Source organism: Numida meleagris, chromosome 3 (assembly GCF_002078875.1).
Source record: "Numida meleagris isolate 19003 breed g44 Domestic line chromosome 3, NumMel1.0, whole genome shotgun sequence".
Taxonomy (NCBI): domain Eukaryota; kingdom Metazoa; phylum Chordata; class Aves; order Galliformes; family Numididae; genus Numida; species Numida meleagris.
In genome coordinates this window covers 79,641,454-79,745,320 of record NC_034411.1, presented here as the reverse complement: position 1 = coordinate 79,745,320, position 103,867 = coordinate 79,641,454, and the positions used below count along the sequence as shown (strand labels likewise).

Here is a 103,867-nt window from a genome sequence, read left to right as displayed (position 1 = left end):
CTGACCTAGACTGGAAATACTAATGTAACCCGAGAAGAATGTTTTTAAAACAACAAATCAAGTTGTTTCTCTATAAATAAAATATAGCATAACTAGCTTCAGTTAGATAATAAAACCATTGTTCTTCCACGCAATTAAAATGTCATTACAGGGGGAACATAGCATTAAGCTTCCTGAAGGTACTTAGGAATAACTTCTCACAGAGGAATCGCAGCCTGTGGCCAATTCAGTGAAAGAAAATGCTTGCTTATTTCCTATGTTGCTCTAACAGAGGGATGAGCTCAGGACCTAAAGAGGAAAATGCAAAGGATATGCTTCTAGGAACCCCACTTCCAGCATCAAAAGCAAATGGGAATAACAGGCAGGAAGAGGGATAGAAAGGCACTGTTTTTGTCTGAAATGCCTTCCTCCAGGTGGACGTTTGGTGCTCAGACAGCTGTGAATGTTGGTTTCAGCATCTAAATAAGCTGGCTAGATATCAAGTTAGAAACTCTTTAAGGAAGAAGGGATTGAGAGGTTCAGGTGACTCTTCCTGTTACTTCAATAAGGACCGTTTCCTGCCGGACAGCTTGTTCCTCCCTAGCGCTGGAAAGGTTATCTGTGCAAGGGCAAAGCCTCTCCAGATAAATATATTGGTATACACACACGTACATACTTCTTCCTCTAAGGAACAGGCACACCGGCACATGAAATGGCCGAACTGTGTTTAGCTGGCTTCTGGTAACAGCTAAAAAATACAGCTGTGACTTGATCTGCAGGGTGTCAGGTACTGGGAAAGCAATCTAAACTCACACTTCTTTTTGGGAACAATATGTAATGTGGTCAAAGGTGCTTTTTGTTGTATTTTTTTTTATTAGTCCTCTCAGCATCATGTCTATATGTGTTCTTGGCAATAGCAGGAGTTGAAATCAACTCTTTTGTTGCCCTAGATTGAATTTGTAATTTTTCAAATATTAGAAAACATTTACTTCCACCCTTTCTTTCCCCCTAGACAGTAGAAAGTTTGGGGAAAATAATACAAGAAGAATTTGCCATGATAGCAATCAAATAAAACAATAAAATAAAATAAAATAAAATAAAATAAAATAAAATAAAATAAAATAAAATGAACTTAATGTGTAACTCAGTGACAGCAATACCAGCCTCAGCATTTTTAGGGGCACCCGATACCAAGCCAGTATTACATTTACAGTCCCTCCAATCTCACTTTTGCGCTGACCACGGCTCACAGCTGTAACTTCTGGCCAGGTTTCATAGATGTAGCCACGATACTGACCAAGCAGCAAAACAGTGTTCAATAATACAGAGCTAAAGTTTTTTCTAGTGGAAGATCAAACTCAGTGAAACAAATCTTTGAAAACCAGGCAAGAGAATCTAATGTACATACTCTATACAGGCTTAGACCCAGTGGAACAGCTGAGTGGAGGTGCTCCAGATGCAGAAGGTAGCAGAGAAGCTGGGCTGGAGCAGACGGACAGAGCTGCGACTGCAGCAGGAGAAGAGCCATTCAGCTCCACTCCTGTCTTACCTGGGGGCAGGGAGATGGGGTTTGTGCCTCCTTTCAAAATTGCTTCTTCGAATTTTCCCTCATAACAAGACATAAGCCAGGTGAGAAAGGAGCAGACGCTTGAAGGTGGGAGAGCACGGCGCTAGGCTGTATTCTGCTCCTTGCTCGCCATAGCATGAGGATCAAGCCCGAGTTGTTCTCTATCTTTTTTTTGAGCAGCCTCTCCCTACACTTGTTCTTTCCTTGTCCTGTTAGCAAATAAGAAGTCATTTCTTGCTGCCTGAAGGCTTTTCTACTGACACGAGATGCAGGTGCCCAGTGACTGAGATAAACTCCTCAGAGGGTAGCAGTGATTAAATATTAAGTGCTCTCTTTTTCCCTGAAAACATGGAGCAGCCTGTGCAGTACAGCATGAGTAGAAGATCACCCAGAGATACATGCCAGACATCGTCTTTCAGCTCCAGGGTTTTCACTATCACCATCTCCATGAAGAACTTTCAGTTCAGAGCAACTGAATTTCATGCAAGTTCAACCCCACAAATTTGCATATGACAGCACATAACAGTACCAGCCATTTTGTAGTTACTTTAACAGGTTCCTCTCCCCCAAAATGGAGATGCACACACACACACCCCCCCTGGGAGGAAGGCATTAGCAGACAGAGCTGCTTCAGCACGAGCCTTCTCAGACTGTGTCTTTGTTCCTCAATGGAAGAAGTTAAAAGCGGGGCAGGAACATCCCTACAAGCAAAGACAAGGCTCAGTCTCTGCCAAAGCAGACACTTTGTTTGAGGGGGCATAAGAAACGATCACAAAAAAAGATTGTGCCCTGTAGCACATTTGGCTCCTCATCACTTAATTGCGTGCCTGGAAACAGTCCTGGGCTTGGGTGGGACCAGCTGCAACACTGCTGCGCTAAGATCTCTTTAAGGAAGCAAAATTCCTCACAGGAGTTCCGAAAAAATTAGGGAAAAAAAAAAGGTGATATAAAAGGAGCCACGGACCAAACGCTCAGAAAGCAAATGCTTCTTGATAGAATGTAATTCCATCCAAAGCAGAACCCTGGTGTGATAAATTAGCGTGTAAGAAGAAAATCCTACCCATAAGACAATTTCTTAAGAGAAAGCTTATAGGAATTTTCTAATCATTCTCCTAAATAATATAACCTCTCATTTTCCTTATAGCTTTGGTAATCAGGAGACTTTAATATTAATGCACATTTTACAGCCTCAAATTCTTTACAACCATTAAGCTGAATAGAAATTTCAAGTTCTGGAATCCTAATCCTTCCCCGTGTACTTTTGCCAGAGAAGGATGGCTGTCATGCATTGAGCGCTCCTGCACAGAGACCTCCTCCATGCTGAGGTGCTGCTTGGGTACAAACATGCAGTGCTATGGAAGTTGCTGACACGATCACAGATTAAAGAAGTTTTTTTTTTTTTTTTTTCCTCCTAAGTAATTTTGTTCTGTAAATATCATTAACATAAAACCTTGGCGAACAGGAAGGTTTTGACAGCTGTATTCCCATTTTTAGCTGTTCATGGCAGCTTGCCCCAACCTCCTTAGTAATAAAGAGAATTCACATTTTAAATTAGTATCCGTAATACGGGGTAAAAATAATCCCACTGGATTTCTGTACTGTGGGATGTAAATCAAGTAATTCTAGTGGTTTAGTCACATTCTACACTAGCTTTGCATCTTAAGTTACAGTCAAATATCCTTGTTCAAACACAGAATCAGAGATCTGGAACAAATCACACATTAGCAGATAAGACCGTTTGGCACCTTGAACAGTAACCACTATTGACCTTGAGCTTGGTACCTTCAGGAATCAAACGTGACCCTGCAGAAATGTGATGCTGGATGAAGCGATTACCTGCCTCTGCTTTTGTTTCTTCTTTCTCTGTTTTATCACTGATGTACCTGAAAAGATATGCCAGACAGAAGTTTAGGTAAAATCTCCCCATTTCTAAAACAAGAGAAGGTAACGTGAAAGATTAGAAACAGCACTCCACAACTCTCTATCCTGTCTTCCCTTCAGCCAACACAAAGATTCTAGAGTATGAGAGGACCCATTAATCGTTACTGCTCTTCTGTCAGAGTAAATAAAGCCTGTTGTGCAGAGATTTAGCACACAGGATGCCATCAAGACAGAAAAACAGCTGGGGACTCTGGGCTTTGAGTTTCCTGTCCACAGTAGTAAAACTCATACAAATTATTTTGTCTGCTAATTTTAAACAAAAAGTCAATCATATACTATTTGAATTCCAACCACCTTCTACATTGCGTGCTGTATTTAGTTGTCTGACACAACTTTTATTTCCACACATACTTCAAATAGAAACATCGATCAATTTTTACAGCCATTACGCTTTGCTTATTTGTCTTTGGGAAAAATGACAAACCCGATCTTTTGTAAGTGCATATTGATTGCCAGAACACGAAAGAACAAGGGGTTTTGTACAAGAACTTTTCACTTAGAAAATAAAATGGCCACCTTCAGTGACAGTATTTGATTGCCTTCATTTAATGAGCATTATGATCCAACAGGATTGAACGGCTTTAACAAGGCAATGAACCCTTGGTGCTGATGCACTCACAGCATCTTCTAGCTGTCAGACACCATTTATGTCACCTGCTAATCCAGTAGGAAGCCTTGTTTCCTACCCCAAGTAGGACAGCTGCAGTAGCTTTCAAAAAAGCGTGTCAGACATGTGATGACAGAACTGGGATATGATTGTGCTTTAAAGATGGTGTTCACAATTACACTGAACAATGTCCTTTTCATAAGAAAGACTATGAACTTTCTATCAAATCGTCCCAAGTGTGGTTCCTTAAAAGAAGCAACCAAACAAAATCATAAGCTGCTGAGAGACAGGAACAGTAACAAAACTAAATCCAGGCCTAACACCAAAACCCTGGACCCAGGGTGGCTTGGAATTGGAAAAAAACACCACTACTTGAACACAGTAATATTGAGTATGTGTATAAAGTAGAAGCACCAGTACTCCACACAAATGTAGGAGGAAAAGTATGTTGCATTTTAAGAATTCCGGAATTCTTTCTCTCAACGCAAAACACATCAATGACTAAAACTCACATGGGTACTTCAGGGAACCAGAGAAAATTTTCACCTGTGCAAACAAGTCTTCATTTTGCCATAGGCATCATGGACAAGTCTGATAAGCGCATGGATTGCCATGACTGCCCCCTGGCCCCAGTGCTCAGCAGCAGCCCTACCTGCATCTGTTTGGCTGGGCAGGGTTTTGCTACCTGAAATCTCAAGGAAGTGGTCAAGTGCATAAGGAGAAAAGATCATCTGATAAAGCAAGTAAAGTAACAGGTGAAATTCAACAGAATCCACATGGTGCAGTGTTTGAAATATCAAGCGTTTCTTTCTGCCTGGCAGTTCTTAACTTCTTCCAGAGCTGCTGAGAAGCAGAGGTTCATGCACAAATGGGCTGTAGCTGCGATGCAGGCAGCTGTCCCACGGGCAGGGATGGCTTCCTGCACAATGAGGTTACCCTGCTGATGTGTGAAAATGACCTAAGAGAGCTGGCAACATTGCACCTTCAGTGTCAGGTGCTACTGCCTTTATGTTGCCTCCAGATCTGCAGTTTTAAGTGAAAAAGGGGACAAAACATCAAGTTCCCAATTTCTCCTGCAGACCACTGTGGTTGTAATTCTGTCTATAGCCACGTAACGCATTAGGAAACACTATTCCATAAGGAACCAAAGTCAGGTGATTTTAGGCTGCGTATGGGAACCACTGAGTCATGGCCCGAACCACTGATTGAGCACCTGGAGGAAAGACCCAGTCAGCCCTGGGAGCACAGGTGAAGGCAATTCACTGTGCGACCAGAAGGGGTGGAGCCCGGCTCCACCTCTCTTAGGCCTCATTTAAGGGCTGACTGCCACTGAGGAAGGTCCTTTCTGGAGATCCCTCCTTGGTGGAAGCTTTTCCCTGTGAACCCAGACTCTTCTGATACAGGTGAGTGATCTGCTTCCCTTCCCTTGTAGTACCTTGCTATCATGCCGGTCCTTCCACCTCTTTTGTAACACCTTTTCCATTGTGTTGATCTTTCCGATCGCAACAGGCTGTTTTGAAGGACACGCATGCAATTGTCCCAGAACACAGTAAGTCAGTAGATTGAAACAAACACCGCTGGACAACTTAGAAAAACATGTTTTCTATTTATTTAAAAATAAGTTTGTAGTTACTACATTGCAGTGACAGTAATTCTTACACATACATTCTAGTTTGTATAAAAGGATTCAAAGTATTATGCATCAAAACTAACATAGAAAGTGTCCACATAACAGTAAAGAAATTTCCAATCCTTATGTACAAAAAGAAAGGGCACTGTTATCCTGGTGAGATACTTCAGGTTATAACATGATAATCCAGAGTTCTGGAAGGGAAAAAAAAAAAGAACAACCAAACCCCTCAATAAAGCTAAGGAATTATAGTTTTTAAAACTGTTACTCATTACATACAACAGATGTGTTTTACATAATTCTGTACAAAATAAGTGTAATTTTTTTAATCTGAAAATGTGTCAGTTTCAAAATTAACCTTTCCCGGTAATTTCCTTGAAGTTGAGTTCAATTCTATACATATTTAAACATTATGACAGAATTTAATTCACTTGTGATCATCCAGTTGTCTGCCAGCTCTGCAGTTTTAGTATGGTCCAAAAATGTAACTTCTGTATGGTCTCAATGCATCAAACCAACACGCACAGTTGTAAGCACAGAACAGTACATGTACATCATACAGGCACGTGTACACGCCGGGTATTTCCATTTCTTCCTAATTTTTACGACCTCGTTCTTTCTTCTTTCAGGGTAACTGATGGCACAATACTACCTTGCCTCTCTAAAATGTATAATTTGCATTTGAAGTGAATTTCCTGATGTATTTATCTGCATTAAAAAGGAACCGAATGACTACTTGTCTTGCTACTTTACCCCTAAAAGCTAAATGGGGGGGGAGGGAGGGAGGAATAGCACTAATCTCCTTGACCTGCAATTTAAGATGCCTTTTAAACCAGCCTTCCTGGGGCGTTTCCTTCTCTAGCAGATTGTAAAACAACAGGGCAAATCCCCACATAAAAATGAGCACTAGTGCCACAGCACCGTGTGGTCAGCTCCAGTTTACAGGCTACCTGCTATTTCCCCCAGGCACAGTAGCAAGTGTACAAGCTGTATTTCTGCCTCAAAAATAGGAAATCACATAAACCATTGTTACCAGATTTGTTATTGGAAACACATTGTCAGCTTTGGCTAATTCTGTGAAATTGGATACACTTCATTCTGCATATGAACAAGCATTTATGTACAATAATTTACAGCGGAAAATGAACAGCCCTTCTAGCAGTTGAATGCCTAGGTCCCCTCGGAAACCAACCTGGTACAACAACTTCGGGGCAAAAAACATGCAGGAATCTGTAAACAGAAAATGAGCTTTTGCTGTTTCTAGGTGAGGTCTGAAAGCCCTCCACCACCACCTACTTCACAGCATTGTTGCAGAGACACGTTAATTTTTTTTTTTAAACATACAGCTGTATTTAAAAAAATAAGACAGAAACCCTTGAGTAACTATGGTGGACAAAAGACACTACCTTAGAGTAAGATAAGGACTCAGGACAGAATGCAGTTACTATGGTACTTCTGTATCTTGATTGACCAGCAATAGGCTAAAATTACCTCTGCAAGATTTGCACGCTACAAATTAAATGCAAATGTCGATGAAAACGAGCTTGAAATCCTCTAACCTCCCATGTAGCATTTAAGCACAGGGGGAAAGGTCTCCAGTTAGGTCTATTGCTTTTATAGAACTGGTCAACCATTTAATGAGTGCCTAGATTGAAATTACATGCTAAAGCATGTACCTTTAGTCCTCAGTCCAAAAAAAAGTGAGCAAAAGATTTAACAACATGGTGCAGAAATTCTAACAAGCCCAAAGTTACCAAACGGACAGACTGTTATTTTACTGTATGTCTTTTTTTTTTTTTTTTTCTATTTGGTAAGGCAAAAGCCTCTGGCACAGAATCAGAATTGGTACTCAGAAATATTTGTACAGCAATACAGTGAGTAATTTGTCTCTACACTACAATTTATTTTTTTATAGATATTATATATCCTACGTGCTGCATCAGGGTCCTTTATCAATTAATAGTTTTACAAATATTAAGTCATAGCAATACTCAACTCAACCAACTCAGTCTTACAAGTCTACCCACAAACTGATCACATGTACAAACTGGACACTGTACAAAGAAACAAAGGCAAATATATCACACAGCAGTCCAACCACTGGAGGAAGACATTTTTCTGTAGAGTCGTACCACTGTCACTGCTGAGTAACAATGAACTCCAGTCAATATTGACATCAACGATCAATATAGCGGTAAGATTTAAGTTCAGTTCCTGGATAACACATTAACAACAGAAACAAAGTGGCAGAAGAGTTGTTAAATATGTAGGCACGAGTACAATGATTCCTGTTAAACATTTAAAGCACACTGGTATCACAGAAACAGAAATTACTTCCTCATCCGCAGTCAGAGAACACACTGCTATTAAGATACCACTCAGTGGTCAATTGGAACGTTCCCCAGCATAGAGCAGAAATATCAGAACAGTATCTTCATATTCATGTAAATATAAATGAATGTAACGAATGTAAGTGTGTTAATCGCTGCCAGGTCCGTAAGATCATTTAACCACAGATGACTATGAACCTACGTAATATTTAAAATCCTGACGTGAAACGAGCACATGGGAATCTGATACTCTTGTTTTCTGAGTGAGTTGTACTTGGGTATGGCATTATAGAACACGTACATGGCTGCAAGTTCTTCATAATCAGAACACTGACCAACAGTTTATTGCTCGCATTTAAAAACGTGGCCATCAAAAGCTCCCTTTCTGTCTCGATACAGTATGTCACAATCTCAAATAACACAATTTTTCCCAACCAAATGCAGTCTGATGGTGACTAAAGTCTCAAATAGTACTGAAACTAAATTATAAAAATAATCCTTTTAAATAAATCTGATATTAACTTCTAATAATTTTTGAGTCAAAGGTTATCTAAATGATGCATAATTTACTTTAAAAGTTTTTGAAAAACATTAATGTATCTAATATGAATTTAAAAATAGCGCCTAAGTCACCGATGTTACTGGGTGGGAAGAGTAGCCCTGTTCTGTAGGTAAGGCCTTCTATATTCTTATAAAACGAAGATGGATAATTTTCTACCTAGTGTTAAAGGGAACGCATGTTATTTAAGTCTCCAAAACTTACATACAGGGTATTTCTGATATATAAATATATACATAAACATGCCATATAAAACATTATTACAAATGGAGTAAATACAGAAGTTGAATTTTAGATATAATCTATTTTGTATATTACAATGCAGATAACATCAGGAAATTACACGTTTTCAAATGATTGCCTTCATCAGTGAGAAGTGACAAAATCAACAGGTGGAAGTGGTTAGCTTTGAATTATGAAGCTGTACTGTGACTGAACAGCCACAGTTTATCTTAACACATGGTCAGTGATTCCATTTTAATTGAATAATAATGACATATTTCTTAAAAAATAGATATAGAACAACAAATGAAATGCGAAGTGATCCCTGTTCCCCAAATTCATAATCAAAACAATTCAAAGAGGAGCTGGAAGAATATTTTAGTCTTTTTTTTTGGTAACAAAATGACCAATGAAATTACATTGAACTAAGTACGGTAGACAGCAGTTTGCCATCCGCAATAGCACGTTTCCATTCCTCTTTGTGCCAGATATCAGTGTTCTTTGCTCAAACATTGACGCTTTTTTGTAACAGAAAAATAAAGGGTAAGGAATTAGGCCCCAAATACGTACATGGAATCTGTGGAAAATTTAAGGTTTTACTTCTGTATGCCCTCCCGGATATTGTAGGTGTTTGTTAAAGAAAAATACTACTAATAAAAAGAATCATTATCAAGTAAGGGTGTACGGAATTGAGGTTTCATTTCAGGTTTATTTCTTCAGCTAAGTTAGGGTCACACAAAAATCTGTCACGCTACCCAAAGTTCCAAAATAATGCACCGTCAGAAAAATTTGGTTACATTTTTGTACCATACCAGATTTCAGAAAATAGGACGACTTCCGTATTTGTTCCTTAACACTGGACAACTTTTGTTTTGAAGTGATAGAAAATGGTATTAAAGTTTGTTTGTAAAGGTATAAAATAACTAAATGTACCATAAACAAATAAATAACTGCTCTTCTTTTCCATAGCAGTACATATAACAATACATTCCCCTAAGTCATATAGTTATCATTTACAATAGACAACTTAATTTTACTAAGGATGCAAGAAATAATAGAATACAAGGCACAATCATTAAATGGAATTTTTCTTTAGGGTGAATATTGACTTATGTCAGCGTGATATACCATAAAAAGTGCAGAAAAACGCAATGTGCAATGAGACCACTGTATAAAACATGATTGCATAAAAAGTGATTTGGCCTTTTTAACCTTAATAATTGAAAATAACCAATCTTCCCCTTAAAATTAAACTATAAAGTATGACATTTTAAAATTTATTTTCAATTCTAGTGCTATCTAAAAAATCCTGAAAAAAATTTATACCTGGGAAATATTTTATACGTGTTTATGTATATATTAACATATACACATACACTCTTCTTTGTAGCTCATTTTAGCCTCTTAAGCACGTCTAAAGTTGTAGAAACAACAATCAATCTGGATCAGAAAGTAAACATCGTAATTCCATACCTGTCCTGTAATTTCCTTGAATCCTTTAACCAATTATACATTTTGTCTAAAACATCTCTGTCAAAGGACCCCACCAGTGCATTATTTTCTACCAAAAGTACCAAAAAGGATACAGTTCAGAACAATGTTAACAACTTACTATTTAAAACAATACACAGCTTTTTCACTGCAAGTTGTATGCTGTACTGACACTCAAAAAGAAAAAAAGGCTTTCCACTGCACTGATTCTCAGTCTTTGGCACAATAAACAGAGATTTAGTGATTGATACAAGAATCAAGGTCTGAAAAATTAGACATTAGTCAAACTTTTTCCAATGTGGATATATATATATATATTTGTGATTACATTTTTGCTATGTTTGGCAGAACATGGATAAACCAGCAGCCTGTGCTAGGCTTCTTTTGCAGTTGAATGTTCCATCACTACTGAAATCAAGCATTTTCAGATTAGCAAAGTTTGGTATTTTTGTATTTGTATTTAAGAGAGATGTAAGTGAATTTACTGCCACTTTTTGTGAAAATCTGCCTTCCTAGGCAATCTAACTTTACAATCAGAGTGTACCTTGCTTGGTCAAAAATAGATTTCTGTTTTCAGTTTGTGGCATTAAAGGTTCCATCACCTTTTTTAATTGTGTAGAGTACTACACACTACTCGAGTGGAGTAGTTCTCAACTCTGTAAGTCAGTAAGAAACTGCTTCAATTATTCTCAACTATGAACAAAATGACTGTTGAAATGCATAACCTATTTGGAGGGCAATAAATAGCAAAAGTTTAAAATATATATTTCTTTCAAAGAATGTTCTTTCAGTTTGTTTTTTGCTAGATCTTTCTCCCAAATCAGAACATATTCTTCTAACCCATAATAGCAGCAGGGAAGCAGAAGTCTGTTCTGCTGTTCCTTAACTGTACCTGCTTCATAGCATTCTGAAGTAAAACACTTGGTAAAAGTTACCAACCGATTAAATTAGCTTTTGCTTTTTCAGTCAACTTTCGGACTCTGCCTCTGCTAGAAGTTCCAAAAGTTAAGGAGGTGTCTTCAAACAATAGCTGCCTTTGCTCTTCCTCAGAGTCATCTTCATTGTAAAAGGCTGTCCTCCTACCCTGGTTTCTAGTTCTCATGTGAGGTTCAGAATCTTTAAGCTCCTCTGACCCTTCTTCCATAGGCTCGTCTATCTTTTTCCTTCTGCTTCTTGTTTGCATTTTAACATTTGCAGGAACTAAAAGGTCCGAGCCTGATGGTCGCGTCTTTATCTTTCTTTTTGGCTTTCTACCCCCACGGCCTTTTTTTTGTACCAAGTCTTCCTTCATATTATTTTCAGAAAGCGAATTGCATGCAGTAGAAGCAGAGGCTTCTTCGAGTACATCCTTTGTGGTCTGGACTGCATTCTGCTCCGCAACCTTTTGCTGTTCAACCATTTGTAGTTTTTTTGGTTTTCTGCCTCTTTTCTTGTGCACCACTTCACAAGTACTGTTATTAGCCTCAATCTTCGGTTTCCGTCCAGGGCCTCTTTTAACTGGAGGCTTTGAAGGCTGCCCTCCATGACCATTTACCTGAATGCTTCCAGATGCCAAAGCATTATTCTTGCAATCTGCTGTAAAGAACAAAACAGAACACGAGAGTATGGATCATGCAACGGATTTGCATTTACGTTTATTTTCTCACTGCTTTAACAAAACTGTTAGCAAAATATCTGAATGGATTCAAAGTTATTATCAAATCCAAGAGACCCAAGTATGACTCAGTTTCATATCAGTGGGCAACAATGACTAACTTTTAGCTGGTCTTAGCTCAAGGTAGCTTGGGAGAAAAAAGGATAAAAAACAGACCAAAGAACAGAAGAACAGGTAAGGTCTTTTTCTTGGCTGATGCAAAAGAAGTGACCAAAAATTCATACTTGTTACTTGTAACAGCAAAAAGTTGCTCAAAAAGCACTGCTGCAAGGATTTGGAATGCTTCACAGCAGGTCATCTCTGGATAAATGAAAGTTCCTTACAGCCCAAGGTACCACGCTTTGTAGAGATTTCATTAGACTAACCTTATTTCAAAAATAAGTGAGGATAAGGTTAGAAATGTATGAGACAAAAAAAAAAACAAAATCCAAAACCAAAGAAATACATGCAACCTGCAAAGATTTCTCATCAGACAAATGTCAGAAGGAGACATGTGGAGAACTGTATGAGCTATGAGGTTTTCTTAGCTGAGTGCTACTGAACCTGCTCATGCCACAGGACCTCCGACAGAGGTGTTCTGATACCATAGCCCTTGCCTAAAGCATGACTAAGAACGGATTCATAGTCAGTATGATGCAGCCACTCCTTTGACTGAACAACCATGCACAGGTTCTGCAGCGTTCAAGTTCACCCCATAAAGCACCAGTAGCACAGGGCTCCATTTTCATGAGTGGTTGTGGCACGGACACCTGGATTTTATGTGACCAGGCCTCTGGTCACGTAACAGGTTCTGCCATGCAATACAGTAATAACTGAGGCCTTTGTAGAAAGCTGGCAAGGAACAGGATAGACTATTCAAGTTATCAGACCACAGGTTGCTTGTTCGGAAGCATGGAAAGAACAAATAATCCTCAGAAGAAGATGACAGTAACCAAAGCAGGTGAGGTCCAATTTGCAGACTACTATTTTTCCTGAAGATGGTGAAAGATGCTCAGCAGATCTAGCTGCTTTGTAACAGCTTCTTAACAGTTCAAAGCTTCTTCATAGGCATGAGAGCTTTAATGTTTGGGAGATCTAATTTCAGTCTCCACAGAAATCTTAAGCTGGAACATATCCAGACATCAAAAGACCAAGCAACTTCAGTCAGAAGATTACACAAAACAAAGTCCAATCAACCCTTACATTCAACAGAAAGAACCAACACTACATAGCTCTATCTTGCTGTGACCAAAAAAGAAAAAAGAAAAATGCAGCTGGTATGCTCTCGTATTTATGCTTATTGCATTGGAGAGCAACATCACACTCAGTGTTACTGACTCAAATAGAACGTAAATAAATAAATAAATGTAGGTAAAGTCCACAGGGCTTCAAGCATGACTGTGCAAAAGTCTGCTTTGCAATTTGAGAACTTACAAGCTAGTTGTAATACAATGAAAGCATTTCTCTTGTAATAACTTAAAAGCAGGTAAAGAATTTAATATATCAAAATTGTCTAGACAACAGTATTACCACATCACAGAAATGGCGCTGTGAGCAATCAAAATTATGTTAATCATCAAGAAAGAAACTAACTGTGACCAAATTATTCCATTAGACTTCCTTATTCTGCAAAATCATAGTATATATTAATTACCCCACTTGTAAATTATGAAGTCTGACGTGCAACTACAGCCACTACATGAACAAAAAGGTGTATGGGAGGGGGAATTCTTCCAAAGAAACTCCATACCTTGTTGATTAACAGTAGAGGATTTTACTTTGCGTTTGACTGGCTTCTCTTTCTCGGGATTTTCTTTTGTGGAGTTATTCCTAGTGTTATGACTGTTATCAGATTGGCTAGATTGGGTAGGTGGTAAAATATTCTGATTCTTGGAATGTTTGGTTGAATTCTCCAGTACTAGGAGGATAAAAAGAAAAAAAACATTTATATATATTTATAAAAAGTACTTGGTACCATGTTCGATCTTTTCTGGCTAAAAAGGAAGTCACATATCCTACTACAAGCAAGCAACTTGAATTGGTGATCTAGGAGTGAAAAAAGTTTCCTGGATTAAATAACATACCTTAACCTGTTCAGCTTTCTGCTGATGAACCTCAAGGATCAGAAGACTGAAAACACCAGTCTTAACTGAGGCAAACACATCTGACTTTCCAAAAAGCAACATTTATGTTTAGAAACATTCTCTGCATTAACAACAACAACAAAAAAGAGCACCAGGAAAAACAGCAACTCACCTGACTTTCCTGACCCTGCAGTAGTATTAGGTTTTGTAATTAAAGGCTTTATTGTTAAAGGCTTTCCTCCTGAAGAAGTAGATGGTTGCTCTGTAGAAGCCACATCCATTATCCCCCTGTTGCTTCTAGTCCTTACAAGAGAAGAGGTTTCAGCTGCCTTTCCATTCATCTGAGGTGGGGCATGCCTCAGTGCTGTTGATCGCACAGGTATAGAAGATGAAGAGGAGGCAGAAGGTTCTCCCTTCGGCTGAGGTTTTATTAATCTCCTTTTCCTTTCAGGACTGCAAAAGAAGTAACAATTTGAAACCTGGATAACCACTCTTATTTTGAACAGGAATACATAAAATTAAATACTAGTGTCGGAGACCACAGGAGAAAAACAATCATCTCCATACAAATACGACGTTTTCTGAAGAAATTCCTGTAGTTGTGAGCCTCTGAAAAGTGAATCTTTAGTAAAGGATCACAGTACATGCTACAGGTGTTTGAGAAAGCACGAAGCCATCGCTATCCTTACAATGCTGATTTACTGTACATATTTAGCACTTACGCTAAGATAGCTCTAGTTGAAGTTTTAAAGCCTCCCACACCATAGCAACTTGCATTTCAAAGCAATCATTCTGAAATACAGGGAACAGTAAAGGAAGTATTAAGAAACCACCATACTAACTCCTACTATTTAGGTATGTCAAACCTGCACAGCTTTTCACAAATACTGTGAAGAAATGAACATACCTCGATGCAACGCTACTGGAAACGGAGCTGCTTCTGCTTCTTTTTTTCCTTCGTCTCTTTATTGTATTTCTTTTATGAAAGCGCAGGGCAGATTTATAATCTGATAAAATAGAACTTATATGTTCTTCAAAGAAAGCAGAAAGGCGCAAACTCATGCTGTAGATCTAAAAAAAAAAAAAAAAAAAGGAAGGCATAAATGAGCAAGTTTTCTACTCTCCCAAAGCATCTGTTTATTCATTTATCACGGTGCATTAGCTAGAAAAGGATACAGACCAATATGGAAATGTTTTAAGGAAATAGACAGTTTCTTGCAACACATTTACGCTAATCCAGTTTGCAGTAACTGTTTTCACAGTTTGAAAAATATATTATGACTGAAGATCACACACAAGCAAAAGGAAAATTTGGAAAAGCCATGTTTCCAGCTGTCACTTTCTAACTGCCTTTCCAGAATGTGCTCCTTTCTTGTTTCTGTAGAAACAATAGAGGAAGATCGCTGGTGGAATTTACTCGGTCATAAACAGGGTCAAGAAAACTCATTTTCTTCTGCATTATGTTGCACTCATACTTCCTGAATTTGAGCACCACTTTTTTCTTCTTATGGATTAATTAGTACTACTGGTGAATTGGTTGCAATAGCTACGATAGGTGAATTAGAATTATGTAGGCACACATTTTTCTTTTTTTTTCCCCTCTAGTCTTGGATGGCTTACAGAGAGACACAGTCAAACTCACTTAAGATCACAACTAACTAATGGTGTACAGTTGCTATTAATTCTGGAAACAGAAATTCATAAGTGAACTGACTAGATACTTGAAGAAGGGACACAGCGCAGTCTTGGAATATGAAATGCAAAAACAGTATTGCAACAGTTGCCTACCCAATGACAGACTGAATTATTTGAGTGCCAGACTAAACAGTGGAAGTGACAGATATTGAGAGCATTTCTGGAGAGGACATCCCAAAAAATGTGTAAAATACGTGAAAATATGTAAAAATTAGATAAAAATGTATGTCTGATGTGCCAAGAAAAAAGAATCCAATGGATTTTACATTTACTCTTCAAGAAAAGTATCAGTTATGTAGAGTAAGATGCTAAAAATATCACGGAATTGTAAGAGTGAGAATAAAAACACTGCCATGCCTATGCATGGGAGCACAGAGATTCCAGAATATTAAAATGCCTAACCACAAAAGACTCCACTTTTGCATCTAAGTAAAATACAAAGGAGCTACAAGCTTAATTCTGCTAACCCAGTCTGCTTGGAAGAACATGGAAAAGAACACAACGATGTCAGAAGAATCACTGAAACCACACTGGAGCTAAAACAATGGCCAGAATTCTCCAATCTTGGTTTTAGCAGATGAAGTAAAACCACAACAGAATCTAGGCCTACCCAAAAAGCCTTGTTCTTTTTGTCACAATGACAGGACAAGGGATTGATTTTTCAGTCAGCTCAAACTGTGAGTGGGACTACTACTGACTGAAAACAGAACAATCACTGATAAAGTCTAAGGCCCCCCTATTAAGACATTTGTCCACGCATTTTATGACAATAAAGTCCTAATGATTAATATGCTGTTTAAAACAGCCAGACATGAAAGCTAGTGAAGACTTTAAACCGTATTATCAGAAGAAAAGCTACACAGAAGGCTTGGACATGCTTAAGCAGCCTTCAATAAAAGCTACATTTGTACCTTTCACCTCTAACAGATAAATGCACCTACAAGTCAATTTGAGAGAAAATATTAAGAACTCTACCCCAGAAGGGCATTTCAGCACCAGTTTTGCAGGATCAATTTTACGCAAAATTTCTGGGAAACAGAACTGTTTAAGTGCCTCTTCACTATCTCTCTGTGTGATATTTCAGTTTTGGACAACATTAGAAATGGACGTATTTGGGGGGGGTGTATATGTGCACATCTGCATGCACAATGAAAATCCCATTTCTTCTCCAAAATATCAGTTACACTCTACTACTGTACACACAATCACGTTTCTACAATCTTTCCTTCAGTATGGATCTCCCTCCAGATCCACTTTGAAATATTTTAAAACAAACTCACAGAACGTCAGAAGTACAGACATTTAAACAGCAAACATTCGTTCAAAATACAAGGTTGCACTACCTTCTCAGAAATATTCATGTTTGAAAATCAGAAATAATTAAATTTAATTGATTACTACGAAAAAGAATTATTTCTGATTTTCTGTCTTGTTAGATTTTTTTTAAACCATAAATATCTTTAAAAAAAAAATAAATCAAGTCTTACCCTTGATCTTTTACTTGGTGTGTAAGCTTTTGAATTGCTGAAAATAAGTCTCACATCTTTACACAACTCCATTGGTGACTCATAGTTACCAGCTTCCAGTGTTTCTCTAACAGTAGCAAAATCCATAGGTGTGTCAATAATATCTCTGTAATCCTGTTAAAAAACAGCCAAGTAAGGTATTATGAATTTAGTTTTCCAAGCCTTAATGTATCATTTTTATTTGAATGAATTTGATATATCTGTTAAAGTCTCATATTGTTTTCACATACTAGCTTTAAAACACGCAGTTTGAATAGTTGAATCTGATGACAGCCTCGGTGCATTTCTGCTGAAACCTGAGCAGTCTCCCAAATGGAGATCTGACAATTTAAGAAGGTAACACTGAAATAATGAAAACTGCACAGACCGTTCTCAAACCAAACACAGAATTTTTACTAGGCTACAGAAGAAACAGGATAATGTTCATAAGATAAGAAGCTCAAATACCCACATGATGTTGAGTTAATCCATCAGAACATGTGCAACCTGTACAAGTAACTCTGAATATTAAAAGCTAGGGAGGAGAGCATTTCATGCTCAAGCCTACTAAGGTTCTCTTATCAGCTCATTCAAGGATCTGAATCACAAAGGGTGGCTACTTGTAGGTAGCCATGGCCTGAAGTTACGGTTTCTTCAAAAATTAAGGTGTCCAGAGCATCAAGACTATGGCAAATTATTGTTACCAGAGCATCAAGACCGACCTACCACTAACTTCTGAAAGAGAAACCTTTCCCTTTTTCTAATTGAGACAAATGATTTCTCCCAAGTTAATCAGAGATTCTTTAAAGTAAAACCAGCCTAGAAGGAAGGACGAGATCCAAGGCAACACGACTTTTGCGTTAAAATATTCCGTTTTTACCAATGGCTGTTCACAGCCATTTTCATTCCAGTGAAATCATCCAGGCAGAAAGTTGTTATTGTTTTACAGTTAATATGTCACTACAGTGCTTCAATGGGTACTTTTTCCGCAACAGTCCTGATGACTGTGATATGAAAATTACTCTTAGTTTCTATACTTCTGAAATGAAAACAAAAATGTGCCACATTAACATCTGTCACAACAAGCAACCAAACATATTCACTTCATCTATGACCATTTTTCACCCAGAAAAGGATACAGGCATTTTAATATCAAAAGCTGTTTACTTAGTAACACAGACATCCCTTTTAAGAGAGCAGAGAAGTACAATTCATTTTGAAATTAAAAGAGATAATAAACACTATTATCAGGTGACAATCAAGCACTGATAGAAAAGCTCTGTCAACAGCACTTCCTGAAGTTTCAATTAAATGAGGTGAAAATACGGTCATGGTTGAAAAAAAACTAACAACTGTATTATAACCAATCTTCCTGTTCTCAAACACTCACTGGATATTCAAGGAGATCCACTGGCTGACGAAATGGTTCAGAGTCTTCACACTGAAAAATGAGATTCAGCAGCTCCTGGCATTGCTTCTTCCATGACTGAATGTCATATGACTGGGCTCTATTACGTAGCCGCCTCTTCGGCTGATGATCCTGAAATGACAATATTGTTTGGTATTTATTCAATAAACCATCTCTTTTTACAAAACCAAATGGAAAGGGTATAAATTCTAATTAATTAATTAGTAACGTGCAACTAAACAACTCAGGAGAGTAACGCTTCAGTCGCAATAAATTCAAAACTTTACAAAAGCTGAGATTACACAATTAAAGATTTTCAATTTTATATCCAATTTGTTTACAAAGATATTTCATATTATTTAGTGCACTATAAACAACAAAATACAATTTACCTTTCTTTTTCTAGTGGAAGTTCCTGGCACATTTGTATCTTTCTCTTCTTCCTTTGAGCAAGATAATGAGTAGCATAAAAAGGTTAAAAAAATATAAACATATATGAGTAGGTAAGTTCTTTCATACTTCACTTCATAATGTAATTTGAGACTTAACAGTTCCATCTATGTCTCTCTGAAAAGCATTTCATGTGACTGTCAGTTTTGAGAATCTGTCATAAGTCTAAGAAAAAGCTCTCTGCACTACAGGAAGAGAAGAAGCTGGAATTTTACCAGTTTCCCAGCCAACAAGTAGCATGTGGTTGGCAATATACCCTACTCTATTACAGTGACTGAACAAAGTACTTTTGCATCATGTGAGAAAGATGCTTAAGTCTCATTTCTCCCATCTAGCAATGCCAGCGTCCAAGACACAACCACTTACCTCATCGGAGTCAGACAACACTTTCTTCTTCATTGCATTGTATAATAGAATGATGTCATAGCAACTCTGATCTCTGTACAAAAAGAAATACATGCTAGCGTTATTTTCCATCTTCATCTATGGAATCAACTGTATTTTGCATAGAGTAAGGAAAATATTTATGAAGCCATGCTTAAATGAAGTGATGAAGTGTTTAGTGCCTTCGGAATACTTACAGGACCACATTAATAAGAGAAGCTAATCTACTGCACAAAAGCTGCAAAATATTTTCTGTATTCCATAAAATATAGAACCCTTAACAGTGACATTTCAAAATGAAAACCCATAATCCCTTACCATGAGCTTATTAGCATTAGGAAAATCTATTATACCTCATAAAGGGCTTTGGAGCCTATTCAGCTTTATCAGGAACACTTTATATGTGTTTCTAGTTCATTTAAATGAGTGTATTACAGGCACAAACTATAGGGCATTATTAAATAAGAATATCCATGTGTTGCAGTAATTTAGGTAAGTCAATTAAAAACCACACACTTTTAGTAACACCAATGTGCTTAATTAATCAAAAGAAAAGAAGCTACATAGGATAAAGACAGTAAAGAACTGAAATTATTAACAGTGAAGTCTTTCAAGTGCGTGTCTGTTCCTAAAGGTGGGTTTTACTAAAACTTTAACATCTGAAGCAGTTAAGTATTGTTCACTATTTTAGCTGGTGTAGAAATCAAAGGCACTGAAAACCTCAGAGATTTATGTATGGTTACAGACATCTTAGATTTTCAAGTAACAGAATTCTAATATTTTTAAGGGAACATAATAACATTTTGTTCAACTAATGAAGCACCTTGCCATTTTTACCATGTAAGAGCAGATGCATTCACTTCATACAAGCAAATTGCTTGCAAGCTCTTGCAAACTTTAGGTCACAAGCAGTCATGAAAAAGTTTGAGACTATTTCTGTTGACTACAATGCCTCCAATTTTTATTTTGTACATCAACCACCCCTTTCAGGCTCATTCAGCTGTAAAGATTTTAAATTAAGTTCCCACTTATACTGAGAAAGGCAGTAATAAAATTAAATATATCCATCATTCCATGGATACTCAGACCCATGTTTATTATTTAATAAAAAGTGTCCAGTCAATGTATTACAAAGCTTCAACTTGTTTTGCAACCTAACGTACTCTTGTTTCGTCAACACAAACTTTCTTTTTTTCTGCCCTAAGAGCGGACAACTGGCTTACTGAAGCTGCAGAACTACCTCTTTGCAATTTGTATCTCAAAGAGCTAAGAACCTTGATAAGAGACAAGAGATGTACTAAGCAACTCACTTTATGAAGTGTAGCAGAAGATCTGTGACAAATTTGGCAGACTTGACAATAGGACTTCCGGGTTCATTAAAGGTGCGAGTATTATGTTCTATGTATCGGACTTCCCACATTAATGAAGAAAGTCGTCTGTGTAAGAGAGAAGAGGAGTCAAGATCATGGAAAAAACACAGTATCAAACAGACTACATTTCTAACAGTGTATTATGAAAGAGGAGAAAAAGCCTCGTGTTCTTCTTCCAACATATTATCCTGTTCATTTTTTGACATTAAATCAGAAAACATATACACTCAGACATGTTACACTACATGACCAGCAGAAGGCAGATTCCTCAGGCATCTTGCAGGACATTATACAAACAGCTTGCTCTCCCCAGAAAGATTCAGCTGTAATGCTTTAGCTATTATTAACCTTTTATAATGTAAATAACCCAGCATGTTTCACTTCCTAAGTCACAGTTGAGAATTACCAAAACTGTAATGATGAAAATGTATTAAAAGTACCCATTTTATTCTAATAGGCGGCAATGATCAGAATTCCTCACATAGCTCTGATTTAATAACCTAAGGAATAGTCACAATATTGTGACAAAGCAAAATAAGTGTGTGTGTGTGTGTGTGTGTGTGTGTGTGTGTGTGTGTGTGTGTGTGTGTTTTAGAAACACAGGCATAATAAGACTCATTTCAGAAGAGGAATAATGCCCTAGGGGTAGGCCTCATGAAAAGCTACTGAAGACATCACAAGCAATTTGAACTGCCATTCCTACACACGTTAAAGGAAAATAATTCACTGAAAAGTACAAGACAAGGCAATTACTCATTAACTAACTAAGCCCAGGAAATCCTACAAACTAGTAAAAACCGATTTACTGAAGAAGCTATGCTAAAGACCAAAAATAATTGATGCTTTTGACAAAAAGAAACAAGCCCAAGTGACTGAAAATTCCTTGCCACCACTGATGATATGGCAGTACATTAGAAAAGTCAAAGTTGGATTATCATGTAGTTAACACAGAACCAGATGTATGCACATTATGGCATTATAAAATATAAAACCTAGACATCCTTTAAAAAATGAAAATGTGATTTCAATTTAGAGTACAATCTCCAGACAGTCCATGTGAATTTCTATGAACTAACTTTGAAATTTGACCCAAATCAGCATGCTGTAGAACCATAGAAATGTTCGAGTTGGAAGGGACCATTAAAGGCCATCTAGTCCAACTCCTCTGCAATGAACAGGGACCCCTCTACAGCTACATCAAGGTGCTCAGAGCCCCGTCCAGCCTGACCTGGGACGTCTCCAGAGACGGGACATCCACTACCTCTCTGGGCAACCTGTTTCCGAGCCTCATCACTCCTTTTCCTTATTTGCAACCTAAATCTCCTCTCTTTTAAGCTTGGAATCATTTCCCCTTGTCCTACTCACATGAATTCAACAAAAGCATTAGAGGGAGACTCAATTGCAAACCATAAATTTTCCAAGACAAAAAAAGGAAAAAGAAGTATATTAAAGGAACATGCTCCTTAACGGATAATATATATTGCAAATAAAATACATTGATTGAAATCACAGTTCGGGGAAAAAGTCAAAATCATGTAAAAAAAAAGTTAAAAATTATTTTTGTTGCTGTCCAATCATTTAGAATTTCAGGGCCAATAATTTACAAAACTATGTTCGATCTCATGTCTTAAACTGATAATGCAAGACTTAAAATCAAACAAACAGAAGCATATTATAACAAAAACACTTTACAGATGTCGAAGGTTTCTACCATTAAAAAATATCAGAAGCAAACTTAATTTACTTTATAATTTGAATCTTAAATGGTATAAACAAGAATTTACAACACATAATTGTAAAATGCATTTTGGACAAGGGATGTTCAATCCTTTTAGGACAGAAGATCAGACAAACAGAAGAGCACACCTGTACCCATTTCCAAGTTGAGTATAACAAGACAAACAGCTACCATGACCACCGTAGGCAATATTTCACAGCAGTAACTGAGACTTGGATCTAACCTGTAAAATCTGCTTTCCAGTCTTTGTTTAATGGTACTCAGGTCCGTGGGATATGCCACAACAGTGCAATACATTGGGTAAGCTTGAAGATCCACAGGAGCCACAAATGCAGACGCAATATCTACACAGAAATTAAAAGAAATCCAAATTACATACCCCCAAAACAATCAGAGTTCCAAGAATTTCAGTTTCCCCCTGCGACATATGCTATTTTTTCATGTTTGAAACACATGGCACTTTCCCAAAATCAACAGTAATAACCACGCTAGACACTCTGAACAATTTGTAATATTTTACATACAAAAGTGTTTGCCGACATGTATGCTGCCAGTACAAGCGCTGTATTGCCTACCCATCCTGTTATGCATGAAGCACAACACTCTTCAGAGACACAGCAAGTAAATGCAAAATATACACATTTGAAAAGTTAAACATATAAATTACACGTATAAGAAGATATGCAATTCAGTATTATTATTTACAAGACACACTCATTCCATTTGGTTTGATATTGCCACTCTCCCAACTTCAAACAAAACAATTCATTACATTCTCACCATAAAAGTCATAGTAGTATTTTGAGCCAATTAAGATATGGGGAAAAGCCATTCTCAAAATAAAATAGGAAGACAATCCTCCTGTCTTGACCAAATAGCAAAGAAGGCATTTCATACCGATCCACCATAAAGCCAGAAGACCAGTAATCAATTTAAGTCTATGCACCTGCACATTTTTTTTTCCTCCTATGCTTAGAAGCATCATGTCTGCTTAGACATCATTCTGACATTTGAAACCTCAAAGGAAAATAAAATAGAAAAAGCAAAGAACACCTTTAAAGTATCTCTCCAATGTTTTTTAAAAACAGAAACTCTCTTCTTCTAAAAGCCATTAACTCACTCTTATAAACATTTAAGCAACAGCTACTTTGGACCAGTATGCACCACATATGCTATAGTTAAATCCCAAACTAAGTAGTATGCCATACAATGTAATGCAAAATGTGAAACCATTACTCTTATATACATACATAACACAGTGAAACCAATCAAAATTTCCTTTCCTCAAAATTTTTAAATGTAATTCTGTAATTTGGATTAGTGCATACATATATATTTTATTTCTTTCGGAAGCAAAAGGAAGCTTATTCTATCACCAAAGAAGTCATGATGTAGGATACTCAAGTGTCAGAAGTAATTCAAAAGTTAATAGTTTTCTAGGATTTTTGAACGTAAGTAATTCAAAATCAGAATTGTCTTTGGCAACCTACATATACATAATTTATGACCATTGTTACCAGAAGATCTGAGACTGTTGACTTATCACAGAACATACAAAGATTTGTGATTCAGCTTGTATTTCACTGATGGATCTCCACCTCACACACCCATCTTTGATCATGTAAATGTTGCAGTGATGTGTTCAGTGTTTTAACAATTACCTTTTCAAAAGCTGCCTTCTACTTCTAAAGAGTAATTGTTCTACATCCAAATAGCAAGTGGCTTTTCATAAGTTAATCAATTACTTTATCCTCAATATTTTGCTTTTACAGAACTTCTCTTCTGTTTTTTCAGACACAACTAAGGTGATGTGGGGGAGAAAAGTGGAGTTAAAACAAGGCTAACACAAGAGAAACCCAGACATACGTATCCATTCTCTAAGAATATATGATTTTTTTTTCCTATCTACCTGTAGTACAGTTAATATTCTGTGCAACATCAGGCTGGCACTTCTAAGCCCAATGAGTAATTTGGGTAGCTAACATCAAAAATCAAGTACTTGCTTTTACCATGCAAGACACAACCCCCCTCACATATGTCACGTTACCGAATATATATATATAATTATCTTTTAAAATTAGGAGAAAGCTCAGGTTTTTATACACACTCACTATATGAAAATTTAAGATGTGCAATGAGAAAGTTCTGTTCCATTTAATCAAGCAGAAGATGTATTATTATTATTTTTTACAACATAAGCAGTTACTGATTTTTGTAATTTCAGAAGTATACATGAGCATAAGTCTGTAAAACATAATAAAAATGTTTTCTATAATATTCAAGATTTACCTAGAGTCATGAGTTGGTTTATCCCTGCAATAATTCTGTCACACTCCTGGTCTCGCGTCCTGGAACCCCACTCTCCATCCAGAGGTTTATAGAGCAGTGTTCTGCGCTCTTCATCTGTTAAAGGAACACTAGTTCCCAGTTCTTCTGGAAATACAGCTAGAATGTAACATGAAAATTCAATGAAATACTCATCTTTGTACCTTATGAAATATATGTATTTACTCAACTAAGAAAAATTAATTCAAAATACAGATCATCATTTCACTAATCAAGACAAACACACAATTCTTGTATTAAAAATGTTTTGAACAAATCATTTGGTATCCTTTCTATTGTTATATTTTAAATTTAAATTTTTATGATGCAATTTGGTGCACAAATCCTCCATTAAACTAGGTTTACTGCCTTCCAAATAGCCAACTGCAGAATTTATTTTACAACCAATTAGGGTAATCTTCTGTCATAATTCAAGTTTATGTTTGTTTCTTAAAACCCCAAATTCTTGGTAATGTAACTAGGATTTGTGGTGGATGACTTTCAGACAGAGTTTAAGTTAACGGAGTTGATGTTAGACACTGAAACAGTCTCCACAAAGGGATTAAATCCTGTCAGTTTTCTGAAGTCGAATAATGAAAGCAGAGCTACTGAGCAAGCAAAATGAGGTGCCATCAGTCTGGCATTCTTAAGGACCTACCAACATTGATAACACATAAGATTTTCAGAGAATGATGCACACTGCTCTTTAACTTTTTTTGAAAGGAAGTTATAACAGAAGACAGTATTTGTGGATGCAGCGTGGATACAAATTCAGATTCAGTTATCTGCTTGCTGTAGTTATTTACACTTATCACGTTATCACTCCAGTTTTTGACTTATAAGTAAGAACTACCAATTAAAAGGATTGAAATGAAATAAAAAGTAGAAATGAAATATGTACAACTTGAAAGAATGAAGAATTATTTATGGTTATTTGCAGGTGATAAAATTAGCAAAAGTTTCCTGTAAAACAGAAGGAAAAAATGCTGATTTCCCTTTGCTTTTTAACCAGATTTTAATAAAATCATCAAAACATCCGAGTAAAGAAGAAACACAATATTCTGTTCATGGTCTGTGAACAGTGCCCATGCTCTACTGCCTTCTCTGTTGCATGCCTGTCTGCCACAAGTTCTGGATCAAACAGGCAGCAAAACCTACTATTATCAAATGCTCTCTGGAATCTTCAACACATGGAACACCTGCAAGCATGCCAAGAGTTCTGAGAATAGGCAGCTTAAAGCTGACATGGGGCACAGGCTTTTCTTCAAACCTCTCTAACCGCATAATATGTTAACTGCAATGGTACACTGCCTACTAGGAATTTTTCATAGAATCACAACATTGCTCAGGTTGGAAAAGACCTTCAAGATCATCGAGTCCAAGTGCAACCTAACCATACTACCCTAACTCTAACAACCCACCACTAAATTTCTGTAACATCCCTGGCTATTTCTACTCACTTCATTTGTTTAAATATGGCTGTATGTCTGTTTTTTACCCTAAGGCAAATATATCAGTTCATTTATCTTGGTCCATATTTAGTTTGATCGTTACCAATGTTCTTTAAACGCAATGGTTTGTGGGCCTTCCCTCTACTCCTTAAGAGGTAAAACTGTACAACATTTTTTACTTCTTTATATATGCTCTTAAAGTAAATTAAATTATTCATGTACCATACCATTAGTTGGTATCAGCTCCATGTCCCAAGGACTCATCTTCTCAGTATCTCCATTATCCCAGCTTAAAAAATAACCACATTTAAATTACTAATATGCTTAAAGTAATTTAATGTTTGTAACATAACTTATTTAGATTTAACACAATATTGTAATAAACCAGTACAGTGAGATGCATGACTGAATTTAATGAGAGGAAGTTGCTCAGTCAATACGTCAAATGAAATATTTAATTATAATAGATTGAAGATAAGTTTGCTAACCAGACATTGTAGCACTGAAATAAGCTATCGGGATAATCGGGCTGAAGAGGTTCCTGGCTTTCAATTGTTCCAAACCACCAGGCATCATCTATTACTGATCTGAAGCGGTCACCTAGGTAAGAACACAAAATAATTTCATCAATGCAGGGCACCTTACTCCTCTGAAGAAAATCAGTTTACAGATACCTTCAGCTTGCTCTTGAATACAGAGAACCCTATAAATGCTTGCAGCATCAACAGGCAAATATGAATCACATCATTCAAAGAAACAAACAAAAATCCAACCACAGTGAAACTCTTAAATTCTTTCTGTAGGTTGCCTTTAAATCAAAATGAAGCAGTTAATAGTGGGCATAAATAAAAACAATTAAAGATTTGCAAACACAATTAAGTAACCTCTATATATGAATTTACTTCTTAATTTCATATAAAACTAGAACATTGCAATGCTGAATCTTTAAGACTAAAATCTACTTGCATTAAACACCACATGCTATCTTAAATAACTACACATTGACAGCTCTGTATAGGGAATTCTTTTACATGGTGCTGAGCTCATTCTCCTTTGTTTCTGGAGTGTTTTTCAGCTATATGTATAAACAATTTCCAAATGCAACTCAGAGGTTCATTTCCTTTATTCTGCAGGCAATCTGACTGATAGAAGAATTTATTAAAGATTTCTCAAAAGGTAAGCAGAGTCATTTATGATAACTTGAAATGGTTCACTATTGCAACACAATTGTAGAGCTAAGCAAAAAGGTCAGAAGCATTATTTAAAGAATTATACATCAGAATATACAACACGTCATCGTAATTTTTAACATTTTCCATAAAACACGCCACAGAATTTAGAAACAATTTTAGTGAAGCATTTACTTCACTCAGTCCAAGAACAAATATAATTTAAATTACCTGAGATTCCAAGAAGTATACATTCTTGTTTTCAAGAGATTTGAAGACTATGCACACCACTTTCTAACCTTCTGCAATGCTTCCTTTCTCCCCCTCCAATAAACTCACATCAAGGAAAAAGCCCACAACCTTCTGCTTAAATGCTTGCTGTGGTTGTCTAAATTATTAACAACTACATATATTCTCAAGATGTTCTGCTTTCTTTGCTGCACTTTTTTTTAATGGATTGCAAGTATACATAACAAATACAAAACTTCCATTCAGTGCTAAGGGTGCTGAAAGTAACAGAACAAAGTAATTAATACCAGAAAAATCTGAAATGCAAGATCAAAAATGAAAATAAGAGTTGATCCTGTATTCTAAAGAAACAGAATAGTCTGAAGAGATCTTACAGAACAGTCTTCCTATATGGTATTCCCCAGTGATCAGTTTTAGAAAGAGACATGAGTAGGTATGATTGTGAGTGCCTTCATAGTGCTGAGCATTAAGCAGTTCAAAACCACTTAAAGGAACATATACCAGTTGCCTCTTCACATTTTTCAAGAGCCACAGCATTCCTATGGACAGAATGATAAGGTAAGAATAGCACGTAATTGAAAATGCTCACAGAGGGATCCATTTGATCATTATTTTTCCAGCGTTCTCTGTGTCATCTCATCCATGGGATACAAGGAAGCTATCTACATAGACATTAAATCAAAAATTCTTATTAAAAGAGGCGTTTAATGTAATTTTCCAAAACTGAATATCAACAGATGATGCCAGCTTGGTGGAATTATAAAATATATGCTAAACTTACAGTGGCTGCTATCCAACAGATATGTATGCACACCTGTCTTAGATGAATAGCAAATGCTCAAGGAATCCTACCAGAATCGGTTTTAGCTCAGATATTAGCATTTTAGTTCAACCAGAAGACAGTGAGATGCAATAAATACATATCTGAGTAGGAAGAAAAACCTATCACTCCTCAACCTTTATAAGTGTATTTCTTGTGGAAAAACATTTATAGCATGACAAAAAAGAGGACCATAGATCTACACCTATCAAGAAACAGCAAAGCTTGGTGACATTTTAGTAGATGTTGGTCAAGATTGTCTCTTAAGGGATCTTCATACTATACTGATCTTTAATGAGGAAATCAAGGTATATTTTCCTAATGATTTAGAAACTATGGGTCTTCACCATATTCCCTTAGATTTGAAGACTAGCTGTCCTTTTGAAGATCATGTGCAATAGGATATGGATCTTTATTAATGTGGCATGATGTAAATTATATTTATATGTGCCATTGGCTTTCTTGGCCACCTAGGCACACTGCTGCTTCATATTCAGCTGACTGTCGACCAACACCCCCAGATCCATTTCTTCCACACAGTCTTCCAGCCACAGATGACCAAGAAGGCCAACGGCATCCTGTCTTGTATCAGAAATAGCATTGCCAGCAGGAGCAAGAATATGATAATCCCTCTGTACTCAGCACTGGTGAGGTTACACCTTGAGTACTGTGTTATGTTTTTGGCCCCTCACTACAAGAAAGACATTGAGGCTTTGGAGCTTGTCCAGGGAAGGGCAACAAAGCTGGTAAGGTGTCTGGAGCAAAAGTCTTATGATGAGTGGCAGAGGCAACTGGGATGGTTGAGCCTCCTCTTGTCCAGACTAAAAGGAAACCTTATCGCTCTCTACTACCACCTGAAAGGAGGTTGTGGTGAGGTGGGGGTTGACCTCTTCTCCTGTGTAACTCATGATAGGACTAGAGGGAATGGCATCAAGTTGTGACAGGAGATTCAGGTTGGACATAAGCAAAAATTTCTCCTCAGGTAAGTGATGGAGTCACTGTTCCTGGAGGTGTTCAAGAAATATTTACATGTTGTACTAAATATTGCTGGTAGGTGGATGGTTGGACTGGATGATCTTGGAAGTCTTTTCCAAACTTCATGATTCTGTGATTCTATATATTGCTAATGCACACACATACTCAACAAAAATGTCACAATATACGAAGGACAGGATATCAATTCACCTTTCCTGGCAGAAAAATCAGGTAAGAAACAATTAGAAAGAGCTTCTAACATCTAGCTGTTCCACTTATTCAGGTCACTTAGCTACATTGAACTTAGGAGAGGACATCAAAAAGGAAATAGTGAACTCAGACTAAAAACGCAGCGTATCTGCAGAAACATGTACCATACCAACAGTTACTAAACAGGCAATCAGATATACCATTATGCTGTTGCATTAAAATCTTCCCTTCTATATGATGCTTTGCCTGAAGTGGTAAAAAAAATAAAAAATAAAATAATGCCACCAAGTCAGCCTTGTATATGCTACTCACAGCTCCTGAACAGATGAATTCCTGCAGTTCTATCTGTACGCCAATTAGTGCTAGTTTACAAAAACAATGAGAGTTGGTTTAATATTATATGTATGTGTTGCCTAATAATTCTCAAAACAAGGTATCAAAACCAAATTTCTCTCTTAGGGGAAGAGTTCATTCTGAACTCTGAAGAATTAGTAATACTTGCTCAATCTTTCAAGTTCAGGAACAATCTAAGAGTGTTCTTAGGAATAAGAACATGTTTATTTCATGACCTCCTGAAAGAAAATACAGAATCATTTTGTCGTAATGCAGCTCTCTCCCCCTAGCTTGATTTCAACGTTAAAAGGTGATCTTTGCTGTTGTACAGAAAAGATGACTAGCAAGTAGCTCTGACTGGAGTACTTGCCTATTACAAACATTCTCCAGTATCCAACACTTTATTAAAACAAGTAAAAAGAGGTACAAGGGCATTTTCTTTGAACAATCTAGAGATTCTAAATTCCTAATGGTTGAAAAAGTGTATCTGTATTTCCAGAAATAAGCAGGTGTGAAAGAACTGGAAAAAATATTCTAGTAATTATTTAGTTGAAAGAGGGCCTTCAATCTAAAAAATAGAGAGAAAGGCAATACACAGGATAAAAGTTATCAGTTACCAATAAACATCGTATTTCTAAAAAGGTATTCTTCATTCCTCCCTGTAAACACACAACTGAGATTTTCTTTGCACCTTCTTTCACAAATCACCTTCATTCTGTTTGCTTGCCTGTTGCTTCAGTCAAGGACAAAGTGAGACTCCACGTGCAAATGTGGCCAAGATTATCCTCCAATTCCAGTATAATATAAGGATTTATTTACCACAACCTACCTTTTAATAAGGTATCGTGAAAACAGGGAGATGTGAAAACAATCAATCAAAAAGACCCAGAAACACAACACAACTCACCTATATTCCATCGTCTGTGTTTTGCATCATCAAATTGCTGCCTCAAAACTAGGAAGTCTATGACATCTGGCATGTCATGGTACCTAATTACAATAGAATACAGAATTAATAAGTAATACTAAAACATGAAATAAGGCACTTATGTAACAATTTAACACTAACTTCAAACCTTCAGAAAGCTACAGCTCTAGTCACCGATTTTCAAAAGAACCCAGAATTACAAAAAAAAAAAAAAAAAAGCACTCCAATTTGAATATAACAGTGCTTTTCTTACTTCATAGTGAATGATCCTCCAGTTAGTTTACCCGTATCGGGGTCAAGAAAAGCTAGTTTAAGACAGCAGAGAGTAGGCAATCCCACTTCATACTTAATCCCGACTATTTTCATTAACTCTTGCTCCTGGAATAAACAAAATGTTATGTTAGTCATCTTTGATTTCATTTATGGTACAACTTTCTGAAACACGACAACATGGGTGTACTGAAAGTAGCAGATTTCTGCCAGCACATGTCAAAAACTCAAGTATTTCACTGGAAGTATTGTAACTTGTTTGAAAAAATATTTTGCTATGAGATGTAAGTAAAGTAAAAATAAAATCAGACTAACTGATATTCGCTCAAATAATTCAAGGAATAAGTACAGTTTAAGGCATGATTTCATTCAGCTTTTAGGTTTAATTTTTTTCCCTTACACATATCTTAATATTTAAGATCACAATATTAGGAACATCTGTATCAAGAATCTTCTTCCAGTTAGTTTCCAAAATTCCTTTTTATATTAAGGTACCAAAGAAAAATGAAAAAGAAATCGTACCCGTAATTCCATTTTATGCCATGGTTGTTTTTTGGGATTAATACTGTATATTTTGTTCTTCTTAGCCATAACAACATATGCTTCATGACCTTGTCGGAAATAGTAGACCTAGGAGTGAAATGAGACAGTTATCTGACTAAGATTTTGAGTAATCGGAGTGTTAGGGTACTGCTGCCATACAATATATGCACTCTCTTCTTTATCATCAACTTCTTTGCTGTCTGCTTTTCCTGCGTAAGTCACAGGTTCTTAAAGAAATTAAGAGGACAGACAAAGCAGGTATCGTAAAAACTTTTCTGGTAAAAATTTACAACACCATTGTCAATACGAGCAAAACATACTAAATTACATGTGAAACCATAACAACATCAATAGCAAAACCAAAACCATCTATTCATCATCACACTATAGCACAATTCCATGACAGTAAGAAATCCCACTAATCCACCTGCTTATTCAATACAGTAAGGCAGCTCTAAGATGACAATGAAGTATCACTAAATGGAGCATATAGTTAATTGCATCTTTTTTGAACAATATATTGGCTATTCTATTGGGAAGACCTTGGTATTCATTTCCATACCACCAAGCAAACAGCCTAACAAAGACAAGAACTAAAAAAACAGATATTTCAAGCACTTATAACAAATCATTTCAAGTTTTTTCCACTACAAACTTCCACAAGTCAGTATGTAGAATCTTAATACAAATTGGACGAATGTTTCTTGTTATAACCCCCCTGCTGTAATTAAGTTAAAAAAAAAACTCATCATGCAATGATGCATCATGCATCCCAAGACATTCCTATCAAGTAGGATGAAGGAACAATAGCTTAAATGCAAAGGTCTAATACAACAAACAAAGCAGAGTGAGTGGCCCCCAGTAAAAATAACATTTGTATTTCCACATGCTTCACAAAACAGTTGTATCATAAAACACTATAAAGAGCATCTGTCAAGCTTCTGCATTAACTGTTACTGAATTTTCTTAATGTCATATTGGCATTTTTTTTCCTCTGACACAGAGAAGGACTTCAGCTTTACTTCCCTTCACAAATGTTTTATACCCTTACATTTCAGGGTATTTGACACGCACAATATCATCAAAGAACCTAACTGGCAAGAAAAGGAACAACTGTTTCTTGCCACACCTTCACACTTAGAGGCATAGGGTACAAATAATTCCTTATATATTTACTATTTGTGGTAAGCTTCTACATAAACACACTGCTTATAAAAATGGATTTTTTTATTTTTTTTTTCTGGTAAATTGCTCCAACAACAATTTAGGAAGTCATTCGTGGAAAAAAAGAATTTGTGCCAAGGAAATTATATTTTTAATCTTGACCAATTACTGCTTCTGGATGTTTGTGGTAGTACTGGGACCCAAGTGTTCTTTATCAGGTGAACAACAAATATTACAGAGTAATTTCCACTGTATTTGGGTAATCCGACAAGCTGAACTACAGTCCCATCTCTGTTGTATGTTTCCCACTGTTACTCCAGACACGTGACAAGACTTTAAATGGCAGTATGCAAAAAGGGAACACGGATGGTATGTGCTATTCTTATGCACTGAATATAACTAAATACAGCACTACTGTTGGTTCTTGTTTGCACAGCTGTAAGAAAACAAATCTGTAACCTCTCTCCTTCCACATCTTATAAAACATATCAACTAGCCCACCAAAATGTTCACAGGCTGCAAGACCTCTTCTTTCATCACATTTCTCTAATTAAACCTATATTTTATTTCTGTGGACCTCTAAAGTTGCTTTCTAGTGAAAAGAAAGAATTCATCATCCTAAAACAAATCTGGGATAGCAAGTATCAGAGAGAGAACTTTAGACAAAGCAACTCCATTACAAACGTTCTCTCTATTGACGCAACTACTCCTACTTTCTAGGCACAGAATGGGAAATTCCCTGCTCACCAATATAAAGAATTTTTCAGCAAAAGAATGTAGTCTGCTTACATATTACTAGAATGCAGTGCTATTTCAGCAGGCACCAGACCAAATACAGGAGTTTACCTTACTGAACTGGTATGTTGTTAAGTCTTCTGGTAATACGGTAATGATGAATCCCCAGCTACTTCACTGTATCCAGAAGGTATCTGGCACCTAACAGATTTGTTCGGACTCAATCTTTTGAAAAGCATTGTCTCCAAAACATGTTTGCTAGATGGTTTAAGTACATAAGCGTTCTCTCCATCTGAAACGCTGATTTGAAGTGCTACTCCTCTCGGGCTTGTATAATTACTACATAGTTATGCTGCAAACTGGATTCAGTAAAAGCACAAGTAAAAATTTTGCACATGCAACCACTGGTTCTGCTTCAAAGTTTGTACCCATGAACAGCTGCAGCTCAGGAGCAGAAGTTCTACAAGCATGTCCTGAGGAAAGCCACACACTGAATGTAGTAGAAGAAGGAATGTTATTGCAACAGCATGGAATAAAAAGGTCAAGACAAAGCAACACCATGTGCAGAACCATTTTAAGTATGGGAAAAACTTTTGGGAGCTAAAGCAAATTTTAGCCTGATTGAAGAATGTTTTGAAGGAAATTCAAAATATTCCAATAATAAATGGTATGAAAACTCTGGGGGAAAAAAAAGCTCACATGATTTTTTAAAAAGGCAGAAACAAGCTGAAAGAAACAAGAATACAAGGGAAAAGTGAAAATACCTCATCGCCCATCTGTGGTACAAATGGGCACCGACGAGGAACAGTGTCTGTAATCCATGCTGAAGGCAGCCATTCTTCCAGTGTCAAACCATTTTCTGCCAGAACTCCTACAGCCAGCCTCTAAAGAAAATGCACACACAAGATTAACATGAGTAAAATAACGTTTGGGGCAGCCCTGTGTTTTGGGAAGTGCTTTATTAAAAACTGACTGCCAATTCGCTATTATATTTAATGTAAAAAGGAACGTGTTGCCAGAAGGAAGATAAACCTTACTTAGCCAAGACCAAAAGTATTAACAACTTAAAGAAGTTTTTTTTTTTTTTTTTAATAACAATCTTTTGCAATAATCATTGAATATATTAAAAATGAACTCTCGTACCAACCTAAATATGCCTTTCTCTTGAACCAATTAGATAATATATATGCAACAAAAATTGTTAAATCTTAGTTCAAAAGCTGCATGTACGCCTTGACTTTTAGCTCTTTTTTGTATTAAGAATCTATAACCACAAATTTGCATTAAGAAACAAGATTCAGTGAGCTGAGAACAGGTTCTACACCTATCCTTCTTGTTCCTTCTCCTTGTTAAAGCTATGTTTTAAACCACCATCCTTCAAACATGATGTCCAGCAAACAGACAGATCACTCAGGAGGACTGGAAATCATTCTGACTAGTGAGATAATGGGTCTTAAGCTGAATGAACAGCTATTCCTCTTAAGCTCATGATTCAAGTTATGCCACATATTGGGCTACAACATTAGAAGGCCAGCAATGCAAGGCAACACAAAGCTATGAAAACCAGCATGCCAAATCATACAGCTGCCTTGGCCCACAAGACACTATAACTACACAGTTCCCTCCAATCAAGGAACCCTGCAAAATGGTGAGAAATAGGTTAATGAGCATACACAGAGGTAAGGCCATCTGTGAATGATATGAATTGGGAAAATAAAGGTTTGTGCAACCATCCAAGCAAGGTTTCTTTGGAATTAACAGAATCTTGCATACGTACAGAAAGCCACTCCATACAGCTACTGACAGAAGAGCTTACTTTCCCAGACTGCAAATATTAGACTCCAAATGTCATTCTAGGGCACAAATTCAAATGAGGTTTCACCAAGATGGGAACTGATTTGAACACACCAGTGGAATGCCTGGGCGTATTGCAGGGAAAAGCATCCACACCATTAAAAACAACAACAAAATAATAATAAATAAATCAAAATAGTGCCTCTCCAAGTAATCACTAACATAGAAGCATCTTACGGATCTTCATGTCCAAACAGGTCAGTCTTGTGAAAAGCTGATACACTGTGTATGACAGAGCTAAGTGTGTCTAGCTTATTGGTGAATTACGGGGAGGTGATAGGAAATAGCTTCTAAAGAAAGTCTTCCCTTGTTACAGCTTCACACATTAATCATCAGTTCATGACACTCTGGAAGCCAAGCCCGTACTCAAAACATCACAGTTAATAATCATGCTTAATAAGGAAGAGACTAATCCCAGTGAATAAGTCTAACCATTTTTTCAACTCTGCTAATTTCTTCAGTAATCAGTTCTACAACCTGACTCCATACTCAAGTTTTATTTTTTGGGGAGGTAAGCATAGAATGGGGAAAGAATCTTTTTTGAGTTTTATGTCTGTCACTGGATGTCTCCATGTAACAAAATAAGGAAGAAAATCTTCTGTACTGGTTTCTAAACCAGTGACCAATTTATAAAAGCTTTTTTAATATCAGATGTCCCCAAACTTTCTTCCTGAGAGAAGTCAGTCTATTTGTACGCCCTAACAAAGAAAAACACTCTTTGATCTTCCTATGTACTCCTTCACTCTTGTATCAATTTTTAGATTGACTTTTGCTGGAGGGGGATTTGAAATGGAAGCACCATTCAGGATCTTGGCAGCCAATGCATTAATAGAGAAGAAAGACATTCTTTCTTTAATCCTTTCTTAATTTCTATAATTTTGTGCCTACCTACAAAGATGGTCAGTACTTTTTTCCTCCTTCTTTCCAGTGTAAAGACCAAGTTTGATTCAGGTTCAGAAAACAGGAATAACTTCATACCAGTAAGGACTATGAGCTCTCTCTGTGCAGCAAGGAAGTAGAATCTCTACCACAAAAAATTCAAAGACTTATCTGTCAGAAATAGCAGGTGTACTTAATCCTACCTATGCCCAGAATGAAGAGATGATTTCCTGATACTCCTTTCAGTCTAATACTTTCTTTTGATTCTAGAATGAAGGTCATCTTTAAAATATGAAATATTTAAGTCTGACATTTTTGGAATCAAAGACCTCCTTCATCCCAGTAACTGGCACCAAAATAGATGCAAGTCCTCCTAAGACACTCATTCAGTTCAGTTTTAATCTAAGTGGAATTGCTAGATTGTTACCTGGTTTTATATTTTAGAATAAAAGGCTAAACTAGGGCTTTAACCCGTTAAAAAACTCATATTTTTGTGATATTACACCATTTTCTGATTTCAGACCTGGATACTATTAGTATTCCCCTATAATCAATGACTCCACACAATAAACAAAACCCTGTTTAATTAAAGAGTAAGACTGCCACCTAACATCCTGTATGACTTGACTGAAGGTTCATTAATGATACTGTGCTAACATGCATGTTGGCTGTTAACCTAACAGACAATAACAATAGATAGAAGCATATTGATAGAAGCATAGCTGAAATATAGTGCAAATATCATACACTGTGGAATTGATAGAAAATGACACGGTTGTGCAGATCTAGATAGAATTTGCAATTAAACGGGGAGACTGTCAGTACAGATGAAAAATACAGACACACATTACATCAATACACTTCTCTAAAAGAAATTTATGGTCTGAGGCAGCATGGTGTTAAGGACATTAAGTGAAATGCCAAATATTTAGAAAGCATGTAATTACAGCAATATCTTGACTTACATGAGTTGGTACTCCTCATTTATTACTGGTAAAAGACATGTTTTTAAATTAACATTACTGAATCAGTCATCGAACTCTGCTAAGTCACTAAGAATGATCATCCTTTAACATACAAAATGCATCTAACCTTCTGTTTTCTCTCTTTGGGTTTTCTCTTCTTTGGTGATGTTGATGGTCCATCTTTCTCCTCACTTCCTTTCTTCCTTTCCTTTTTAATTTGCTTCTTTTGTTTTTCAGGTCCTTCCTCATCTTCTGAGCTACTTTCTGCTTTTTTTGTTTTAAGCTTAGGAATTTTCTTTGGTGGCTGCAGATTGATTCCTGCATCTGCTGTCCAGTCAGAATAGTCACTAGAGTAGTCACTACAAGTGATATGCCAAAGAAATAAAGAAATTAAAAATTAGAAGTACACAGGTTTATATAATATAAGCCAATACAAAATTAGAGTTAACAGTCTAGAAAACTGCAATATTTTAGAAGTTTAAAAACAGTGCCTAAAAGCATATATTCTAACTTCAGTTTAAATGGTAGTAAAACAAAAGACTTGAAATCATTCAGTCTTGTAAAAGTCACCTTCGAGTATCACTAAAATAAACCCACTGGTCACTTCATCAGTTCAGATGACACATTTTAAATTCTGAATATTGTTCTCACGTCTTCTGGCTTTGAAGAGCTTTGAACTAAAGTTAACAAAAAGCATCCTGCTCAAGAAGCAGCAATGGCTTGAAACTATCTCAATCTTTGCTTTAATTTCAAACCCCGGACCAGCAGAGGCAGTCACAGTGCTCAGAATGGCAGTCATAGGAAACTGTAACTACATGCCTAAAGTGTGTGCACCTGCAAAGAACAACCCTCCCAAAAGCCAACAGGAAATACTTCTGCTGATAGCAAAGAAGGGTGAAACATTTCCTGAATTTTACTTAACCAATCATACACATGAAAATGAAATCCTGAAAATTTTAAGTTCTCTGCTATCTTCTAAACGTACATTTTTGTTATCAGTAGTTGCCTGCAGTAAAGATAAGCTTATTTAAAATTTCCAAGTAGAACATTTCTCTGTGAGGTATACTGTCACTTACCTAGAACTGCCATCACTGTGCCATGCTCGTTCATCATCTTCTGATGTTCCACCACTGGCAACAACTACTTCCCCTTCCTAACAAAGGGCAGAGAAGAGTGGGAATGGGCAATGACAGGAAAAAACAAAATATTTTCTTTGGAATTTAGACTTATTTCCTTCAGAAAGGAAATAAAGTATTTATGCAGAGATGCATAGTATACAGCAATGTTTTTCAACATACAATCGAGCCCCTAGTGCTTCTCAATCCCCATTTTAAGAGGTTAGCTTACCTTTAAAAAAAATATTTCCAAATCTTTTTAATGTAGTACTTCCCTATTTTTAAAGCTACTATCAAAGAAAATTAGGACAAATGATAAACACTCATTTCTCCACTGTAGCTACTGCACGGAAGCACAGGCTGGAAGAGACCTCTAGAGGTCATCTTGTCCTGCCTCCCTGCAGGTAACCATACTAATTGGCTACACAGGGCATACTTACTAGGCTCACAAATCTAGGAAAGATTTAATATTGCAAGCATTTAGTTTGCAAAATGGTTTTACAAAAGCCCTTTTGTCAATTAATTTTTATGCAAAACTGAACACACACAACTGCATGTGAAAACATGATTCAACATTGATTTTTAAAGAAATGAAAGAAAAACCACAAGGAAAACGCTATCTGAGTTTTAACTAGAAGCTTAATTGGCTGAAGCAGGAGCTTAACAAACAGAAATGGGACTGAGGATCTTACGTCTGAGGAACTGTGTCCATTTTCTAACTCTTCAGCAGGCCTTGCAGGTTCTTCTACTGCGTATCTCGTACGATAGTTGTGCTGGTTAGCTTGTTGTTTTCTTGAGTCACTAGTGTCTAGTAAATGATCATGAGAATGGTTCTGTGAAGACATGAAAATCAAAACAGATTATTTTTGAGTATATGTCTTATTAGTACACACCATTTTATTTAACATTAGTATTGAAGGAAGCAACCTTTGTTGTGATACAAGATACGGGTTTCAACATCAGAAAATTCAAAACACATCACAAGTCTAAAACTAAATCTGCCTAGATGAGAACGGACTCTTTTGGAGAACTCAAGCACGTCGTATTTTCCACCTAAACAGTCAGATCTGTTAAAAGACACCATACACTAATGCATCCCTTAGCAATAGTCATCCCTATATGCTAAGTCAAAGTTTTTAAATGGCAAGATGATGCACAAAAAGGTTAAAATGAATGAAAGTCACTTGTAAAGAATATGAGTTCTTATGAAGCTTAGAAAATCTAATGCAAACAGTTGCTTTTAACACTTGAAGTATGTAATCCTATTTAATCTCCCATTCTTACAGAAATTTAAGTGCTATCATCTTGATTTCAAGATTTCTGTTGTAATTTTTTTTTAGCATGCATGCTTGAACTTCAGGCCTGATCAGTCCCAATGAAATAGCTTCTGCACTCTTTCCTAGATGCCACAAAAGGTGGTATGCTCTGCCGGTGCTCCCCTTCTTCCCTAAAGGAAACCTCCTATCTATCAAGTGCTGATATAGTTGAAAAAACAACGTCAGCAGAACTGGAACAAACCACAGAAAGGTATTAATATTATCAGAGCATTCTAGTAGGACAGACTGCTTGTACCTATTCCTCTTAAGACTTTTTTCTTCTTGAACAATGAAATTTTGTTGTAACAAGATTACATGAGGTTTGTATCACCTCAGTTCCACAACAGAAGTAACTCTATTATTTTATACTGCCCCTGTTTAAGACAAAACAACAACATCAGACTTCATGGAGATATACAAAGTTTTTCTGTGGTAGGCCCCACCACACCCAAGTTATGATCCACCCGTGTTGAGGCCCACAAAGTGAAATGTTTCCAACCCTAAAACATTTATATTATAGTGTACAGAGAGGGAACCAACTCTGCAGTAGCACGGACAACCTCGTCAGAAAACCTCAAACATTGTAAAGAAAGGATAGACAGACAAAAAAAAGAGGGATGGAGTAGTAACCTCATCACTGGAGGTTTTCAAGATGCAGTTGGGGAGGGTGCTAGATAATCTCATCTAGGCTCCCTTTTCCTGGGAAACATTTGACCTGATGACTGCTCCAAGTCCCTTTCAGCAGGGTTGTTCTGCGACTTTGTGATCTTTCCTGTCCTACATGACAAAAGTTGGTTCATAAGGTTAAATTTTCCTCACTAAAAAAAAAAAACAACTGCCTGTTAAAAACCATAGTAAAACTTGGCTAAGCAGCTGTATGTAGCTATGATGTGGTTTTCCTCAGCCAAATGCAGAAGTCTGATAGCTAGAGCTTTTCTCCATGTTAGAAGAAGCGTGCCTTTTTCCAGCATGACAGCACCTGTCCACCTGGGTAGTCCAGTGTTCTGGGCAATTCCATTATGGTTTCCATCACAGTGCACAGGACCAACACACACTACTCTGTGTTCTATTAAGTGTGTGTTTCTTTTGTTCTGTCCAGTGAATTCAAGCTCGGGAAGATACCAATGTCATCTACTTGAGAAGCTGGCAGCACAGCTTCTTGAAGACACTTCTAACAGAATTGCTTAGCAATCAGCATTTCAAGATTGTCCAGACTTTTGAAACCTGCAGCATTCCTTCTGGACTCAAACTGACAGCACACACCACATCTCTTCAATCTGCTTTGACCTTACCCAGAACAGCTGTACGGCAGCCCTAAGACTAGCAGCTGAACCCATCACACAGTACATTCTGCTCTCAGCCTTGTAGGGCTGCTCACTTCTTGTCAGGCTCTCAGGATTGATTGCTGACAGGTTACAAAAGCCAATGTTACAACAACTTATTTCTGCTACTTTCACAGAATACCCACTGGAAATCACTGCTTTTGTATAAAGCCCATCCAGCTCTTAGCATCCTGAAATATCTTATGAGGAAGTAATGAAAACAGAAATGGGATGGCACAAGTCTAATGAAACAAATGAGTAAAGTACCCTCTATAACAACAAGCATGCATTTTGCATATAGTACAACTACACTGAATTTGCTTACTCATCTCTCTAGAAATTAAACCCCTAAAAATTCACACACCCAACTCTATTCAGAAATAAGATTTCTCAAACAGTTATTATAAAATGCCTTTATCCTAGTTATGTTGGAACGATGGATTCCCTGAAAAACTGAGGTGCTTTGCACTGCTCTTTGGTTTTTCAAAGAGTTCTGTTCTTCTCTTTTGGCAGTTTGGAGGTTGACAAAAAAAAAAAATCCCGCATGGAAGCACCAATGAAAGCAAGTAACACCACTGTTTACATATTGTATCAGGGTGCTGCCAAAAGGTAACAAGCTACTTTGGGTAAGACAGTATCAAAACAAGAATTTTAAAAAGTTGTTACCCACAAGGGAAAAGATCACAGAAAGGTTGAGGTTGGAAGGGACCTCTGAAGGTCATCTCCGTTAACCATGCTGCTCAAGGAGAGACCAGCAAAGGGGCAAAAAGGTACACAGCTTTCACATCTTGTCAAAAAATGTAATTTAACATCATTCCTATTCACCAAAGTTTTGCCAAAACTTGATGAGAAGCTGTAGGTCAGACAGATCCTCATTTATTTGATGGTGTTTGGGTGGCAGTATGATAGAGTACATAGCTTTGAGTGGAAAGAGAAGGTATTAAAAACTTTTTTTTTTTTTTTTTGCCAAAATGGAAACTATGACTGAACTGTTCAACAATGACTGAGGAAACACAGCTGATAGGTCTTTTTTCAATAGACATTCTGAAGAAAAGAGTTTGAAATTGCACTCTCAACTCTAATGGGAAGTTAGAAAAGAAAGCCAAGATTACCTATGATTTGAGGTTCAATCATCACTCTCTCACTCTCTCTGTATACTTTGATGAACTGTCACACATACTGACAAGTACCTTGTATCATATCCAAGGCTTCCATTCAGTATCAGAGCACATCTATTGATACTTTAGAAACTATAGCTGCTGTCAGAACAATTTTTCTGTGAAATACAAGTGATGGCATTTCCTGTATTTGAAAGGGACAGATACATGTCATCTGGACAGAGCTGAAGGACTTCTTAACACTATTTCTGAAGACCCACTGATACAGTGGAAACTCAGTGGTGTTCTAGCAACTTCCGAATTAAAGCACTGTGTTCTACTGTCCTCAAGACCTCGACTCCTCCAGGAAGCACAGCATTGCCGTGCTTTTATACAGAGTTGCAGAAATCTTGATAAGCTATCATATTGTTTCTTCATCAGCAGGATGTACTCTGAGAATCGTTCCTCCTTCCTTAAGGCAACAGGAATTAGCCTTTACTGGCAAATTAAGCAGCAGTAAGTCACAAGCAAGAGTCCAGTATCAGAGCCCCAGTATCAACAGATGCTCACAGACTTCTTAAGACAAAGAAAGGAAACTTCGGGTTGTGGGGTTGTTTTGTTGGGTTTTTTTGGGTTTTTTTTTTTCTTTTGCCTTGTTATAAATTAATAACAGTAGTTTGCCAAATAGTAGACTTTCAGCTAAGCTACAGATACTACTGAATACGTTATTCACTACTAGCTTTCACCATATCCTGGAATAAATATGTGTAGTAAGACTTTGGAATCTCCTTAAAACGTTATTATAGATGCTGTTCTTCCCTACTAACCTACACTTTGGCTTGAAATCCAAAACCACAGAATCATGATCAATGCTACGATTGATTCCTGCTCTCCTTTCCATTTTTTTTTTCCCATGTTTCTGAATCATTTTTATTAAGAGAAAGAAAATGTTCCTTTATCATTATTATATGAATGAATAAATTTCACAGATTGATATAAAAAAAAAGTATTTCCTACTGTACAAATACAACTGAAATTTAATTAAAATAATGTTTCATCTTTTTCTAGATTAGCTGATGTTATTTTAGAATGACGTATATTCTACAATTCTTTACATTGTAACTTTTTGTCATGGTTTTGTGATTTTCGGTTATTGGTATCCCACATCATAACATCATGTAGTGGACATACCTAGTTCTCAGAAGAGAAGGACTACTACAGTCCCCACGGTACTTTGCTCCTTTGTTACCATTTTCCAGCCGGAGGGAAAAGATAGAAGCTCGCAGTATAAAAACTTGCAGATCACGAGACCTCGTCCCTTTTTCCGCCGTCTCTCGTCTTGGCAGCACCTCGCTCTCCAGCCGTCTTATCGTCGGTAGTAGAGTAAGGCCTACCTTGATTTTGGGACATTCTCTCTCTCTGTATTGGATTTATCAGCTTAAATTGTAATTATATTGTATTATAGCATGTTGTTTTGTGTTCCGATATCTTATTTAGTAAATTAGTTTGTTTCTCCTCAGATTGTTGCCGCTGTTCTTTGCTCTCAGGGCCATCTCCTTACCCTTTTCCCCTTTCCCCTTTTCCCGGGACGTGGGCCCTTGGGTCCCCCGTCCCCTTTGTCACGGAAATCAGGCCTAACACCCGTAAACCGTTGACACTTTTGGGCTTGAAGATTTGTCATGGTTTTGTGATTTTCGGTTATTGGTATTCCACATCATAACATCATGTAGTAGATGTACCTAGTTCTCAGAAGAGAAAGACTACTACAGTCCCCACGGTACTTTGCTCCTCTGTTACCATTTTCCAGACGGAGGGAAAAGATAAAAGCTCGCAGTATAAAAACTTGCAGATCACGAGACCTCGTCCCTTTTTTCTGCCGCCTCTCGTCTTGGCAGCACCTCGCTCTCCAGCCATCTTATCGTCGGTAGTAGAGTAAGGCCTACCTTGATTTTGGGACATTCTCTCTCTCTGTATTGGATTTATCAGCTTAAATTGTAATTATATTGTATTATAGCATGTTGTTTGGTGTTCCGATATCTTATTTAGTAAATTAGTTTGTTTCTCCTCAGATTGTTGCCGCTGTTCTTTGCTCTCAGGGGCATCTCCTTACCCTTTTCCCCTTTTCCCTTTTCCCGGGGCGTGGGCCCGTGGATTCCCCGTCCCCTTTGTCACAGAACTGGGCCAAACGCCCGTAAACCGTTGACAAGATTACTAGAAGGTAATGTTCCCCCAAGATTATGCTTGAGGTGATCCCCATCTTCTTTAGACCATAAGCTCTCTCACAAAACTCTTAAGAATTCACTAAGTACAGAAAGGGTTACAGACTCAACATTACTGTAATATAAATTACAAGGTATGAGTATCAAAATCTGTATTTGCACTGAAGGTTCAGAAACATTTAAATGGTATTTTCCAGTTCTACCTTCAGTCTAACACAGCTTGTAATTAAAGCCACACAGTCCCTGTAAAGAATCGCAACAGAAGAGCTGCTCAGTTAATTTCTATTAAAAAAAATCAGAAATATCTCACTACAGTTTTTGAAATGAAATCAGTCTTGCTTTGCTTCCCTTGTCTTTAATTTTATCATGGACATTACAGAAGATGACAATTTCTGATCACCATCCTATTGTTTTGACTCAATAAAGCAAAAATGTACTCATGCTAACTATAGGCAGCAACAGAAATTGCTAAAATCAGAGCATTTTATCTAACTGGGAAACTTAATCAATTGGGATCAAGCACCCTCTCCTCCCTGCAGATTTGCTTATTTCAAGTCCATTTGATACCTACTTACATCTGAATCCCTCTGAGACTTACCTCAAGGGATTTTAATTATCATTATGCTTCTCATCAACTCAAGTCTGCCAATAAGAAAGATTTAAAAGAATAAACAAAATATCAGTTTTCTTTTCTGAAATGCTGTAAAATAGAAGTATCGTGCATGGTATCAGAAGGATTTCAGTAAATGTCAGTAAATGGTTACTGAATTCACCAAGAATTACCAAATGGAAAACTTCACATACTAAAATGCAGAGATCTTGACTGTCTGCTCTTTCCTCAGAATTAAGGTGGAAAGTGACTAATGGATTGGCCAAGTTACTGTACTCATAACCCACACATTCTGGGCATAAAAATCCAGATCACAAATCTTTCAGACCTGAGATAAATGAAGAGCACACTCTTCTCTGGGTTAACAGAAAAAACGGAACAAAGTTTTTCCTAAGCTACCTTTTCCTCTGTAGGATTGTAAGGGAATAAATACCTACAAGGAATATAGGGGACAACATCTATATTATTTTCTTTCTTTCAAAGATGTAATAAAAGCAATTGCTGAAACCAAAATTCCATGCCCACTAGTCTACTCTGCTATTTTTATGCCCCAGTGATATTTTAGAACTATAAACCAATTAGAAATACAAGGATAAGCCAGTAGAAATTCTCAGAGGAGGAGAGACCTTTTTCCCAAGCCTTAGCTTAAGCAAGCAGGAAGAAAATCTACAATTCAGAATCAAAATATTTCCCCTCAGTTCAACATTATTAAAATTAGTGAGCGCCATCTTCCATTGTTCCTGAGAGATAATTATTAAATTTTATGATATTCTGCCATTACCACCTCCAAAACCATAAAGGACAAAGAGCTTCATATCTCTGGATATAAAATTTGGCAGATAAATTGAAAAAAAATGTTCAATTATTCTCGAGCAAAAATTTAATGGCAATGCATATAATTTAAATTTGAGAAAGAACTTGAGAAAGAAATTGAAAGCAGTACTCAGCATCTGAAATTTAATTCAGATTGCTTTCAGTATCAGTCCCTTTCCTCTGCAAGGAAATTGATTACATACATCACAGGAATTAAGAATGCGGTCAATAGCAGCACAATGTTTTATACATTTGCTTTCTTAGATTTTTCCACATTGGACTTCATGATTTTTACTTTTCGGTGGACAACCTGCAAGCATTCTTAGAGGCATGTATTTTCCTAAGGTCTTAATTAAGGGTTAAACAGTCACTTCTAGAATAAGCGTATTACAAAAACCAAAGTATGTGTTCTCCTATCCATTTGTTTAACATTTACTTCTTTCATTACAGATTCTGGTTAGTTATTTAGCATAAATAAATGCTAAATTATTGGTTGGTTACAAGAGCATAAAGAGAATGTGATGCACAGATAAAACCAATTTCTAAATTAACAAGACGTAAAGTGATTTTGGTTAATACAGAATATGCAGCCTTCCTTTTCTTACTGCTATACAGGCTAGTAAGATTAATTTATTTTCAAAGGTTCATGAAAGCATCAAGGCAGTTATGATGACAGTTTCATTTTTAGCAAAGCAGTCTCCTTTCTATTTCTTCTTTCCCCTTTTACTCTTTTCTGAAAAATACACTCCAGGTTCAGCAAAATGCATGATTTAAGAAATGCCACAGAAATTTGCATTACAATTATTAGCCCACCACGACAGAAAATAACCAATTCTTTAATTGTAGACTAACTTAAACACATTAAACAACTCTGACTTAAATTTTAATTGAACGTTTCCACAGAACACTATGTTAAACTCTAGACAGCTGCATCAAGATGTATCGATCAACAGTGACAGCCACCCTACGGCAAAACACATCCCCAGAACCAGATTCGCAATGCTTCTCACGCAGGGGAGTTCTGAGAGTGATCTCAGCTTATTCAGAAAATAGGGGACAGTAGGGACATGTGTCCTTATTCCGTGGAGGTAAACAAACTCCCATACCCGTGTTTTTCAAATTTACAAGTGAGAATAGTAATGTAAATTCATGTGGCCTAACAAAGAGAATTTATTTTATGCTTCTTACTGTGATTAAGTACAAGCGTTTGTTTACCTTAGAGAAAGTAGGTATTTTGTTTTCTCTCGGAATGTGACTCATTACATGTTTTCTCTTCTCTTCTGATCGATACACCCTTACTTCTTCTTCTCCCTTTGCTGTTCTCCATTCTTCCTGCCTACTGAAAATAGAAAATTAAGATGTTAACCTTAAAGCAAAAATACTATCACTGAAGAGATTCTCTACCAAGTCATGGAATAAATGTCCAATAGCTGTGACGTGCTTTGAACAGTAGTTTCTTTGTGTAGAGTCAGAACTGGCTTCAAAATTACCCTTTCCAGATAAAGATTTCAAGTGGCAAGAATTGAGTACATGGCTGTGTACTTTTCAAAGGACATCTGACTTAACTATTCCCAAAGCCACAGTTCTAAATTCAAAAGCAACTTTCTTGAGAAATATACACAGAATCTAAAAAACGTCATTGAAAAGTACTCTTTCTTGGTTATTTACAAGATGCCAATTTCTGAATCTAAAGAAAACCTGCACCTTTGTACATCAAGATAGTGTCTTAGGATGTTAATTATCTTCCTTAAAAAAGATTTCCAAAATTTAACCATTCAGAAAATCCTCTTTTTACACAAGAATTTCCATCTTATTTCAAAAAGCTAGAGCAGCTCAAATCCAGTTAGTAGGGTTTTTTTTGCCTTATAGATAGAAGTATTCATCACAAGAGTATATGACTGAACAGAATAAAGTTATTTCAAGTTTGAAAATAAAAGTTCACCTCAGGCGCTTAACAGGTCAACGCCCCAGCTATAAAATGCCAGGGACAAACGCAGTTGAAACATACTGTAATGCTATGCTACAAGTCAGAAATCATCCAGGCAATTAGACTCTACTGCATACACAAGTTAAATTACTTTATCATTTGCAAAATCGTTTTTTTTTTATTCACATTACTTGTATAATTCCAAGGTGTTACAAGGGACAAGGAAACAAGAACTATTTCAGACAAACTGATTTTATAAGAATAGAGACCACAGAAGAGAGAAAAATGCTACACAAATAGGACTGGGGCAATGTTCAATTTAATAAAGATCACAAAATTAAGATATACTGCAAACTGGGCCTTTGCTTACCTGGCCACACCAGAAGACAGTTCAGGCACCACAACCCTTCGACTCCAAGCCACAAGGTCCCGCTCAGTTGCTATTTCACTTCTGGGTGCATTACTATGCATCTGACGCACACCTTCAATTTGTCCACTACGTCTTAATCCTATATTTGGTGGTGAATGAACTTCGGAGGTAGAACTTACAGATGCTAAAAAAAAAAAAAAAAAAAAAAAAATCAATAAGCAATAGCTGTACTTAATTGGAAATTTTTAGGGCAACATCTAAAAAGAAAATTTCAAAATGAATGGAAAAAAAAGGAACAAGTTTTTTTTTTTTTTTACTTATTATTTCAGGAGAAAGTAAATATTAAAGCAATCCCTGTAACTTCCCAAACATGCTCTATAGGGCTGCAGCACTCCATTTATAGAAGTCATACCAAAAAGGAATGAAGGCATCAACACTCAAGAGAAGTAAAATGTCATGCGTCTCATTGATTCACCGCTCTTTAAAAATGTCTTTGGAAATGTTTACAAAAAAATGATTTGTGATACTGTTATCTAAAATGATTTTATGAAAATAAGTGATCTCATGCAGTCAGTGTATTCCTTAAACAATTTTCTACCTTGAAAAAAAAAAAAAACCACAACACTGCAAAATACTAGGAATCCAAACTGTAAGATTTTCAAACAAGAAACTCAATTGGATTAAAAAAAAAAAACAACAAACGTAACAGGCACAACAGAAAAAAAAATCCCTACATATGCAACATTCCACAAACACCTACAATTGTAGCAAATATTTCAGCATTTTTCCACACTTCACACACATTATTCTTGCTTACTTGGAAGGATTATCAACCGAGATTTTTTTTTTAAGCATTGAAACCTACCCTACCCTGTAATCTACATTAAAACATGGAATAGCTATTCTGAGATACAAGTGGCCCTTTCCTCCTTTCTCTCTCCTGCTTCCTTGTTTGAGACAATTCAGATTTCCCTCAAATAGATGGGCAATTCCAGATTAAACAACAAAGTAGTAACATCTAAGGGAACACAGTCACTGCAAATCCCCTGAGAGAGCACACAACTTTCACAAAGACAAATTTGTCATGTTAATAATTATGAGGTTTTGCAAAAGTAGGAAAGCAATACACAGGAAAAATGAATGATGTTCTATCATTCTGTACCTCTTTTCTAGTAGCTCAACAAAATCATACAAAACGATACGTAATTAATTCCAACTGTCACATGGTTCATTTGAAAAACCAGAACACCCTCACCACACCTGTGAAATTTACCTCTACTTATCCGGCTGGTACTACTAGTTCCTGCCTCCCCAGAACGTCTCTGATCCTGCTCTTGCTGAAGTCTTTGAATCATGCTATCCAGTGGGCTAACTTCTTGGTTTGCTTGTTGACTAAGGACTTGATTCAATCCTGTGAAGAAAAACACAGAAGAGAATAAACACACAAATGTTAAAGAATCCTGTATCACAAACTGCTCATGTATGCTTTTAGCTTTCAAATTTACAAGTACAGTATATAATAATTTGCTTAAGTATTGGCTAAAGCATATTTTAATAGTCTTTTCCTTTGTGTTTTTGTTTATAAAACATAAATAAATTGAAGAAACCATTGATTATGCTATGCAGTAAGAATATAAATATTTAAGACAGTGGTCTCAGTTTCAAAGTTGGTTTAGTTGACGTCAACTTCACCAAAGCAGCAGTTTGAAAACATGGAGTGAACTCTGGTATAACCACAGTTAAATGTTTGCCTTGCTACACAAGTCAGAAGTCAGATTTATTTGGTGATCTCATAAACAGACTTGTTGTCTTGTGAAAACAGTGGGAAATACTACAAATAACCCCAAACTCATCTTAAAAAAAAAAAAAAAAAAACTGCTTCCTAAGCAGAAGGATTTTTTTTTCAAGTATCCAGCCTGTGAAATTTTGCCTTCGCACATAACAGCAATTTCAAAAAAAATCAAATAAGAAAAACAGATGCATACTCTATTTTTTCCAATACACCTGGTTCAAAAGAGCTTCAAGCAACATCTAGGGAGTAAATTAAGTAAGAGTATCTGAACAACTCCTATTCTTTTAGGCCACTACGTAGAAATTCTTGACAAGAAGTCAACTGCCAGTGCTCTGAGTGAGACCTATCAATTTCCACAATAAAGTTTCAGAGAGCTATTGAGCTTCCTTAGCGGAAGGGAACATAGTAAATACACAAAGTTTAGCCCTGGATAAAATTGTACATACTGCTGATAAACAGTAAGGAGGTAGAAAAAAATCCTCAGTCTCTTCAGCCCTCTGTCAGCCTCGTTGATGGCTTCCTGCTATCAAATGAAACACTATGGACATAATCTTCCTATAGCTATTCACATGTCATCATTAAATTTAATAATACTGGGTACATGTGTAGGGTCTGGTTTGTTTCAAGATATTATCTTTAAGATTGTGTCCAGTACATTTCCAAATTTAGAGAATTTAAGAATGCCATGTTTCTCCATGTTGCAACTATAAATACAAAGTAAAATTCAATCCTTTATGGAACTCTAATTTAGCTTCAAAGCCACTATCTAAAGAGATAAGATATGGCATACATTGAACAGAAAGCTTTTTTTTTCCTTCTTACAAATGCTTCATAGATAGCTTTTCCTCCTATAATTTTGGAAGACTTGTTAAAATTTTCTCCACCCATATCTCCATCTACATGGACCACATCCAGGCAGTATTCCACAGTGACACGCAGAAAGTATGCCTGTTCATCACATATAGTACACGTGGAGAATAAGACTTTAGAAAAATGTCCTAGATTTTCCATCCTTATCAAAACTTGAGAGCTCTAACACCAAACCAAAGCTTAAGCTGAGTGTCTTTATCTTCAGAGGAAGAAGACTTGCATGTTTCATACTTTTCTTTAATGTGTTACCTGTTACAACTGATCTGTTGAAGACCAGTCCATTCGGCTTTTTGATGTAGGACATCTTAATCCAAAGAGATCAACTGAAAGCTTGTTCAGCATCATATACTGTTTTCAAAATGTTCCAAGCTAACTCATATTGTAGCATCAACTAGTACTAATCTAATTGATGATAGACAATTACTTGTCTGTCACAAGCAATCAGTGCCAAGAACTTTTCAAAGTTATGTGAACTACTACTCTCAGAAACAAAGAAAAAGAACAATGTGAGAGGGAAAATGTATAACATCTACAGGCAATTACAAAAGCTATGATGTATCAAATTGAAGTTTTCCATACCTGAAGATGTCACTCCCATCTGAGGAATAAGCTGTTCCTCCCTGCAGTTTTCACGACCAGGAACCAGCCTTTGATACCTTGCAGGATGCGGGTTGCCATCCACATCAACCAAAAATGGGGGAGGCATAAGGTGTGGAGCCTGCTGTGTCTGTTCATCCAGGACAAAGTTGTTGGCATCACGGATAAGGGGCCGATAATCACTATGAAAGAACATCTGATCTGCTATCTGTAAACAAAGTCATTTTGTAATATATATATGTATGTATTTTTTCAAAAAGACTATTAATAAACAAACAGAAGAAAATACTGCCAAAAGTATTTTTAACAATGTTACTGGCAGTCACTTTTGCGTAAGCATAAGCAAGATTGTAAACTGCTCTGTTTCTCTCACTTCAAAGAGGAAAAGTAAATGACTATCCTCCAGCATTCTCTTCCTATAGTCTCACTACAAGGAAAAGAACCCACAGGTTTGACGACGGGGAGCACTTGAAAAACAGTGGAATGGAGCAATATTTAAATACTTGTAGATGTTTGACGGAACACAGCATCAACATATCAAAAAGGTCACAAATTTTCACATACATACATCTGATAATGCAAACTATGCCGTAGACTTATGAACTATGGCATAAGAAGAAGAGAATAAGGAAAATATTTATCACACTGCATCACTGCCAAATATTTTATCACCAGAAGTCAAACATACAATTTTTACTATAGTGCAAGGTATGCAAAGAAGTTGCAGTAGCTAAAATTAAGGTGATTTAAAGCTAAAATCTTCAACATCTAAATTATTTCAGTCCATTTGCTCATAATTTACTATAGTTGACTATCCACAGACACTGAAGATGAAGGAATTCTTTTGTCCAAATAGTATGTAAAAAGGCTTTTGGCACAACCTCTCACTGGCACACACATCCCAACACTATGCAATCAGAAAGACATTGAACAACAAGAAAAGAGAACAGAAGACAAATGGCAACATACATCACACATCCCAGCACTACTTATGGACAAGCAACCCTCTTGGTAACTCACATACTCAGTTTAACAAGTAAAAATAAAATCATAAAATCATCATTCACTCAGTGCAGCATAAAAATAATTGAGCAAATGATCCAAGGCATAGAGATCCCAAAAAAGGGAAAAAAAAAAACTTAGGTGTTAAGAGACAGATATTTTAGCACAGTCAGAGGAGTGCCAATGTACAAAATACTCCCTTTTCTGAAGAGCATGTTCTATCATGAACAATTCATAACACAATTTCCTGTAATTTGTTGTGTAGAAATCAGTAAGGCAGATGGTAGAGCATCTGGAATAGATCACATACAGAGGTCTAGACTCCCAATGACAAGAATTCCACCCATCTGGGTTGTAAGAAGACCAGGAAAGAACCAAACATGTCAGTTACAGAATCAGAAAGTGCCTACATGCACCTACACAATGCAAATTTAGAAAAATAAATTTACAGGAATCACGAGATCTGGACCCCAAACAAATTCAGAAAAGTTACACCAGGAAGAAAATACAAAAGATGCATGGAAAGCTACAAAATAAATTCACTTCAGGGATTCAAAAGGTTACCCTTACAAAGTACACATGGACAAGACAACATCCCACTTCAATAAGAAGCCCTGGATGGAAGCAAGTCATGTCTCTGTTAAAAAAGGCCGTATGAGAAAGATGCAACCTTTTTCATGTGTTTCATTACAGCCAAAGCTTGCTTACCAACTTAGTTGCTTCAGCTCAGCAGCTAGCTCAATATGATAAAGACACAGGTCCTTTATGAGGATTTTGCCCTGAATGTAACTGTACAGTATCTGCTACTTTCACCTAGTGCAAATTTTCCTATTAAGTATTCCCCATATTGAGAAAGATTCCAATGGTAGGATTGTTCAGATTGTGAGTTTTAATGTGCTTTATTACGTTGATGTGTTAATGGGCTTTAATGTGTTTTACTTGAGTCTACAGTGTTGTCTGTATCCCATGCTGACAAAACTTAATGACCAAGTGGAGATCTGGAAATTCTTCCTCTCACATTCAGCATTCTCACAGCATATCCTCATGCTCCCTGACACTAGATCATAAGGACCTCTTTGCCATTACTTTTCCTTTGTACTCTGCAATGCAATCAGATGTGGCGGAGAGAATAAACTATTTTTTACTCCACGATAAGAACAGCACTTCATGGAAAACCCAAGCTAAGTCCAGCTCTTGGACAGAACTCTGCAAAGCACCTACTGAAATCTCAAGAATGACCTTATCTTCATGCTAGTCTGGGTCCAGAGAAAATTCAGAAGAATTATAGGATTTAGAGAATCTCAAATGGCTACATTCATTTGCTTACATGTCCAGCAGGCAAACAGAAGTACTAATGAACAGATCTGTTTCTTGATAAACTTTTAGAGATTAACTTCACACACGCAAAGATATTGTACCACCATTAGTTCATACAAGTCCTCTGTACTTCATATTACTTGCTTCAGGTGAGAAAACTTTCCACAAGATCTGAGCTCTACAAGAGTTACTTCTTCGGTAACTACACTATGCATGCTGAACATTCAGTTTCTCCAAACTGGCACACATACACAAATACAGAGAGATTTTTTCATTACTGCACCAATACACCACACAAGAGCTGTCAATGAGAAACAAGGAACTGTGGTTTGGGTAGTCTATAGGAATTAACATCTTACAAGCCCCAGAGAGAGAGTAATCAACATGGAAGTACTGCATTTTTAGGTGAGTTATCCCTTCCTGGACAAGTTTCTATCTATGCACGAGCTTCAGAAGTGTGCATGAGCTGCCGATAGCAAGCTCAACCCATCTCTGCTGATTTTCACGCAGTCAGAAATTCCAGGAATTGAGCTGAGATTGGCTCAAGTTCCATTAAATGGGTCAAATACTAAAGGAGCCAAAAGCAAACAATAAGCATAGTCCTTTTCTAACTCTAAGCATATGCATCATCAAAAGAAGAGGAAAAAAAATAAAATCAATCCAGTGCCATCACTATCATGGCCAAGATCTTAATGAAGGAAGGGGGAAAAGGAGACTGGACAGTTTCCAGTCAACCAGAAAAAACAATATATTTGAACACAACATGACAAAACGTTCATGTAGAAAATCAAGAGTCTGCTCATAGCAAAGCAAACATGATTTCAGCTAGAATCATTGCCCTGAACACAAGTCACAAATATAAGAGTGCAGAACTGGTTATCATATTCCTTCCTCCTGTAAAAATCATTTCCCAAGATGCATGGAAACCACTTTAAAGCAAACAAACAAACAACAAACCTGTACCTCCTACTAGCACATATTCTCACAAGATGTCTGGGAAAACAAACTAAAGACCACACTCAACCAAATCAACAAAAAACAAGGAGCTGAGGGTGGAACATCATAAAACAGAGCACCAAATACCCAGCACCTACCAATACATAGTTACCTTTTTCCATAAGGCAGGTAAGAAAAAATGAAAAAAGAGATGCAACAAGAAAAGAAAGAGGTCTGTAACTTCTAAGCTGACATTTAAGATGGAGCTGCAAAACCTATGTGTTCCCATTTCTTCTATGGTCAGTAATGACAGGATTACCATGGCACAGTAGCAGCTGAAGAGAATAATTTTAAATCATCAAATAACTGAAAGCTTTTGAACAATCACTTCTTAGAGACTGCAGATAAAATTCCAAAGAACAAAAGGTCTGTAACATTCAAGGTGTGAAAACTGTTTTTCTTCAAACAGGTCTAATCCCTCACAAGGAGTTTTCAGATAGCTATGTAAATGAGACTCTTGGTCCATCACAGCAATTGCTTCTGGCTCACACTTCATTTTCAACATTTATGAGTTTCGGGGCTTAATGCACTACCAAAATGATTGGAGAGAAAAAGAGTAATTAAGGAACATGGTAAGAGAAATGTTTGATTGCATCAGGCTTTAAAGTATAGAAGAGTAAGAATACTGAAAGACAGAAGGACCTTGAAACTGATCTGATAATGCCAGTTTTCCTTGCTTGTGGTAACTCTGCTCCTGTTTGTCTTCCTTGAAAAGAAAGGGAAAGCACTCAGGTGGATTGAGCCACAGTAATGGCTACAGATGCTATCTGCTAACTAAATGCATCAAGTTATAGTTGAGAAACATGATCATAAATATTCTAGCATGCAATGCTGCTGTAACTGACATCAAAATAAGAGACAGAACACAAGAGAAATAATTGCAGTGGTTTATACGACAAAGATTAAAACTGCTTTTGTTATCCCTTTTTCAGGCTCCTCTGCACTAATATCTGACCTGGTGCTCTCAAGGCCAGTCTGAGTCAAAAGATCCACAAGTAGAAAGCAAAATCCAGAAGCCAGCACTTCAACAATCTTTAAGTACGAGCTACCAGATGCGCTTATGAAAACCTTGGAACAGATATTTCCGTTTAAGTCTTGGAGAGAAAAGAGACATCACATCTTTCCTGGGTGATAAAAGAAGCAGCACTCCTAACTAGGTAACCTGCACAGCTCAAAGGGCAGGTTCATCAACAGGGAAAAACAAACCACCACATATTATTTATAGTCACAAGGGTCTGCGGCAAGGCATCCACACTTCGCATAATGTTGAGTATATTACTAGAATAAAGATGTAATATTTTATTTACACAGTAATGGTAGAACATTGCTATGTAAGCACCATGGCATCTATAACAGCAGAAACACATTAGCAGACAATTTTTTTTTCAAAACTAGAACATATAATACATTTGCTGTAAATAGTTGTCATTCAGGCTATGCAGCGCTTCAGAACAGATACCAGGAGTTGGTTCTATTACACCTCCCCACGTTTTTCATCTTAGTTAGATACCAGAAAAATACTTAAAGCAGAATATTTAACTATTACCAACTCCACTAGTCATTATGCACATGGATTCAAATGGACACTGGTAACCTCACTAATCTCACTTAGGAGAGGAGACAGTGACTGGGTTACTTTTAATTTTTATTTCTAATTTCCCATGCAAGTAAAACATTCTTTACAGCATGTTTCTGCAGATGGAAGCAAAAGAGCAAAAAAAAGCTCAGTGTTAGTGACGGGAGTCTGAAACAACCTATATTCGTAACTGAAAAACATGCTATGATGCTCTCTCTTGAGATGAATCTCTAACAAAGTTTGCACAAACACATTCAAAACAGATAAACATTTTGACACATATCTTGTACCGTACCTTGTCATATTTGCTACTGGAACCAAAGCCAAAAATCAGAAGGTGACCGTGAGAATCAGTACATGCAAAATGCTGCCCATCAGGAGAGCACTTGCAGTCAAAAACTGCACCATGTCCTTGTCCTTCAATCTGAAATACATCAATATACAAAATAATTAAGTTACCAGAAATAAATTGTTTTCAATTATGATTATCAAAACTGTGGTGCTGATGTTGAAATTTATATAAAATCTGCAAGGTGGTGTACTGCTAGATGGAAGTTCCTTTAAAACAGCTTACTTTTTTGGCTATTCATTTTCCATTGTATTTTGAAAATAATGCTCAAGAAAGATGCCAAATTGATAGTAGTAGAAACTGACAGACTTAATCCGCAAAGCAGGCACAGTACAGGAAGTGAAAATAAAAGCTTCCCCTTGAATGTCCTGCTAATAAACCTAAACAGAGAGCTGGGTCCATTTCAGGGCTTTAGTCACTACACCCTTTCAATCCTCTGCCTTTTTGCTAAGCTAGCCCATAGCAATGGCTGCTGTGGTGCTTCAGGACACCTGCCCACTACAAAACACACTGACATTGACAACCCACATTACACAACTTAGCAACTGCCTGTTTCTGTAATTCCTACTCCTAATTTATCGGAGTGGGGGAGGTTTTGATTTGTGTAAAAACTCCACTTTTTAAAGGAGAACTGCAAAGATTTTAAAAAAGGAATTTTTACCTGATACTCATTTTCTGTTTTCCAGTTCCTTTAAGCCAGAACAAATGGGTTTTTGTTTTTCCCTGCAACCTGTCAATCAAGCAGAGGTGACCAATCACCACTCTGAATTTTCATGTCTTCAGCACCTCTTCAGAAAGCCCCTTTCTATTCTCCCCAGTAAAGGACTTCTGCATTTTCTTTAAAGCAAAAAAAGAAAAAAAAAAAAGTAATTCTTTCCCTAACTGTGGAGGGCCTATATACTGCCAGAAAAAGCAATGGTATTCAGCCTGCATGCAGAAGTACTATGCACTTCAACAGCACCTTGCAGAGGCCATCAGCATTACTGCCAAAGTTAATGAACTAAGCCTCAAAAATCCTGTGAAGCAGGTGGCACCCTCACTAAATTGCAGGCTGAGACTAAGGCAAGAAGTCCATGTCTTTTGCCCATGGTCCTACAACATATATCTGCTCCCCTGCACACCCTCCCGACAGTAAAGGCTGCTACACCTACGACCAGGGCTTCAATCATTTGACAATGGTCTTTCTTACTACAAGTACTTTCCATAAACGTTTCTGGATTGGGATAAAAGGAACATAAATCAATCCAAGTTTTATGTTCTATTTTGCCCATTGTTCCAGAAGAAATGAATTCTTAATAGAGGTATCCTATAGAAAAAGATGGAAAATAAAAACAGAGCTTCAAGTGAGTGACACTAACATTGCAACAGCTAAGAGCGTAGAATTACTTCAGGCTAAGCAAGATCTAACAACAAGGCAAAATTACAATTTTGTGCTGCTTTTTTGCATACAGAACGCTCATCTTAATCAAGGGAGATGGTCTGGAGAGGCAGGTAAAAAGGGGAAGGAATTTCATCCCAAGTGCAAGCTTTACAGATGTATAGGAAAAATCTCAAAAAGGAGCATATACATAGAGACTGCTGATTGGCTTACCCCAACAAAGGAAATATAAAAGTATCAAGCATCCTAACATAAAAGTTCTTCATAAACAGAATTTCAGGGTCCTCCTATAGAGCCCAAGAAATGAAGACCTGTTTTAGAAGGCAAACAAAGCATGACCAGGGAAGAACTACTTGCTAACTACTGTGAGGGGGAAACTTGAAAATAGAAGGAAAATAAAACAGAATCTTGGATTATTTTTTATTTTTTAATTCTTCCCAGCCAGAAATGGCTTAGATGGACCATTTTCAAGAAATTCTTGTATTTTAAGAGTGAAATGTTCGTTGGAAGACATTCCTTTCTTACGTAAAGAAAACACAGTGATCTACTTATTCAGTAATTAGTAAAGTGTAAATAGTTTTATATGGCCAGAATCTGGCGTAAAACGTGCTTATGAAAAGGACAGAAGTAGGATCGTTTAGTACAACCTCTCAAGTCTGGCATACAACTACTTGGAAATAAAGAACCTTAGTATTACAGAAACAAAACATTACTGTTAGAGATAAGCTTCCAAGGCATAATTGCTATTAAAAGCAATTGGCAAAGCCTGCCAGAGTGTGATATCCAGTATATATATATTAAATCAAAATATTTTTGTTAATATATATAAGTTACACTTTACAATGGAATTTCTTTAATAATAAAGCTAGCACAGGATTTGGTCGCTTGGAACAGAAACTAAATGTTATGTTGCAAAAAGTAAGGCTGAAATAAATCAGTGAAGCTCTAACTTTGGCAAACTAAAGGTAGGACTTGAGCAAAAAGGAAGCTTTCCTCACCCCATCCCCTTTAAGTCAAAGGTACAAGTACTGTCTGAAGACTGCATCCCAAAGAAGGTGAAATGTTTTTTCCTTTTTGGAATCTTTCTTTGCTGAATGAGAGGATATCTGTGATAGGGAGAAGACACCACTCATGAGAACAAAAAAGCACACTGGTTAATTAAGAGCTGTCCATACAATGTGAGGACTGCCAAAAAGTCAGCATGTCAAGACACTGCTGTTAGCAAAGCAAGTAGCAGGGATTCTTCAGCCACAAACAAGGAAGAACTAGTGGTGCATACAATGAAGACTAAGGTAAGATTACTTTTAGTATCAACAACTCCAAGAATTACACTATTTGCCTGCATTTTCATTTGCATGGAAACAGAAGGACATTGGTATATCAAAGAAAGGAATGTTGATTAAGAATGTAAGTGGACAGCTATTCTTTTCCTCTCGGTTTTGAAGAGTTTACTGTTCTTAAACCATACTGTTCTTAAAGATAATGGAGTTGTGAAACTACAATATACAGTAACATCTTAGATCCTTAAAGTAGTTTCTTGTTTGAAAACAGAGATGTAGTAACTACAGAAAGAGAGAAAATTGAGCCTTTTTGACCTGTTATCAACAGATAGTATGAAAGACTTAAAAGCTGGTTTTTAAGGAACACACAGTACATGGGGTAAAAATCAAGAGTAGAGGTTACCAGAAAACTTAGCAGACTTCCCTCAGTAAATTAACTGATTTTGTATACCAAGAAAATATAATTCATTTATAAAAAAAACCTAGCTGGATTTCACAGACACAGCACTGTCACATGACATAGTACTTAATTCAAATGGAACAAATTGTGATTTGTAGGACTGTGCAGTAGGTAAACTTGCTAAGAATGGATAATAGTTTCTGGTTTTGAAAAAGACACACGGAGCTAAAAGAATGTGAACAGCGAGGTTCCTCAAACCAGGTCATTTTACTAGTAACTACGGAAAAGAAATGTTTGTTGATGAAATGAACATTAGCAAATCAACCAGTAGAAACAGATATGGGACACAGCACAAGCAGTATTAACTGAAGCAATTAGAAGCCAACAAGAAAAAATGCAGTAGGCCATGAATGTAGTAAGGATCATTAGAAATAACTTACTAATGGATCTCTGCCTATCACTTCTACCTATGCACCTCCATCTCACCTTCCAACGCAAGTCATCAGCATCATTTAAAAAGTCAGTGAACTGAGACTTCTCTAGCCTGAGGTAGATACTTTCCTTCACATTAAGAGACTGAGGCAATTAACGGGAAATACAGGAAGAAAGATCACTGGTTCCCTGCAATGCATTACACATGATGCAACAACAAAAAGAAAACTACAATCCTAAAGCACATCAGAGGTACATTCAGACAAGAAAGAAAAAGCTCACACACAGCTAGACGAGTAAGCAATGAGACAAATAGAACTCTTCTAAAGGAATACAAATAATTTTTGCTTCCCTTACTCAAGAGAAGTAAATTCTAACTGCAACAGCTACAGAGGAATGTTTTCACTCATTGTGAGACTGGAAACCTCAGAGTTCAGTCTCTTAGCAAAGACACGAAGGAAAGAGAACACATATTCAGAATCCTTTAGCAGGAAGACAACGAGCCAGCTAAAATGCATGTGCACAAAAAAAAACCAAGCAACATTCAAACTTGAGAACTAAAATCTAGATTCTACCAGTCAGAACAACGATATGCCACAACAATGTTCTAAAAATACCAATAAAAAGCAGGGATAACTAATTATTATCAAAACAAATAGACTCTTGTGAATATTGACCCTACATTATAGCTGCTTGAATCAAGTCAATCTCCAGCTATCAGGAAATGCCTGGCATCTTTAGGTTTTCTTTTGCTCTAAGGAGTAATCTCTGATCTGTTATAAGCTAAAAAATATCTACAGGCTTCCTACCAAGTCCACAAAAATATCTTACAGCTCACCCATGGGTGCCTGAACTTACATAAGTCTCCAAGAAGTATTTACAATTTATTTTTTGTTAAGAAATTTTTTGTTACTAAATAATCTGCAAACTCAGTACTGTGTTTTGTTTTTGTTTTTTGTTTTTGTTTTTTAAAGTAACGGAGCATGACGATGGCTTTACTCTCCTGGATCCTTTATGTGTCCTTATATACTACTCAAAGGTGAAATCTTTCAAAAATATCAAAAACATTTCAGTAAGACTACAACTGACCAATTCAAAAGTAATGCATTTAAGTCTTATTTTAAGTCATTCTGTATTTCAGGCAAGGTTCTAAATTACAAAATTCATATTATTCCAGCAAAACAGGAATTTGCTTCAGATGTTACGAAGGCCACTACATACAAAATAAATGGACTTTAAATCTCCCCTAATGCTGGAGATTACAATAGGTTGTCCATATGAGCAAGCGGCTTGCCTTTTCAGATATTAATCCAAAAGAATCACCTCATGTGGCAGAAACAATCGATGCAGAGAGCACTTTGTTGAGCTGTCCCAAATGGAATCTGATCTTCCATGCCACGCCTGAGAGGGACTCCAACTTTTTGGTATGCCATTTAGTCTAAAACTAATCGGGAAGCTGCCAACAAGATCTAGGTAGGCAATTCAGGCTTACTGATTAATGAAAAGGAAACAATGTTGTAACTGATACGATAATGCTGTTTAGGGCTTCAGAGTTTATCAGGTTGCATTGAAAATAAAAGCAGCATGAGAAGATAAGAAAACACATTGTACAGATCAGTGAGAGAATACGCTTTCTTTCAGAAGATGAGATTGTTCATTTCGTTTTCAAACTAACTAGACCTCAGAAGAAAAGGTAGGAAAAACACTGTTAAACGGACATAAGAAGGCACAGCACAGTCATTGCCTGCAAGGAAGCATTCACTCAAAAATAAAGGACAGAGCCAACAACCAGCTCTCTGAAGGAGCAGGAGCATGCAAAAAAAAAAAAAAAACCAAACAGAATCTCAACTTGGTAGTCTCTGCTTGATTGACAACTTGCAGGAAGAAACCCTTTTGACCTCAATCAGTTGATGCTGTTTTACCACTGACACAGTAAATTCTAAAAAAAATTCTAAAAAAAAAAAAAAAAAAAAAAAACAGAAAAAAAAAGGATTAAGTTGTAATTAAATATTTAAATCACCACCGGGGGCTGAGCAGAGGGAGTCTGGTCAAATTTACAAAAAGTGGACAACATATCCATTATGAAACATATTGCTACCATCACCTGCATAGCAGTTCCCTATTTCCCCTCACTGCTTTATATAAAAACTAAGATGTGTAAGAAAAAAGACAGAGACTGGGGAGAAGGAAAAAATATCCCTCAATCCAGTAGTGTGGCAGGCTCTCCAGTAACTCCAAGGAGGGTTAGAATTACACCCTCAACAGTTTCCACTGTGTAAAACAGTAAAATTCTTACAGGATACTTGAACTTGAACTTCACTTGTTCAAGTTTTGTGCATGACTCTTTTAAGATGCTGTTCACAGCTTCAAATAGATTCACAATACATCCAGAGATCAAAGCTAAGTGAGAGTTTCTATTAAAATCTTCCAAAAGATACAGTCTATGTTGCAAGCTTGGGAAAATGTAAAAGCTTGAAAAAAGAGCCTAGCAATATGCCTACTATCTATCTTACAAAGTAATTAAGGACCCACTTGGAAAGAAATGCACGGAATCAGGAATAGTAGCAGATAACTTTAATTATGTATCGGCTAGCTGTGGATGTGGAAACAAAACCTCAGATGTTAGCTTCAGCAGTCTTATCCTTATTTCTCAATGTCTATACAATTTTGAACTTTTGTATCTAAAACATAAAGCATTTATTTGCATTAACAGGTTTACACATATTAACTAATTCCTGGCTATAAAAAGGAATCTATTCACAACAGTAACTTCATATAGTCAATGTAAAGCAAAACCATTAAGAACGTATCCACCTGCTTCAAGCTGTCTCACTGAGTGACAGTACACAATTGCTATTTCAAAGACAAGCATATAATACAACTATTTGATAGTTGTATCATATAACAATTAAATAAAACTACTGCTTTAATACTATCACTACATTTGCTAGTCTTCTGTCTGCATTTCTAGAAGTATAACTTGTTTCATTATGATATCATCTGGAACTGCAGCAGCACATTAATAGTTATACAATTACAATCATCACATAACCAGAAGAGAGTGGCTTTACAAGGTATGTAACATCTGCTTACTGATTCTACTTGCCCGAATGTTTTTGAAGACAATCAAATGAAATAAAGCAATTTCAGAGATCATCTTCAAAACACATCAAATCCGACTTTTATTTTTCTCAGCCCAAGGCTTCTCAAGAAAGAAGCAACCTCAGAAAACCAAAGAGAGCCACATTTCTTCATAGAGTAGGATCTACTTTAAGACTGGTCAGAAAACCAATGGACCTAGAAGTAAGTTTGTGAATATTCAGAAACAGATTTTACTGTTGTGATCATATGACAGCATTACCTATCTAGTGCATAAGAAGTTAGAACGTAGTCTAACAAAAGCTACTGCAGCGAAGTAATAAGTAAATTCAGTACCAATTAGCAGTTGCATGTACTCAGAAGACCTTTCCAAAACTTTTCTTCTACCTAAATTTTGCACTGCTTTTAAGAAAAACTTAATAATGCTCTAATTTTCTAAGTGTAAAAAACAGATGCTAGATTCTCATCTTCTGAATTGTAGACACAGATCTACTACTGAAGCTAAGCATTTTTCTTCACAGCAATTACTTCAGCAACACTCAGGCATAATCAATACAGAATATAATTTCAAAAATGCATCTAGACTTCTATTTCTGCGATCTCTTAGCTTCATGTACCTGACGTGGATGTAAAAACATTAAAAATAAAATTTAATTTTAATTGATAATTACATTGAAAGTAATAATATATATTCCTTTGTCTAAAAAACAATGTTGAGTATGGCATTACATGGAAATTGAGGTTTCAGCTAGACAATTCAGTCTAAGCTTCTGGTGAACTTGGTAAGACAGTGTAAGACACCCAATGCTTTGCAAAAGAAGTCATAACCCAAAGAATTCAATAGTTATAAAGTTCACAATTTCATTGATATTTCTATATTGGTACAAAATAAACCCTCAGCTTCTTGGTTCCACCCAGCTTCCCACCCCGGGAGGATGTTCACCAACTTCTGCAATACCTTCCTAATCCCAACCAAGTACATAAGCATAAGATGCCAGGAGCTTCAGAGCTGCTGTTTCCCACTGATGTACTCAGTAAGGCAAACAATTATATTTAAGTTTTGATGTGGCAACATAATGCAAAGACAAAATAACGTATATTGCTCAAAGGGTCTATAAATATTTACTTAAGGTTCCAGTAGGATGTCCTTTAATCTCTGAACTCCAAGGATGAAAGTTTCACCCTCACTTTTCTTTCAGCTTTTTTTTTTTTAAAAAAAGAACAATGACGGAAATAGAAGCGTTATGTTTATGCAGATAAATTTGAACTTTAGTCTAAAATCTCAAGTAATTTTCTTCTGGGCTGACAATTTTAGATAGCTAGGTCAAAAATCACATATTACTAACATTAAAACTGCAGCTGCAAAAAGCTCAAACTTGTCAGCAAATGGATGCTTTTCAATTCAGCTCAACACTGTACTCATTTTAACGCATTGCTTTTAATACAGACAGAAGAAACTACACTCTCCACACTGATCAAACCTTCAAATAAGCTATTTAACATTTTGTAAAATGAACGTGAAAGTCTAAGTCCTTCATCTGTTTAAAAAAAAGTTCACGTGTAAGGTTTAAGCTTCATTATCTGTTGCTAATTAATAAGCATGCTGAACACATGCAAATGACAAGAATTCCTAGTTCTAGATACAATCACAATTTACATAAAATATAAGTAATATTTTGCATGAAAATTTGGGGGTATTCATCATGAGCTTCCCACAGCAAAGTACCTGGAATGAAAAAAAAGCAGCTAGGATTTTGGTACGAAGATTAAATGAAAATATGCTCGAGTTGAAAATGACAATTCTTCCCCCCCTCCCCTAAACACAGGTTTTCATGTGTTCTGGGGAATGCCTCATCCTACCTTACGGCAACTACAGCAATCAAAGATAATGCTGTCATTGTCTGTCCCAATGAAAAAGCGTGTCTTACGCTTTGGACTGGAGTTTTTCAGAGACAGCAAAGAACTGTTATAGCATACTCTATACTTTGTCCAACACTGATGCAACAGGCAGGTCAGTCTTCCCCTGGGCCTTTGCAGTTCTGAAGGTTTTTCCTGCTGCTTTCCATAAAGCAGGACAGAGGGTGTAAGAATGACTAACGTCCATTCAAGCAGTAACAGTTACGGCTCTGTAAGAAATTATCCATTATTCTTCAACTACCTATCTGATTTCCAAGGGAAGCAACATGCAGTCAGAACAATCGTGTTTCGTGGAGAGATTAAAGTTTTTCTTTCACACTGTAACTGAAGGCTGAGGATACGAGAGAGGAAGTTCAGTGAGGATTTCTTTTTCTTCCTCCAAAAAGAATCAGAAAGTTGCTTCAACTCATTGGTTTACAGAGTTGTAATGTGTTTCTGAAGTACACTCAGGTAATTCTGTGGAATCAGCAACTTGTAACAGCTGAAGATACACAGCGTGACCTTTAAGTGTCAGAGGCTAAGGTGGCTCAGCCTTTCAACATGTTGGAAAAAGGCACAAAGGCAGGAAGATTTTGAAGTATTCAGATTTGTCAATTTAATACAAGACTGATTCAGATTTGTCAATTTAATACAAGACTGATTCAGATTTGTCAATTTAATACAAGTACAAAACATTCTTTCTGTACCAGTATTTCAAAGCATTCTTCAGAATATGATGGCAGAACTAAGGCCACCTTTGAACTCAATTTGAAGTAGCTTCCAGAAATATCATTTACCTAGAATGTGTCCCAAAAAGCACTGTAATACACAACAGTGCTCAGAGAAGATCTTAAAGCTAAGGCAGAAACAAAAATTGGTCCAAACAAAGTCTTCACAAGCATTTGGAGTAGAACTTTCTGATTACAAGCAAATGTCTGAAACGAATAAGTTCAAGCATACAGGAGGCTCCTGAGGCATGTGAATAACGTGAGATGTAAAGAAGCCTACTAATGGCAATACAAAGCCTGACTTCTTCAAGATTCAACTTACAAAATGTCAGTCCAGGAAGACAGAATAGTAATATCACGTAAGATCTTTTGGTTGGTTGGTTTTGCTTGCTGTTTTTTGGGTGGGTTTTTTTGTTTGTTTGTTTGGTTTTGGTTTTCATATATCAGGAGAACCTTTTTGTTTTTAAAATATAGGAAATCATACTCCTACTTGCCTACTTATTAATTTCCACTTTACACAAAGCAGTTTTTCTTATTTTCAACATAAAAGTAAGTCAGAAAGAGTCTGTTAACCAATATAAAAGCTTACAAGAATTGCAATGCCTATTCACAATATTTAATCGGGTCTGATTCAAGCAATTACATTTGAAGATAAGAGTGCAAAAATAAGAAAAGTGTTCTACAGTTAACAGTTAAGATTATGTAAATTCTTGCCCATCCCTAGTCCTTCACTCTTGCTACTGTACTACAGTTATCATATTTTCAGCTGCATACTTGCAAGTAGTGGCAGTCACCATATGTTCCTGCAACTGTTAAGCTATGCTGTAAACCAAATTATTAACCAAAAACAAAAACAAAAAAGAACCTCACACAACAGAGCGAAAGGCCTTTCAGTACACATCCTGAAGTTGTTTAGGAAAGATTTTTTTCTTTAAACATACTGCTCATGGGCAGCTCATTTGTGGCACAAGGAGTATTTGCTTTGCTGCAGGAGAAACCTACTCACTAAAGCTCCAGACAGAAGGAATGCCTTGCTGCAAGAATTCTGAGCCAGCAGACCTCAGCCCTGTCAGGTATTGCTGAAGGAAAGTCACAGAAATCAAATAAAAATCAAGGCAGGACTCTAACACCAAAAGGTATTTTGGGCCAGACTCAACAAACACTTTACGTGCAATTGCAACACCAACAAAAAAACAATCCAAACCAACCAAGACTTTTGCATCTTCCCAATGTAATTAAGCGCCTCCTTTTTGATCTGGAAGACTCTCAAGTTCCTGTAGCTTTCTCTTCCCATCAAACATTCTTAGAACTGAGAAACTTTTGTTAAGGCCTACAGGAATTTTAAGTGTTAGGCCAAGTTGCAACATACACCATTCAAGTGACAATCCTGGAATTCCTAATAAACCAAAACTGTTAAGTCTAATAAAAAGCAACTCATTAACAACATCTGAAATAAAATGGGCACCGTAACAACTGGGCAGTGAACACCTTTTATTATTATTATTTTATTTTTTAAATGGCCTAACAGAGCACTAGTCTTGCAAATTCAAGGTTTTACAAAGCTCGGAGCCAAAGACTTCAATTTACCTAGAACAGATGTACCTAAAACAACGTGCCTAAGATTCAAGATTCACACCTCTCTGCAGCAGCATGACTTCAAGAGTAAGTTGGGGAAAAAGTCCAGTCTAAAAATTCACAGATGAAACAACCTCCTGAGTAAGCAACAGGCATTGAACTGAACACCCTGCCATCTAGCAGAAAACAGAATTTAAGTCTTCTCTTTCCCAGCTGAATATTTAACTAGTATGCAGTAACAAAGAGCTGAGTGCAGCTGCTATCCATCCCTGTGTCTTCTTTTCTGTTTGTGAGAAGCTGCCTTACCTCACAAGGCACCCAGATGCCACACTGCAGTCTGGAATAAGAAGTGGCAATTCAAATGCATCTCTGCACCCTCTGTCACCAAGTAGCTCTTGCAAGACACCTTACCATTCAGCATACTTTTTTCCTGCATCCACTAAGACATTCAAATCTAATATACTGTTCAGTACATTGAGGATGTGCTAGGATATCACATTCCACTTTGGAGATTAACAACCATACTCTCTAAGAGCTTAGGTGCCAAAACTGTCAAGTCATTCAGTGCAGTTAGGCCCTGGGTAATGAGCCACAGTTTCAACATTTACTAGGTTTGCGCTGTCCTTCTGTAGCAAAAACAATGTAAGCTCTAAAACTAAGTGGAAGCAACCACTTAAGGTTTATTAACCTGGGATTCTTTGTAAGTCTTCTAAATGTTCATCTATACAAGGAAGTTACAACCTGTGAAATTACCCTAATATTACAACACCAAAACCACAAACTCAGTTGATTGCTCGGAAAAAGGAACGACAAAAATACACAAAGAACACATTTTACAATAGCAGCTGTATTAAATCAAGAATGGCAAATGTATTACACAGGCTACAAATAACAAATGGTTGTATTTGCATGTGCAATTTACAGTCATTCCAAAATTTATTTGCTGCATCTCAAAATTGTTTAAAAAGCTTCTCAATTTTGATATTCCTATGGCAAACTTCACTATTTGGGGTAGTGAATATGTTCCTTGAGTTTAGCTGACCCAAGTCTTTAAGCTAAGTCAGTAGTGTATGACCAAGAACTAAGTTATCAAGCTGCATAATTTAGACCAGTACAAAAGTCTATCACCACAGTGAAGACTACAAGTGAAAACATGGAATATATAAATTATATACATACTTACTGAGAGTAAGCCCATATGTGTAGACAGTCACTTACATTATCAAGTTTTACTGTTAATTATAAAGACCAAACCCCAGCAGAAACCAAAGGTGTTTCAGATTCAGTTGTGACCATACTAACTAACTGAATAGCAAATTCAAAGTTAAAAAAAAAAAAACTCAAAGAGAATGTTCTGCATGACACTCAGCCTCCAAGTGACATCTGTCTGCAACAAATAGAGGAACTGAAGTTTTTGTGCCTTGATATAAGTTCAACACAGAACAAAAAACTTATCTGGCTGCTAGGGATTTGCAATTTCACATTCATTGACTGGATAAAAGGGAATTGAGTCTCAAACTGACTGGTACCACTCACATCACTCAAGTTTTGATTTTTGATGCTGACAGTGAAAGAATTCAGACTGGGGAGAGCTTAAAAATATCTGGTTCCACTTTAGGGATTTGACATGTTTTAGATCTAACCAGCATTCCACCTAGGATGGGAATACCTGACTGGACTAATTATTAATAATCACCAAAGATTTTTTTAATTCAACCAGTGTCCCCAAGGTCTGCAATTTTCACGGGAACTTTTGTCATGAAAAAGACATTCAGTACTAGATCTATTACTACAGACACTTTTGTCAGGCAATGATGGGAGGTTCTTGAATGACAAAGTAGATACCTCATGTCATTCAACTTCCAGGTTTGGTTCTCGCAAATGATATTCCCCATCTCATTCAAGAGAACTCAATCAGTAAAAATTTTCCCATCCCATTCTATTTTTCAGAAGCATGAGATGAAAAACTGAACAAGCCCATGAATGTTACAGCAGTTATCAGAATAATTTCATAGTGGCTAATCTCATGATGCTCCCAGTTGATACACTGGTTAGGAAACTGGGAAAAGACTGGCAGCTCTGCTCATTTGTGCAGTCCCTTAGTAAACCAAAACACTTAACAGTTGCAGCTCTGTAACAGTAAGTATGTACTCTGATTTTATACTCTAGGAGCATCTTTCCCCTGGTTATCTAAAAAACCCTCCAAATACCACTCTTGCCTTTTGAAGTATCAGAGAAAACAGGTGAAACACACAGACACTGTAGAGATGCTTCTCCTGGATACCTGGCTCACGCATCTTTGAGTCAAAATGATTGCCAGATTTACAGTTTCCCTCACCTCGCTCAACCGGTAGTTATTCTCACATTTATTTCTAACATGAAGCATGTATTATAAGCTGCTGAGAGCTTCTGATTATCTATACATTTCTTTACAACTCTGAAGATCTTCAAACGAGATTTTCAAACTTTTTTGGTGTTTGTGCCTCTTATCACCCTTCATACATACGTTTTGGTTTTTTCAGAGGGTTGCCTAAAGTCCCAGGCATCTGTAATTTCGATTCTGCTAGCTCCTCAATGGACTTGTCTTACACATAGCAAATGAACTCAGGCTGCTCTAACCTTAAACTCCACAAGAACCATCATCCATCTGCTACAAGTAGTAGTGGAAGGGTATCCTAACAATGCAGGGAGGACATACACCTCAACCGGTAACAAGGAACAGCGGTGAGAAACAAAGATCTGTAGTTGTAGCTCCAAGCTGATTGACTGCGTTTCCTCTTAAGTTCAGTTACAGAAATCAATGCGAAAGAACAATACTGAACTAAATTACTACTGTAGGAGTCTAGGTTGCTCTCCCATAAATTTCAGTAGAATTTCTTCTTTCCGAACTGTCCTGTACACTGAACATCTCAAAACTTCCTCTGGGTTCAGAGTGACCCTCCTAGCTTGAGTCCATTTCTAAATGTCTGGTCTTTGTGGGTTTTTTTTGTTGTTGTTGTTTTTGTTTTTTTTTTAAACCAGTATATTTATGTTAGATCTTTTCTTCAGATGATCTTTATTACTAGTTTCCAAGATTGTCATTCCACTACAGCTGAAAGCTGGATGAAGCTTTTTCTACAACATTCTACAAGGACAATTCCACAAATTTTCTCAAGTAGTAGGCAAGGTCTGAATTGCATAACACAATACCTTTTTTGAAGAAAAAGATGCATAAAGACCTACTTAATTATCAAGAAGCAGAAAGAAATACCTGTTACATCCATCTTCCAGAAGAACTAGTATAATGCAGAACAGACCATAATTGAAACCTGCATGTGGAGGAGCTCTACACAAAAAGGCTGATAGTATTCAATCAGAGCTGAGGCAGCATACGACATTGTATGAGATCAAGTGTCTCCTGAAGAGTTTTAGCCAGATTAAGAATTAGTAACACAAAAATAATAAATGTGGTTTTATCTTGGTTTCCCAGGCAGGAAATAGAGTACTACAGGAGAGTCTCTGTCACCCTGCCTCTTATGCATGATCTCTGACAATGTAAACTAGCATTCCAATTTCACGTGGACGAAGCACATAGAAAGATGACACCATGGAATACAGCCAGAAGACTTTTCACATTTTACAGATTCAATATTTGTCCCACTAAACTGATCAGAAATTTTTCTTAACTTTTCTGGATGCAGGACCTTGGCCTATATTACAAACGGCCTACATAAAAATGTATTAAAAGCAGAAAGTTTAGAAAGGTTGCCTTGGCATATTTGCATGAAGTATAGTAATTACCATGTTGAAGTAAGACCGGATTTTGACCCCTCTTGCCAAATCCCAAACTATGACATTTCCGTCATGTCCAGCAGAGAAGAGAACTCTTGGATCAAATGGATGAGGTTCAAGTACAAACACTTCATCTTCATGGCCCTGAAATTAAAGATGGACAAATGGATTATCTCAAATACCATCCAATATGGTAACATCAACAACTCCGTTGTTGGTCTATGAGTGTTCAGCATGTAACAATTAATTTTGACTTCACTTTGTTGTTGTTGTTGTTTTTTTTTTTAATAACTATGTACTACTCTCTTCTCTAGCCAGTCACAATTTTAGCTTTATAGTAAGTATGTCAAGTGTGACAGCTTCATAACAAGCTTGTCCCACAACTTTCATCATGATTTTAAAAGACTGGAGTTCACATTTGATATTCTTTATCTTAATGTTTTGTAGACCTCAATTTGTTTAGGTATGGTATTAATTAGAAATTGAATTTAGATCCATTCAAGAATCGACAGTAACACTGAATTTAGGTAACTACACCTCCAGAAACTTTAAAGTTTTGCTTAAAATAGTCCCATGTCGAGGTAGGTAACCTACAATTACCTATTTTCTCAACAAAAATAAGCAAAAGCCAGGAGCAAAAAAATTTATTTTCTCTAGAAGACTGCTTTTCTGTATTCATGGAATGCTGCGATTGCAGTAACAAGTGTCTGTGTTTAATCAGGATAACTCTATTAACTGTCTTTCAAACATCTGCCAAACTATACAAAGGTCAAAAGAAACAACTGTTTCCTTCTCTCCTTCCAAAGTAGTATTTTAAGGGAAAAAAAGGTCAAAAATTAGTTTCAGATATCTCAAACAATAATGACAATTTGCAACTTTTAAGCTTTATTTTCTACAAAGCAGCTATCTTAATTACACTTGAATCACCTAAATACATTTGCTAAAGCTGCAGAGAAAAACATGTAAGAAAGAATTTTGATGACATACACATGAATTCTACATTTCAGATTGACAAATCAAGGTAGAGCACCTTACCATGAGAATATGAATGAGTTGGCCAGTGAAAGAATTCCAAACTTTCAGTGTCATGTTATTGACTGCAGTTATAACAGAATTGTCATGGCGGTCCCACGCCACCATGGTCACTTTCAGTTTTGTGATTTTATCTTCGACACCTTGTAGATTTTGTCTAAAAGAAAAGAGCAAGAAGAGCTTCAAAGCAATTCTAGTTTGCTAAAAAACATTATGAGGCATGAGAGATGCTACCCAGTTTTCAGCACACACAATCGAAAAAGAGCTATCAATTCTTAAACAATGACTATAGAGTCCTCTTAATATGTTAAAGACAATGTTACATATAACTAACTACGATTTAAATCCATAGCATTTGTTGAGTTAGCTGAAGAACAAAAATCCAAACTAGTCAATAAGCAAACAGTAATTTAGTCTGGAGAATATGTGTTAAGTACTTACAAACACAGAAAGAAGTATTCTCATACTTTTAAACGAGTTAAAATTCTCAGGAAATACAGAGTACAATATCTCCACACTTATAACACTTCACTATCAGTTGCACTTAATCTTGCATGCATTTTATTTTTATCCTTATAAAAACAGAACACAAGCCACCTGTAATGCCCCCAAATATCACCAATAAAATGGACAAAAATGTAGAATCTTCCATATACGAGGGCTGCTCTGAAAATAATGCCTCCTATTTTATTATGTTGGCTCCTGACATCAGAGGTGACTGTTGGTGGTATGGCAGTAGCGGTTGAACCTTCCCACCAATATTCCATTCCATGTTGTTGTCGTGTGACTGATGGCAGCAGATGGGCAGTCTGGAAAAGTGGCGCCTGACACGGAAGTGGGAATGAAGAGAAAGTGTGCAACTGACTTTCTCCATGCAGAAACAATTGCACCCACTGACATTCATGAACATTTGCTGAACACTAATGGATACCAAACAGTGGATGTGAGCACAGTGAGGTGGTGGGCGATGCGTTTCAGGAGCAGCAACAGCGGGTCACCTCCACTGGTGAAGATTGTTAAAAGCACAGCATGCAGGCCCTTGTTCATTGCTGCTGAAAATGCAAAGCTAATGGCAATGACTATGTTGAAATTAGTGCTTTGTAGCTGAGAACTTGCTCTATCAAACAGTGTTATTGTGCTCTTTGTATCAGCTGTAGTTTCCATGGAAATAAATAGGAGGCATTACTTTCAGAGCACCCTACGTTGAAATACAATACATTATGTAATTATATATACTGTACAGTTCAGAAGTACAACATGCCATTATAACTTGACTCCTTTCTAGATACAATGCAGAACACAGGAGACCTTTTATAGACTGAATTCTTTCTTTCCTTTCAGTGCACCAATTTCATTATCTTTGATAAAACTGTGCTTATGCAAAAAAATTCACATGCAGAATTGCACTTTACTCCCTAATCAAAAGAGACAAAACAGAATTCAACTACACTGCTGAAACGAGCAGTTCGGTTACTCTAAGTTGTTCAGCATTTTGACCATAATGAAAAAGAATCCACTGCTATTTTTTCCAGGATCAGTTAAAACTAATTATTTTTACAGGCTACATTTTGAAGGAAAAGTAACTCAGACTTTGTTTTTGGAGTGGTAATGTACAACAGACTTTCATCCAAAAGTTTTACACACGTGTTTTTTTGTGCCTGCCCATAAAAAGATGCCTTTTGATCCGAACTTGTAAGTAAATTTTAAGAGCTCATTTAGCCATTTCTTCCACCCCTCTCTTAATCTTTCACGTCTTTTCACAGGATTACTTTTGAATATTTTTTTGTATTAAATAACCTCCTTTAAACAACTTAATTTGATCAGTTAAAGGAAAAGGTTTACCCATTAAATCACTGTATATGTTTGTAATAATTTAACGTTGAAAAACATTTCCTCCATGCAAAAATAAAATCTTCTACAAAGTCTCCATCTTCAAGTCTTTTTAATCACTTAGTCTACTGTACAGAAGTTTTCCATACCTACAAAGCCTTGTAAATTCTCAGATTATTCTAGCCAAGTGAGAACCCATTACACAGCAGGTGACTTATTTGCTCTGGCATGTGGTACTCTGAATTCCTTTTCTGGGCACACAGATTCCACAATAACTTTTAAATATCACTAAAATGCAAGAAATGTCAGTAAGAGATCTGACCTGGTTTTCTTGGTCCAGAAACCTATGTAAAAACCACGAGTTTGGCCTTCAACATGTCTTGTGTATCTTCTACTCTCTTAATCTAACCAAAGTACTAATGGAGCTATTATCAGGACAAACTAATTTCCGCAGTTAAATATGTAATCAGATATTTGTTTTCACTGGACTTTGGGAACTAGACAAGCATATTGTACATTTAATCCATAATCACTAAAGGTGGCTTTTTCTTTTTTTAAATAAGTCAGCAAACAATATCAATGCACTTCATCTATAGGATAAAAGAACATTTTGTATTACTTACCCTGATGGGCGAGTAGCCATATCTAACAAAATGCTTTTCCATTCCCGTCGCTTAAATTGCCAGATTCGTGCTGTTCCATCACGACTTCCACTCACAAATCTAAGAAAAGGGGGAAAAAAAGTTAATCAGAGATTAAAAACCCTTGTGCAAAAAGAAGTGGAAGCTAGAGAACTCAGAACTCAAAAGTAGTAAGCAAAAATATAAGGAGTCCAAACACTGTAAGAATGCTGTACTACTGAATTGAGGTGAAAACACACTTCCTGTATCAGTAAAAAATTAAGGGCCTGTGAAAAGTGGAATTTGCTTCCCTAGTATGAACTCCTTCCAAACTAACTGCACTTGGATCCAGAGTGCACCTTGCATAGTTAGCACACTGCTCCGGCACTGGGACTTAAAAGCCCAGTGAGCGCTGTAACATTATAATTCACCTAGCACTCCATGTAAAGCTACAGAAGTGATTTAAGAAGTGAAAAAACTGAAGTGACAGGACAGCTGTAAGCTGAAATAGTCTCAGTTTAAAACAAGCAAAATCTATTAAAATACTTATCTGAGCAACTGTCTCTGAACAGCTACAAACAAGCTTGAGCTTCTTCCCCACCTTTTTCTTTCCCTTTTCTCGGGGTCAGAAGGAAGAGAAAAAGGTGGAAGGAGGAACACAGTGAAGCTTGGTTTGCAACTGCTTGCTTTGCAATAGAAGTTTATGTTAGAGCATCATTTGAATGAAATATCAGAAATTTCACAATAAATTGAAATATTTTCTTTAGCATTCTTCACATCCAAAATCCACAACTTCAGTGAAGCATTAAAAAAGGGTAGCTAAACGAAACCTTATCTGAGTTTGTTCAATAGTTTTCCTATTATCCAAGAATCACTTAACTGAGAATATACATACAAATACTAATAAAAGGATTTCTATATTCCTCAATTTGTGCAATTCATTGCAATGAACACAGGTGTAAAGCTGAAAGGTATTACTTAAATTATAGATGCTTTCTGTGTTGAGGTTCATACAGCAAAATCAGTGTTTTCTAACTACATCAAGAAGCTGGCATTTACAAATTTCCAAGTCAGAAGACTAGCACTGAATAAATAAATGTTTTGCTTACCTGCTACTACTATTAGAAAACTGAATGCTGTCAACTTTGTCCTACACAAAAAAAAATATATATCAAAAATGATTCCAAACTAAATAAAATCATTATTTAAATCAAATACATATGTAATTTTAATGAAGTATTTACAGTATGAAACTCCAACTCTGATATCTTCTCTGGCTGACCTGATCCAAAGAAATAAACCCTAATGATGTGATCTGTACTCCCAGTAGCCAGAAACATTCCACCTGAGAAAAGAAAAGCCAGATAAGTCATAATAACAAAAACAGACAATCAAATCATACTACAGAATTTTCAAATGTCTCTGAGATTAAATATTTACATTTATTGTCTTAGCACAGTTGTATCTCATTTCAGTTTTGTCTACAACTGACCCTTCAATAAAAACAAAACAGTTTAGAAACTCAGAAGTTTAATTTGAGTTGAATTGCCTCACAGTTCTTGTCACATAGATAGGCATCTGGAGACATATCCGAAAGATTAGCCAACTACAGTGATTTTCTGTGACTCAGCTCTTAATGGCCTCAATCTTAAAGAGAATAAAATGGAAAAAGTGCTCCAGTAATTCTGAAAATACTTCTCTGTCATTTTACTATTTTATCTCATTGTTTACACTGCATTCTTCACCAACTGCCAGCTCCAGGAATCAATAAAATTCAGACCATAAGAACCTGTTAATCCAATCTTCTTAATGAAACCACTATAAATTCCATTTTAGATAAAGTTGACTTTCAGAATCACTCCGAGGAAAAAGGTTTTACTGCTTTTTAAAATAATTGTGGTCAAGAAACTTCCTTTCAACATTTTATGTTCAACTTTGGTTCAGAATTTCTGCATCACCAGGAGTTAATGCACAGATTCTGAACATAATTAATATTTAGCTTTTTTTCAGCAATCTTTTTAGCTCGATTTCGTCTTATTAACAAGAAATATGCTACAGTAACTGCATTAGACTTTACTATACTCTCCAAATGATTTCTTATATTGAGACAAAGATTAAGTAAATCAATAATATTCTTTTACCAGCGCTAAAAGAAGAGCAGATCATCTGGACTCCAGGCCGAGGGCGTTCCGTAAACTTCGTTGGCCTCGGGCTACAATAAAAGAAACAGTTAAATAATTTCCTAATATGGATTCAGAAGGAAAAAAAAAAGCCACTTTCTTAGAAATAAAGCACAGAGAGACAAAATTATATATGACAGAACAGATGGCTGCCCATCTATAAACCATTTGCTGTGACTATGCTTCATGATCCGATCTTCGGGAAACTAAGGCATACATATGGACCAAGCAATCACACGTATCACTCAGAACTGTGCCACAACTTAAATCCCACATCTCTCTCCCCTCAAATATTGACATAGAAAACATTTTCCTTTAAGTCACTGGCAAAGAGAAAGAGAAGACACCAGAGCCAGTTACCCAAGGTTCAGTTTTAAACCACTGTGTATATCAGAGCTCTGGTTTTCTCCTGCAGAACATGGCTGCTTTTACTAAAAGAGAGAAACAGAGCTTGGCACTCTTTGTAGGAAAATACACACATAAGAAAATGTAAATAAATCTGATTTTTTTATTTTTTTATTTTTTATTTTTAAACAGTGTTTGAAGTTTCTTCAGAAAGCACATGTTATTTGCAGGTAGCACTAGTTCCAGATAGCCCCCACAGAATGTTACGATAATGCCTGCAAGCATTAAAGAAATTTTACTTTATGCACTGTGCTTCCTCTCAGGTATTTCAGTACCTGATGTGCAAGTAGAACTCAAGCATCAATGACTTGGCACTTTAAGAGTGCACGTATAAAAACAAAACTAAATCTGGTCCTTCAATCACTTGAGTTCTGTTCACGTACTGCAGCAACCCCAGATCAGTAGGTGGTCTTGCACAGTATACCATCTGCAAACTTCGGTCCTTAAAGAATAAACTCGCTTGAGAACAGCAGCATTACACCCACAAGTGTCATCACTAAAGATCTGTTTAACATAGAAGAATGCATATTCATGATTTATCTAAAATTTTCTCTTTTCAAATCAAAATGGCTTTTTTTTTTTCAGCCGAAGGCAGGTGCCTTTCTCTACCTATCAGCTATTGCTATCTCAAGGAAAGTAGTAAGCATTAAATCTTAATAGTGTCTATACATAAACTGAAGTATTAACCATGCTGTGAATAGCAGTTAAGAAATTTTTCTCTGACTTGTCCACTCAGTACAGGTTGTTTCTGTGAACCTTCCTTCAGGAGCTAAGATTACTCCTAACGTCTCCCTTCCAGAAGCCTTTGCAAGATACATTAAACGAGACAGATCTATCACACAAAACAAGTCCTTCTTGAGTGAGATACTAACTTAAAATGAACCATCAGATTATTCAATATGCAGCTTACATAACATGGAGCAAGTGTAAATAGATAAATAGGCTGCTGTTTTCTTCCACTGTGGTTTGTGGACTCTGCCTTTGGAGTTAGGACAGCTGCAAAACAGAGCAAGTATGCACTTATGTTCTAGCTTGGATAATCAAATTCTCCAGCTTACATCTCTCTAATGTGTGCTATTTTAGGCATTAGGAAACAAGATTATGGCATTCTTTCACACTACAGCACACCGCAATCTATATGATGAGCTGGACAATCAGTAACTTGGGGAAGCAAGGGAGGTGGACAAAAGGATAACATCTGGAAATATGCAGAAATAAAGGTGCTCACTTTGTATTAACAAACCCACTCACTCCAGTTATTCAAGCGGTTGAAAGTCACTAAGATACCTTCAACACTTTACAGGTCCAGGAAAGCCCTGGTAAACCATTTTCCTCCCAAGATCAGAGGCTTCCATCAAAACTCAACCTGAACTAAGAACAGTCAAAAAAAACAATTTGCACTACGTGCCTCAACAAAGGACAACACTCCCTCATGCAAACAGGACACCGTTCACCTCTAAAGCACCCTCCTACTGAAGGAATGGTTACAGAACCCAAGCTATGCAGTCTAACCGCACTCTGGACAAAAGGCACCTTAAGCAAGATTTCTCCAAAAAAAACTCCTCCAACTTGAGTCTTGGTTTACAAGCCACCAAAGAACAAGGTCCAGCATATCTGCGTTGTAGCGTATGACCAGTTCTCTTAATATGAGCTGCTTTCCGTGCGAGAATGCGATGCTAAGTATGCTACCACCTGGAAGATAGTTGAGGAATCAACATCTTCTTGTCCGAAGCAGGAATGTCAAAATAATCAGCATGTTTTGCTAAGTTTTTTCTTTTTCTTTTTTAAAATAGAGCAGACAAAAAGCAGCATAGTGAGTTCCTCTATCCAAATCTGTGAGACAGTTCTGCTGCCTTGTGCGCTTGGTCTGCCAGTAACAGACTAACACTGAAAACTCACGATCCAAATAAGAGGCATAAGAATAATGAGAAAACAAAGCATCTTCCTTAAAGTACTTATGCAAATATTGTGCAGTTCAACTTTCATGCACTGATAACAATTCTCCCTCATACTTGAGGTCATTATCTGTCAATTTCAGATGACCCAAAGTTGATTTTCTCTTCTCCCCACCGTCACTTGAAACAGGATGCAAGTCTTGTTTCTTCTACCCTAATCCAGAATAGTAACAGAGACTAAATGTGGGAGAAGGTATCGATCACTTAATTTCTTAATTATTTCCCTTGGGACCACTTTCACTGACCTCTTTATCTACAGAAATGACAGCCTTACCCTTTTACTCTATTTAGAAACAAAATTAATCTGACTGGAATGTTACAGCTTCTGGGCACATCCCCTAACTGCCTGGTCAGGAAGCTCTTCACTGAAAGAACAGGAGCACTCAGGTGGCTCTATGAGAGTGAAGAACGTGCACCCACAGCAGTCACAGAAGCATATGAACAGAGTTGATCGCTCTCTTTTGAGCAACATTGAGAATTTTGTGGTCAGTCATACATCCTATGGCACAAAAATCTACTGTGAAGTCTCTTTCTGCAGTTTATGAAAACAGAGCTGCTGCCAAACATCTCCGTCTGGGCCATGTGTTTAAACTAAACTTTCAACATGCCTCAATGAATGAAGCTATCCAAAAAACTGGAAGACCAACATAGGATGCCTCTAATTTCAGAGATACTAATAATAGAGCAACAGAGCCACGGGCAAATATAAACACAAGGATTTCTGCAATGTAAGAGTAAAACAAATAAATATTTGCAGATAAAAAAAATAGAAAACAGAACCAGAAAAGAGTCTATAAGAAAAAAAAAATCAACAACAACAAACACACCAAAAATACCTTATAATGGGCCTTAGGAATAAGATTCCTCTTTCCTTTGACACTGATATACTTCTACTACTCATTTTCCCCCAGCACATCACTGATAGGATGTGGAAGGAATATGACATGTTTTCACAGTTGTGGGAGTAGATCCAGACCTAAAGGTGTAAGGAAGAGCAATCAAAGAATCGTAGAATTATAGGGGGTGGAAGTGACCTCTGGAGATCATTTAGTCCAACCCTCCTGCTAAAGCAGGTTCCCTACAGTAGGTTGCACAGGAAAGCATCCAGGTGGGTTTTGAATATCCCTAGAGAAAGAGACTCCACAGCCTCTCTGGGCAGCTTGTTCCTGTGCTTGGTAACTCTCAAAGGGTCAACAGCCTCATCTAAAACTATGACAACCCTGACCTATTATTGAGGCACAGTGCCCATGCAATATGGCCTCCTTGTGAAAAACTACACTGGTTCCTAGTTTCACAGTATCATTAACATGATTTACTGGAGTAAGCACGATGATCACAGCTAGAAAAGTTTACAGTTTAGAAAACTAAGTAGAACTTCCTCTAACTAACAAGGCTAAGGAGAGAGACATGGAGACTTTTCCAAGTGTCTATTTCAGTATCCTACTAAACACACAATCATGTTCCAGTCCCAGAAGACAAATATTTCTTATTTAGATTTAGCATATGTTTTAGCTTTCATGAAAAAGCATCAAGTACTTCAAATGCATAACAGCTCTACTAAATTGTAACAAGCATCTAAGAATAGCATCCTACCTCCAACTGTAGCCAAAACTGGGTGTGTAAGAGCAGAAGTACACAATGATAACTTTCAGTTTCTTCATTTAAACTTTCGACATGTGTAAAAATCTATGACAAGGAGTTTCATAGCTTAACTGCACGTTAAGAGCCACCTCCTTCTGACCATAAATTAGCTAGTTTCAGTTGATACCCTCTAGCACAAGAAGAGTCAACAACCAATTAATTCTTATACAATCCCTTCAAGACACTCAGAAAGGTACAGGTCTCACTCATTTCATGCACTCATTTCCCAGACTGAAAAGACATACATAGGTTGTTCTGAAAGTAACGCCTCCTATGTATTTCCATGGAAACCACAGATACAAAGGGCAAAATTACACTATTTGATAGAGCACATTCTCAGCTACAAAAAAAAAAAACAAACCCACAACATAGCACCATTAGCTGTGCATCTTTGCCAGTGATGAAGAAGAGCTTGCAAGCCACACTTGCAAAAATCTGCAATAGCAGAAGTGACCCACTGTTTCACAGCTGCTATGATGGTATCATTGCTAGGAAAATGTTGCCCACGCAGTCTCTCTCTCCTTGGCCCAAACAGACAAGACTGGAGGTGTCAAAATCCGAATTGTAATGTGCGTGTGGTAGGACAGTCTCCAGCCAGGACTGGCAATATGCTCTACAGTACTCAAACACTGGTATGGGACTCAGTGTTATCATGTTTCAGAAGATACGTTGTCTTCTTTGGCTCGATGCTTGAAGTTTAAACCTTCCAGTGCAATCAGTGTTGTGAAGTAGCAGTCAGAATTGATGGTTTGTCCAGGTTCCAGGAAATCCTGGTGGGTCACACCCCTTTCCTATCCCAAAAGACAGGGCACGTCACTTTACCCACTGAGAGCTACATCCTGAATTTTTCTTCAATGGCAAATTCACATGTCCCCACTCCATGGACTACTCATTTTAACTCTGGCTCGTAGTGGTAACACCACATCTTGTCACCGTTACTGATGTAATCCAAGAAACTGTCACCTTCAGCCTTGTATTGGTTCAACAGATCCTGACAAATTTGCATATGGTGTAGTGAACAGACCCACCTAGCGTACATTTTGTGATATTCCAAAGTTGCCACCATTGTTTCCAATACTCAGCCCCAAACACAGTTCGCTCATCATAATTCACTGTTTTGCATGGATGAGCTGATTGAGATGCTCTTCACTGAGTGGTGTCACAGTTGTGCATGGCTGTCCAGAACATGGTTTGTTTTCCATGCCACCACTGTCACCGCTGAAACACATCATCTACCACCACCCAGTGCTCACATCCACTATTTGGTCTCCATAAACATTCAGCAAGTGTTGATGAATGTCAACGGGTGCAATTTTTTTCTGCGTGGAGGAATTTAATTTCATGACACACCTTGGCTTCATGCACATTTCCAGGTCAGACACCATGTTGTCAGACTGCACCTCTGCTGCCACCTGTCGCACAACAACAAAATGTAACGGAATACTGGCAGGAAGGTTCAACCTCTACTGCCATACCACTGACATCCACCTCTGACGCCATGGGTCTACATAATAAAATAGGAGGCATTACTTTCAGAGTTGACCTTGTAGTTTAAAGGGTCCCTCTGTCTTCTCAAACTCAACTAGAAAATACAACAAGAACAGTTGTTAAGGGTAGAAAAGTTCCGCTCACAAATTTACTCTGCGCTCTCCTGTTGAGCAACATGAATCACTACATGACTTGGGTTACGAGACTACCTCCTTTCAACTCTGCAAGAGGCAACCAAACTGAACTCTTATCTCAGTCACTTTTCCGTGACTATTTACATATGAAAGCATCATTTAAAAAGAAAACTTCACTCCTTTATTATTTTCTGAATGTTAAAATTTGTATTCTACATTTACATAACATCATAGATAGGAATAGAGAATCGTCTACCATAACTGAAACCAGCTCTCTCCCTATGTTTTACCTCAAGACAAATTCCATCTAACTCCATGATTCACCCAAATATTCATCTCCCAGCTTACATACTGTAATCCATTTAAGTCTCATTAATTCTACTTCTCTCTAATTAGGAAAAGGGAAGAGATCCCTTCCTCAAAACTGAATTATCAGTGATTATTAACTATTTCCAATTTTACGCTCCAGATGTTTCACAATTAAGAAGGAGAACAAGCATTTGAAAACCACTGAAGAAGTTACTTTTAATAATAATTAAAAACAATTTGAGGGCTCTGGCAAGATTTTTCAAATCTTATACTTTGAAGGCAGAAACTTCAGAGTCAACTTCATCCACCAATACACAGCCTATGAGTGCCACCTCCTACCACACTGCAGTAAAGAGCAACTAAACAGGTTTTAGAGATAGGAAAACAACAGACAAACCAAAATTCACTCTATCCTAGTTTCTTGCTAAGACATTACCTCCTCCCACTAAAACTTACATTCTCAAGTGTAAATTACAATAATCTTGTAGCGCATTTTGTCAAAATTTTCATTTCATTTGGGACTGAGAGATGAGAACAGAACAAAAAAGCCAACTTTGACATCACATTACTTGATTAATAGAGCCACAGGAGTAAGTGGTTGCATATTGATTCAACTGTACAAAAACCCTCAGCAGTCACTTATGTTTTAACTTAGTCCTCAAAAGACAAGCAAGCAAGTCATAGCTACCCCCAGAAATGGATCGTATTGAACTACTGCACAGACAGCAAACCAACCAGTGACAAGACTTCTCTACAACATTCGTATATCATTCTTATTTACAAATAAAGAAATAGCAACAAATAAAATAACAACTAACTTTATTTTAAGGGTGCCAGCATCCCACAGCCAAAAGCATATTGTTCCATCTGCCCCGGTTGAAGATAAGTATCTCTTTGAGCCACTGCACAGTGGAGAGAACTGGGAGGGGGACAGGGAGAAGAAAAAAAGAAAAGGTCAATACTCCAACAACACAGTGCTTCTCAGAATAACTTTCTTCCTTCAGAACAACCTTTCTGGGTTGCTTGACAAAGCACTGTGGCTTCTCCCTCCCCACAATCCAAACTGTACAATACCAAGCAACTCCAAACTGAAAGCAAAGTGAACTGCTCAGCAGTGATTGCAGTTTTTACTCAATGTACCCGGTACTCAGAATCACAGTCTGCAAAGGAATCATACTTCACAAAAGAACTGTCTACATGCACCATACAATTTTTTTTTTTAAGAAAATTTATTTTTTATTCCCCCCCCCCCCCCAAATAGATTATGCCTGGCATTTTTCAAGGACCAGATACTGTGACAATAAACCTGCCATTTTTTCAACAAGTAACATGAAAATCCCTTCTCCCTTCACAGCTTAGCTGCCAGATAGACATTATTACTATATGGAATGTTCTCAGGTGGTTTCATTTTCAGTTAAAAAACACGTATTACTACTTAGGTTTTTGCTTTGCAAAGTCACCTACCTGCAATGATGTTATAGATGCACTGTGGCCCTGCAGAACTGCTAAGGGTGCACAAGTTCGAAGGCACCAAACTCGGATCATTTTATCACAGCTTCCAGCAGCTATCATGGTGTTCTCATAGTTCACTGCCATATCAGATATTTCGGCTGCATGCCCTCTCAGCGTAGCCAACAACCTTCCATCGTCTGTTGCCCAGATTTTTACAAGGCAATCATCTGATCCCTAGAAATAAGGTAGAAATCATTAGCTGTTTCTATTGTACTGTTCAATTAGACAAAAATCAAAATATTGAGCATTGTATTTTTTTAACAGAAAAACGATTCTGATAACTATTCCCTTAATCTAAAAATTTTGTCCTGCACCCTTGTTCACAGGAGGAGTCTTATGCGATGAGATGCTGCTTTCCAAAGCAGCTGCTCTAAAGACACAACAGGAGGAGCAAAGCAGAACTCTAGGAACAAAGAACACATAATAATAAAGCGTGGGCAAAGGAATCATCGATATCACATTAATCCCCTCCTCCCAATTGTTGGGTTCACCTCACCAGGTTTTATGTGGGGAAAAAAGTTGGCTTAGACAACCACGCAGAACGAAGGTCTGAGGCAGACACAAAGTCTGGGGACAAACGTCTCCATCCCCCTCTGTCTGCATACATATTGCATACACTATAACTTGTGTTTCAATTCCTTCTTGAAGCTCTGCGGTTCAGAAGAAATTACCTCAGAAAGCCAAGCTTGTGAAATACAAATATTCCTGAGCTCAACATTGCCAAAACCCTTAGTAAGCTGTTCTAAGATGAAATTGCCCCATTAGTTTGTACTTTATTTTAGCCTAAGCTCTTCTCCTCCTTACCTAAAGCAGTTATAACAGGAGCCACTGAAAACAACAAAAAATAAAACTAACACTCTCCATAGATAAATGCGCACAATGACCCAGCCATTCCTTTACCTTTACACTCCACACCTCAGGCACGGTAGAGCACCTTACTAGCAAGTGTCATTTTCCCAAATTTTGAACAGAGCCACAACATTTTTTTGAGCATTTATTTCCAGTTTTTCCAATATCATTAATGTGTTATCATTAAAAACAAAATCATGCATTCTAGCAGCGAGTAGAATATAATTGTGGAATTCCTCTTAATTTTACCTGAAGTAGGACCTTACTGGACATTCTACCCGCAATGCAGTAGCAAAAGCCTACAAGTGCTAAACAGCTTAAATTCAGTTAATTTTCTCTCTTCCTCTTACAAGAGCCGTATCAAACCCTTGAAACAATCACTTTCTTCCAGATCTCTTTTTCTTTTTTTGATTCAGACCCACTGAGGTAAGATCCAATGAATGAACCTACTACACATTTGATCTACCATTACTGCAACACTGAATTCATCTCAAATATCTGCATGGAAAGAAAGTATACCGCTTTCAGGAAAATTTTTCAGTTTACAGCTAGAATCCAGGACTCCCCAGTAAGATGGTAAGAACTTCAACAAGAAGAAAGAAGACCCAAGGATCTCTTAAATACAGTTGCAGATGTTTAAGCGCATTTAGTGTAGTTGTGAGCATTTAATGCTTTTGAAAAGGCTCCAAATCTCACTCGTGTTGAATATCTTTATTCGGGCTAATTTTACTTATCACCTGATTTATTCACTTTAAGTTACTGAGAAACTGTAGAGTAGAAAAATAATAGGGAAATATGCTCAGTAGTTCATATTTTCAAACTTATTCCAATGCACAATTTAACAGGCTCTGAACTTGCTATTTAGAGCTTATAAACAAGAGTTAAAAGAAAAAAAGGGCGGCATTTTTTCCTCTAAGCTGTAACTTTTAAACAGATTGTTTTAGTCACTTTGCTTCCTTAAAATGAACACACAAGCAGACTATAAAGCACCCATGCTACTGAACCAGGAAGTTTCCTGTTTGTCTAGATTTAAATTTGCGCTTCTGTACCAAAAGCTTAAAAAGTTTCAAACTCTACATTGAGCCCAATCATTTAATTAAAAATTCTCTTGTTCCCAAAGTAAGAGTCATTAGTGCACTGATATCTTCAGGTTCTAAACATTCTTCAAAAGTTTATATCGTCCTTTTCAGGTACTGATGTAGTACAATAAGTTTTGTAAATTACAAGAGCAGTTCACAGACAGTGAAACATACCTTTGCTACAGATTTTTATTACAAGTGGGTTTTACTGCCAGCTCCCTGGGCCTGAGAATGTTTAACTAAAATTTGGCCAAAAACATTACCTACTTAATGCAACAATGATCTGAAAAGCACTATGAGCTCACTCTGTTCTGCTGTGATCACTCTAAGATTTTGAGTGTGAAAAGGCTTGCATATTCTTCTAAGAAGTACAGTTACAACAAAAAAAAAAAAAAAACCCACAGAGGAGATGAAAAGGGCTGGGGTGAGTGAAATTCATGGTGATAAATATGATAAATAATACTTTCATCCACAAAACAGACACCTGAAATAAGATGAGAACAGGGATCCCGAAACTTCCAAAGGAACCCAAAACCTCCAAACACTCCAGGAGAGTGGGGATGAAAAACACTCACAAGTGGATTAATCTCTCATGCAAAGCAATAAATGCATGAGAACAGAGCCAAGCCATTAACATTAATTACTTGCATCACAGCGTAGAAGTCTCAAACCACCAGCCCTGTTTTTCTTGGAGCTGCACAAGTAACACTCTGCAGCACCGTACATATCACATAAAACATGCTTCTGCAGTTCTCACATCGTAAGGATCAACATTATGAATAAGCTATTCACTTACAGCTTGCAGCCATTCTACTGGATGAACAGATTGTTCTAAGAAAATAAGTAAATAAATAAAAGACAACCCAATAAACTAAACCTTGCATTACAAGACCCCTAAAAAGCTGCTTGCAGAATGTAATTGATGGAGAGCAATCTGTGCATAGATGAAGAGGGATGTAAAAGAGTCAGAAACAAGGGGGGAAAAAAACAAAGAAACAGGGAAAAAGAATGCTAGCTTTAGGACCTAATGAGACCATGAGAAACCTCAGAGGTCTATTTAACAGCGCACTGAGGAAAGCAGATCAGCATAAAATCAGACTACTTCCTACCAGCTGGCTCCAGGACAGCTATAGAGGCATGTGCTGTACCTCTCCCCTGTAGAGGAAAATTAAACTGTTAGCAAGTCTCAGCAAGAAAAATGACTAAGGTAAGTTATAAATTCTGTAGAATCCTGGCAAGACAGTAATATTAGACTCAAATAAATCCATGAGATTCTGTCTGAATTGAATGGGATAATTCACAACTCTTAAAATACTGTTCCAGTTCTACCAGCAAGGGCATCAGCTTACACCACAGCTTCTGTTTCCAAGGTTATGTCTGCAACTACTACAAATTATGTGCCTATTAAAAGCATTTGTCAAAAACAAATCCTAAAACAAGCTCAGCCCCAGCAGAGAACTGATGACAGCATTACCAAGGTATGGAGTAAAACTGGTTCACTTCCCTACCATTACAGAGACTTGTGGGCTGCAGTGAAACTGCCAAAAACCATACAGATCAGTCTCTTTCCAACCACAGGTTATTACACTCCTCTGCTTATTATTATTCCCTAGAAAGAGGATCTCAGAGGAGATGGGAAGATAAAGGTGAGGGAAATAAAGCTGGTAACTTTTTGACTTGGAAGGATCAAGCAGTACAAGAAGCAGAGAAGGCAATGCCTGTCCCTACCACTAGTGTGTGGTTCAAAGAGATCCAAAGCAGTCTCAGAAATATTTACGTTTCCTTCACTGAAGGTTTATAGTTCCTTCAGGTGCATCTTTGCAAGTAGTTGTATTTATTGCAGTTAATTTGAAAACAGAAATCATCAGGACGCGCCAGTTTGTATACTAGGGGTATTTTTGAATATTCAGAAAAAACAGCTAAGAGGCTGATCTTCAGAAATCTCTTGTGAAATCTTTAAAAGAACGTAAATAGGACCAGTCATTGCATGACCTACTAGCTAGCAGGAAAACTGCTTAATGTCCTGTTTTCACTGCCGTTAGGCAAACTAAGAGCATCCTCTTCCTAACAAAGATAACATCTCTCAGAACAGTATGACTCAAAAATGTGCTGAGATCACTTTTTCTTTCTTTTAATTTGAAGCAGCACATAAACAGAACTTAAATGTGAAGGCTTTCAGTCCTTCAGAGGAAAAGAAAATGCAGCTTCTACAACCGATTATAAACCTAAAACAATCTCTCTTACCTAGCTAACGTTGCACTAAACGTTGGAGGTTGGAGAGTAAAATCAGAGCAAGAACGATTCCCTACTGATACGTACAAATTTATGTGCTGGTAACAGACATTCTAGAATGAAATCTGTCTTCCTTTTGTTTATAAATTCAATTATAAATGCTAACTTTATCAACAAATCACATCACCACAGCAACATGAACTTGGATTTTACTGCAGTGTAGAATAGAACACTTTCGTATTCCATTTGTCAACAGACATTTAAACATCTACACAAAGAATGCTGGATTTATTTGATAGCACTGAGGTAAGAGGTTCTGCTCCAGCCCCACAAAGGAAAACCCACCAGCTACAATTACTTTCTACGGACGCTTTATTCAACACCGGATTGAAATAATTCCGGTCTGAACCCAAGACCTTTTTAAGGCAATTATACCGGGACACCAGTTTATCTCTCAGCAAAGGACTGCCAGCAGAGCCCAACGGTTGCAGAAGCACAGCTGCTCCCCTCATTTTATTCCAGGTTCTTCTACTTTTCTTTCAGAAATAAATTGTTGTTATAGTCGAGAGAAATGTCTCTCCAGCCACTTTAAAGTCACACTGCAAAACACAAGGGAACACGCAAGCCTACTCTTCATTACAGAGGCACTCAGGGGAACTTTAGCAAGTCCCTCAAAGACAACAGATTTAAGGAACATGGGATTTAAGAAAATGATGAATCATAAGACCTTAACAAGGAGTTTCAGGCACTTCTTTAAGGAAGCACCGACAGAAGTTTCTACGTAGACCTGAACAGGATGAACACCGGGGATTTTTATACTTGCACACAAAATCCCTAACCCATTCTGCCTTGTCACATATAAAATAAACCCACAACATCAGAGCAATGCTTTCTGACAGGTGAATCATGCACAAACTAGAGGAGACGGTAAGAATTTAATGCCTGTGACTGTCAAGGGACTTAGCTTGTCAATGAAAGTTAAAGAAATATTAAGAAAATCTGTACTATGGACAAGTAAACAAATAAACAGAAGTCTGCTCATACTTCTGTAAGTGCCACAGTCCCTTGCAGCCACACATTCTTCCACACAGTGAATTAAATAAATTGTATTTGGGTGGAAGAGTGAATTGCATTTACACACTTGTTAAAAGCATTCGAGAAGCTCGAACTACAAGTATCAAATGGAACTGCACTTCCACCTGCAGTGCCTGAGTTATCTGTCACAGCATTCCAAAGAGTGCAAACAAGCTCCCGAATCCACAAATCCGCCGCAAGTATCCAGTAATTGTGAGAAAGCAATAAATGCAGCCAGAGCATCCCGGATTGACACGAGGTGTGTATTTATATGATCCTTGGCTTTCCTAAAGGTGACTACTTACTAAGGAATCCAAATTACACGGATACCTATCTTTTCCCTAATTCCCACTCTTTAGGAAACTTGCATTTTCAGTACTGATTTCAGACATCCTCAGAGTAAAGAACAAAAATAGCAAAAAAAGCCCACCACAGCAACACAATGAAAATAGCTATAAACACTGAGAACATTGCTACAAAAATCTGTTCCTGGAATCTCACAGATCACAATTCCTCATAAACCCTGGTAGCGGTCTGTTCTTTTCTCTATGCTTTTTCTAGAGAACAGAAGCCCAGGAGAAGAAAGAATCTGCACGGATGAGCGGTCACCAGCACATTTAGTGTGCTGAATTATCTTAACATGTAAACTGGCACCGTTATTAAAATGCATCTGAGAGTAACAGCAGCAAAGCATTCATCTACTACTGACACATGTCAAAACACTTAGGTCTGGGAAACTATGCTGTCCGTACTTTAAAAAGTTATACAAAAAAATTTTGTACTCACAGTAAATATTCGCCTTCCAGTCCGATCAAAAGTTACGCAGTATACAGAAGATAAGTGTCCTAAAATTCGTTTATGCATCTTCATATGTTGATAGACTGCAGTTGGAACAAGGCGTTCAAGTCTGTATTTTCCATTCAGTTTCCTTGAGAATAGGGTATCCACTACCAAATGGGGAAAGAAAAAAGAAAAGATATTTATATTGGGTTCATAAGCCAAAACACACCTCCAGAAGGGAAAGCTCCTTTCAGTACTGCGTAACTAGTCACGTGAACACCTTACTATAGTAATTCCCTCAATTTACCATCACTGGGGAAAAATATAACATAAAAGCAGCCTATGGTACAAACATTCAAAAAAAGTACTAAAGTGCAAGGCAGAGCATGATGATACATCAAACCTCCAATTTTAACTGCCCAAATGTATGCTTCTCACTTTATACCTAGCATGAGGCATTCGAGAAGACCAAAACTGCTTCCACAGAAGAGTAAAGTACCTCAAATTTAAGATACAAATTTAAGCATCCACACAGCTATTCACTGCAGACCAAGAAACATTCAGGTCTTCTCCAGGGCACCTGTTTTTAGACAACTACAATCACTTATCCACTCTTTTAAAGACAATATCAATTCTTGTTTTGAAGAATATTACTACTTACTATGGCAAAAAAAAATAGAATAACCACAACAAAGCAAGCAAACAAAATCCAAAGATGAACAAACTTAGGAAATTCTGGTGGAAAGTTCTGATTTTGACTAACAGAACTTTGCTCAGAGGGCTTGGGTTATTTTTTTTTCCCAAGTTAAAAGCCAAGGAGGTCCAGGAACAGGAATCTTCTTTGTTGTAACAAAATGGAAATCTTCATTCAAAATAAAGGTCAGTGTTACCAACTTTAAACTGCTGTTCACGCAATGATAAAGCAACAGACTATAGTGCTAGCATGCATGGATACACACACATTAGCTCAACAGCTCCCCATATTATTATCACAGCAAAGAAAAAATGGCAATATATTTTATATTCCATACAACTGTGGCCAGTAATATGCAAAAAGTAAAAAATTAAAAATAAATGCCCAGCAACATCCACAGGACCATACATGAAAACCAAGACCTGTCACTTCCAAGACAGGTAGTTACTAGTGTCATTACTACTCTGGTTAGGTGTTCCTAATACCGGACCAAGGCAACACCTGTACTGGTGAAATAAGCAGGATTAGGGCAGGGGTCTGGGTACTCAGTGACCTTCACTCATCGGCATCAACTGTTGACAAGCCTCTTGCACTGCCTGGCTTGGCTCAGGCAAATGAGACAGAAGTTCATGAGTCAGCACAGGTCGAACTCCATTCAAACTGGATAGTAGCTACTCTACATAGGAGCAAAAGCACTTAGTGGTATGGATAACTGCCAAGCCTATTGGCTTCAGGCCATGAGAACAGCCCTGAAACATTTAGGTTACTGCATATGTAGCCCAAGGATTCAAGGAAGTTTTCCTAGTTCAAGATGCTTTGTGAAGGAGCAGGATCAGTAGCTGTGGAGTGAAGCACCAACTCAATAGGCCACTACTGCCTTAAGGCTCTGCTATAACCTCTTCACCCTACCCTTACACAAGAAAAAGATGCAGCTGCATTTGCTTTATAACAAAGCTTTTCCTTGCCAAAAGTCTACTTCAGAACAGCAGGAAACCCAAATTAGCTCAGTCACAAGACAAATCCAGTTTCTGCTTCCGGCACATCAACCTACAGTAAAAAGAAAAAGACATCCCACATCCACCACACAGAATAAAACAAAGTAAGAGAGGTATTTGTCACAACAATAAAGTGATCTTACACAATCTCAGCCTATTCAGAAGTTATATTTTATTTGCTCTTAATACAAGACGATTTTTGCTTGGAAATCAGCTTACAGCAATGCCTTCAAATGAATTCATAGCTCGTGTAAAAGAAAAAATTTAAGCTAAAAGTTTAATTTTCAGATATGTCCTGTCACTAAGCTTAAAAATAAGTGGATTCTTTAACATAAAGCAACCAATAAATTCATACAAGCATTTAACTTCTAGCATACATCTGAATTTATGGAAAACTCCACAAACGTAACAGAGATCAAACTCAAGATATATATATATTTTAATTTAATCTCCATTAGTGAATAAACAGAGCCTAAGCCAGTATTTCTGCTGATATTCTTGTTGCTGTCAAGTAGTAATGGGCAGCTTACTGCAAGTTCACAGATCCCTGGGGAATTCAACAGATGAAGTGTCCCCTGTTTAGCAACATCAACCTACTGCAAAATAGGAGCAGCACACAGTCACAATGGAAACAAGAAAACCAGGTCTCAGAAATTGGCGTTGACCCAAATTTATATTTAAAAAAATCACGTTACCATTTAAAAATAAATCTAAGTGATCTAAAAATTAGTTTTATAAGGCAAAAAGAAGCATTATAAACCTGTATATGGACAATGGGGGAAGAAAATTTTTAACCAGATCATGCAATTCAGAAAAAAAAAAAAAACATCACAACAGCCCGCAGGATTGGACACTACTCACTAAGAGTTGGGGTTTTTTTGGTTTGTTTTTTAATTTAAAAGGCTCAAACTTTTTTTTTTTTTTACACCAAATTCTTGCATCCATCATTGCTCCTCAGTTTTCTCTGTGCTGCTGTCCACTTAACTATACTTTTACTTAATCTCATTCACGTTGCCAAGTGATCCAGTTGGTTTCTCTGAAAGTATTTACATGTTTTTTTTCCTAATGTTTACAGCTCCAGTGTGTCACCTGCCCACCTTGTTAGCAGAGGAAGTACAGGCAAAAACGAAAGAAAAAACAGCCACATCTTATGCAACAGGACAGTACAACTGATTTTTCCAGTGCAAGTCAAGGTAAGAAAGGCTACCAACTGTTAATAATAGTGGCTTTGTACTAATTATAGGTCTTCAAGTTTAAAGGAGTAGTTACTCATATCTGGCTTTACCATCTTCCAGGCCTTGTATAGTCCTTCAGCTACTGTAGCTTGATCTTTGCTGTATTTAGGGAAGACTGATTTCAGAAACTCCTGTACAGCAGTTACCCCTGTAACTCTCGTTTGAGCTCTACCAGCAGTTTTCTGCTTGTGCTTAGGTTCTGCTTGGCCTCACACAATTGAGTCAACACAAGCAAGGGTGATGAATCAATCACAGGAAGAGGGACAATGTATGGGCAGGTGAACAGCTGCAGTGGGAGCCACATGCAGTACATAACTAGCTAAGAAAATGATATAAACTTTATCCAAGGAACACTTAACAGAGCACTGTGTCAACCAAGAGAAGAAAGAAGGGTTTGATGCAATAACAAAGCTACACAACAGAGATTGGTTGGCCTTTCATTACTGGAAATGCACTGTGAAGTGTATACTACACAAATAAATACCACCCAATGCCTGGCCAGCTAAGGAAATTAAAATTATCTTAGCTCTGCCTGCCTCTTAGTACCCATCCACAAGATTGATCTTTAGTAAGAAGAAAAAAAAAATAAATCACAGACGTTACCAGCTGTTGTGTGTGTAACATGGAATAACACTTCACTACTTAGTCCCAGTTGACATTTTGGTTATAAAAATCAGGATTCTTCCCAGTTAATAATGAAGCTAACTGATCAGAAAAAAATAACGCCTAAGAAAGCTACATACCCTGCAGATATTCGAACACATAAAACACGCATTTCCACAGAATGTCATTATTTAAGTTGTTATCAATTATTTATCAGTTGCTTACAAATACAAAATGAACTGGCTTGCAGTTTTTAGTCCTGTAATTGTCTGCTATCACAGAATCACAGCGTGGCTGAGGTTGGAAGGGACTTCAGGAAGTCACCAGGTCCAAACCCTTGTTGAAGCACAGACACCAGAGCAGGGTGCCTGTGACTGAGCCCAGTTGGGTTTTGAGTATCACTAAGAATGGTGTCTTAGTTTCAGCTGGGACAGAACTGTTTTCTTCAGAGCATCTGGTATGATGCTATGTTTTGGATCTAGGAGAAAAACAATACCGATAACACACCCATGCTTATAGTTGCTGCTAAGCAATGTTGTACAGAGCCAAGGCCATTCACAGCGAAGTACCCAAGGAGCTGGGAGGGAACAGAATTAGGACAGCTGACTTAAACTGGCCAAAGGGATATTCCATACTGTATGACATCAAGCAGAATTGAGGGGAGTGAGCAAATGACTGGGCAGTGCTGAGCCTCCTGCTGGGTTAAACCACAACAGGTGGAGACATCACAACCTCCCTAGGCAACTGGTGCTAGTGCTTGGTCACCATCACAGTGAATAAAGGTTTCCTGATGTTTACATAGAACCTCTTGTGCTCTAGTTTGTGGACACTGCCTCTTGTCCTGACAGTGAGCGCCACTGTAAAGGGCCGGCTCCATCTATTTTGAGTCTTCTCCAGGCTTTCTGCAGTATTCTCCCAGCTCTCAGCTTCCGCTTGTAGGAGAGGCGCTCCAGCCCCTTCATCAACGTCATGGTCCCATATTGGACTTTTTCCAAGAACGCTTCTACCTCTCTTATATTCAAACCAAATACAGCACTTCAGGCATGGCCTCTCCAGTGCTGAGTTGTGAGAAAGGATCACCTCTCCTTGGTGAGGTCACGTTTTGCCTAATGTAGCCAAGAATACTGTAAGCCTTCTTAGCAGAAAGGGTACAGTGCTGACTCACATTCAGCTTGGTGTCCATCAGGACCCACAGGTCCATTTCTGCCAGGCTGCTTTCCAGCTGGGTAAGCCCAGCATGTCCTGGTGCCTGGAGTTGTTCCTCCCCAGCTGCAGGACTTTGCACTTCCCCTTGTTTGTAAGCAAGAAAGTTATGACGGTTTTGAAAGCTAAGATGTGAAAGGAGAATTGGGCTATTAAAAACAACCTAGTGAAATGGAACTTCACTTTGTTTTATAAAATCTCACTCCTACTGTTATGATTCACTGCTAGTAACAACATTAATCTGAAAACTACACATCACAGAGTCAAGATCACCTTACTTTGCTTACTTTGTTTGTCTTGCATCAGAACAATTCAAAATCAAACAAGCATAAAGCTGTTGAATGCAAAATGGTAGGAAATTTCAACAGAACATACAAAAGATTATCACAGGCTTTCTCCTGCTCAAAATGCATGCAGCAGGCACCAACTTGAACGCCTTCAAAGTTTTAGAATGTCTCTAACTCAACCCAGCACCCAAAACAGAACAACTCAAAGGAAAACGGCAAGCCGTAAAAGCAAGATAAATGTTGGTATCTGAAAGACGTGGCAGTATTAGCTATACTGATGTTTTTTTTCCCTTGGATTTCTTACTTTAGTTTTATCAAAGCAATCAGTTTGATCACTATTTATATAGTTTTGCCCTGGAACATGAAATATGCCTTTAAAAGAGGAAGGAGAATCACGCACTTTACCCACTGATACACCTAAATTAATTTTTTACCAAGTATAAGTTACATTTAAAAAGAACACAAAATCATTACGACTTATGTCTTATTTTCTTCCAGTCTGGACTTGTATTTAATTAATGAAAGTTCTATTCTGAAGAACAGAAACCAACTTCGTTCCTTCTCCACTCATACAAAAATTGAATCAGGTTCAGAAAAAAGCTGGAAGGACACCTGAAGAACACACATTATTTACAACTTCTACCCATAACGAATCAGTTTCATAACTTGAGAGGCTAGTCACACCTCTAATGAATTTAGAGCATTCAGAGCTGTTGAAAAACAATAAAATGACAAGACGGCCTGACTCCTCCTTTCACTGTCAAAGTTAGTAATATTAAATGCATCACGCATTCAGGTTTTCTCCCCCACACCCCTTCTGTCAAGATGTCAATTCAAGCTGTTTTGTGCCCTCAGACTTCTACCATTTCTCTGTTCAGCTTCTAAACTCCATGCATCTAAGAAACTAAGAAATCTAAGTCTTCTGGCTCACAGATAATCGTCACCTATGGTAAAGCTAGCAGACTGATCAACTCAGAACTCGTCCCAGGGAAAGGTAAAAGTATACCGACTCCTCACAGGAGCATTTCTGAGAACGCAAAAAAGTCTACACACACCTTACGCTTTACATACAAAGTCCACTTGCTCAATGGAATTAGGTGTCAAACCCTTAGTAATTAAGAGAGATGGGGGGTGAGACACTTGGAAAGGCAACAACAAATGAAAGCTACACAATCCTAAGCACTTCCAAGCTGTTCCTTGACTTCAATACAACCCCACTTACATTCTGCATATTATTTTGTCAGTTTGAGTTTCACACAAAATGCAAGTACCTTACGACTTCTTCCATTTCTTCTTTTTGCAAAAGAAGGCTTCTATTTTAGTATAATTCTCTTCAGATTTGAATAAATTACATGTAACAAGGTGTTACTTTTACACAGATGCTTGAAAATGTATCACATTTCTAGTATTCAAAACCTAAAGTTGGTCTTTTGGGTTTGTTTATTTTTGTTTTGTTTATTTTTATTATCACAGGAGAATAATATAGTTATACAGTGTACTCTGAAGTAAGCTTTTAAGCTTTAAGTATTTACTAAATTTCTGAAAACAAACACCTACACCACTTTTAGAACATCATGTTCTGTTTCCAGCCCAAACAGCAAGATAATTGAATAGAGAAACTGTGAGAAAATACAAAATCTCTCAGAACTTTTCTTGAAGTGGACTATTCAGCAAGACCAGGCAGATATGTTAATCAGCCAGGAAACATATTCTTCATTTGCAGGGAATAAGCAGCCAGTCTCACTCAGGTCTTCACACCTGAATAACCAGCTTCCCTAAGAGCTTTGAACTCAGAACTTCAAGCTTTGGTTCTGCGCCTTTTCAGCAGTTCCTGAAAGTTACTTAAAAAGAGATCCTTTTCTGCTTCTGCATCCATGAAGATCTTTAAAGGATCTTTAACAAAACAAAAGAATCAGAGACTGGCTTCTGTTGAAAAAGACCTTAAAGATTATCAATTTCCAATCCTCCTTTTTGATTTTAATTAAACACAGAGAGACATTATTTCTTACACAAGTTTTAGGTCTCCATTATGTTCTACGCATATACTGTAGATTTCTGGTGAATTAAGTATTTGTACAGATGTATTTTAACTCCATATGAAAGTTATCTATAAGGCTGCCGTAGTACAAAAAATTTTAACACTAAAGATTATCATAACAGTATCATGACTGCATTGGTTCATCAAGCCAGGAAATGAACAAATATAGCTACATGTTTAGTAACATGTAAATAATGGAAAAAGCCTCCACAAGACAGACGGACTTCTGTATCTTTTCCATTCCCCAATCATTAGTTGGCTCTCCAGCTGAAATACACACACCCTGAACAATAAGTTTCCAAACAGCAAATACATAAAATACAGCCTTCCTAGAGGAATTCACTTAAGAATAATTTCAGTTTATGAAATAAGTGTTATTCCAGCTCCCAATTTCACTGAAAGGATTGGACTAGAATAGGATTAATCAAAACCAAATGCTTTAACACACAGGTCTGAATCAAACATCCAAAAAAAAAAAAAAAGCAAACAGCTGAAAACATGCAGTTACCAGCACTTATTTTGATGTTCAGAAAATTAAATTATTGGTCATGAAGAAGTGGTATGCTGTAGCGACTATAATTTTGCAGATATTCAGCGCTCTGCAAAAGTTTCGATAAAAATAACATTTACTTAGAAAGCCCTACATTTCTTTCATAAAAAGAGTCTGAGAGTTATTCTTCCTAACAGTTAACTTCTGTACATGGCAACCCTACAACATTCTTTGATACCTAACTGGCAGACTTCATGCACTGGTCCTGTCCCTTGAAAAGATACACACGTGGATTAAGCTACAGTACAAAGCAACACAGAGCCTTCTGCTCTGATTTCATCAAGCATGTTTCAGTATATATTGCCAAGTATAGAGAAAGTAAGTCAATCACTACTAAGGAAACCTTCACTATCAGACAGCTCTGTCCTCCAGACACCTTGCAGGTAAGGCTGCTCACTTAGACCAAGATTTTCCAATTCTACAGTGCTCAAGACAACGCACAGATACTTGAGATGGGAAATATTCAACAACAAGCATTTCTTCCCCCACATCTAGAATACAACATGGAAACAATTCTTTATAATTAAATACTAAAATAATATCTGTAAATAAAATCTTGTTGAATGGATGCAGGGTTTAAGAGAACTGCCTCAAACCAACACACTTGCTAGGTGAGGAAGTTCTGAAAACTTAGCTCTAAATATCCACCAAAGCCATGTTCTTTCAAGGCCTTCAAATAGCAAGTCTACCAGAACACCAAATACTTTGCCATCTGACCAAATCGAGTTTGGCAGTGCTCGACCTCAAAAGCTTCTTAGCTGCAGCATGCTTCTGCTTCAGCTCTAAGGCAAAACCATAATCCTCTGGGTGAAGTGTAATTTTATTAAACATCACGTGCATTGTGATATTTGATGTGGTGATTCTTCAACATCAGAAATAATCTAAATATCCAAATTGAGCTCTATCCTCGTTCATAGAAACCTTACAGGTTATCAATATCCCACTAACAGAGTTCCAAATTCCAAAAACCACTACGGCAAGTTACCTCTTTGCGTATGCCTAAACAGCGCGGGGCTACGCTTGCGTACATTGTTACTTAGTAGCTCTCCCAGAGTATCTTCAGCACTCTCTTTTGGCAAGTCAGAAACCTCAGTCTTCACAGCAGCCCATCTTTTATCAGCGATGTGCAGCGTTACATACCGAAGACTGCTTAAACAATTTAACTTCAGGTTGGCCCAGAAACCTGCTGCTACAGCAATATTTACTCCTCAAGGCATCTCAGCTCCTTCAGTCACCTTTAAGTTTCTCAGGTTCTTAAATTTCCAAGTGTTAAGGAAAAAAAAAAAGTGCCCGTGTCTAAAAAGGAATTCTGGGTTGCACTACGTTCTTGCTTTGTGATTAAAAAGAAAACTGTATAGTATTGCTGTTGCTCATGGAATCTGTAGAAAGCTTCTAGGGAATGTATGTTTGTTCCCACCCCACACACACACACACACTTAGAGGTCAAATGATGTTCAACTAATCATGGCTTAGACAGCTTTCAGGAAAGGAGGTGTAAATTAGCCTGTTCAAGGCATACCTTTAACTAACCACTGTTCTGTTTTTAGAACTAATTAGATGCTTGATCTACCCCGAAGCCTTGTTAAGATTTTTTGAATATGCTTTTCTGCATGTTCAGGTACACACACAGCTGGAAAAAAAAAAAAGGCCACTCCCTAACTAAACTAATATTAGAGAAATACTGGTAGTAATATACATCACATTTTGACAGCTTTTCTTCCTGCAAGTAGTTTTAACACAGAACAGAGATCAAAATATCACCTTAAGTAAAGCTTAAAAAAGTAACTAATGATATACCTATTATATATAATATACATTATGCATACGCATGCTTCATGATGTAACACAGCAAACTAAAGCAGAGCTATGAAATTAGTGAATGGACCAAAGAGCAGAAATAATCACTCCTACAGAACACACTGCATCTTTCCGAAGAAAACCATCACCAGTCTATGTCACTTATTCTCTCCAACAACGGATGCAGACTGTGCTGTCCTGGTTTTAAGTTGGTCCACTGCACGAATTATTTATCTACTGACAGTGTTATTATATCTTGAAGAAAATGAATTTTATTTGTATGTATTCACTGTCGAAATGCAATTTATTCAGTTGTACGCCTCAAAGAGAAAAACGTCTAGCTTCAGAGCAGAACTGGCATGTAAATTTACAGTATGTATTTTTTCCACATACAAATGGGCAAATATGACCACTTATGACATCTTATTAAGTAGTAATACTCAGGGCGAGGAATATGACACAAACAGGGACAAACAAACACAACTGCTACTTAGCACTCATCATTACTACAGTCAATTACCCTGGGAGTCAGGCTGTACAGCAACAATGCCTTAATAAAAGTGACTTACCTATACTAGGTGGACTGCCGTAGTTTACAGGTGACTCTGGAGGCCTCCCACAATGCAACGCGGCAAGAGCAGACCCCTTCCACACAACATGTTTGCAACCTGTTTTAGGAGAATTACACAATGAATGGAGACCAGGATTTTCCCAGGCAAAAACACAGAAGAGGCATGAAATATCAAGAATTGTCAAAGCTCTCACACAACGTTCATACTTTTGTTTGTACGAAGCAAAGACTGTCTGCCAGCTCCTAATAACGTCTGCACTCCAGGGACACTCTGGGGGATTTCTTGCTCTAGGAGCGGTCCTAGTCGATGACATATTTGAAGCAAGTGATCAGGTGCCAAGTGTCTGTAATATTTCACCTATTACATGAAAGAAGAAGCAAAACATTTAATAAAGAAAAGCGTAATATTTCTGAAGAATTACTTAGCTTGTTTTTTTTTCCACACTGTTACACAAATTCACATACTACAATTTTCTTTAGAAGATAAAAATATATAATGACCTTTAAGTACAGTAACTCATTCCAGCTGGTCCTAATTAAATTTGCTATTCCAAGTATGCTACTTGTAGAGAGAACTGTTGGCATTTATTACTGTGACTTTAAAGCACAGTTGTTCATAGACTAATAAGCTCCTTTATAACAATGAAAAATGTAAAAGAACAAATTCAGTATTACATTTAATTATCTGTCTGGTCAATTTCAATTACCATAACATAAGATTAAGACAAGGACTCTAAGGAATGCAATATTTACAGAATTACTGAAAGGTTCAAATATACTGAATAAGTAACATAGCTCTGTAGAAAACACGCACCTAACAATGGCATTCTGCTTCAACTCACCAAGTTTATAAGGGATTACTAAAGCTCCACAATTTGACTTTTTTTTTTTTTCTTTTTAAGATCTAAAGCATCTAAACCAAAATGTTCGCTTCAGGAATCCAACTTGAAAACTGTAGTTAAACACAGGAATATGCACACCAGCCATGACCACTTTTTGTCACTGCTCAGTTTTCAACTGCACAGAACCAGAACAAGCTCAAGAACAGCAGCAGATCTCCTCACCACTTGACTACAACATCAAACCAATACTAATGACGGCCCAGATCATTCTGTTGAACTACCACAATTATAAATCAGAAGACCATCCTCTGCAACACCTCTGCAACAACTGCATACATCTTTACATGAAAGTTTCAAAATATATGACAACAGTAAAACGCTATTAACTGCAAAGCTTTCAGTTAGGCATTCAAAAAAATATTTCTTCCTGTGTTATTGCCAGTTTAAAAAATAGGAAAGAATATTTAAAGCAGTAAAATGAAGAGGGAGAATGAGAACTCAGTGCTCAGTTCTAGCATGGAATCTGGCATGCAGTAGTTAGCCCTTCACCCAGCCTGAAACATGCCTTTGCAGTACGACTTTGCAGAAAGAAAGTACTGCACTAAGAACTTGTGATGTTTTGTTATTCTGCAACTACAGAAGGTTGACATTTTAGGTAGATAGACGCTTCTGTATTGCAACCAATTAATAGGAATATACCTGGTTCTTTATCAAACATGCTCTCATCTCGCTGACACGCTGCAGTCGCTTCAGGTATTCCAACAATTTGCTAACATAAAGACTGCTCATGTCTGAGGCTCTGGAAGAGCCCTGCTCATAGCCGTAATTGCCACCACCCCACGCTTCAACTGACAGAGGAGGAAAAGCTCTCCCTTCTGCTACTCCTTCCATGAATTACATTTCATTTGCAGAAGGCCTTGCAAGATGCCTGAATTTGCCTTACAGTTCAATGATTTACAAAATTCACACAGGTTTAAAAAAAAAAAAAAAAGAGAAAGGCAGCTCTTTAAAAATATTGGAAATTATTTAAGAAGTACTTAAAAGTTACAGCCGATCGTACAGATTGGTTCATTTGAGTAAATTTAATGACATCAGACAGGCACTCGTAAAAGAGACAAAAAATAATCCGCTGCGCTCAGAACTTGCTATTCTGATTCATTTTCCTTATCAATAACATGCAAATGAAACTCGCTTCTCTTTACTTAGAGAAGGAGGAATCACAGTCAGAACGCATGCTTGAGTGCCCCAGAATATTAGAATAGCTGCAAGGAGCGACAAAGCTACGCACGGCTCCTGCCATCAGCAGCCCGGATCTATTTCCTTCACTTTTATTCTCCTTCGCTCCTATCAGGAGCACAAACCTAACAAACACAGCCCTTTGTACGAGATCTCTCTGCAGCCAGACCTCGTGTCTGTGGAATCTGAACTTGTCTCTCAAAGACTAACAATTAGCGATGGTTTTCATCTGACCACCAGCATTAAGCTCCCTGTGCAACACAGTTGCCATTTTATCCTGCTCAACACCCTTCATTTTTCATATCCTCGCAAATGCACAAAATCTCAAAGCAAATGAAGCAAATCAGCTTTGACACGTTCCAAAACTACAGCTAGCTTGCATCTTGAGTCATATGTCTCATGATTTGTCAGAAGCCACGTGTTGGCTTTTTTGTTGTTTCTTGCAGAAATAAGGTAGGCTCAATCCCTCGTGCAATTTCTGAAGCAAATGTTTTGAAAGAAGGAAGCTTATTCTTATTCTTACCATCTATAGCAGGTACAATCTTAACACACAGCTTTTAGCCACACTACAGCCTCTTCGTGTCTAAGTCCATTTGGGTGAAAACAGCCAGCGATGCCAAGCAGCGCTGCGATGCCTCTGGGCGGCATTTCCCTAACAATCAGAGTTTGCACCCAGCTCATTAACAAACCGATGCAACAAGACCAAGCGAGCTGTGTGCTGAAATAAAATAAAAATAAGAAGTCTAATGAGTGGCGTGGGCCATTTTAACACTCGCAAGTTCCAGAAAGTTTATAAAAAATTCAGGAACCATATGCAGTCAACACGTGCCTCTTATTTTCCTATAGAAGACGAAAGTATACATATTATATATATATATATATATATGTATATAAAAGACTGAAGAACACACAAGAATTTTATTTAAAAAAAGCAAAGTAAGCTTCATTTCATTGTAAAATCTGCTAAGAATCTCATTTCAATGCAAGTGTTACTTAGACTCACTCCTTTCCCTTTTCTCCTTCTATGAAGAGGCAAATGAAGGGACTTAATTTATTTAAAGCACGATATTAAGTTTCCTTCACATTTCTGGGTGAAAACTCCTTTCTTCTCCTTCAGGAAAAAAGAAAATAATCCTCTTATAACACCATTAATTTGTTGATGTGACAATTAGCATTACAGTAGAAGCCAAAAATGAAAAAGTGTTTAATCACAGAAATTCATCTTAGTTCTACAATTCCCCCCTTTCTGGCAAACCATGAAAAGAAGCTGAACCAACACAAAATATTCCTACTGCCCTCTTAGAGAAAGGGGAAACAAAAAAAAAAAAAGAAAAAAAAAGTCTTTGAACTCAGATTTAAGTGACAAAAAAGGAAATTAAATCACTT

General features: G+C 37.1%; 1 protein-coding gene across 1 annotated transcript; it reads right to left on the bottom strand.

The window, feature by feature from the left end:
* On the bottom strand, positions 5,681-100,494 carry PHIP (pleckstrin homology domain interacting protein). The gene is made up of 35 exons (XM_021390245.1): positions 100,402-100,494; positions 90,437-90,597; positions 84,369-84,590; positions 83,723-83,823; positions 76,934-77,004; positions 76,037-76,137; positions 75,902-75,942; positions 74,796-74,894; positions 72,346-72,499; positions 71,320-71,454; positions 56,698-56,826; positions 51,494-51,719; positions 49,526-49,663; positions 48,253-48,436; positions 47,171-47,294; positions 39,271-39,411; positions 38,540-38,616; positions 37,591-37,822; positions 34,530-34,649; positions 31,846-31,953; positions 31,307-31,431; positions 31,033-31,115; positions 26,858-26,969; positions 26,597-26,658; positions 24,883-25,038; positions 22,817-22,937; positions 20,796-20,921; positions 19,468-19,540; positions 19,044-19,094; positions 18,634-18,783; positions 17,226-17,378; positions 14,951-15,114; positions 14,216-14,496; positions 13,710-13,877; positions 5,681-11,898 (listed from the first exon to the last, which is right to left on the bottom strand). Exons 2-35 carry the CDS (start codon positions 90,518-90,520, stop codon positions 11,258-11,260), a joined length of 4,953 nt encoding a protein of 1,650 aa, XP_021245920.1. The 5' UTR covers positions 90,521-90,597; positions 100,402-100,494; the 3' UTR covers positions 5,681-11,257.

Coding starts and splice junctions, on each gene's coding strand:
- PHIP (XM_021390245.1), bottom strand. CDS start 90,520: ATGAAGATGCATAAACGAATTTTAGGACACTTATCTTCTGTATACTGC. Junction 77,005..83,722: donor GCTGGCACCCTTAAAATAAA/GTTAGTTGTTAT, acceptor CTTTTATTGTAG/CCCGAGGCCAACGAAGTTTA. Junction 75,943..76,036: donor CAGAGTTGGAGTTTCATACT/GTAAATACTTCA, acceptor TTTTTTGTGTAG/GACAAAGTTGACAGCATTCA.